The sequence below is a fragment of the Equus caballus genome, chromosome 24 (genome assembly GCF_041296265.1).
Source record: "Equus caballus isolate H_3958 breed thoroughbred chromosome 24, TB-T2T, whole genome shotgun sequence".
NCBI lineage: Eukaryota > Metazoa > Chordata > Mammalia > Perissodactyla > Equidae > Equus > Equus caballus.
Window position 1 is genome coordinate 44,656,010 of NC_091707.1, and position 121,896 is coordinate 44,777,905.

A 121,896-nucleotide genomic window follows, 5' to 3' on the forward strand; every position below is an offset into this window, starting at 1 on the left:
AGAACAATGGGGTCAGAAGTACCATCCTAACCTGCTGCTCAGGCTGGTGACCTGGGCTGTCTTTCTGGTCCTTTGGCTCTAGCCCGTTTCACAAGCCTGATTCTGCAGCCTCAGCAACAATTCTGTGTCATATCCTGATTTCTTCCTAAGTCATTCATTTTCTGCTCAGGTTAGCCACAGGTGGTGCTGCTGCCTGCAGCCAAGGAGCCCAACTGAGACACCAGGTTACAGTCCAGAGCAGGTGGGATCCTCGCCCGCTTTGAACAGTCTTTGCCGCCTGTAGTTCTTTTGTTGGTAATTGTTGCTGCATGGATTTGCTCAAATAAAGGAACTCCAGGAAGTTTTGCTGTCCTCCTATGTTTCACTCATGATCTGTCTGTTTTTCTTTGCCTTGTCAATACTGTTTTCTGCACTCCTGCCAGGGGAAGAATTTTAGAGTCCTCCTAATTCCAAGACCTAGGCAGGAAAAAAATGACAGTGCAAGAGGTTCCCACCACTCAAAAGATTTTTTTAAACATGCTGTCCAACAAATATAAGGCAAAGCACGCATGTAATTTGAAATTTTCTAGTAGCTACAGTCAAGTAAAAAAAAAAGATGAGATTAATTTTAATGCTATATTTTATTTAACCCCAAATATCCAAAATATTATCAATGAATATGTAATTAGTATAAAAATTTATCCACAAAATATTGTGTTCTTTTTTCGTAGTAAGTTTTAAAAAATCTAGAGTGTATTTTATATAACACATCATATATATATATATAATTTGTATAGCACATCTCAATTCAGATTAGCCGCATTTCGAGTGCACAGTAGCCTCATGTGGCCAGTGGCTCCTGTATTGGACGGAGCAGATCCGGTGTATGGCGGGCCCTGGGCCAGGTACATTCTGTAAATGTCAACCTCTGGCTGCTAAAGGTAAGCTTGAAGGAATATCCACTCTGCTAGGGCTGCCATAACAAAATACACCAGAACAGGGGTTTAAACAACAGAAATTTATTTGCTCACAGTTCTGAAGTTCAAGATCAAGGTGTTGGGGACTTTGGTTTCTTCTAAGGCCTCTCTCCTTGGCTTGCAAATGGCCATCTTCTCTCTGTGTCCTCAAATGGTCATTCCTCTGTGCATGCGCACCACTGGTGTCTCTTTGTGTGTCCCAATTTCCTCTCTTATAAGGACACCTGTCAGACTGAGTTAGGGCACATTCTGAAGTACCAGGAGTTAGGGCTTCAACATATGAATTTGAATGTGAATTTGAGGGGGACACAATTCAACCCATAACAATATCTAGCAATGGTTAAGTATCATCCCATTGTTCAACAATAGCACACTATTGAGTATATGGTCGATCTGCAATGAATAAACTTACAATCAAAGTCATCAGGAAAATGTAGAATTTACTTCAAAAAATGTGAAGGTATATATTGGTGTCCAAGGGAAAATCTGTCACCTAAACAACATACCACTGTATGTTTTGAGAATTCACAGCTGTGCATGCATAGTCAGAACTGGAGGTGGGAAAAAAATAATTCTTCATTTCTTTTTATAGACTCTGTGTTAGAGGGCAACCACTTCTTCTTCCCAGGACACACCTGACACGTGCTCTCCTCCGTAACTTACCTCATCCGTTCTCATGGAGTGAAAATATCCTTTCTCCCATATCTAAGTGTCTAAAGTATTTTCCTTCTTTAAGATACATCTCAATACTACCTCCTTCTTAAGTTTTCCTTGCCTCCCTCTGGTCTCTCATGTATCTTCTCTACAAGACTGTAAAGTTGGACGAAAATTAAGTCCTATGTCTGATTCATTGGAATTTCTACCACAGTGGCTCAGTGTTTGTTCATAATAAATACCTAATAAGTGTCTGTTCATAAATATTTGTGGAATTAATGGCCTACCACCAAATAAAGATTTGCTGAATGAATGTTAAATCTCAAGGTTGAGAATAACGCCTCTTTAACTTGCTGCCCAAATTTTACCCTAGAGGATTCAACTCATGTGCTTAAGATGTCGTTAAAATGAATTTCTACCTGAATGTGAATTAGCCACAGAATCTTTCAAGAGATCATATTTGAGTTGTGGGAGGAAGGAATAGAGCAAGTAGGCCCAGGGCGTCTGAGAGAGGCAGGGAACTGAGACGGTCAACCCATTTTATCACTGTACTCAGAGTGGACCCTGATCAGAACAAAGACCCTGTGGAAAAACGAGCTCTTGGAAGTGACTCTAGTCTAATCCTGCCAGCTGGGCCTGGGCCTCTGTGTCTGCTTTCTATTTGTCTAAACCTCAGTATATGCACCTGGGACCCAACATGGTCCCTAGTTCTTGCCCACTCCGCAGGGACCAGGCCACATTCTCCTTTCTCTGCTTGCCACCTGGAGTCCTGCTCTCAATGGCTTGAGTGCCTGGAGCCCCCAACTGTCCATCTCATCTCTGTACATCTTAATGTGGCAATGATATTGTGATGTAATAAGAAATATTGATTTGGTGTTTGTCCCCAGTTCCTGGCACAGGGCTCCTAAAACCTTTGTAATTTCCTGAGTGATAGGGGTGATAGGAGCATCTTTTGTTATAGTATTTGGTCTGAGACCCTGGTTCCTGACAGGGCTTCATGAACCCCTGGAATCTCCAGAGTGATAAGTGTCTTTGTTATGTTAATGAGATGACTGGTTGCTTGGGGCCCCTAGATAGCTTCAGGACAGGGGCTGGTCACCAGAAAGACCAAGGCATGATTAGAAGATTGGAACTTGTAGCCCAACTCTCTGACCTCCTGGGAGGGGAGAGGAGCTGGAGCTTGAGTTAATCACCAATGGCCATTATTTACTCAATCATGCCTATGTAATGGCACCTCCATAGAAATCCCTAAACTACAGGGTTTGGAGAGCATCTGGGTTAGTTGATACATCCATGTGGGGGGAAGGTGGAGCACCCTAGCTCCACAAGACAAAGGCTGCTGTGGTCAGGACACTTCTAGACTTTGCCCTATGGACCTCTTCATCTGGCTGTTCATCTGTATCCCTTTAAATATCCTTTATATAAATCTTTGTATAAATATCCTTCATAATAAACCAGTAAGTGTTAGTAAAATGTTTTCTTGAGTTCTGCAAGCCAGTCTAGCAAATTATTGAACCAGAGGAGGAGTCATGGGAATTCCCAATTTACAGCTGGTTGGTCAGAAGTACTGGAGGCCCGGGATTTGCTACTGGCATCCGAAATGGGGACAGTCTTGTGGGACTGAGTCCTTAACTTATCGGATCTAATGCTAACTCTGGGTAGCATTAGATCTCTGGGTAGATAGTGTCAAAATTGAAATAAATTGTAGGACATCTAGCCGGTGTCTGAAGTGTTGGAGAACTGGTCATTGGTGTAAGGAAAAACCTCACCTATTTGGTGTCAGAAGTGTTCTGTGAGTAGAAACAGACCATGGTAGTGGCCAGTCCTCCCATGCACCAACCCACAGCAAACGTAAGCCCATCACGTGCATTTGTGCCTATTTGCAAGAACCACCTGCCAGTGTTTGCTCTGCGTTCACTGCTCTCTGATCTTGCTCCCTGGATTTCAGATCTCTGGCTCCATACTCTGGCTGTCGATGTTGTTTTTGGTTCTGCACTTTGATTCAGAGGTTTCTTCATAAGCCCTGTCTCCCCACTTTGGTTAATTGATTTTTTCTTTTGTTCTTTTTTTTTTTTTTTTGATGAGGAAGATTGGCCCTGAGCTAACATCTATTGCCATTCTTCCTCTTTTTGCTTGAGGAAGATTTACCCTGATCTAACTTCTGTGCCAGTCTTCCTCTATTTTGTATGTGGGATGTTGCCAGAGCATGGCTTGATGACCAGTGTGTAGGTCTGTGCCTGGGATCCGAACCCATGAACCCTGTACCATCAAAGCAGAGAGCGCAAACTTAACCACTACGCCACCAGGCCAGCCCCACTTAGTTGATTTTGACATCAACAGTTTCGGGTAGAAGATCTCCCCCTCCTGCATTCTGGCTCCTTGGAAACCTCAAATGCAGTTTGGGTTCCTTCCTCCACTTACTGCCCCCATCCCCAACAGCAGGAGAGAAGAATTTGGACAACAACATACTTTCCCTCCCCCATCTTAGACTTTGATTATTACCTAATGTTATGGACTGAATTGCACCCCCCCCCCAAATTCATATGTTGGAGCCCTAACCCCCAGTGTGACTGTACTTGGAGATGGGGCCTATAAGGAGGTAATTAAGGTTAAATGAGATCGTAGGGGTGGGGCCCTGATACAATACAATTAGTGTCCTTATAAGAAGAGACACTAGAGTGCTCTCTCTCTACCCCTTCTATCCCCGACCCCTGCCATGTGAGGACACAGCAAGAAGGCAGCTGTCTGCAAGACAGGAAAAGTTCCTGTACTGGAAAGCGAATGGCAGACACCTTGACCTTGGGCTTCCAGCCTCCAGAACTATGAGAAGTAATTTTCTACTGTTCAGCCTCCCCGTCTCTGGTATTTTGTTGTGGCAGCCCAAGCTGACCAGTACATCTGCTGTCTGTACTGCTTGCATGTCCAAACCAGGGGATTGAAATTTCTTTTTTTTTGTTTCAAATAATATTTTTTTAATCAGCAATAGCTAAACATGATTATTAGAAACTTTTGTTTAAAATAACATGCCACAGGGCCAGCCCAGTGGTGCAGCAGTTAAGTGCCCACGTTCTGCTTCTCAGCGGCCCAGGGTTCACCGGTTCAGATCCTGGGTGCGGATGTGGCACCGCTTGGCACGCCATGCTGTGGTAGGCGTCCCACATGTAGAATGGAGGAGGATGGGCACAGATGTCGGCTCAGGCCAGGCTTCCTCGGCAAAAAAGAGGAGGACTGGCAGTAGTCAGCTCAGGGCTAATCTTCCTCAAAGAAAAAAAAGATATAAAAAAATAAAATAAAATAAAATAACATGCCACAAACACAGAGCTAACAGAGTATTTTGGGCTATAAAAAGGAAAAAGTTCTTGAATATTGACCCTTGCCTGAATTAATCCTAAATTCAAGATTTAGTCCTACATTAGACTACTGGCACCCATTCTCCCCGACAAAACATTCACATTGACTCAAGAATATATATGCTGAATTAGTTGCCTGTTGCTGTGTAACAAATTATCCAAAATTCAGTAGCTTAAAGCCACAAATACTTAATATCTCTCAGTTTCTGTGGGTCAGGCATTCAGGAGCCACTTTGGCTGGCTGGTTCTAGCTCAGGATGGCTCATGGGCTTGCAGTAAGGATGTCAGCAGGAACTGTAAACATCTGAAGGCTTGAAGAGTCACCTCCAAGGTGGCTCACTCATATACCGTTGGCATACTCAGAGGCTCGCCATATGGGCCTTTTCTCACGGCAGCTGGCTTCCTTCAGACAAGTGAGAAAAGAGAGAGAGAGAATGAGGAGGAAGTCACGGGATTTCTCTGACCTAGTCTCCAAAATAGCACACCGTCACTTCTGCTTTATTCTCTTCCCTGGGAGTGCGTCACCAAGTCTAGCCCACATTCAAGGGGAGGGAAATCAGGCTTTACCTCTCGAAAGGAGGAATGTCAAAGAATTTGTGAATATATTTTCAAATAACCACACATACCCATGACACATTTCAGCAAAACACTCATATGATGTAGTATTAAATATTGGGATAACTCTTGAATATTTGGTAGACTTATTTAAAGAAATGGGTATTACAAAACACCATAAGGAATTTAATCAATGACTGCTCATTGGCGAAGATATTTTAGCATCCTCTAAAAAGCAGCAGGGAGAATAAAGACCCTAGCATTCTTTTCTATAAACTTGCAGGTATTCCTGTCATTCTTGGATTTTCACTGTAATCTCTGCCCTGCCTATTCTGTGGATTTTGGTATTGCCCACAGCTTTGGGTAACAGAACCTGCCTTCACTAGCCCTGATGCCACAGAACCCACCTCAGTCAAGCTGGCTCCAGGTCCTCCCTCCTGCCTGTGCCTGGCTCCTCTGCCCCAGTTGACTCAAATTTTGGCCGATAATCCGTACTCCTCTGCCTGTCCTTGGGATTGAACCTCTGGAAATATTAATGCATGCCTTGGTTAGACCTGAATTCATAAAACACTTTTTGGATCTTCAATCTTTAAACCATTAGCTTGCTATCCCTACCATAAGAAAACTCGACAGAACAGATCCCTCCACAAGGACTTAACACTTATCCTGACTTCCAAAGGCAAGCTAATCAGCGGTCTACACATCCGCCATACGTGGGAGCAAACTGTTCGGAATTAAAATCCTTCTAAACATTTGGTTAAGTTATTTTAATAAGAAGGAGCGACAAAGGCATTAAAAGTTATTTATGTAATTTACAGACCTCACGAAATACAAATTAGGTCCTCTAAAGATTTATTTAGGACATTAAAGACTCTAGTCTTTGGTTTGATATCTCCATTTTAACTATTACTGTACTTAAGCACGTTCTGACTTAACCTTGAAGTCAAAAACATTTACAAGCCTGAACTGAGAGGCTGTATTAGCTCAAGTAAACTAAAAAAAAAGAAGGTGGAGGGCCGGCCCAGTGGCACAGCGGTTAGGTGTGCACATTGGGCTTTGGCGGCCTGGGCTCGGCCAGTTCGGATCCCGGGAGCAGACATGGCACCGCTCAGAAGGCCATGCTGTGGTAGGCGTCCCACATATAAAGTGGAGGAAGATGGGCACCGATGTTAGCTCAGGGCTAGTCTTCCTCAGCAAAGAGAGGAGGATTGGCAGCAGATGTTAGCTCAGGGCTAATCTTCCTCAAAAAAAAAAAAAAAAAAGGTGGAGCCAAATGAACTAATGGTACAATGATGCAGAATGGCATTTAATCAGTGTTGAAGGGACAATAGGGTTAAACGCACAAACGAGGCCACGACTGGAACAGAAAGTGTTTCCATCCTCCTCCCTTTCCAGAGATTCTGTTCTCCCCATACACACCTCTTACCCAGGCACCCATCCTGTACCCAAGGGGTTCTCAAACTTCGGAGCATCATAACCTCTTGGAGGGCTTGTGATAACACACATCCCTCTTCTCCACCCACAGAGCTTCTGACTCCCTGGGCCTGGGGTGAGACCGAGAATTGTAGTTCTCAAACGTCCCCAGGTGACGTCAATGCTGCTAATCCGAGAACCACGCTTGGAGAAGCATTGACATAGATGGATCCTGGGGAGCTTTGCCATGACGTGGCAGCTAACCAAGGTTTTACTTGATAACTTAAGATTTTACCCCTCCCAGGAATCTTTAGCAAGGAAGCCTGAAGGTGAAATTTTCAAGACCCAAAAGAAAGATTTTCCCATTTTAGGCCCCTTGACAAGCAATGAGGAAAATATTTTTGCTCAGTAGTCCTACTCAAAAGCTTAACAAAAGTTTGTTGAATGACACACCTTGGACCAAAGATATGATCATTACTCTGCAAATGCCAATCTCAGGCCGTATTCACAGATGCAAGACATGGAACGTTCTTTATCTTTCTGTAACTCAACTAAAATTCTGTTTCAATCCCCCATTCTGCCAGGGTGGTGGAAGGTTCATCGCAGTCAATTCAGGGTCCAACCTCTCCTTCCTCTGGGTTCCACCTGTATTAGTCTGCTAGGGCTGCCCTGATGCAATACCACAGACTAAGTGGCTTAACGGAAATCAATTTTCTCACAGTTCTGGAGGCTGGCAAGGCCAAGAGCATTAAAGGTATCAGCAGGTTTGGTTTCATCTGAGGTCTCTTTCCTTGCCTTGCAGACAGCTGCCTTCTCTCTGCATCCCCACATGGTCTTTGCTCCCTGCATGCACCTCCCTAGTGTCACTTTGTGTGTCCAAATCATCTCTTCTTATAAGCACACCAGTCTGATTGGATTAAGGTCCATGCTCACAGCTTCACTTTAACTTAATCACCTCTTTAAAGATCCTGTCTCCAAATACAGTCACATTATGAGGTATTAGGGCCTAGGACTCCAAGATATGGATATGGTGGGGGAACGCGGACACAATTCAGCCTACAACACCATCTAAGATCCAGAGAGCTTTCATGTTGCTGAGGCTGGAGGGCAGCAGCTCAACCCCTGGTTCTCAAGGCTGCCTTCTATCCATCCTGTCGCCCCCCTCCCCCCCCCGCCGCCCTGAGATGCCCTGATTCCCTTCTGGTCTTCAGTACTCAGCCCAAGGAGGACCCACATGAGTTGTCCCTCCATGGCTACAAGGCTGCTTCTGTGACACACTGGGCCACTGGAAGTACCATGAGGTGGGTTGAGGCCTTCTATCACTTCTGTGTGCCCGTCATGGCCTTCTAGAAATTATTCTACTCTGCCTTTGCTGTGCTAGGCATGGGGAGCTTGGCGAGGCTGTCTTAAGACTCTCTCACACGTGCTCTTGAGTCTCGCCACCTGTCTGGACTTCACGCTGGATATGAGACACAGGTCCACTCTTCTCCCCAGATCACGCAACTCCACTAGGGTATCTATTGCCCCACCTCCATTTCAGAGATTGCTGGGGAGGGGTGCAAGCAGTCACAATGCAGGGTCCCTGTCGGAGGCCATCATATCTAAGCTCTCATGATTTCTTCTCTCTCAACCCGAAGCCCAACCCCTAGCTGGCAAGAAAAATCTTTTTCTGTTTTTGGGGGTGGGAAGCTTTGCTTTATCTTAACAGGCATTCTCCCAAGCCTATTGTCTGTGCCTCAGCCCTTTCCATCCTCCTGAGTTGCCCAAATCTTTTGAAACTCAAAACCTAGGATTGTCTTCTTCCCCACACTGCTCTCCCTTCTTTTCTGCTGAGAATTCCTTCTCTGAGGCAAAAAATGCAAAATGGCTAAGTGAGTGTGTGGGTGTAGGACTGAGGTACCAGGAAATAGGGCTGGGAAAAGATATCAGTATTTCAGAACATACCCTGCCCTGTTTAGTTCATGCTTTACCTAGTGAAATTGCACCAAATGGACCACGTGGCCTTGCAAAAGACTCTTCATCAGCAGATTAGGCTTCTTGCATTGTCTGCATGGAGAAGTTGGAACCGGGCACATCCACATTCTCTTCCCCTTTTCCTCGTGGGTGGCTCAGATGTGCTCCCACTGGCCAGTATTGGGTGTCCATTTCGTGGCCTCAGAAGACTAGATAACTGACACACCATGAACGTCAACCCCCTAAAGGCAGTGCTTTGAGTAACTGGTAATTGGCTTTTTCTCAGCTTGGAGTTGTTAAAATGGCACAGAGACTCAAGGCTCTGAAATCTCCAACTGTTCATTAGACAGCCCTGTGGTTGAACATGCAGTATTGCCAAATATTCTGGACTAAATAAGAAGGAAATTTATTAAAAGTTGTTAAATGTCTTATTGTGTAGAACCGGCAAGGTTTTAGCATAGGTCAGCCGTGGTTTTTCCCCTATTTAACCAGAAGTGAAAGTTTAATTGTGTTTTTGTGTTTCTTTTCTTTTCTTTTTTTTTTTTAAAGATTGGCACCTGAGCTAACATCTGTTGCCAATCTTTTCTTCTTCTTCTTCTTCTTCTTCCCAAAGCCCCCAATACATAGTTGTATATTCTAGTTGTAGGTCCTGCTGGTTGTGCTGTGTGGGATGCCGCCTCAGCACGGCCTGATGAGCAGTGCCATGTCCGTGCCCAGGAGCCAAATCAGTGAAACACTGGGCCACCGAATTGGAGGCCACGAACTTAACCACTCAACCACGGTGCCAGCCCCTGTTCTGTTTTTTGTGTTTCTTAACAACATCGTTTTTTTTTTTTTTGAAGAGCAAAATCCACAAATATAAGATATGGATATGAAAATACTCTTTCTGTAAAAGAAGAAGTACAATCTATTTAGGTAAAATAAGAGATTGTGAGAATCATGAAATGCCCATGTATGGAGGCCACAGGTAAGGGGATGTGCGACACCAAGCAAAAATGAGAATTTCGGATTAGAGTCACAACTAAAGTGAAATCATTACTTTCATTTTTGTAAAGTCTTAAGGGTTTTATTATTAACTTTCCACATTATACTTAAATTCTTTTTATTTCAGTAAAAATATAAGGGATTCTGAATTTTTAAGTTACTGTATGTTAAATTACAAGCTTTCATGTACTTTATAAATGTAAGTTATTACTTTCATTATTCTCAGTGAAAGACCCACAAAGGAAATATTGAAAACCTTTACATTCCTGTTGCATCCTAAATAATCCCAAGATTAAAAGTCATGATTATATCACAAGATCATCTTTTCTGTCTCTGGGAAGAAAAAAACCCTACCAACAGCAACTTCCAATGACCTTTTATAAAAACAGACTCAAATTGTCCTGATTACATTTTTTAAAATTAAATTAAATTGTTCCGTTCCAAATTGATTCTGTCCTTATAAATTAATATTCTCCCCTTCATTTGTAATAAAAGTTTATGAGGCAAGATTCAAAAGTGATCTCTGACTTTTTCAGTTCTAAGAGCTAATTTCACTTCATATTAAACTACTTATAGATTTGGCAACAACTGTCAACATGTTGAAGTACTACATGAGTTTTCATTATAACAATTCATGTCTCGGGGCAGCCCGGTGGCACAGCAGTTAATTGCCCACGTTCTGCTTCGGTGGCCCGGGGTTCACCAGTTCAGATTCCAGGTGCAAACATGGCACCATTTGGCAAGCCATGCTGTGGCAGGCTTCCCACGTATAAAGTAGAGGAAGGTGGGCACGGATGTTAGCTCAGGATCAGTCTCTCTCAGCAAAAAGAGGAGGATTGGCAGCCAATGTCAGCTCAAGGCTAATCTTCTTCTTCAAAAAAAAAACAATTCATGTCTTCCTCAAATAAATTTTCAAGTTTCAAAAATTATTGATTTGCCTAAGCCAGTTTAGTTCAACTAGGTTTTGTCAATCTCTACCCTCTATTCTAAGAGAAGAATCAAAAGAGAAAATGGTTCTGCAATAAAATACTGTATAGCTAATGCCGTTGGTCCCTTGGGAAAAAAAGACTTCCTAAAAGTTGGCTACCTTAGCTCCATTATCATTGCCATTAAGCAATGAAACATGTTTATTATACACACAACCTCCCTTCTCCCTTGCTGTTTTTCTCCAAGGAAGTTGACCACTCTGAGTCCATCTACAATGTCCTTTCCTATCTCACTCGTCCAATGACTCATCCTATCTTTTTTGTACCTCTCTTGGAGTACTTATCCATTTTTGCCATTGTATTATGGCTATTACTGAACATGCCCTTCTCCTTCACTAGGTAATAAGCTCCTTATGGGCTATATCCAGGTCCTACATATCTCCCAGCACAGTGCCCTAAGACTATAATAGGTATATGTGTTGACGGAACAAATGAATGAGTGAGTGAAACGAAATACTAATAAACATTCTATTAAATAAAGCACATATAATGAACTGAGTGTACTAAATGGAATTCTAGTACACATTCTATTATTTAAAGCACATATAATAGAATACAATTATAATTAAGATGCAAAGAGAAAAGAGAGTTATAAAAACTATACTACAGTAAACAAATGAGAACATCTTTTAAAATATTTAAGAGACTTCTTTTGTTCAAACTTGGATAATGTACATCCTTCTTGTTAACATGCTGCTTCCTCTTTGGTTTATGATAAACTATGAGTGCAATTTCCTGTGCCCTCAACAGTGTTGGTTTCTCTTCTTGGTGCCAGCAGTTTTTTCCAGCTCCTCAGTCGACAAAATCGTCACCCCAAGAAACATGGGTAAGTATAAGATTAAAAAATAAAATAGGATTTTTAAGTAGATAACATATTTTTCATGATTGTCAGTAATGTTTGCAACATTTTATCTAGTTTAGGCTGTATAAATGTGGCAGTGCAAAGCATTATTATAGAGAGAAATGAAGACGACACGTGGTTTCCTCTACTTTGAACAGTGGTAAAGGGACGTCAAAATTTACATTTAGAAATAGTCGGGTAAAACTATTGAAATACAAAAGAAGAATGTTTATACTCAATGTCCTCTTCAGGAACAGTATATTGGCAAACTGATTTAAATGGTTTGGAAGAAATCTACCAGCTCCTGGCTCTAGAGCTGTATGGCATCATTTCCTCATCAAGACAGTATCCTCTCATGATACTTTTTATACGGTCAGAAATATTGTGAAGTTTGGAAATAATATTTCCAGTATTAATAAGAATTAATAATTCCTAATAAGTGACAATCACGGTGTCTGACACCCAGTAGAGTCTTAACAAGTAGCTATTAAATTGACAAATAAAGGCAAACGTTTCCCGTACCACTGTAGGAAAATATTTTATCTTTTGATCATTGTCCTCAGTGATTTGTACCCTTTTAGGAGCTGGTTAAGAATAGATCTATTTTAATGTACTGTGGATTATTTTCTTTTGGCATTTGGCAAAAATTAAAATCAAAGTGAAAAATTTATCCAAACTTCTCAGCACTGGTTCTCAAAACAATTTGATTAAAGTAGTCAAAATAATATCTGAAAGGACGTATGAATAATAAGAACTATGTATTCAATTAAAATCTCAGATTCACACAAATTAATTTAACTATTATCTGCAGAGCTTGCTATCATATGTGAAATGTTGCTGTACAAATCACACTCTGGGTGCCTCTGACTTCCCTGCTATGCTCTGGGTAGATGGCCAAAGATGACCTCCTTTTAGGAAATAGAAGGAACAGCATGAAGGACAGCTACAGACAGCTACAGACTAGGGGTATTGTCATTAAAACAATATTAACTAATGTATATGAAGGCTGAAGCAAGGTTCTTTGCTTCATGTGTCATCTCATTTAATCCTCACAACAACTCTATGAAGTGGGTGCTATCTCACATCAGTGGAAACTGAAACTTAGAGAAGTAAAGAAATCCACATGGTCACAAATACCCCAAGGGCTATTGAGAACATTTCAAGCAGTTTCCAGAGCCCACACACACAACCACAAGCCTGCACAACCACTGTCTCTGTTGCCCAACAGAGAAGACACCTCAGTATCTGAATCCAACCATTCAATCTTGTGGTTGTTTTAATCAAGGCAGGAAACATTTTTACAGAGAAAGAAGTTTATCCCATTGAGAACTTTATAGATCCCCCTAAAATCATTTTTTTCCATTTTATTCATCTTATATTTTCAAGAGAAAATATGTATACTTATTAATTAATATGGATAAGGGAGGAAGGGGCACCCATTTCCCATCACTTGGCTCTTTTAGTCCTGGTCCCCAGAAAGGATATTTTCATGGTTCAGGTATCCTCCCCAAGACACAGGAGCCTAGTAATGGACGTGATGTCATGCACCCATCAGAGTTCCATCCTCTGTAGCTTATTCAATCCTTCATGCATCTCAGACTTTTTTCAGTGTCATTTTTCTTCTTCACTTATATCTTTTTGAAGTTTGTTTAATGAAGTTGAAGGGAACTTTCTTGATGGTAGTTTATTTGGAAATGTCCTTATTTTTGCTCTGGTTTTGAAATTTAGTTCTCTTGGGTATATATAGGATGACAAATATTTTCTTAGTAGTTTGGAAATATCAATCTGCTGTCTTCTGTTTTCGAATATTATTGCATCGAGAAGTCTTTTGTCAGTCTAAATTTCTTACTTTGTAGGTAGCCCATCTATTCTCTTTGGCTCTTTTTTTTCGTAATCTTTGGTGATCTGCAGCTTGACTGTAGTATGTCAAAGTGTAAATTTCTACCTTTGTGTGTTTTTAATCCTATTTGGGATTTGCTGGGCTTCATAAATCTGAGGATTCCGTGTCCTTCATCAATTCTAGTTAGCTGTCAGTCATTATCTTTTCAAACATTGCCTCATCCCTATTTTCTCCCTTCTGTCCTTAAAGAGTTTCAGTTACACACAGTCTGACCTTTTCACTTTATCCTCTACGTCTCTTCGGTATTTTCCTGTCTCTTTCGCACTCTGATAATTTTGTGTTATTTCTTTAGTTCTATCTTGTAACATACTAATTCCCCTCTCAGCTGGAGCTAATCCGAGGTTAGTCCCTGTGTTGATTTTAAAATTTAAATTATTATATTTTTTATTTCTAGAAGGTCTATTGCAAACTTTTTAAAATTATGCCTGGTCATCTTTTGTAGTCTCTTGCTCCATACTCATGCCTTCATATTCCTGCTTTTACTTCTTTAAACATTAAATATGGTTATGCTTTGTGTTATGTGATCTATCAATTTTATCTCTAAAGCTTTTGTGGCTCCGGTACTCTTCTCTCTTGTTTTTGCTGAATCTCACACATAGTGGCTAATTTCAGTGTGTATGCATGTGTGTGCGGATGTGTGTGTTTTAACGAGCCCATGTTTGTTAGAACTCTATCTGTGAGAATTCTTTGAAGCTTAGATTGAGGAGCTTTCCTCAAGGGACTATTTGTGTTTACTTCTTCCAGGTGCCTAGAATATTTATTGTTTCATATAGCAAACCTTTATTTTTTGTGGATTCCTTTTCATGTTATTTAAATTATTTATTTTTTGTATCATTTTGTTTTTATGAATTACTTTTTATATAAGAAGAAAAAAGTCAAATCACGTCATTTCTTAGGAAGGCATATTTGCTCCATCTGCAGGCAAAACAGATGTTGGTTGGTGGTCTAGGCTCTTTACATCCCATCCTATATGGCCTTTTTTTTTATGTTGGCACCTGCGGTAACATCTGTTGCCAGTCTTCTTCTTCTTCTTCTCCCCAAAGCCCCACCAGTGCATAGTTGTGTATTCTAGTTGTAGGTCCTTCTGGCTCTGCTATGTGGGACGACGCCTCAGTGTGGCCTGACAAGCAGTGCTAGGTCCGCGCCCAGGATCCCAGCCAGCAAAACCCTGAGCCCCTGAAGCAGAGCGTGCAAACTTAACCACTTGACCATGGGGCCAGCCCCCATATGGCCTTTTGATTCCACTTTTTAACCACAATGTGACGTACATTCAGAAAAGTGTACATATCCTAATTGTACTGCTTGATAAGTTTTTACAATCTGAACTTGTTTGTGGAATCGACACTCATTTCAAGAAACAGAACAGAATCGACTTCTCAGAAGTGCTCCCAGTGTCCTCTTCCTGTCAGTACCCAGCCCCTCCCCAAAGGCAACCACCACCTGATTTCTTTTTTTTTTCTTAACAATTAAATGTCTAATATAGCACTCTATATTGTTGTTTGCAACAATGCAGACAGAAGGAAAAGAAATGCATGATGGTTCGTCTTACTTGTCTTGAGATATATACACACACATCCATTGAGATAGTTATGTACATCTTTCTATCTCAATCTCACAGCCCGTGTAATTTACATCTTCTTCATAAGTGGTGAAAAGATAATTAATTGCAACTTTAAAACAATCCACAGCGGATTCCTGAACTAAACAACAGACTCTTCAAAATTCAGCCTCGTGCCTCTAAGAACTGGGAGATTGTCTTCTTTTAGTGTAGTAGCAGGATATTTGCTCCTTTTAGCCATCTGTTTCTAAAATCGAGTGCAGGAAAAATAAAAGCTTGTCTTAATAAAACTGTTACATTACCCATTATAACTTATCAAAAAGAAACACTTTTAACCTTTTAAAGAAAACATGTTGACAGATATATGGAAACATAACAACACATTGTCACTGAGTGTGAGAACGTGATGTGACATGATAATTTTTCAAGTTTAGAGGACCGGCCTGGTGCCTGAGTGGTTAAGTTCGCACGTTCTGCTCCAGCGGCCCAGGGTTTCACCGGTTTGAATCCTGGGCGCGGATATAGCTCGGCTCATCAGGCCACACTGAGGCGGCGTCCCACATAGCACAGCCAGAGGCATTCACAACTAGAATATACAACTACGTACTAGGGAGTTTCCAGGGGAAGAAGAAAAAAAAAGATTGGCAACAGTTGTTAGCTCAGGTGCCAATCTTAGGGGAAAAAAAAATGCAAGTTTATTTGAAGCCCATGTAGTGTAATAGAGCACATAAAAGTGTTGTCCTCTAGAAAATGTGGGGTTATATTATATCTAATTTGCAGAAATGATCATCCACAAGTCATTTTCTAGAATTAGAATTGCTATTATAGCTAGAAGACTTGTACGAATCTTTTGGTGCCACTACTTAGGTGGAAAATAGAAATGAGATAGGCAAAATGAATTAGCAACAAAAGAAGCAAAGGAAAACAGAATCATTTATGAAGGTTCAGCAAGCTGCTATATTTTAAAATACTTCATTAAATTTCTTGTGACAATGTTTTCACGGCTAATCAGCCGATTTTGAAAGTGCCTTATACCTTGATTGTATATGTAATTAAAAACTTGAAATCATGTAGCTGTTCACTGTATCATACACTCAAAAGCATTTACTGATTACCAACAAATCAGTGAATTTACGACCTTTTTTATTAGCTCCTATAATGACTTTTCAACTTTAGTTTTGTGTTCTTAGATCATAGCCTATGAGAAATAGAATTCCCTCTAATCTAGCATCCCTTGGATAATTCTTATTTGAAAGAGGTAAAATATCTCAGCTCGGTTTCACTTACTGAAGTCAATTGGGTAATTTTCCCTTTTCAAACAGCTTCATTGTAATTTAATGCATTTGGGGCATCTTCAATAAATGAAATTAAAAAAGACTGTTTCAAAACCGTGATGTATCATTTAAACATCTAAACTATTCTAGTTCATCTTTTATTACAGAAACGAGGGCATTTTAAAAAGAGATGTCAATCTCTGTAAAAATAAAGCCTTATGTATTCATGTTTGCACTAATCTCCTCTGGGTTTCATGAAGAGAAGCAAAGTGGCGACAGCACTCTATGAAAGCTGAGGGATAACGTGGTCATTCCTCGGAGGGACATCATCAGCATTCTGTGACAATGAGCGCATGGACTTCAGCTCATTAAAATCGACTGACCACTTTAGCTAACAGCCAGGAGCCTGGATTCTGACTTCCAACCATCGATATCTGTGTGAAAATTGATCTACACCCACCCTTTAAAAGCATTGATGAATTAATAAGAACTTTTGAAAACAAAGAAAAATGGAATAAATCTTAGTAAAAGAGAATTGAATGTTGAAAACAAACTACAACGAGGCAAGACTTACTTTGCTATTTATCCTCTAAGAACAGATGTAATTGCTACCTTAAAAAGAAAAGATGAACAGCACATGTATTGAAGAACAGCATGACCTGGATCACTATTTGTTTCCGATTGTCTACGTCATTGTGGTCATAGTCAGCATTCCAGCCAATATTGGATCTCTCTGTGTGTCTTTTCTGCAAGTAAAAAAGGAAAATGAATTGGGAATTTACCTCTTCAGTTTATCACTGTCAGATCTGCTGTATACATTAACTCTCCCTCTATGGATTGATTATACTTGGAATAAAGACAACTGGACTTTCTCTCCTGCCTTGTGCAAAGTGAGTGCCTTCTTCACGTACATGAACTTCTACAGCAGCACAGCATTCCTCACCTGCATTGCTGTCGATCGGTACTTAGCAGTCGTCTACCCTTTGAAGTTCTTTTTCCTAAAAACAAGAAGATTTGCATTCATGGTCAGCCTATTCGTCTGGATCTTGGAAACCATCTTCAATGCTGTCATTCTCTGGGAAGATGAAACGACTATCGAATACTGTGATGCCGAAAAGTCTAATTTCACTTTATGCTATGACAAATACCCCTTGGAAAAATGGCAAATCAAACTCAGCTTGTTTAGGACGTGTGCATGCTATGCCATACCTCTGGTCATCATAATGGTTTGCAACCTGAAGGTCTACCAAGCTGTGCAGCATAATCGAGCCACGGAAGACAGTGAAAAGAAGAGAATCATAAAACTACTTGTTAGTATCACATTGACTTTTATCTTGTGTTTTACTCCCTTTCATGTGATGTTGCTGATTCGCTGCATTCTAGAGCGGAATGCGAACTTAGACAACAATCTATTTGACCACAAGTCTGGGAAGCAGTCGTATAAGATGTATAGAATCACGGTTGCTTTAACAAGCTTAAATTGTGTTGCGGATCCAATTCTGTACTGTTTTGTGACTGAAACAGGAAGATCTGATATGTGGAATGTACTAAAATTCTGTACTGGGAGGCTCAACACATCACAAAGACAAAGAAAACGCATACCGTCTATGTCTACAAAAGATACTGTAGAATTAGACATTCTGGAATAAAACCACGGAATTTTTTTAAGGTTTACAATACTGTATCACCAAGATTGCGTTTTGAAAAGGAAATCTAACATAGGAGAAGACTGTGTTCCATCTGAGTGAATATTTTAATCCTCTCCAGTGGAAATATCTTAAAAACGCACTGTATTGCTCCCTGACTTTTACTAAGTGAGTACTAAATAAAATTTCATATTTTCCTAATGACTTGGGAGCATTATTGTCGATGGCAATTGTTTTTGTGTCTGTGCTATAATCCCTCAGAGGTTGGTAAGATGTATGGGACAGTGTTTCTTGAAATCAGTGACCTTCATGTCTGGTTTTTATGATTTGTCTCACTCTTTCTATGGATTTCAGATGGTCAGCTATCACTTCTCCCAACTGTGGGGCCCTGTCTCCGACCACCCCAACAGCTAAATACTGCTTCTGACCTTCTCATTGCCAACAAATATTTATTGAGGCCTCTCTATGTACTAGGTTTTGTGTTAAGTCCAGGGGTTACAGAGAAATTGGTCTCATGAAGCCTTATGAAGCTCACATCAGTTTGGAAACCTAGTCACTGAGTTGTAAGCCTTCTTGACGAAGTAAATTGTCTCTGAGTGAGAGTCTGAAGGCCTCTTCCATGACATAAAGCACATGAGTTTTGTGAAAGTTCTTTCAGCTACTCAGAAACCTTCTTTACTTTCTTTCCAATCACAGTATTTTTGTTTAATTTTGATTTTTTTAAATTTGAGGTTCAGTCCAACATAATTGAAATTACCAGCAGTTTAATTTCTAAACAAAAAGACATATTATAGACAAAAAAAAGACATTTATGACATTAAATCTTACATTCAGAGACTTCTTTTTGGACTTAGAATATTTAGAGACTCTTGTTATAATATATTCTTTCATGTTTATATTTTCTCATGGAAATTACTCTGCCTAGTTTTAAGTAGATATTAGATAAATATTTTTCCTGACAGAAGTATTTTTTAAGATTTTTTTTATCCTACTCTCCTTCCTTCCTCCTTCTCTCCCTTCTCTTTCCTATCTATCTGTTCCTTTTACTCCCCTTCAAAATGATCAGATTGCAGATGTCTTGGTACTACCTGGTGCCCTCACATTAGAAAACAAAAATCCTGATAGCAGGAAATACTAATATCCTTTCCATAATGAATTTCTAGACACACACTGAAAAATCTGTGAGTGTACAAACTGACTACATTTTCCGTTAGTTTTCCATGACAGTTTGAGTACACAATAGAAAACCACCTTGCTTTGAGGCCATATGTGCATTCTCTGTTCTTTGCATTTTTCTGGTCATAAAGTTTTCAGAGAATCAATAGATTCTGTCTGGACACTCTGAGACACACTTACATATGCTTAAAGGCTAAAGATATACCATAAAAATGAAGAGTACCCAAAATAGTTTGGGCTGTTTGATTGATTATTGATCAATTTTTGGCAGCCTGTGAGTTGACTACTTGTAAAAGTGAAAGATCCAGAAACAATTTTGCCCACATCTGGAAACTCAGATGCAGGGTAAGTGTGTGTCCAACATCACACAGTTAGCTGGAGGCAGGCAGGACCAGACCTGGAACCCAAAATCCTGACTTCCCTCCAGACTAGTTTTTGCTTCTTTATGGGTTTGGGTTTTTTTAAAATATTCCTACCATTTCTTTCTTTAGGGATGCAAAAGACATATAAGCATGAAGAGTTGTTCAGGATAGTCACTGGATTTAGATCAGAATAAGGGAAAAAGGAGAGTTCTTTCATAACTAATCCCTCTGGAAATGTAGTAAACCATATAGATGGTAATTAAACTGGTCTGTTACAGAGAACTGATTCGGATTTTACCTCGGTTGGTGTATGAAGAGATTTGGCAAAGACAAATTTGTGGCACCCTTAAGAAGAATGTTCTATTTAACAATTAACAGCAAAATCATTGATTTAGGATGTTGTGAGGTAAGTTCCAAAATGAACCAGGCTGCCGAAAGCTTCAAGCGACCATCCTTCCCCCTCAGAGCAGGGCCAATCATGGAGAATCCGTGTTGGGAGGCTGCTCATTTGATTCGGGGCAAAGTACTCTCGACATGGTCTCAGGTAATCTACAATCCCAACATTGCACAGTTAATTCTCTAGTTTTGAAAGGCTTTTGAGGTTCCTGATTAATGATCCTTGTTAAACCGAAAGTACTTCTGGAAAGAATAAAACCTTGTAGCTATCATTGCCTGGGACTTTTCTGTAGGCAGACCTGGAGTGGAACACCACGGATAACCACTTATGAGCTGTTTGACCTCAAGAAATTTTCGTGCTCTCCCTAAGGCTCAGTTTCTGTAAACTGCAGAGACAATAGTACCCTGTGCTTTTAACAAGTAGATGTGAAAGCACTTTGTAAACTGTGATGAGATTTCTAAATGTTCATTATTAGTAGCTATTCTCCTCTTTACTTGGACAGCCAGCCAAGAGACAGAACGGTCCCTGGAGACACACTGAGGATAGGAATGTAGCAATGCAAGCTGGTAGGAGCTGGCTCCAGCACACCGCTGCTGTGGGTACTTCTTCCAGATGGTCAAACACATCCATTAAGGTAACTCTAGGACTTCATTGCTCCTGGTTCTGTGGCACATTCTCATTAGTGCCTGATTCTAGGAGCGCACAATTCTAGGAGACACACGGTATGGACATCACCATAAACAGACAGGTAAATATCCATTTTTAAATTGTGTAAATTTTTGACTTTTCATTTCCTTATTCAGAATGTTATTTTCTATTTTAATGAACTCTATTAGATATCTTGGATAAGCCAGTAAAGGGACTGAGAACAGGTTTTTAAAACCTCCATTTTCCCTACCTCGTCTGGGGAAGCCTTTTGGGTAAAGGAGAAATTAAAAAACTAACCATCAAAAATAACCACCTCATTTGGTTCAAATTATACAGCCTCATCTCCCCAGGAGCATCCTGAGCTAATCTGCATCCCCAACCTGATTTATTCTTTCTTCCCTTTTCAATTTAAGCTAAAAATTTTCCCCAAGACATTATATTTCCATTCTTTAATGTTATGAGAAAATAAATAATTATTTACTAATTGCCTCTATTGACTTTGTGAACTTGATTTATTTATTTTTAATTAGACATATGGATTCTAAAATAGAATTTGTGAAACATAGCATATAGGCATTTCTTTTTCTAACACTTTTATCTTGCCCTGGGCTTTTTTTGCCCCTTCATCACTGTCATCATTCTGTCATTTATGCGTGAGGCCCCTATTCTTTTCTGGCTAAACCCATCCACAGATTTCTATGGAAATGCAACAGCTACTATAAAACCCTGACCCAGGAAGGCCTCTGTGATAATAGACTTCTTTGTCAAGGTCCATCGGGTGACCCTGCCGTGAATCAGAAGGCTATTTCTCCAACTGACATCCCCACACACAAATAACACGTATTCATAGACACACACAAACAACCTGCCCCATCTCACAACAACAAACAAATAAAAAAATCCCTGGGCTGTTATAGCACGTGCTTGTACTGTTTTGTAGGGCATCTAATATCAACCTGTAGAACACATGTTATCTCCTTAACTTCTGAAATAATGCACCATGTGGGTGTTGTCATTTTCTTGTTTACTAAAAATGAGCAGCCAGGGGGACGTTGCTAAGATTCTGCCTCCCTACCCCTCCTCCCTTCATCCTCCTCCAGCCAGAAGTGGCTGCCAAGCAAGCTGTGGTAAGAAAACTTGTCTGTGTGTTTTTTTCATTGCTTTACTGTTCTGGAAAAATCCATTACTGACTGAGATGTTTTATTTACATCTGGATAGACACCTTTGAGGGAAAATAACAGAAGTTTAAAGGAAAGCAGGAATGTCCTCTTTTGTTCTTTGTTTAAACAGCTGATTCGATTCAAGTCAAAAGAAATTTTTTTTGACCTCTGTTATTTCTTTTGTTCTTTGACATTTCATACAGCGTAAAGATGGAGCAGAGCGTGATTAAGTTCATGTTATTTAGCTGCATTAGCTGAATGCCACTTGTTTGCAGAAATAAGCTGACAACGGCAAAATCGGGTCAAATGTGGGTGAGAGGGAAGTGATGTGGGAGTTAAGATTCCTCTTCTCCTCCAGAGATCCTTTTCTTACTCCATCATTTGTTTCTGGCCAAGAAAAATCACACAAGGCTCTCTGTCTGTGACCACTAGGGGTCGAGCACGTTCTATTCAGAGCCTTGTAGTTCATGGCTAGCTGCCACTCCCGAAGAGCAAAGGGTAGCTTAGGGCGACGTTTTTCTATCCAAGAAACAAGAAATATCACCTATGAATTGGAAATGAATGGAGGAAAATGCTGATATTCAGTTTGCATCATTTATCTCTTTGCTTTCTGGAAAGTTCAGTAATCATCAGATAATTTCACTTGGTTTAAACTTTGTGCCATTCCAGTATTTTTTTTCAGCTGGTTAAAATTGGTCAGTCCACATGTAAGAGAACATAGGCTAAACTGTGCAATTCCTACAGAATTGTGGCTATAACATTGATGACTTGTCCTTATTTAGTTTCCTTACTCATATAAGAAAATACTGGCCACTTTTCACATAAATAGAAACATAAAACATTTAAGCTATAAGCCATTTTCAGTCTTGTCTACTATGTTGAAGTTATTATCTATGAAAGTCAAGATGTAATTCAAACATGCGTGATTTTTAACTTCTAATTTATTATTATTAGATCTCAGCTCTAAAATGTTACATATGCTACTTTGAATTAAATCTGTTCTTCCCCAAAGAACAGTGATACAATCATGCTATAATTTAACAGCATTTGCATATCATTAAACATACAATGGCCTGTAATCTATTTTTCTTCTTCCTATAATTTTCCTAAACCCTTTATGAAACACCAGTGGCTTTTTACACATTTGAAAAATAGGTTGTGATTCCTCAAATAATGTCACAATGAGGTGTTCAAAAAGCAAGCCCATAAAAGAATGAGCTAGGGAAGGCCCCAAATCATTGTTCAGTGCAAGCTTCAGAATAAAAATATAAATTGTGTTATCTAGGAAATGTGTGCTCAACTTATTTCAAATTAAATACAATCAAGAAATCTTGCCCTACAATGACTTGACTGGCCAATGCTATGAAAAATAGTAACTTCGGTTCTCAGCGTTTCATTCACCCTTCTTGGATATGTGATTGAAGTTGTACACATCCTTCTGAAAGAATCTTTTTCAAAATTATCATAAAATTTCTGGTCTTGGTCCAAGACTATTGACACTTAGGGATTAACCTGGAAACCCTAATTTCTTTTGACAGTTAAATGGATCAAATCAAAGGATTGCAATAATGGACTAAAAAGTGCCTCTGTGGAAAAGCCACACAAAGGTATCCTGTGACCCCTTAGAGTGTGCACATAATGCGTGCCAGCTCTATTAGGCTTTATTAGTGTTTTTTAAAAATACGTATAACCAAAAATTATCCTCTTTCGTGCCAGTCTCCTACTCATGGAAGTGACACTCGCTGATGCTAAGGAAGGCTGTTTTGAATCTTCAGGGCAATGCCTTTAGTGTTTCTCTGGCAGGTCCCCCAAGAAGGGAGAGTATGACATCCTGTGTTCAAAAGGACTGCAGGACGGGAAAACCTAATGCATTTCACACTTGTCCGGTTATCTTTGGGTGAAAGGATTGCCAAGGCAAAGCAGGATCTGGCATAAGCAGAGATTCTCCTTCTTGCTCTACAAGTCTACAAATCTACAAATCTTGTTCTGGTCCCTAAAAGGACTAATGGTAACCATGTTCTCACTGGTAATCAGAATTGTTTGTTGAGTGAAGAAATAATAAGTTAACTCATGTAATGAACTAAGAATGGTGCAATTTCATACTTTGTCTTAACTTCACAGTTCAGTTTTTGAAGTCCTTGGGACTATTTGTATTTTCAGTTGGAAATTTTCAAGCTTCTATGGGAAAATAAGATTAAGGAGAAAGAATTTCCATTCAGGAAAGCCTTTATGAATATATTTTATATTTGTTAAGGTAAAACAGTAGAAACAGACACTATCAATGACATTTTATTCATCTTAATTTGGTAATAACAGGAATTATAATGATTTCCATCTATCATTTCTAACTCATGAGAAATTTTTTTAGGATGTTCTTTCCATAAATTTTTAGTAAAATCTTCATAAACTGACTTAATTTTGTTGCAGACTATACGACGGCATGAGTCTCTGTTCACTGATTCAGTGCTATAAAAAATATTCCTGCCTTTTCTCTAAGTCAACTTAATTGTAACTCCGAGCCCACATACCACCAAGCTCTAGGAAATTCTATCTCAGTCCTTACTGGGCTGTCCTCCTCTTTCAGGTTCTTGCCAGAATCAGGGAGGTTTACATGATGCTAAGAAAATGGAGGGGGGTACTTTGATTTCCAGTCTCTACCAATCGCCAATGACAGTGACATTATCTAAGCTTTCAGCAGCCCTCTGAAGCTCAGTGGTTCTTTGCTGCCTCCCTCACTATCCTGGAACACAAGGCTCATTGATAAGCCCAGTTAATGACTCAGATTCCTGTGCATCAGGTAGACATTCCCTTCAAAATCCATGAGGTCCTTGGTTTCAGGAGTGGAACATACAGTAGCTACATTAGCCAATCAAAGCAGTCCAGTCTCCTGGAACAATGATTGGTTCAGTGGTGGTCGTGTGACCTAACCTGCTTGGAATGCTGAGACAAAGGCTCTTTCCTTTGCTCTGGATGATGTGATATGCAGAAGAGAAGCCTGGAATCTCTGTGGCCATTTGTGCTCATGAAATAGCCAACACGTGGAAGAAAGGAGAGCTCAGGGAATCAAAGAGCACTGGAGTTGGGTCCTATGACATGATGAGTTTCCGCACAGTGCAGCTACGTGAACCAAATAAACTTCCTCATTCTTTAAGCAGTCTGAGTCAGATTTTTTTTCTTTCTTGAACCCCAAAGCGTCCTAATGGAATGTGGAACATGGAAGTGAGAGTGATGCAAGTTTCAGACTCTAGATTGTTAAAGAGGCTGAAGAGGCATGATGGAGAAGGCAGTGAGGATATCTCTAGTTCGTGAAGTTAGCAATCCTTATTATTAAACGGTAACAAAATAGCTGCTTAAACTCTTTCCTGCTACCTCCTGGGACTCAGAAAATGCCTACCAAGACTCTCGAATGAGGGAATTGTTAGGAAAAACTCAAGACATTGGAGTCTTTGGGCTTCTTTTTACAGTCTTCGATAAGGCCTCACAAGAGAAAGGTAAAATAATACGATTTTTGTGAGAGCTTTCCTGCTATATTCACATCTAGAAAATACTGCCGCCCTGAAGACCCCATCCACTGAAGCCGTGTGTTTTCACACTTCAAGAAAAGACTGAGTTTTAGCTAAAAAATAAAAAAGGAAGTCACTATTATTTGTGAGTCACTAGTGGAGCAGAGTCTCAAAAGCCAGACATTATGGAGAAAGAAAAGAATTTTAAAAACTCCTTAGGTTGCCATTTCATGTCAAGGGTGATGGATGATGTGAACTTGGAGTTTTCTGTAAGCCAAGGGAAGTGAGAACTCAGTTATGATGTAAATGAAGCTCCTGTTACGCAAGAAAATGGGAAAAGCCTGCCCATCTGACCCCAGTGGACTGCGAGGAGGAGGCAAGAAAGAATTCGAATTAGAATGAGGAAATCAGAGACAAAATGTTGAACCCGCTAGAACCTGAAGATTTTACAGGGCCTGAGGGGGGCTGTAGAATCTTCCAGAGTAGGTGGAGGAGAATAGTCAGTGCTAGTAATCTGCGGTGCCTGCAGGTGGCTGCAAACCTCTGGGAGAGACCCCATACTTCTCCTGATACGCATCAATATGGTACAAAAATAGAGTCTAACATACAGTTGTGCAAGTTGAGCATTGCACAAGAAATCCATGTCTATGGAGCACCATGCATTTCACAGACATCAGAGATTTGCACATTTGTCATGGCAGTTTTAGAGCATACGGCAACAAAGTGTTCTAACAAAATCAGCGTGACAATTTTGCAACACTGGAAGGAAACTATCTTAAGGAAGACACACCTGTTTTGGATTTGCATATGATAAGAAATTTTCATATATTGAGGTATATGGGGTCGCCACTCTGGTTTAAAGCTGATTTGGCCTCAAAAGCAGGCTGACTTGTGGTCTGTCAAACATACATTGTACATCTGCTTTAACCACTAAAGATAAGGATGCATTAAACATTATCTCAAAGTACAAGAAAGCGTTCTTTGAAGATAAGAATGCATACTTCCTTTTCTACAACACCAGTATCAGTTCCCCTTTGAAGATAAGTTTCCTTTCTGGGAGATCAGGCTCATGTTGATCTGCTAATCTGTAACTAAATATCTCTTAGAACATGTATCCTGGGCATGTTTGATGTATGTTCTTTGTTCTAAAAAGGTATAAAACTGTGCTGAAAACCATGCTTCTCCAGAACCCCTTCTTCCTTTGTGGAGACTGCCTTCCCGGGCTGGTCCTCAGCTTGGTTCAAGTAAAACTCACCTATCTCTCTTATCTATAGAATGGTTATTGGTTATTTCCGTCCACACACAGAATGTCATGTGAGCAGCTTAACCTTGCCTCTCCCCTGCCACAAGGTCGTGTAAGCCTCTCCCACCCCAGAGCCACCATAGGAGGAGCTAGGACAGATGGAATATATCTGAAACGTTGAGCATTTGCCCCAAAGTAGCTGAGTTAACCCGATGAGACAGTTTAAGCAGGAAGAGGCAGAGATATCTTTCATTCACAAGTGAAATCATTTTATGGACCCCGCTCCCCAGCAGGTTGGTGACTCAGGAGGAAGAACAGACCAGTAACAAGAAATAAAGCAATTTTTTGTGTGTCCACAATTGAGTCAGAGGGTGATCATTGCCTCTCAGATGTCCAAGCTTTCACTGGAGGTGGCCACTGGAACAGAGAGAGAAGAAAACATATCTTTCTGTAAAATAATCCTGTCTCCCTGTGACCTACAAGCCAGGCTGACTATAGGTCCCATCGCTAGTGCAATGGTTCTCAAACTTTAATGGTTATAAGAATCATCTGGGAATCTTGATTTAAAAGATTTTTAGTCAATAAATCAGGTGTGGACACTGAAATAGTGTATTTCTAACAAATTCCCAGTTAATGCGAATGCTGCTAAGCCCTGGTCCAGGGGTTGAGTTGTACCGTTTCAGAGTCTGGAGCAATGGTTCTCAGACTTTCACATGCAGCAGAATCACCTGGAGGACTTGTTAAAACAGAGTGCTGGTGAGGGGGCAGGGGGTGGTCCTGTGATGTAGTGGTTGGGTTTGCATGCCCTGTTTCAGTGGCCTGGGGTTCATAGGTTCAGATCCCAGGTGTGCACTTACACACCACTCATCAAGCCATGCTGTGGGAGCATCCCACATACAAAATAGAGGAAGATTGGCACAGATGTTAGCTCAGCAACAATGTTCCTCAAGCAAAAAGGAAGATTGGCAACAGATATTAGCTCAGGGCCAATCTTCTGCACCACAAAAAAAGAAAGAAAGAAAAACACACAGTGCTGGGCCTCTGTGATACTGTGACTTATAATAAGAAATATATATTTGGTCTCTGTCACTGTTTCTGACACAGAGCTCCTGAAACCATTTGTAATTTCCTTGCTGATAGGCGTGTCTTTTGTTTTAGTGAGGTGACTGGTTGACTGGATGGGGGCTGGTCACCAGAAAGAACAAACTGCAATTAGAAGCTTGGAATTTTCAGCCCTCCACCCTATTCTCTTGAGAAGGAAGAGGGCCTGAAAATGGAATTAATGATTGATTATGCCTGTGAAGAAGCCTCCATAAAAATCCCCAAAGTACGGGGTTCAGGAGCTTCCAGGTGGGTGAACACATTCATGTATCAGGAGGGTGTCGTACCCCAACTCCACGAGGACAGAAGATCCTGCACTCAGGGCCCTGCTAGACCTTGCCCTGTGTATCTCTTCATCTGGCTGTTCGTCTGTGTCCTTTGTCACATCCTTTAATAAACTGGTAAACATAAGTCTGTGTTTCCCTGAATTCTGTGAGCCACTCTAGCAAATTAATGGAACCTGACAACAGCTTATGGGGACCCTCAATTTGTAGCCAAATGAGACAGAAGTGAGGGGTCACTTGGGGACCTGCTACTTGCAATTGGCATCTGAAGCAAGGAGGGGCAGTCTTGTGGAACTGAGTCGTCAACCTGTGGGATCAGACGCTATCTCCAGGTAGAGAGTGTCAGAACTGAGTTAAAGTGCAGGACACTCAGCTGGTGTCGCAAAGAATTGCTTGTTGTAGGGGAAAACCTCCACACATGGTAGCCTGAAGTATCAGAGGTTGAGTATTGTGTGTGAGCAGTAAAAGAGGCACACAGGACACACTTAGTAAGGAAAAGCTGGGTGGGTTTTTCCTTCATAGCCCCATTCGCAGAGATTCTGATCCAGTCGGCCTGGGGTAGGGCCTGAGAAGTGGCATTGCTGACAAGTTCCCCAGTAACACTGATGTAGGTGGGCTGCACTTGGAGGACTCCTGCTTTAACATCATGCAGCCCTCTCCCAGGCCCCTCTTTGTCAATTTCCACCTACCAGAGAAAAGGTACAGGCCCTCCACGGTGACAATACAACAGGCATACGGCCTGCAGGCAAGGAGTCTATTTGTGGGGCCCTCCCACTCCCGAGTCCAGTCCCAACCCGCAGTTTGCTGAGAGATGGAAATCCTCAAGCCATGGTCAAGACTCAAAAACTGACCAGTAGGGTTTCTGGCTGTGGTTTCTAACCTGCAGAACTGAAAAGAAGCAATTAGACTGAAAGCTGCCAGATTTTAAGTGTAGCCTTTCCCCTCTCTCTGATCTCGCGGCCCCGTGGTGCGGCCACATCTGGTTCTTTTGCCATGCCTCAGCCAGTGGTGCTCCTCCATCAGGTCAAAAGCTCTTTGAGAGCAGAATCCGTGTTTTATTCACCTCTTTATCTCCCTCAAGCCCGTGCTCAGCTCCCTTCCTAGAAAAGAGCAGAGAGTTGTACATATTCTAGATGTGTCAACAGAAATAACCAATAATTATTCTATAGATAAGAGAGGCAGGTGAGTTTTACTTGAACCAAGCTGAGGACCAGCCCGGGAAGGCAGTCTCCACAAAGGAACAAAGCGTTCTGGAAAAGCATGGTTTTCAGCACAGTTTTATACCTTTTTAGAACAAAGAACATACATCAAACATGCCCAGGATACATATTCTAAGAGATATTTAGTGACAGATTAGCAGATCAACATGACCCTGATGTCCCAGAAAGGAAATTTATCTTCAGAAGAGAACTGATACTGGTGTTGTGGAAAAGGAGGTATGCATTCTTATCTTCAAAGAATGCTTTCTTGTACTTTGAGATAATGTTTAATGCATCCTTATCTTTAATGGTTAAAGCAGATGTACAATGTATGTTGGACAGGCCACAAGTCAGGCTGCTTTAGTTGAGGCCAAATCAGGTTTAAAGCAGAATGCTATATACTTCAATACATGAAAAATTTTCATCAAATGTAACAGCAATAATATTTAGAAAATATTAAGTGTTTATACTTTCTTTTCTCAGGTAAGTGATGTTCTTTCGAAGCCCTTCCATCATTAAAGCCCAGTTTATTGCCCAGGAAAAGGAGGGGGGTATCAAAAAGCCATCATTCACAAAAGAAGATACTGCTTGGTGATGCCCCAGTGGGCAGTAAGATGAAGCAGATATGCCTTCTGATTCTAGAAGGAAGCCATGAGGTAGAACAAGCTGGAGAAAGAGAGAGGACATGCCCCCTAGGGTCGAATCAAGAGAGGTCAACAAGGAAAGCCAGAAGCAGAGGGGGCTCCTGCCCATTTCCTGTTTGGGGCTCAAAGAGGAAAGCATCTTCAGGGAACTCCTGCACCAAAATAGGAAAACTGCCAAAGAACAGAAAAACAGACATGGTGGTATGCCATGCTCATGCGAAAAAGATAGCTGAGAATAGGTCAGCTCGTGTGGGGCAGGGTAGGTATGCAAATACTCTCACATGCTCCCAGAGAGGGAAGGGGAAGGAAGAGCAAAGAGGGCCATTGGGCCTACCATGGATCACAGCAGGAGAGAAACATGACCCTGTGTGAGGGGTTGAAGGATGGACAATCTGGACCCAGGGTGGGATAGAATAGGCAACTGAGACCTGGAGGATCTGCGGCTCTAGTGAGGACCACAGGAAGAGCACAGAAGATGAAACACTAGACCCCCACCAGACCGCAAGTCACACTGGCTGTGAGAATCAGTAGTTCCTGCCAGGAGGATGCCCAGTGGATGGGCAGGACTTCTTCTCAAAGGCCAGAGAGGACCAGGGAACAGAGTCAGGACCAGCAGGTAAACAGCACCCTTTCCTCACCGCAAAGAGGACAAATAAACTCTCCTTTCCACCCAGGAGCCATCTTGTAGAAGGCGCCATCTTGTGGATATCTAAGAAGAGTTTAAGAGAAAGCATGAATCTTGAATTCAACTGAGTGTTTATCCAGAAGATACTAAACAAGTCTTTAAAAGATAGTTCAAGCCATCAGAGACTGAAATACCTTCCATGTACAAATTTAAGGGTTCTTTCCCCACCACCCATGGGAATGGGGTTTTCCAGGGAAAATGATAATAGTTTCTTTCCCACATCCAAATGTAGTATGTAAATATGTGACCTCACAACTCAACAAACGTTTGGCAATTGTGCAGGACTATGTTATTACATTCATTTTATATAAGCCTAGTTTAATCGAGCTAATATTTCATCCACTGGAAAACAATAGCTGAAAATAGGGCTACACTGAAGAGCCCAGAAACAATATCCTGGTCGTTGGTTACTGGAAAAATGGGTGTTTGGATAATGAGGAGGATTAAAACTCTTCAAAATTTTCCTTCCTCTTTACTTTGAAACTCATTTGTTTCTCTGGCATTCATTTGATGAAAATGAATTCAGTCCTTTTCAAGCAGGAAACACATAAAGATAGAGTACTAATACTCATGGTACCTAGCCCCACATCTTACTTATGGTGGGCATTGAATATTTATTTGGTCATTTGCTGAGCTGACTAGACTTGAAGAGGGATATCACAAAAATTACGTGGTATACTTGGTTGATTGAACTGAAGTAGGGAAGATGAGATGAGACCTCGTAGGAATAGCAATGGGCTAACAAGGGCTGGCTATGGTCCTCCTGTGCAGTTCCCTTTATTGGATGGAGAGCAGGGCTGTCTCTCGGCTATCTTCAATATGCTGGGGACAGAGAAGGAGCTCAATTTGAAGCATAACTTTCCGCTTAGTTCTAGCTGAGTTGGAAGATTGGTCACTGTTTATCCTTCTCCATATCCAGATCTGGAAAGGCATTTAAAGAACATCTAGTACAAAATCCTCATATTATAGATAGGGAACCTGAGCCCAGAGGGGTAAAACAATTTACCGAAGGTCACACAGCTCCTGAATGACAGAGTCTGAAATAAGTGTCAAGTCTCCCAAATCAGGAGTTTTTCCTTTACTGCAGACTCTTCTGGACGCAGATGACAAGTCAAACTGTTTAAGGGAAGAAAAGATTATCCGCCCGGGGAAGAAGTGTCCAGGGGCAATTTCAGATATGACTGAATTCAGATGCTCAGCTCATGTTTTCAAGTAGACATTTTTCCAATCTTCCAGTTCCACCTTTTGCTATGTTGGCTTTTATATCACGTCAAAGATAGTCACTAGCATCTCCAGGCTTATGTTCCACAGCTTAGAAAATACAGTGTGAAGAGAAATCTTTTCTTAATACTTTTGGCAAAAGTCATGATTCTGGTTCCTCTGCCCTTCTTCCCAACTTTAAACCCATCACTGTGGTTAGAGATGGACAGCTCTCAGTTCTCTCCTGGACCACGCCTGCTCCTGGAGTGTAGGGCAGTCACGCCCTAACCTCAGAGACTGAAAGAAGAGAGGGTTGTTTCTCAAAGGAAAATCAACAAGCTGTTTCAAAAGAAGGAGGAAAAGAGTCTGTTTCTATGACTGCATCTCTCTAGGCTGTGTGGTCCAGATACACCTGTCATACCAGACATATACCCTGTGTTATTCACTTGAAGGGGATGTTAGTTTACTTAATTTTATGAGAGGGAGAAATTGGACTTCTCTGCATAGAGAATATGGAACTTCCACACTGTTCATTCTGGAAGATAATTTCAGGAAGGATCCTGGCAGCCACCAGAGGGCTCACTCAAATTCAGACAATCTGAGGCGAATTTAACAAAGACATATTTACAAAGGCAAGGGCAGAGTGTAGGGGGGCCACAGGGATGCTACAGTTCCTGGGGGTAGTAACATCTGGGCGCCCTGACACCCCTGGCCCTGAAGGGGCAAGAGGATGGAGTGGTTCCCAAACCTGGAGGCACAGAGGACTGTCTGGAGAGGGTGGCTGGACCGAAGCTATGACCTTTAGTAGGGACACAGTCTCAAAATGGGAGCTGGGGAGAGGGCCAGATACCCAAAGCTTCCTCTCCTCCCTCCCTCCAGTTTTCTGCAGGGGCTTCCTACTGGATGGAGCACCAGGAAGCCAGAGGTGAGGAATCTCCTTGTAGTGGTTTCATAAAGTCAGCCTCCCAGGGCACAAAACTGAATGGAGAAGGATGAAGAGTGGATCCGGAGAAGAAATAGATGAGAATTCAATTTCTCAGTTATATGTACACTCTATTCCTTCACCAAATCAGGGAAATATCCATGAGTCGTTTGAACATGCGCCCCTAAGTTCCCATACTATGGTCTTGCCTGCTAAACACCTGTGATAAAAATCCACTGCAACACATGGGATGGTGAACATATGTAACAGCGGTGGCAGGGAGTGGGGCTTCTTCTCACTTTGGGATCACAGGACTTGTTCTAGTTTTTGTTCCTTCATTTACTAGCTGTATGACCTTGAACGAATCCAACAACTTCTCCAAGACTGAGGTTCCTATTCTTTAATATGAAGATCTGTTAAAAAACAAAATTTAACTGAGTAAATTTGAAGATCTAATTGGCTTTATTAAGTGATTCATGAATCGGGCAGCATCCCGTCTAGCAAGTAGAAGGATGCACCCAGGCATTATACAAAACGGAAAGTTTTATAGGAAGAAGGGTGGGGCAAGGGAGCCATTAGCAAAAGAAAAGAAAGGGTTATTTTGGGCCAGGGCATCTTCTTTTTCTGGGGAAGGAGACTGGCACGGGTTTTATCACGCAGATCACCACTTCTTCCTCTGGGGGGTGGAGAGGGCCCATGTGACAGATTACCTTACTGGTGCTTGACCAGAAAATTCCAGACTAGTCAATTAAGATTACAGTTCTGGGAGAATTGGAACTGTGAGCAGATCAGGCATTAAATCTAGGTTTGGTATCATGGGCTTTTGGCATGAATGATGCCATTTTGGGCTTGCAATTTTTTTTTTGACAGATCTAAACAGCTATTCCATCTAGTGGTATTTGTTATTCAGTGCAAATGAAACATTGGATATAAAAGTGATTTGAAAGTGATAAAGTACTAATGTTATATAGATCATCTCAACCTTAATATGTGAGCATAAAAAATATATTAATGTTTCATGGGCCAGCCCGGTGGCATAGTAGTTGGGTTCACATACTCTGCTTCATTGGCCCAGGGTTCACAGGTTTGGATTCTGGGCACAGACCTACATACCACTCGTCAAGTCACGCTGTGGAGGTGTCCCATATACAAAACAGAAGAAGATTGGCACAAATGTTAGCTCAACAACAATCTTCCTCAAGCAAAAAGAGGAAGATTGGCCACAGATGTTAGGTCAGGGCCAATCTTCCTCACCATAAAAATATATATGTATATATATACATGTTTTCTTTATAGGCATGATTTTTTGTAATTCTTACATCAAGAAACGTTCTAAAGCCATTTGACTCATTCCATTTTGTGGCAGTGTTTTTTACTATATGAAAGTTGAAATGAATTAATGACAAATTAACCTCCAGTTTACTCCAGGCTTGCAGTAAGGAAATGATTTACTGTGATTCTGCTTATTGCTAAAAAAAAAAAAAAAAAGCTAATCGAGTTTTCTCCCTGACAAGTGAGTCACTGTGCTTATTATCTATTTATGAGTAGGCAAAAGCACAAAACATCCCTGTGTGTCCCAGTGAGTTATGAAAATCCTTTAAAAGTAATGCATCAGCCATGGATCTTCCTGCTATCTCCCCCCTGCAGTTCACTGAGAATGTTTTCCATAATATAACCAGGCTTACCACAGTTTATTTCTGCACTGCTGGGTCCTAGGATGACTGCTTAGATTTCCAAACCCCAGATTGAAAGCTGTGGTTTGATAAAATTTATGGTAGAAAAAATGGCCACTCCCTTTGTCCCCTCTCAAGTCCCGTTTGCTCCTCCACCCCACACCCCTCTCTAATATTCTGCTTTGGAAGACTTTTGATCAGATTCCCTTATTGTCCCAGTTTCCTGGGAACTCAGTGATAGCTGCCATGAGTGCATTGCCAGTATACTATGTATTGAGAACTCTACATCAATACTTTACTTAATTTCCCCAACAATCTTAATGAAGTAATTTTATCTCCATTGTACATGAAAGGACTGAAGCTTAGAGAGGCTAAAAGCAGAACAAGAATGTGAACCCAATGTCTGAGTCCAAAGCCTGTGACCCTAACCACCATCCTACATAGCCTATCAGTTTCCATATTGTTCTAGCAGCCTGGCTTTCTTTCTCTCTTTCAGTAAAGTCTGATTGATCCCTGTTGAGGAGTAGTCTTACTTGAGTCAAGATGCAAAGGGAGTGTTACTCCTCTAACTTCAGGAGATACTTATATACAGTCATACATCGCTTAACAACAGGGATACATTCTAAGAAATGCATCATTAGGCGATTTCATAGGCGAACATAATAGAGTGTGCTTACACACACCTAGATGGTATAGCCTGCTACACACCTAGGCCATGCCTCTAATCTTATGGGACCACCACTGTATATGTAGTTGGTCATTGACCAAAACATCATGTGGCTCATGACTGCACATATCATAGACATATTGCAGATGCTTTACTGGGAAAAGACTGCCGCTCTCTCCTGAAGACCCTTTTTAACAGCTGAGAAGGGAACAGCCAGGTCAAATTGCTATTCTCTATCAGTCACTGTGAAGTCTAAATTCTAATTATTATGCTATCACATAAAATTCAAGGCTATCAGTGAGATAAATGGTCAAGAAGTTGCATGTTCAGCTTTGCAATACACTGTTATGATAAAAATAGAACACAGGATTTTTTAAGTATAAAACTGTAGTAGGAGAATGCTAAATGATTGAGAATTGTATATGGAATTTAACCTATTTTCTTATATGCTACTGTAAGAGGTTAAGCCCAATGATATAAACTACCCTTGGTTAATTTTCCCGTCAATTTCATGCTGTTCATATTCCATTTCATTTTATTAAGTACATTGAAGAAGTGTATGAGAAAAGAAATGTACACATCTTTTTAAATGATATTATAAAGGATCGTGAATAAATAGAAAAGAAAAACATTCGATTCATTTGTTAATTCTATCAATGAATTTTTGTCAAGTGTCTAATTTTTGCTGGATTCTAGGAGTATTGGGAAAGTTATAATAGTCTAACAGGGAATCTAGAGGCAAACAATACATATAGTGAGTGTTACAGTAGAGTTAGCCAGCCCAGGTGGTCTAGTGGTTAGGATGCCGAGCTCTCACCACCGCAGCCCAGGTTCATTTCCCTGTCAGAGAACCACACCACCCATGTGGCAGCATGAGAACTATGCCACCGGTGTTTCAAATACCAGCAGAGTCACACATGATGGACAGGTTTCAGTGGAGCTGCCTGGCTAGACAGACTAAGAAGGAGGACCTGGCCACCCACTTCCAAAAAATTTGGCCATGAAAACCATGTGAATAGCAGCAGAGCATTGCCTGATATAGCACCAGAAACACGAGAGGATTGTCCAGAAAGAGTGAGCAGGGTTCCTCTCTGCTGGACCAGGGTCGCTAGGAGTCAGAATTGACTTGACAGCTCTAACAACAGTGAGAGTTAATTAAGAAGGGAGGGTGGGCATGACCACAATTAGTTCAGTCTTGGAGCGTCCAGGAAAGGCTGGAGTCATGAAAGCTGAGTAGGCAGTAGGCAAGTGGGGGAGGGAGTTTCAGGCTGAGGAACAGCATGTGCAAAGGCCTGGTTCCATTTTAAGGAAATGAAAGTAGTTCAGTGTTGTTGGAGCTGACTGTGAGAGAGGAAGTAGCAAAAGATACAGGATGGAAAGAAACAGAAGTTAAATCTTAGAGAATCTCTTAGCAAGATAAATAATTTGGACTTTTATATTAAGGTCAATGACATGATCAAATTTGTACTTTAGGAAGATTATTCTTGTCTCAGCGTGCAAGAGGACACTGGTCTGGATTGGTGTCCTCTTGGGGTGACTTGAACTGCATCTTTGAGGAGGCTGAAGCTTTATTTGCCTTGACTTTGTTGGACCATAATTGTTACAGTACAACTATGTGTAAACTCTATAGATAGCAAACCTATATTCAGATTAAGTATCAATTCCTGTAAGGAAAAATTTCTGTCTCCACAGAGTGGAAGATGTCTATTGTAATCAATCTGCTACCAAAAGGCTGGCTGATCTCCTGGATCTCTGCTGCTGACAGGTTGGACATTGAAGAGTGGCATTAACTAGATCAGAGGGAGCCCATGCAAGCCTCTGTCTCTGCCACATGACCACTCTGTTCTTGGGCCATTGTCCAGCACAGAGGCAATCAGCAAGAGAGATTGGCTTACGCAAACAGGATGAGTCATCTTTTCCCACTGGTTATTCGAAGACCCCTCTGCAGTGGATGTTCTCCAGTAGGCAATAATATCTGCATGCATCCTGTCCATTCCTACAGGTCAGTCTCCATACCTCTTCCCTAGACTGTCTTGTCACTACTTTTCCAATCCTGTTCCTTCCAGACTCTAGACCAGTCATCTATACAAAGAGGATGCCTAAGTTTACTGCTCATCAATTTCCCGCTGGGTGATTTTCTATCTCTTCCTTGACCAATGGAAGGTGCTGAGATGCAGTTTTTATGTCTTCTCAGGGGGTGGACCCACAGAGTGAGCAATCAGTCACACCTAGTGGCAGTCTGCTTGCTAACAAATCCTCATATTGATTCTCCTTACGTCCCTTCTACTTTCTCCTTGCCATTGGCTTTAAGCTGTGCTTCCAAGGGAGCCCAGACTCCCTTGGTTGGTATCAGGAGTGGCCCTAGAAATCAAACCATCAGGACAGGATTTTCAACCTCTGGTGGTAGTTACTAGTGCCCTGCACTGGGTGCGTGGAAGCTGGTCAAATACTCACCCCTGTTTGTAAATTTTTAACTGTGACATCATATTAATGACAGCCATGAGAAAAGTGCCTAAATATTCTAGATTTATTTTGTCATTCTCACAAGCTTGGAGTTCAATGGGTAGGAGCAAGGATAAATTACTATGTTGTCACACTTTTCTGAGCATCTAGAAGGAAAGCTGTGTGTGAAGAGCTGTGGATGAGCAGGTGGATAGCTGAATAGCGGCTGTGAGTGATCAGGTGTATTCGCTCCCTGTGGAATATTTCAACATTTCTTCTCTCTGATAATTTGGTAGCTGATGGCATTTTTCACTTTCATTGCTTCCATGTTCTAAATCAGTGAAACTCTATCCTAATATGTACGATTGAATTGTCTGGGATGCTTTAAAAATTGCTGGACCCTACCATTTAAATCAGAATCTCTAAAAGTTGGGCCCAGATAATTGTACTTTAGAAGCTTCTCACATGGTTGTAATGTGCAGCCAGGGTTGATTTCGGCACTTCTGAAAGACCAACAGAGAGAGAGGGGAACTGACAGTTATTGAGCAAGCACTGTTCTTGGCGTCTTTCCTCTATATATGTATGTAGTTTCAATAACAAAGATATGGGAAATGTAATCAGAATTCTACCTGGAGTCTTCCATTAATTTGGTAGAAATACTTTGATAAACTGCTTGGGGTAAAAGGTGAGTCCTCTCAAGGGCACGCCCAGAGTAGTTTCTAAAATCGCATGCATATGACAAAGAAAGGAATTAGATGGCCTTTGAGGGATTGGGGAAAAGAACACAAAGAAGAGAGATGGGAAAGGAAAAAGGGCAAAGAAGCTGCTGTGAGGCTCCAAACCTTCCACAGACGGAACTCCCAGTGCTTGGGATAGACTTCTTGTTGACAAGCATAAGCGCTAAGGTTTCTGCCCAGGTGATCTGGGAAGTATGAAAGCAGAAGCTGGAGGGACAAGAATGGCTCTGCTGAGGTCTGGATCTCAACCATGGCAATGGCTAATATTCATTAAGAATAATTTAGACATTCAGGAGTTGGAAAAAAAGTTGACAGATACTGTCGCCTTGTGACAAAAGAAAGTCTGCTGATGTCAAGAGTTTACTTTGGTGACAGGCTCACAGCTAAAGCTACATTTATAAAGTTCCACAGAGAGCCATTGTCACCAAAAATGCCCCTCCAGAGTGTTAAGCTTCTAGAGAGTAATCATGAACCAGCACTTCCCAAAGGGTATTCTGTAGAACTTGAGTTCTAAGGATGCGTAATGAAAAAAATTAACAAGGGTTCCATGGTCAAAGAAGTCTGGGAATCAGTCTAAATGAAAGGCCTTCCAAAGCCTTTAGTATGTAAATGACTATGATGATGCTCCAAGAGGGGAGGCATGGCTGTAGCTCTATCTGCATGTTCTCAGGAAATATCTCAAAGACCTAAATTCCCTGAGAGTCATTGTGGAAAATACTCCCATAGGCCTATGTATGAATGACTGGTGACACATGGATATTTTTGCAAGAAATGACCGGAGACACAAATATCTAAGGACACACACTAATACATTTTAAATTTGCCTTCTTTTTCAATCAAAAACAAAAGCAAGAGGGGCTGGCCTGGTGGTGTGATGGTTAGGTTTGTGCACTCCACTTCTGCACACTGGGGTTCAAAGGTTCAGATCCTGAGTGCAGACCTATGTACCACACGTCAAGCCATGCTGTGGCAGCGTCCCACATAGAAGAGCTAGAAGGACTTACAGCTAAGATATGTAACTGTGTACTGGGGCTTTGGGGAGAAGGAAAAAAGAGAAAGATTGGCAACAGATGTTAGCTCAGGACCAATCTTCCTCAAAAAAAAAAAGCAAGTTATTTTCCCTTTCAATATCTTTTTCTAGAAACAAGCCTTTTTCAAAACAAACTGTTAATCTGCCAGAGGCATCATGTTTTCTGTGGATGTTCATCCCCCAATAGACGTACATGATGTAACGGCTCTGCAGGGTTTATTTCACTGACTCCTTGAAACTCAAATTCTGTTTTGAGAGTTGGAGTAATATGCGTGAGAACAGTAGGGAGCCTGAAAGTAAAGAATTCATCCTGCTGAATTTCCTCTGTTGTACATTCACTATATGACTCCATAAATTGAATGCAAACCTAGAAGCAGTTAACGTTTAATAGCAGGAGGTTAGAAATAGATTGTGCCTCTGGGTCAAGTTACCTTTACTCAGGTAGAAAGTATATGATGGATACAGTTCTAGAGTGGGAGGCAGGAGACCTGAATTCTAGTCCACACTCTTTCTGTGTGACATTGGGCAAATACTCAGTTGTCTCGTCTGTAAAGTGACGGTTAGGTGATCCCGAAGGTATCTTTCAGATGGAACCTAGTTGTACCTGGATAAGCGTATGATAATAAGTATAAGCATTCCAAAGTTACTAGGGGAAATCTTGGAGAGTTCAGAATCTTCAAAAAGGGCCTTCTTAGGAAAGTTCCCTTCTTAAGAAAGAGGCCATGTTTCTCAGTGGGCCGGGGGATAGGGATAGCAAGATGCTTAGTTTGAGAAAGCTTCAGGCACTCCTGGGGCTCCTTCCCTTGCTCCTTTGGAGGTTACACAATGCTGGAAAAATGGTGAGGAGTCCAGGCCCTGAGTGTCTACATGATGTTGCTGTCCCACTCTGGCCATTCACTTGTGAGTCCAGCCATGATGTTCCTGCACTCAGCCATGGTGGCCAGGGCCGTGGTCCTTCATGCTCAGTCCTCTCTATTACCCTTGCAACTGTCCCTGACTCGAAGTTTACCACCTTCTGTCCCCCTGGCGTTCACTTCTTCAAGGACTACTTGAGATCTCACAATAAAGCAAATATTTGGGGGGAGGTTGTGAAGAGCTCATTCTTTACAAGTGCAATACACTTCCTCCCGTCTCCCGAGAATAGTCAGAATAGCTTTTCTTAGATGTAGTAAGCCAACAATATGATAGGATTTCCATATCCTGTGATAGTAAATTCTCCATAATTCACCCAATTTTGTCCCCCTAATAGAATTTCTGATGTCTGAATTGGAAGGTTGGGGTGGCCAGAATGCATGTAATTTGAACAAATCTCTTTCAGCAATTCTAGCATTCTCTCCTTCATCTCTCCTCTCTTCCACCCAAAGACAAGGCCCATCACCTTCCTTGATCCTTAGCTCCGAACATAAAGGAGCAGGCCATTTTTGTTGGCCTTAACAATGTTTGGAAGATTCATTTCACTTGAGACTCTTACCTTCCTTATGAAATTATGGGAAGAACTGTAACAAAATACATTTTTCTTCATGTGACCTTTTCCCATTTTAGGTATATTGTTCTAAAATGTCTACTCTCATAATACCATAGCCTCCTCTGTAATTCAAGCCCCTGGACAACTGATATAAACTCCAGTGTGGTGTTTGCATGTCCACTCCTGCTTCTTATCTATTCTTCACACAGCAGCTAGAGGGAGCGTTTAAAAGTCTGATTAGGACTTGTTTCACAGAAAGCTTTCTTGGCTTCTCTTGCTCTTAGGATAGATTCTAAAGCTCATAACACGACCCACAAGAACTCTGTGGTCTGAATTGATGCTAACACTATATCAAATCTCAACTCTGGCCACTTAGCCCCATTCCCTAAGTTTCCATCACAGTGGCCCCCTCCATCATGCCTCGCTCCTTTCTGCATCAGGGCAAACGCTGGTCCTTCAGCCTGGGACACTCTTTGCCTCATTTCTTCACATGGCCAATTATAAATCGTCAGGTAGATGATAAGTATGCCACTTCCTCAGGTGGGGAGTCTGTGATTAATACTCAGAACACTGTCTGAAATTTACTTTAATGAGTAGTGTGTGTGTGGTAACACTCAACTTATATTTTTATATTTTTATATTTTTTCACATGAGAAACCAATTTTGGGGCACCATTTATTGAAAAGCTATCTCTCCTTCACTGTGCAATGCTGCTTTCCCCATATTTCTTAATCCTGGTGTGTACCTAATTCTATATCTACACTGTCTCTTCTCTTTTATTGATCTTTTGTGCCTATTTCTGCACCATTAACCACACTGTGTTAGTTACTATATAGTTTTACAATAAATCTTTGTATCTGGTAAGGCAAATTTCCCTCCCCTTATTAATTTTTCTTCTTCAAAATTTTTTTTCTTGGCCCATCGTATTTCCACTGGAATTTTAGGATCAATTTATCAAGTTCCGTGAGGAAACCCTGTTGAGATGTTAATTGGAATTGCATTGAATTTAACAGATAAATTTTGGGAATTTTTCCATATTTCTGAGTTTTCATCCAGAAAGTTAGCATATGTTCCTATTTTATGTGAATCTTCTTTTATGTCCTTCACTAAAGTTTAATAACACTCTCCATAAAGATCTTAGGCATCTACATTAGATTTAGTCCTAGGTCACTTCTGTATTTTGTCACTTACCAATTTTTGATACTGTAAATGGCACTTTAAAAATTTATCCTTTAATTGCTTGTTGTTGATGTATCAGAATGAATTCATTTTTCATAAGGTAATCTGGTATCTAGCAACTTTGATGAAGTCAAACTAGTTCTAGTTGTTTGTCTTTAAATTCCTTTAGTTTTCTATGTAGATATTAATTTTGCTAACAAATAATGAAAATTTGATTCTTCTTCATTTATTCTTTTAACTTCTATCTATTTTCGTACATTATTGTGCTAACGAGGACTTCTTGAAAAATGTTGAATAAAACTTGCATAGAAAACATCCTTGTCAGTTTTCACCATTAAGTATAATATTTGCTCTTGGCTTTTTCGTAATTTCCTTTCTCAGGTTAAAGAAATTTGATATAAGTTTCTATTATGAATTAGTATTAGCATTAGTAATTAATAGTATTATTATGAATACTTTCTCTGCATCTATAGAGATTAGCATATGGCATAAAATGAGATGAAGATTTTTCCCTCTTTTTCTACTTTCTAATCCAGTTTGTATAACATGAACATTATTTGTCCTTTAAAGAATTGTTAGAACGTCTCTGTAACATTATCTGAACTTATAGTTCTGGTTTTTTATTTATTTCTTACCCCTACAGAATTTCTTTCTTTCACATGAAGTCAGCAAGCATGTTTTTTTAAAATTACTATGTATCATATAAAATTCCTGAATTTCTGCATGTTATTCAAATTTTTGTACTAACTTGATCCACCAGCTTCCTAGAATCAGAAATCTTGGATTACTTCTTTAAAAACTTTTTTTTTTTTTGCTTACTATTGTGAATGAAGCCTGCCTCTATTTTATCATATAGCCTTATTAATCAAGACTGATATAGAGTGCACATTTGCATTCATTTCTAATCACTTTGCCAAACCCATTAAAATGTATCCAAAGCGTATTAGCAGACTCAGCAGTCTATGACTGCAAAATAATATTTTATTTTCTTTGGTATTCAAGATATAAGGATTACTAGGTTTGTTGTAGGGACTATCTGAAATCTATTCTTCTCTAGGGTTTGACTTTCCAGTAAATTTTTGGAACTCTCTAAGGAATGTATAGATGTAAATGACTCTCTATTGAGGGGCTCATTCACTGGCTTCTGCAGCCCGTGTTCTGAACCACTGCTTCTCCAAAGCCAGGTAGATCCTCTCTCACCACCTCGTAATGAATTTCATATCCTCCTCAGATTCTCTCCAAGCTTGGACATGATCTTATTTTATAATTCCCAAAGTAGAGCTAAGAACAAACTCTTGTATTTAACCACATTTATTTGTGAGCATCTAGAGAAGATGATCAAGTGATCTGTTAGAGAAAGAAAATTAGACTGTCATCAGACTTTTCAAAAACAATGCTCCAGAAGAAAATGAAGTAATATATTGAAGGTGATAAGGAAAAAGAATGTGAGCCAAAGCTTTTATAACCAGCCAAACTGACTTTCCATATCAAAGGCTCCAAATCTAAGAATTCAGGGAATATTTTTCCCTTAACCCTTTTTTGAATCTACTAAAGAACAAACTTCAGACACACAACATGTCTAGAGACATCAGCATGAATACTGGTATATAGTTACTTATAGAACTTAGTTGAAATGAACGTTTAAAAGGCAAGATTATAGTACGCAATAGTAATATGCTATGACAATGTAATTACAGTATAAGCAAAAAAGGTGGAGGGAAAAATGGAGATGGCATACACAAAATTTTTAAAATTGTTTTCAATAATCCTTTGGGGGGGTAGTTTTGATATTGATATTGTGAGATAAACATTGTGTATATAGTGTAGGATAAAACAAATTCATATAATTATGGCCTATTCTAACTCTATCATCCCCCGTGTTCTAGAGAACCAGGATTCTTAGTATGGAAGAATGAAGAGACAGATGTACGCTAGAAGAAGTTAAGTAAAAACTCAGTTGTCCTAAATTTGAATTGAGTGAGTTAATACTGATACAATTCAAATTTAAATTTGAGAATATATGTGTGTATATACATTCAAGAAGCCCTCATTTCAATATCACAATCCTGGTACAAGGGGTGCTCAGTGTCACTGGGTCTGTCCTAGATCTGTCCACTGAAAATTTCTGGAAACAAGGACCCAACTCAGTAACATTGATCATCCTTAACACCCAGAATATGATTTGAAATGAGGGCTTCTTGGAGATGTGACTAGTTTCACATCTGGCAGGAAATATACAAGATGATCTTGGAACACTTGTTACCTCATAAGGGTCATGTCAAAAGGAACCAACCTGAAGAGACTCCTAAGACCCAAAATAGGCAATTTGATTTTTAATAAGGATATTAACTGCAAAGGATTGCTACATATCAAAAATGTTTAAATCCATGAATTTATAGTTATCCTTATAAAACAATTGATGATATTTGGAGAAGAATTCGGGAAACCAACTCATTATCTTGAAAACTAATGAAGGGGAAAGAATCAAGCACTCATCCTGTCTTTCCTATATGAGTTTTATCTTGATAGCCAACCAGTAGATGAGAGCAAGTGACACTTCAAAGAAAGATTCCAGTTAATAAATTAAGAAGAAATGAAATCCCCATTTTGCAGCCCCTGTGTAATTCATAGATCTGGAACAGCTGCTAACATCACAAAAAGAGAAACAACTAGATAGCCTATGTCCCTGATGAAAGAACATAATATCCCCTATAATCCCGCCAAAACAAACAAACAAACCAATCTGAATCTGTTGCAACTACCAATTTACAGGAAATACAGAGGACAGAGGAACACATGAAACTACGCTATGATGGTATAATCAGCAAGACCCAGGTTATGGGAGTCTCTGCAGGTCAAAGAACCTAGGTTCTTCAACAAATACTTTACAAGGGGTAAAAGGGGAATGGGGAGAAATTTTGCATTAAAAGACACTTAAAAGGTGAATCTAAAAACTGAAAAAATTAAACTACAGCATTTATGGATGCACAATTGGGTGCCAAATGATCTCTTCAAAAACAGAAGCGATTACAATGAAAATCAAGATAGTGGTTACTTTTAGGAAAGGGGGATCCGGTATACGGAGGACTTCTAAGCTGGCTGGCAAAGTTCTATTTCTTGACCACGTAGTGGTTACAAGAGTATTTGCCTTTTAATAATTGATTAAAGTATAATTTTGTATCAGAGTTTTCTCTATCTGTGTTTCATTTTACAATGAAAAAAGTTTAAAAAATCTTTGTTGGGTACTTATGGGATAACAGCACTACCATTCAAAACACGACGAAGTGCTACTAAAACTAGTTATTTTGGGGGATCACAAGCCAAAATCTAAGCTTTGCATTCCTATCTAGCTCCTGCTGGGTTCCAGGAGAGAAAAACTAGTTCAAATCCAGCACAAATACCTAAGCCTCTTTAACCTTCTATCTCCCCACCCTATCGCATCAGTAAGAGGAGAGCTCTGCTCCTTCCCCAGAATAAAGCCTACTCATTCAACCCTGCTCCAGAATGATTGACAGTGGGAACATCTATTTTCTTTCATGGAAATTCTCACCTCCATTCACAGGGTGTAATCTGACCTCAGGGCAGCAAAGGGATCATAACAGCCGGCCATTGGTGTATTTCCCAAAGTCTGGGTTATTCAGTATAAATATAACTCCAGATAGAGGATGCCACCATTTGAGTCCAGTTATATAGCTAGGGAAAAACAATTTCTTTAGCTCTTCAAAAGCATACTCTGGTTAAGGCTGACCTTAATTCATGTCATAAGCAAAGCATTATAGTTTTATTCTGAAATATAAATTGAGATGTACGGTGCACTGTTTTTCCCCTTTAAAATAGCTTCCCTCGAGCCAGCCCCACGGCATAGTGGTTAAGTTCAGTGCCTTCTGCTTTGGAGGCCTGGGTTCATGGGCCCAGATTCCAGGTGCAGACCTACGCCACTCATCAGCTATGCTGTGGCCACGACCCACAGATAAAACAGAGGAAGATTGGCACAGATGTTAGCTCAGGGCTAATCTTCTTCAGAGAAAAAAAAATAGCTTCCCTGTTGTGATTTTTTGTTTTTCTGAAATCTTATCGTGGGGTCTTCTCAAAACAAAGGAAATAGCAACTTCTAGAAAAAGAAAAACTAACAACCTTGAAAAGATAATTCTCATCTATTTCCATTGCTGCAAATCAGATCAAATTGAATGAAGTTTTATCTGTATTAGGCACTCATTATAATTAATTCCAGTTATCGATGCCCCCAAAATCCCTTCCTTTAGCCTTTGGCTCCTTCTACAAATCTTAGGACCTCCCCTAATTCTTCCAGTGTGATAATGACACTTCACAGTTATTAGGCCATCCTACGGGAAGAATTAGTCCCCTCTTTGTTCTTCTCTTTAGTACTGTGTGCAACAGAAACCACAGCTGGACACCAAAATCCACTCTTTCCTCCTTCCCGGATCCATGGATGGAGTAGATTTCCCTATCTCCCTTGCAACTGTTTCACGTGACTAAGTTCTCACCAATGAAATGTGAACAAAAATAATATGCACCCCTGCAGGCCTAGTTCATTAAACCCTCCCACTCGTGCTCCACGCACTTTCCTCTTTCTAGCAGACTGAGAAGATGACCATAAGGAAACCTTGGCAGCCATGCGTGAAAAATGGCAGACTCACCATCACACCTGAATCCCGGAGAAACTATGCCACTGCTGCTGCTGACCTCAACTCCCACCATGGGCGAGGAGCACATATTTATTTAAGGCATTGAATTTTAGCAGTCTTTTTGTTTACCATCTTCCCTAATAAATATGGAAATCAGGACCTGAAAGTGAGCGCCAAAACACACATGTAAAGTGTGTGCTATTAGCTTAGAATTCAGACTGGAGGAAGGAAGAAAATGGCTATCAGAGGCTAGACAGCTGGAGCCCCATATTATCTATGGAACAAAACCCAATAAAAGTGTCACTTGTGATCTTGGAAGGCAGACCCAGAGCCTATTAAGTCTGTAGCTCTAGGGAAAGCAACTGGAAAGAGCAAGAATATTAGTATATGTTGGCTGCTATTTATTGCTTTTGGCGAAGTGTTGCAAGAAAAAGGTGAACTCAGGCTAGAATCGACTAGTTTGCCAGCTGAAGAAAAAATGAGCTAAAAAACGTTAAAAATTCAGGGCTGGGAAAATCAGTGGTTTCTGGACCTCAAATACTAGCAGATAACATTGTAGGTCAAAGAAAACAAAAAAGGAGAACCAGCCCAGTGGCAAAGATACTATCAAGGATGTTGCTTTGCTTTACCCAAGCCTGTCCTTTCAGATGTCAATGTAGATTCCATGAGGGTGAGATTAATGGGTTGAGCAAGAAAAGCAGACTTTAGAACAGGTCTAGAAAATAATTTTGGGCTTATTTACTACTACATGAAACTGAGTAGACACAAGTAGGTCAGAAGCCTATCAAGTTTTTCAGAAAACTGTATTGCCCAGAAACCACAAGCTTGCGTCTGTAAAATTACTCTCACGCACCAGCAGAAAGTGGGCTCTGAAAGATATACAACTCCTGACAACATGCTCCCCAATATCCACCTCATATGTGGTCATGGGGATAATGGACAAGGATATTCTCCAGGAGGGCAGAGCCTAGGGTCACTGAGAACAATGGCCAAGAAAGTTCTTTGCAGAGGGCGCACTGAGAGTCTATCAAGGCATTTTCCTCTGGGGGCTGGGGATCTTCGTGATACTTCCCCAACAGGATTCCATCACTGCTGTGGCCCAAAGACTGCTTTGGGAGTTTTTATCGCAGTTATCCTGTCCACTTTTGTATGATGAGTGGGCAAATGAAGCACAGGTAACTTGTCTTTTAGTTGAAAGGGTCCTGGACCTTGAGGAACCATATCTGGACCTGAGGGAGAGGTCTGAGCATTACCGGGAGATCCTAGACTTTGAGACAGATTTATTAGTTGGATGAAATTTGGGGTTTTCTCCTCTAATGAATATACAAGTATGTTTTATGTAAGGGATGATGGTGGCTGAAGGGGCTAATGAGAGAAATTGCTAGATGTCTACTAAAATCCATTCTCCCCTCCTATCTGGGCGCACAGTTAGACTTCATTTCTCAGTCCTTTCTGCAAGAAAGTCGCTAAGTTCTCTTCAGTGGAATATGATTGACATGATACATGCCACTCCCAACCATGGCCCAGAAAAGCCTCTCACGCTTGTCCCTCTGTGCCCTTTTTCCCTCCTGGCTGACTGATGTGGCAAGGCTTTGGATAACCCAGATGTCACATGTTGAAGTTGGCAGAGCCACCATCAACCTGAATTCTTAAATGTGTGGAGGAGAGCTGACATCAGCTTGAATCCCATCATAATGGTTTTTTGTTTTTTAAGACACTGAAATTTGGGTTTTCTTTTAACTGCAGGCTAGCATACTCGAACACATCAAGTTAAAAAGAAGCAATGTCTGTTTTTGCACAATTTGCCAACTTTTCTAAGACAGGCTATGGTTGATCCATTGAATCCAAGGCCTTTACACTGTCCCTCATCAGCACCCCATCCCTTCACGACCAGATTAGATTGTATCGTCTCTTTTTATTTCTTATGACTCCCTTGAATAAATGCACTCAATCTCTTCTCTCCCTCCCCTACCACTGCTCTCTCTCTCTCTCTCTCTCTCTCTCTGTCTCTCTGGTTTTCCCCAGCTCTGCTATGTATTGTCACACTCACAAACTTTAAATTCATGACCACTGAGAAATAAATCCACAGTGTTGCCCAGAAACGTCATTACAGTTCCATGGTTCATTCGCACATCCAATCTCTTACAGGGCTATTTCATATTTTCTTTTCTCTCCACAAATCGCCATTTCCTCCACCCTCCTCCTCACTCTCAGCTGATGAGTTTAAATTCTATTTCAACAAGAAAACAGAAGCAATCAGGGGAGAATTTCCATTAGCTCCCACCATCGCCTCTACTGCCTACCTGCATCTGTTCCCATGTAATTTGCCTTCCCTCTTGGGCGAATTGTCTGTGCTCCTTTCTAAAGCCAAAAGTTCCATATGTGCACTGGGCACCATTTCCTTTCATCTACTGAAGGATCTTACTCCAACTCTCTCTTTTCTCTCCTGCATCATCAAAATTTGCCTCTACGTTGGATGTTTCCCATCAACCCACAGAACATGCTGTAATGTATCTCATTTTGAAACACAAAAAAATTGTTGAAAAACCATCTTTCAACTACCATCTCATTTCTTTGCTAGATTTTTTATGTATCCCTGAAAAAATTGCCTATATTCACTCTCTTCCTTTCACTCATTTCATTCTCTCTTTGAACCCACTCTAAACAGGCTTTCTTCCTCACCATTTTGTTCAAACAGCTCGCATCAAGATCACAGGTGATCTTCATATTGCCAAATCCATGGTCAATTACTAATCTTCATACTACTCAACTGTCAGCAGCATTTGATACTGATTCCATCTCAAAAGATGTCTTATTTTCTTGGCTTCCAAGGACCCCACTCTCTTTGTTCTTTGTCCTCCTTGCTAGTCACTCCTCCATCTCCCCAACCTCTGAATGTTGGACGGCCTCAGGCTCAGTATCTTGTGTTTACTCTTTCCTATCTATGCTCATCCTCTAGGCGATTTTGTCAAGTTTCATAGCTTTTAACACCATGTCTATGCAGACAGATCCCAAGTTTCTGTTTCTAAGCCAGATATCTCCTTTTAACCCCAGGCTTGTATATCCAACTGCCTTCCTGACAGCTTCACATGGGCGTCAAAATTAACTTTCCCAAAATTCAAACACATGATTATCCTTAAGCCTGCTCAATAAAAGTAGGTCCATTTTTCAGTTGCTTAAGCCAAAACTTCAGCATCCTTGACTATTCTTTTTCCCTAACACCCTTCAACCAGTGCATCAGCATATCCTCTTGCCTCTACCTCAAACTAAATCTAGAAACTGACCACTTCTCACCACCCCCATCACCATCATCTCTCACCCAGATTACTACAATAGTATCTGTGGTCAAAATTGTTCATTCCCTCTCAACATCTATATCCTCTCCTTCTTTACTAATAGAATTTTTAACTGGGCACTGGGTCTTTCAGAATGTAGATTCCCTAACATTTCTTCAAGCTTAGTATAGCCAAGGGGATGTAAACAGAAATGTTTGTGGAACTTCTGGGAATCTTCCTTAAGAGACAGTAGTACTGTACCCTTTGTAGCTTCTTTATCTTTTCCTCATCCTGCTTCCTGGTACACAGATGCCTTCCTAGCCCACAGGGAGGATTCTTATGTTTACACTTTCCTGACTGCATTCATGCCCTCGGTGAGTCCTTAGAACACCGAGTTGGAAGGGTTTTGAGTCCCTAGGACTTGATAAATACATCTACCTCTAGATTCAGACTTCCGGACTTATGAGTGAGAGAGAAACCAACTTCTATTTAAAGTTACTGTTACTTGGGTAACGCGGTCACCGCAGAATTTCATCCAAACCAGTATGCCTTCTGATTTGTTTCCCTTCCTCTCCTCTTGCTCCTTTATAAACTATTCTCCCCACAGCATCAGCCAGAACAATCTCTTTACAACCCAGTTTGGCTTATGCTACTCTTGTGGTCAAAGCCCTCCTCCAGTGGCTTCACATGCCACTCCCATGATGGTCTTCAGAGACCTTCATGCTCTGCCCTCTTGCTTCTCCTCTGTTCTAGTCACCATCAACTCTTCTCCCCACTTGTCCCATTCTAGACACAATGGCCACTTGCTGACTCTCAAGCACAGTCCTGCTGCAGGTCCGTGTACTTCTCTCCTCTTCCCAAAGACTCTTACCCTATTACCTTGTGGCTCACTCTCTCACTTTCCTCAAGACTGTACTCAGATGTCACCTTCTCTAACAAACCATTTGACTACCTAATCTAAACCACCACCACCACTATCAGGACATTTCCCACAAAAATTGGGATTTCCAGTTGTTTAGAAAATACAACTGCTCTGACAATACTTGGCCCAATTCTCACAGGGCAACAATGGACCTGAGCCAGGAATGGCACCAAGATAGAGATTTGGGGAGCTTTAATTATTCTTCCTATGTAGTTTCCATCAGTACTTTGTCCCGACTCCTTGACATAAGCAATGGATATTGTGTTTGTTTTACATAAACTGGTATGCAAACTTAGCTTCAAGCACCACCACCTCTCATCCCTTCTCCACTTCCAGCTAGAGGGTCATTGTAAATAAAGTCTGAATTTGCACTGGCTAGAAATTGGGTGGCACAGGCATCTATAGTTCACAGTGTACCCCCCCCCCCAACTCCCTGTTGTCATACATCCCCCTGCTTCACTAATTCATTTTGTCTGGTTCCTCAAGGCCAGTGGTTAGCAGATACTGGCTTAGAGTATTTTAGTTCTCCTAAATTTGTAGGGGAAAACTCAAAAGATCAAGAGGCTTTTTGAGACCCAAAGGAACGACTCTTCAATAGTGGAATTCCAGGCATCAAGAGACAACCTTTCCACCTAGTAACTTTCTATACTTCCTGCTCTTAAGGCTGAACTCCATCTATCCAATTACTTACAAAGCCATATGCCTCAGTCCTGGAGAGTTGTTTGATTCGGTTCAGAACCCAAGTCTGTTTTCTTTTTAAATGTCAATACAGACCAACCAGGCTTTGAACATGTGCAGAGGTTATTGCAAACAGATTATTCTCTCCTAGGAAAGGATCTAGCCTTGTTCCAAGGAACTAATATTTTAAACAACTAAAAGGTGAATTGCATTATTGAGCTGGCAAATGCTATATATAGAAGTTACTAAAGACATAAATTCAAACAATTGCTGAAGTGAAATTCAAATTCCTCAAAGTAGATTACTTGTAAGAGGTTTATGGAGAGCCCAGTAGTGCCCTGTTCCATATTTATATCGAGCTTTTATTAAAGAAATGTATTGGTGTTTCCATGTTAATTTTACCATGTCTTTATAAATGCTTTCAAACCAAATTCTCGGAAAATGGTAATAAAAACAGCTTTGAATGGAGCTCACAGACTTTTCTTTTTAGTAGGTTGTTCAAGGTTAAGAATTATTATAAGATGATTTCATTCATTCACTCATCCATTCAGCAAAATCACACAACAAATATTTACCTAGGAATGCCAGTCGCTGTTTTAGTCACTAAATTCACAGCAGGGAACAAAACAGCAAAGTTCCCTCTCTCATGGAGATTATAGTTTTAAGGGGGCCAGTGCGGTGGGGGGCATGGAGATAGTAAACAAGTAACTATGTAAGACTTTGGGCTGTGAAGAAAAGTACCAACAAAGCTGGAGGGATGGAGTTTTATTCACATTTACGTCACCAGCATCGGAGCTTCGAAGGAGCTTGAACAGATGAATGGCTTAATGACTTACTGTGATAAACTCTACCTGCAGACTCTCGGATCAGACAGAACATTTGCTCTATTGGCATAGACTGGGGTGGGGTGAGGGCATGCCTGCTTTTAGTTCTATCTCCTGAAAACTGGGACCTTGGTGTGTGTTGACTGCAAGGGTTTTCCCAAAGGAACAGTTTCAGGAGACCGAAGTCCTTGTTTTGGCCTCTGCACCCTACCCACAGTACGCCAAAGGCTTCAGAGAAACTTCAGCTCCTCTAAAATGTTGAGATTCTTATAAAGATGAGAGATTCCCTGGTTGGAAGCTGTGCATTCTCTAAAGCAAATTAGACCTCTACTTAGAACAAGGAGTCTGAAAGTTAAAATGTTTTCTGCTAAGCTTTCTTTGCTCCTCTTATTCTCCTTGAAGGAGAAGTAATCATTGACCAGGGTCTTGTTTTGTTTTCCCTGGGTTACTTCATCCATCTAGTGATTTGTGGTACTTGCTAATTGCTTCACCGAACAAAGTCAGCACTTCTTGTTTCCAGATGCTGTGCTGCATTGGCAAAGTTTGGCTGGGTCTTCTCTCTCTCACCAGTTCCAGGAAGATGGTATCTTTACTTGTAGACTTTGTTTACCCAGCGCAGAAACAGAAACAGACATGCTCAAATGCTGAACCCAATATCTTTGTGAAAATCATGAAAAACAGTATCCCCTTTGGCCTTATCAGGAGCCTCTGATAAGACCTTTCCAAACCACCGTTGGCCAGATCTCAGAGGTACAGTTGCCCCCTCTAGGCCAGCTCAGGAAGTGCAAGTGAGTCAGAGCCACAGTGGGAGCCAGAGGCCGAGAGAAGAAGGGGGGTGACCTAATTCCTGACAAATGAATCTCAGAGGCAGGACTAGATTGTAAAGTCAGCAAAGTTGATCAGGTCTGCACTACAACTTCTCTGGGCCCTGGGCACTTCTGCTTTCGGAGCCCCCTTCCCCCTTAAATAATATTAAAAACTATATTTATGACTGTGTTGGTATAAAGATGAATACAATCCAGACTGGATTCATTATTATAGATTCATTATGATCATAGTCACTTTTTTTGTTGTTCTTATTTTAAAAGAATATTTAAATGGTTTTGTGGACCCCACAAAAGTATAGGGGGCCCCAGACTCTGTGCTTCCTGTGCCTAATGGAGAATTCAGCCTAAAGTTGGTACTTTGGCATCTTTGCTCTTCTTTGGGACACTGTTCTTTTCACGCCAATATCTCAGGCATCTAATAGCTTCCTGCTTTCACTGCCTGTCCTGCCCACTGACCTCATCAGAACACCTTGGCCAGCAACGAAGTGCAGAAGGGTGTGATAAACCAATGGACCTCCCATATCCACTTCCTCCGCACTCTTGTGGGAACTGGCTTCAGCTGCCACCACGCCACTGAAACTGCCCCTACTGAGGTCATCAGGGACCTCTAGGCTGCCAAAACTCATGGATGATGGCCAATCCCTATATGTACATTAGATCTTTCTGGGGCATTTGATGCCTTGCTTCAACTAACTAGCTTTTATCGAGTGCCCACAATGTCTCAGGCTATGTGCCAGATTTTGGAGGCATACTTATCCGTTAAACAGATAAGAGTTCAGCCTTCATAGGGCTTTTTGTCTAGTAGGGAATCCAGATAAATAAACAGCAAGTACAATATGTTTTAGATAGTATAGAAGTGCAAGGGCCCCTAACTTGAACTTGAGAAGTCAAGAAATGCTTCCTGAAGCAGATAACACTTAACCTAAGACCTGAAAGCAGAACAGAAGTTCTCTTGGTAAGGGGACAGAAGAGCGTTGCAGGTAGAAAGAGCAAATGCATACAGTTCTAGAGATGAATCTCAGTTGCACACACTGTTAATAGAAAGTGATCCCACATGGCTAAAGCCTAGAGTGTGTGTGTGTGGGAGGGGAGTTTGCGCAGGGAATGTCATGTGCATCCAGGCATTTTAGGAAGATGCCTATGGTGTCAGTGTGGAGCATGAATTGGAGTGGGGGTGATATTGGGGTCAGAGAGAGCCACCAGGAGACTGTAGATGGGATCTGGGCAAGAGATGGTAGTATTCTGAACCAGGGGAGCAGCAGAGGGGAAAGAGAAGTGGGCAGATTGAAAAGATTGCATCAACGGGACTTGGCGATAGATTGGATTGGAGGATGCAGAAGAAAAAGAATGGCATCTGTTTGTGTTCCCAGAGGCAGAAAACAGAATCCTCTGCTAATTAAGCAGAAATGGGTTTATTATCAGATATTAGGAGGCAACACAATCTTTGGAGGGCCGGATACCCCCATGTGGAAGGTTCACAGGCAGGAACACGGTGGTCAAGAGCAAGGCCTGGCTGTATCACGGCATGGTTGGAGCAGAATCACTGCTGCTGGGTGCTTGGCCCCTGTGAGACGAGGAACTGGACACCGAAAGCCCTACCCCAGCTACTCCAGAAGAACTGGATGCCTCTGCATTTGTGATTGCCACAAAAGGCTACATTCCCTCACTCAAGGACATCCCTGTTGCTCACATTTGTCTCCTATTCTTATGAACGTGCAAATGCTTCACTGGACCTGGGTCACATGTTGAACCAGGCTACAAGGGAGATTGGGAAATGTGTTCCTGACTTTTCAGGGAGGCAAACTACAGAGGAGTTGGAGTGGGTGCTGAGGGAGCCCCTTACACCATTAGCCACAACTGGTATCTCTGCACCAGTCTCCTAACCTGAACAATATAAGGCAAGTGTTAGGATTCTCTTTAACAGATGCAGCTCAGAGGTTAAATAACTTATCCCAGGTCAGTGGTGGGACACATATTTGAAGCTGGGTCTTCTTGCTGATTCCATAGCCAGGCTCTTTCTGCTCATCATGCTATCACTCAAGACTTGCTTCTGTCCTGACCTCTCCTAGAAAGACTGTCTCATCCTTCCCAGACCACAGGCTGGGTTAGATGCTCTTCTGCTGGGCTTCCCCAATGCCCTGGGGAGATCTGTGTAACCTATACTAGACTGCATCCTCATTTTTAGTTAGACAGATGTTTACCTCAACTTGGCCCACCAAACACACCCTGCATGCTTTTCTATTAATTATTAAAAGTTTTGCACATGCACAAAGCAGAAAGAATAGTGCGATAAGGCCCTGTAACAGCACCCAGTTGGGACAACAATCTGCATTTGCTGTTCAGTGTTCCAAGCATTCTTTATTCTGGTTGGCCCAGCCTCCTGTGCTGGGCTTTGCTCAATCCTCGTCCTCTGTTCTGTGAACCTCATCCCCTGATTCAGACAATGTCCCAAGCTGACAATTTCATGTCTACACAAACTCTTCCCACCCCAACTTTCTCCCAAGTACCTGAAATAAGCTCTACTTTGACTGTGGCTCCATCTTCCCAAACTCATTTTTCTCACTTATTTAATAAAATAGAACAACAGGACCAGGTGATCCCTTTCTGCAACAAAATGCTAGAATGGATTCTGAAACTTTCCCTTTTTTGGCTTTAGATTTGGCTCTGGCTCAAGAATACTGCTGGTTACAAAAATTCTTTTAATTGGATTCTTGGGTAACAGGATTTCTTCTTTTATGAGTAACACCTCTCCTCTGGACCCCCTATGTCAGGAGCATCTACCAACAGCATGAAGCATCAAGCCACACACCCTCTGCCCATCCCACTCTCATTTGCTTCCATATTCCTTCCCCACTAGAGACACCTGTGCAATTGTTTCCTAACACCCTGCCACCTGCTCAAGTCTTGCAAAACTAAATTCCCCTTTGAGAGTTCTTTTTTTTTTTCTGTCTGCTTTTTCTCCCCAAATCCCCCCAGCACGTAGTTGTATATCCTAGTTGTGGGTCCTTCTAGTTGTGGCACGGGGGATGCCACCTCAGCATAGCTGATGAGAGGTGCCATGTCCGTTCCCAGGATCCGAACCAGCGAAACCCTGGGCTGCCGCAGCGGAATATGCGAACTTAACCACTCGGCCATGGGGCCAGCCCCTCCTTTGGGAGTTCTGACAATAGGTAGTAAGGATGCACAATGTGATACTTCTCTGTAACCTGGACTCAAAAAGGGGGGCTTTGTTAGGAAAATTTTGTCACTTCAGACTAATGAATCCACTTTACAGCAAAGGATATCGGCAGGGAGCCCATGAGCTGGGGTCATGAGTCCCACACCATCAGGGCAATGAGACAGGTTTGAATGCACAGCTGAGGTACCAGATTGGAGACGATACCTGTGAGGATGCGTGCCATTCTCCGGGATATAGTATACTCCCTAAATCAATGACTGTTATACGGCACCATGTCCCGATAGTTAGGCCTCAAGGAATAGACGTACAAGTGGCCTTACTTACTGTAACCTCCAGTGACCCACTGGGAAATTTGTGCTTCTGGACTCCAGTTGCCCACAGCAGCATTCACTCCTCATCTCACCATTTCCTGGTCTCCTCCCTCCCGTGTGTCATTTCCCAGTGTCTCACCATGCTCCTGAGATTACCTCCCACATAAACTCCTTGACCTGAATCTTTGTCTCAAGGTGTGCTTTGGGGAGACAAAAGCTAAGGTGTGGGGGTGATACTCGTATTCACCTCACGGGTTTGTTAGGAGGAACAAATGAGAGAATGTACCGAACACCTCATCTGTCTTAGAGTAAGCGCTTAGTAAATGCCAGCTATCATCATTGTCATCATCATCATCGCCATTGCCATCATTGTCATTGTCATCATCAGTCTCTTGCAAGAGAGCTGAGACTGGCCTTGTTCGAATCATAAGAGAGGCGACATTGCCATATTAGGTTTACTCCTTCTTCCTCTTCCCTCACACACTTACTCGGTACAACACTTAAAGTGTCGATAAGTAAGGCATAAATTAATGATAACAGTAATAGCTATCATTTATTGAGTGCCTACTCTGCACCTAAGTACTGTACTAGTTACTTTGTACACATTATTGTAGCACAATGTTGTCTCAATGACATTACCAGGTTACAATAATCAGGGGCATAATTATGATCCTAAATAATAAGAGGTACACATCTTGAACTTTTACGATAAACTGGAGAGTCTTTCAGTTGCCGTACGCGTATGCAGTAACGTAGTATCTTCCCGTTTTACAGGTGAAGAAATAGGTTCAGAGAAGGAAAGGGACTTGCCCATGGCCACACAGCCTGGACAAGGTGAAGTCTAGATCAGAACACAGACCTGGCTGCGTCTAGAGAGCTTGCTCTTTCCACTAGACCAGAGTCTTGTCATCTTCGCTGGCATTCCTCTAGCTGGAACTGTGTATCTAGGGGATTTACACTTTTTGGGGTAATAAAACATTATCTTTCAGAGGAAATGGAAAGAAAACGACCACTCAGCCCAAATATGCAAAGTTCACAGGAAATCTAACCCTGAGACAATAATTTTAAGGAACAAGAGGACATGAGTCACAATCCAAAATAGCACAAATGAAGCACGGGATTCTGCTTATGCCAAACAGATGCAGAAAATTAGTGCCAACTGTAATAGATATGGGAGGGAGAAGTTCTGCTGCGAGTTGGGATGTCTGGAGAAAAATGGACATCCTAGACATATTAAAATGACTCTTTTCTGATGAGTGCCTAAAAGGCAGAGAAGTATGTATGTATTTAATACATTTTTATCATGTTCTACCCTTAGAAAAGGTATACTTAATACTTTATGCCAATGTTGGACTCATTCTTAGAAATTAAAATTTGACCTTTTCTTATTTCCTATGTTATTATATTACAAAACAATCCACTGAAGTCATCCAAGTTGAGGTTATATATTATCCCAAAACATTCTTACCATCTGCAATTATTGGAAGACACTGGAGTCATTTGACCAGCTCTTTGAGCTATAAAATACTGAATTTGATGGATTCTCCCTTCCCATTATTATTTGCAATTATTATAATACCCAATATTTTCCAGGGACTTGTTATTTGCCAGGAACTGAGCTAAGAACTTTACATTATTTCATTTAGTTCCTATAACAACCTTAAGAGGAAAGCACTATTATTATCTTCATCTTACAGAAAAGGGAACTATGGGTTAGAGAGGTTAAAATCTTGCAGTATAGCACTCAGCTACTAGGTGGGGGTTTGAGATTTGAATCCATGATTAATCTGTATATCTTAGTTTGAAAGGATTATATACCCAGTCGGTGCCCTTTCCAAGTGGACCCAAACATTTAAGTTCCAAAGAGGCTGGATAAAAGTGATCCAATGTGTTACTGAGTTCTGAACATGAAGATGAAAGGCCCTTCTAAAAGTGACATCTTACTAAGCTGCTCCAAGAATTGACTTCTCTAGGGGTCACACAGAGACCCCCCTCTTCATCACTGTGACCTACAGATGAGTTGCTTCCCCGGCAGACTGTGAAATCCGTCACAAGGAGTCAAAACAACAGATCAAGAACGTATGCCTTTCCAAACCAGAGTCAAGATTCACTCTCACAGTGTGGGCTGGCAAATAACCCTTCAGTGACCCTGGGCTGGACTGATGATCAAAGGTAATTCTGGACTTGGTAGGAACCAAGAAATTGACTCTATGAAACACTGTGATCTCCTTAGTCCGTCTGACATATGAAACTAAAAGCTGTTTCTAGTTCTATTGTTGAAAACTGAAATGATGTCTTGAAGAAGTGGAGGCACAAGGTACATAACGGATATGTCTTCATAATCAAGAATCTCGATTCAGCCTGATCCTATGGCACCAACTCTGAACTTCATACTTGGCAATTTACCTTTCTGGAGCCTGCTCCCCATCTTTAGTCAGCCTACCAGTAGCCCTGGGTTCTTCCTGCTGGAGAACCTCCAATGATTTTTTGGAATCAGCAGACAGGTAAATCAACATCCTCCAAGACAAAACTTACACCCTCCGCCCCCCCGCCATGGCAGCCACTTACTGCAGAGGACAGGTCCCACAAAAACAGCTACCCATTAAAATAATACCAGAGATGTCTGTTTAGTTTAAAAACAACAACAAAAGCTGTCTCAAGAGTTGTGTGGCCTTTGAGGGATGTTTGTTCTCAAGAAAGCAGCATATTGCCACCCACAGCAAGTGACAAGATAATGTAGCCTACCCACCTGGAGAGCAAGTTTGTCTGCCTCTCAACCCAATGACTGGCAACATAGTTCTTCATCCTTAGCAATCATTGTAATACACCCATGGGGTGATCAGATTTGCTGCCCATTCAGCAACTAGAGAAACTAAAAAAGACACTCAAGTTACTCATTATGGTTGACCTTACAAGACAGAAGTTGAAATCCAGCAAAGGATTTCTAACATTGAATCTGTTCCATTAGCCAAGAGGCTAAGATTCATACACACCAGATCTGATGCTGATGCTCCAAATTATTCAAGCATGACCCCAGAGTAATATCACGTGTTCCCACAGATGTTGCTCTTGCGCTCTCAGGCAGAGGTGGCGTAGCTCTTGTCCAGGGCTGCCTGGTGGTCCAGGATCTTAAGCGAATGGATTTCTCTTCTAACACCCCAGAATCTGTCCACTTCACAGTGCTGTAAAAAGCACCATGGTTCTGTAGTTGAGAATAAATTGTCCAAGGGGTGTTCTAATCACCTCTTTGTCTAAAGCAAATAGGTTCCGCCCAGAGTGTTCTTCCACAATCTAGATTTACACTCCTTGCTTTGAGGAGAAAACCACCTCGGATAATATAAGGTATTTAGGGTCTCCGTTGTCCTACCCTTGGCCGTGAGGAATGCTAATAAAGATCCTTGTACCATAATCCCAGTTGCAAGAGTCAAAGTCTTTGGAGGGACCCCCAAGCATGTAAGAAGGTGGTTGTGGAAATCTAGGGAGTGTTTTGTCCCCTCACCCTTTTTCCTTTTTAAATGGTTGATTAATAACTTGATCTCATTCACGGATTTGCCGCTGCCCATGAAACAAGAAAGGGAAAACAAGCATTCCTTTACATAGGCACAATATGGTTTTTAAGAACTATGGGTCTCAAACAGGAAGGACTTAAACTAACAGATGATAGTATTTGCCAGAAATAAGGCTGCTGATTAGCCAGGCACTATTCAAGTTACATTCCTTGGTTGGTTGCTTTCTCTAAGCGCTATCTTGGTGTCTTGCTAAATCATCAAAAACACCTGGACCACATCAGCGTCATTCTGACAGAAATACCTCCTCTGAGTTATGATCTAGTGTGAGGTCTTGGGTCATAGGGGGAATTTTTCTGCAACTGTTAAAAAAGTAAAACTGTGTTGATGACATTTTCACTGTCCTTTATTCAAGAATCTATGTTGTGAATTCCTCTTAGGATGTAGGCACATAAAACCATGCGACACTCACAAATTAGTTTATAATAAAACTCAACATGTTTCTCTTAGTTTTTAGACAGATGAGAAGAAAATGGAATCAGCAACTATTCTTCCTAAAACAATTATTTGCCCATTTTGAATGATTTCCCATTTTTCCTCTTATTTTTATTTAACTGCCTTGTGTATATTTTAAAGTATATGTTTCTACAGCATATTTGTATATTTTTATTATGCCTCTACAAATCCTGTCTATGGGATCATTTATCCATGAATGATAAATAAATACATATTTTGTTACCATAGATTGCCGAGCATAAAAATTCCAGGGGTGGTAGAAACAGACTATCCATTAGGTCTCTGCCAGAGTCCAGCTCTTCCGCTGACATCAGATAAGCTTGTGGAGGCAGTCAGGATGTTATGCATCCTAGCCTCTCCAACATCCTTCTGGTTAACTGTTGCTGTATAACAAATCACCTCAAAATAATGGTTTAAAAACAATAACAATCATCTATTTTGCTCATGAGTCTGGGTGTTGCTAACCAACTTGGAGTGATTTTTCCCCAAGGGACACTTGTAAATGTCTGGAGACATTTTTAGCTGTCACAGCTGGGAAGGTCCTACCGGCGTCTAATGAGTAGAAGCCAAGGATGCTGCTAAACATGCTATAATACACAAGACAGCCCCCACAACGAGGAACTATCCAGTCCAAGATTGAGAACCCCAGAGCCAGGCAGTTCTCAAGTGAAGTCTCTCATGCAGCTGCAATGAGTTGATGATGGAGCTGGGGTCATCTTGAGGGCTTCTTTGTTCACATGGCTGATGCCTGGACTTGGAAGACTCAAATCATTGAGGACTGAACAGCTGGGGCTCCTCAGCCATCTCTTTCTCTACGTAGTTATTCCGTATAGTCTCTCCATAGGGCAGCCTTAGGGTATCCGAGCTTCTTACCTTGTGGCTGAAGGCTCCCAGAGTGAGTGCCCTCAGAGACTGGTGGAAGCTGGGAGGTCTTTCTGACCCAGATTTATAAGACCTCAGTGTCACTTCTTTAGTAACAAAATAACAAGGATTTCCTCCCCCTTAGTGTCAACAGAGAAGAAGGGGAAAACCTGAACTTCTATCCCCACCTGGTAGAAATGCAGTAGCACCATCAGATCTGTAGAAACTAGCTAAAATATAAGATTTAAATAAGATTCATATTCTTATAACGTAATACCCAAAATGTCCAGGTTTCAATCACTTAAAATCACTTACATCAGAAACTAGGAAGATCTCAAACTGAATGAAAAAAGGCAATCAACAGATGCCAACCGAGGTGACACAGTTGTTAGAATTACATGACAAGGATTATAAATCAGCCATCACAAAAATACTTCAACAAATAGTTATGAAAACACTTGATACAAATGAAAAAATGGAAAGTCTCAGCAAAGAAATAGAAGATACACAGAAAAAAATTCAGAGTTTACAACTAAAAATTACAAAAGCTAAAATAAAAAAACTCAATGAATGGGCTCCACAGAAGAATGGACGGAGGTCGGGGGGGAGATGACAGAATCAGTGAACTTGAAGATACCTAATTTGAACAACAGACAGAAAATAGATACAAAAAATGAACAAAACCTCAGAGACATGTAGGATTATAACAAGTCCCAGAAGGAGAGAAAAAGAAAGTGGAAGCTGAAAAAGTATTCAAAGAAACAATGGCTAAAAATTTCCCAAATTTAGCCAAAAAAAAAAAAGAACCATAAAACTACAATCCAATAAGCTTAGTAAATCCCAAACAGGGTAAACTCAAAGAAATTTACACCAAGATACATCGTAGTCAAAATTTTGAAAACTAAAGACAAAGAAAAAGTCTTGAAAGCAGCCAGAGAGAAATAATGCATTATCGATATGGGAAAAAATAATTGGAACAACAATGGATTTGTCATCAGAAACCATGGAGGTCAGAACAAAGTTGCACATTTTTCAGATGCTGAGAGAAGAGAATTGTCAACCTAGAATTCTATGTCTATAAAAAATATCTTTCAAGACTGAAGGAAAAATCAAGATATTCTCAGATGAAAGAAAACTGAAAGAATTCGTCCCCAGCAGATCTACCCTAAAAGAATGGCTAAAGGAAGTTCTCTGCACACAGAGCAAATTATGAAGCAGGCATCACAGAACGCCAGGAAGTAAGAAAGAACACAATGAGAGGGAATACGTGGTAAATACAATAGAATGTCCTTGTCCTCTTGAGTTTTCTAAATCATGTTTCATGGTTGAAGCAAAAATGTTAACAGTCTCATGTGGTTCTCAATGTATGTAGAGGAAATATTTAAGACATATATTATTAATGAGGGAGGGTAGAGGGATGTAAAAAGTAAGGTTTCTACACTTCACTCAAACTCCTAAAATGTTGACACCAGTAATCTTCAATATGTTATGTATGTGATACCTAGAATAACCACAAAAGAGCTGTACAAAGATACTCAAAAACACTATTAATAAAAACAGAATTCTGAAAATTTTTAAGTAACCCACATGAAGCCAGGAAAAAAACCCTGAATTTATTGCTCACTACAGTAAGGGACAGTTAAGTTGGTTAGGCACAGTCTCTCTGAACAGAACAGAGTATTTATGTTATATTGGGTTTGGGGCAGCACAGACTTCAAGGATTTGGCAGACTTTCAGAGGCGTAAGGAGTTGACATCATCTGGAGAAACTTGATTACTTGGGTGAGACTCTTGTTGTTTGGTTAACAGTCCTGGTGCGTTTACTAGCGTGAGTCCATCACTGACTTTTAGAAGCAAGGGACCAACACTAACTAGTTAGTTCACTAACCACTGACTGCATGTTCACTGAGGTGAGTTGCCAAGACCTACGTGAACAGGTTTAAAACTGGCCCCGGTAGCTACTTGTCACCATGCCTATAGAAAAATCCATCTTTTACTAAGTTTATAGGAGCATTTTTATTCTCACTGGTATTGTTATTTGAAAGTATGTATTTTAACCCTTATTTCTAATTTTGCAAGTCTTTTTCCCCTAATGAAAGTGTATCTGGCATTATGAAATAGAGTGGGGAATGTTTATGGAAAGAGAGTAAGCTATATCCTTTCTTTTTGCCTACTCATGATTAATTTCCCCCCTCTTCTGATGACAATAGTCATCTCTCCACACACACCCATCCCTCATATCTTTAGAGAATTCTTCCTTCCTTCAACAAATGTAGTCTGATGAGAGTGGGCAATCTCCATCATATAGATGGATATGTGAGCCAGGCCCAGCCAATCATAAAACCATGCTCCCTTGATTACAGTTATTGGTTCAGAATGACCATATGACTCAAGTTAGGCCAATCAAAATCCTTCATCTATTGTAGCACCTATGGTCCTTCATTGCAAGAATATTGTGCTATGACTGCTTCCCCAACAGACTGTGAGCTCCTTGAAGGGAGTGACTGTGTCTGATTCATTGACGTACACCTAGTGGTTTTCATGATGCTGACATCTATTAGGTGCTCAATAAACATTTCTTGAATGTATGAATAAACGCATAAAGGGTAATGGGTCAATAAATGAGTATTCAGCTATTATTTATAAAATCAATGGCAGTTGTAGAAACTCTCAGAAAAAAACTGGGAAAACATCTCCCCAGCCCTTCCTAAGAATCCCCATTCTGTTGCAGCTCCTAGAATGGTGAGTCCATTGTGCAGCCCAAGGAAGGAAGTCCAGGCTGCTGAGCCTGGGGACACCAGCAAGCTGTGTTTTTCTGCACCAGCTCTATAGTTTCTGCAGACATCGTGATTGGTGCTCAAATTGGCCCCATATTTATATCCATCAGTCATTCTGAGCCTGGGGTACAATTGCTCCTCTACTCTTAGGCAAATAAAGGAGTTGTAACATCAGTGACCAGCTGGGTAGACCTCAAGTGTCAGGGAGACTCTGGGACTGACTGCTGTCCATCAACCCTGGTTGTGTCTCAGTCAGGCCAGGAGACAACAGGGACCTGAGATGACATGTATGTTCCTAGGACCTGATCTCTGCTCAAAACTTAGAATAAGGGTTGAAAACCACTGGGCTAACAGGAGTCAAGCAACTTGGGTCCTGGTCCTGACCTTGCTACTACTTTATCCCGTGACCTTAACAATTCATTTAACTTCTCTAGTCTACAATGTCTTCATCTGAGAAATGTGTGGGCTTTTCTGCTCTAAAGCCCACAACTGAACTGCCTCTAAGTGTCGAGACTGGAACATAGGTGCAGTCTCCAAGACTAGTGGTATGGCCAGGAGACCATCCCATGTCTGAGTATGGTAGAGTTCCTTTCGTCTAGTCATTTGTCATCCCCACTCAGCCTCTTTTAAGGGACTGAGGGACAAGTTGAGTGAAAGCCTCTAATAACTTGGAGCCTGTCCACTTGGAAAACATTAACAAGGTCATTGACCAGTGAGAGATGCTACCTTGGGGTTAACTGGACACCTCAGTGACTGTCTGGCCTCAACAGAAAATGTCTCTGCATTTATGATGTTTCCTTCAGATCCTTTTGCACGAACTTTTTTGAAGTTGATATACAGAATATATATCTTTTTTGTGTTCTTATGAATTTTTCTGAGTGTGATATACACAACAGTCATACTGGCAGTGTAATTATGAAGGATTGGGGCAGTCATTGATGATGTATTTCAATGAATAATGATGATAGATAATAATAGCCTTCGTGTTTTATGATGTTGGCTGAAGATATAATTATGATGAGGAATTAATGATGCTGACAGAAATGTATTTGAAAGTCAGTGAAGAGAAATGAAGTCCTCAGATGTCAACCCCACGCTACAAGTCGTTAAAAATGTTTTTCTTAGGGGATGGTGTTGCGTTAAAAGCCTTGTCATCTTTACTTCTTTCAGATGCATATAAAATATAATCCAAATTTGTTTTTTATTCCTGAATAAATGAGTGGTTTGTTGGAAGAAGAGGTGTAATGTCACAAAAATCTTAGAGCAAAAAGAAGAATTCTCAGGATGAATTAAATCAATTCTTTAATTTTTCAAATGATAAGACTGATGTCCATAATGGATGTTATGTAAGTTGCTCAAAATCAGACAGCTAATCTGTGGCCGTCAAGACTAAACATGACTCTCCATGTATGATGTCTCAACATCTATATCTGTCTAGATCTAGAGCTTAACATCTACCCCAATACCCAATATCTGGTAGATCTGTCTAGCCACTGCACCCGTATTTCCCACATTTCAGCAGTTAATGATGCCCAGCCTGTGCCACGTGCACCCACCATCTTACTATTATTTGTTAGTTTTCTTAAATCAACTCATATTTTCATTTAAATTTATTTAAAAGCAACATTTATATCACTAATGTAAATAGAAAACCAGTATTACTTGTCATAAACAGGAGGCAAAAATAATCATTTTATGTCCAATGGCCAGTAGAAGTAGAAATAGAAGTTTACTTTACAAACTTTGCAAAACTCTCCCAGGCTGCCTCGCCTATGATATGAGAGGATATCAAATTTCTTAAAAAAATCAGGACTCATTGGCCAAAGATAAAAGTAATCATCAAGTTAAATGTGCAGCTTTTAGAAAGTTACGATATATTGAAACATTAGAAAAAAATGTTTTCCTTTTTATTGAAACACCTTCCATTTCCAGCTCAGACAATTGTCTGTTGGCTTATACGGGTGATAGCCCTTGAAACCATTTATATTGTGCAACAGGGAAAATAAGTCTTGGGGAGAGGCCATAGTTGTTGCACAAATAGAACCTGAAGTCAGGAAAACATTTCTGGTTGATACAGTCTGGCTCTTCCATTGCTAACTGATATTAGACTAGCTTTAAAGTCTCAGAGCCTCAGAGGTTTCTCACTTTAAAAAATGGAGATAATCCATGCCTTTTAGAGGTATCACAAGGGTTAACGAGGAAAGATGCATATAATAATTAGCCTAGTATGAAGAACACAGTGGACTCTGAATACATTTGACTGTATGGCAAGTTGGTTTTCTTCCCTGTTCTCCCTTTTCTGGAGTCTGATGTCTTTCAAGGTTTTTGAAATGTAATTCGAAAATGGAAAGCAGAGAGAATTTCTTTTAACATTAGAAGGTATAGTTCATTTTTATCCCATTTTTCAGACAAGGAAACTGAACTGTAGGCCCAGTATAAATAATGTGTCTGCTCTGCAAGTAGTAAGTGGTAAAACCAAAATACTCTCCCTCTTCAGAGCATAAGCTCCTAATAGTTACACAATTTGTACTACTTAGTGTGGTGGATTAAGAAGACTATAAACACTTTGACACTCACTCCTTCCACCAAGAGGAATGCCTCCTCCTCTTAAACCTGGATTGACTTGGTAATTATCTCATGGAATGTGGAGTTAGTGATGCTGTACCAGTTTCCTGGCCCAGATCTTAAGAGACTGGTAGCTTCAATTTCCTATTTCTTTCTTAGAGCTCTGAGTCTGCATGTAAGAAATCAGACTGTCCTGATGGAGAGACCATGTGGAGAGGCTCAAGACTACATAGAGACAGTGAGTGGCGCAGGTGCAGCCTTCCAGCCACCCGCTCCAAGGCCCCAGACATGTGAGTGAAGCCTTCTTGAACCCTCCAGAGAAAGCCAGCCACCAGTTGAATACCAGCGGGACTCGTTATTCAGATGGAGCTGAATAATCACCTAAGAGAGTCCTGCCCAAATTCCTGACCCACGGATTGTGAGTTGTTTTAAGTCACTACGATTGGGAAGCTTTGTTACCACAGAAACTGGAACACATGTATTATCTCATGTGATTCTCATACAACCATCTGAAATAGGTAGCATTTTCCCATTTTACATAAGAGAAGATCATAGCATATTAAAATAAAGTAACTTCCCCAAGGTTCCTTGTTACTCAATGGCAAAGCCACGTTACAGCTCAGTTTCTGAACTCAGCCCAGGCTTGTCTACCGCTGGATGCTGCCTCCAGGTGCTGAAGAGAAAGCATTTCCAGCCTTGTCATGGCAGCCCTGCCTCCCTGATGGGGTCCAGGGTAACGTGGTACCATGAGGGCTCCAGCAGACTCCATCTTGCTCTCTATCTCATTTCCCATCTTCTTATCAATGCCAATCCTGTCACCTTGAGCAAGCCCATCTTTTCCTATACTAGCTGTGTGGTCTTAAGCAAGTTACTGAACATGCTGGAACAAAGAAATACTTTAAAAGTATCAGCTGCTACTATGATTCTGATTGCAACTCAAAATCCTTTTCAGAGTCAAACATCATAATAAATCAGGGCCCCCTTAGGAATAAAGAAACCTCCACAGCTACCATAACCACTCAGAATTCTCCAAGCAAATGTAAACATTAGATCCAACCCTATTTTTAATCAACACGTATAATTTATGATTCATCTATGTTGATGTATGTACATTCACTATGTTGCTTCAGATGCGTGGGACAGTGTGGTGTGTGTCCACCACATCGTATCTATTTATAATGAACCTACTATGTGTCAGGATCTGTGCTAAGCTTTTTACTTGGGTTATCTAATTTAGTCCTCACAAGAGCACCATGAAAAATATTTTTAATGGATTTACATAAGATTTCTTGTAAATTCTCCACTATCTCATAAACTGTTCCAGGTTCCAAAGTCATCCGGCATAAGAGGAAGATGACTCAAGGCTTCTCCTTGGATAGAACAGTTTTAAAACAAAGAATCAGGCGCAGAGACATAAAGAGCCAGAACCAGAAAGGGAAGGAAAACATTAGATTTTTATTCCCATAGTCCCCACAAGGATATTGGAGATTTTTTTTTCTGAAAAGTTAAAAGAAAGCTCTCTTTTAATTCATTTTTTCATTCACTTCCTGAATAAATTTATCAAGCATCTCCTATGCATCAGTGTGTTATTCTGGGTCCTCTGAGAAGCAGGCACCAAGACAGGATTAAATGAGCAAGAAATTTATTAGGGGGAGCATCTGTGGGAGAAAATTGAGAGGGTGCCAGGAAAGGCTGAGAGAGCCCTCAGACCGTGATGCAGGTCTGACTCTGAGGGAACGAGAGAGGGAAGGAAGGAAGCAAGGTTGGGTGGACGCTTCCTAGATTGCCATGCAGTTTAAGGAAAGTTGGGCAAGGCCGTGGGAGAGTCCTCAAGCCAAGGTTGCCCATCAGAGGAGTCCTGTATCTCTCAGGAAGGAGCCTGTTTAATATCTCTGCCACGCACAGCCAGTGCCTGGGAGCAGCCCATGGAAAACGTGGCTTTGGCACAAACTCAGGACTGTAACCCAGCCTGCTCCTAATCTACTAAGCATCCCCAGAAGCCATTCTGGTGAGCAAGCAAAAGTCTGGGCATTCTCACCAATACTCCAAAATCTAGAGAGATAAACACAGAATGAGAGAATTTTTTTTTTCATTTATTCAACCAGGTTTCTGATATATTCTTGGCTGGTTTGTACTCCCGCACTCTCATTTACTAGATATTGAAGAAGAGCGATTCACCATCTTAATCCATTTGTTTTTATGATTGCATCAGCTACTGTATGGGGAATGGATCAAAGGAAGGCAAATCAGAAGCAAAGAGGCCACTTAGGTGCCCAGACTAAAGAGTGGCAATGAAGGCGGAGAGAAGAGAGTTGATTGAAAATTTAGTTTACAGATATAATCAACAGGATCACTGGTAACTAAATGTCTCCACCTTCAAAGATTGCACACTTGGACAGACTGCAGGAGTAGACTGTCAAAGGCCATCACAATTTACAAATCTTAAATGCTATTACTCCCTACCTTCTATCAGAATCCTACCACAGAGACGCCATCTGAAAGGATGCTTTCAACCGCATCCAGTTACATACCATCCTGTTGTGATTGCCACAGACTTGCCCTTCATTGTCATTTTTGTTGGTTAATATTGTTTTTTTAATTTTCTTTTCCAAGTGAACTCATCTACTAAAAGCAAATGAGAACTCAAAATCACTTTATAAAACCATCTGGATAATAACAGAGCTCAGTAATTTTCAATTAAGCGGAGACAATGTCCCAAAACAGGAAATTCACCTGAAGGTTGGAAAGAAGGTATAAAAAGCACATACCAAACATCATTGTGAGCCTTTCATGTCTAACAGCCAAGATACCCCCACTGAATTTTTCAGTGAGAATCCAGGATTACCTTAATAAATTGCCTTTGATTTCCTTTCTGAGCATAATACCTGCTTTACGTAACGTAAATGAAAGTACATTCTATTAAATTAAGCTCGACCTATATACCTAGCTATAGACTTTATTCTTGGAAAAAGGAAGTCTAGGGTGAGTGTGCAAGAGTGTCTGCTGCCTTCCCATGCATACTGACCTTGATGTCACAGCTTTCACATAGGAATCACTAAAATGCCTTCGTGGAAGGGTGTGCAAGTTGGCATCCAGAGAAAAGAGAATGAGCATAAGAGGGAGGGAGAGCAAGACCACTAGATCTGCAGAATTGGGGGAGATTCAGAAAGGAAGGCACATCTAAGGAGGATGCTTAGAGCAGACTGCTGTGTGTGGTGAAAATCCTCTCCTTCATCTCACCTACGAATTTTTAGTAACGTCTACAATGCACGTGGAAGCAGTCTAATGAAGAGTCTGAACTCAGCGAGGCTCCAAGCAGGAATAGTCTTATTTCTCTCCTTCCACTGCTTCCAGCATGTTCAGATGGATCTTGTTTCTCCACCTTTTGATGACATCCCAGGCAGATCCCGTGACCTTCCAATCTCTTTGGTTTCAGGAACAATCTCCTTTCAGCTGTAAAGACTCTTTTCAGATACTATCAAGTCCTGTTCTACAAAATAAAACTTGGAGCTCGTATCTAATTCCAAGCTCCATCCCTCTCCTTTGTCACCACGATCTGCCTCCACTGCCCACTCCTTCCCCACTCAAGCCTGACGTTGGCTTGGGGACTTGCACTGGAGATTGAACGTGAACTTTTCCTCCACCTTCTCCCATCTTTTCTGCTCTTTCAAGGTCAGTGCATGGAAAAGATAGATTAGAGGAAAGGGTAAAAGTCCTTTTTTTCTTAGATGGGCACTGATTTATTTCTCCCTTGGCTGACACCAGGTGGCCACTTCCGTGTTGCCCCCATTCAAATGCTGGCTTTTTGTGGGACACGTGTGTGGGTTCTTCAAAGTCACGGTGGGAGCCACTGCCTGGCGTGGGTAATGTGCTCTCCAGTTGCTTTCTTCAGACCACTTCTGAGGTCCCAGCTCCCATGATTCTTCCCATAATTGAGTCCCTTCTCGAGAAGATTCTTTCTAGATGGCTGTCGCGGACTGTATGTTTGTGTTCTGCCAAAATTCATATGTTGAAACCCTAATCCCCAATAATGGGATTAGTGCCCTTATAAGAAGAGACAGAAAAACACTTGCTTTCTCTCTCTGGTCTCTACCATGTGAGGACACAGCAAGAAGATGGCCATTTGCAAGGCTGACAGAGAGTTGTTACCAGAACTTGACTATGATGGCACTCTGATGCTGGACTTCCCAGCCTTCAGAACTATGAGAAATAAATTTGCTGTTTAAGCCCCCCAGTCTATGGTGTTCTGCTAGAGCAGCCCAAGCTGAGGCAACGGCTTAAGCCTAGCCACCTTCTGTGGCAAGGGAAATGTGGGCCAAAGGCTGCCTCTCCCCTCCTGTTTCTCCTCCTGGCCATTGCACACTGTACCATCCACTCTCATACCTCCAGAATTCTCCAGGTTATAATTAAGCTCCATTCTCCATATTCAAGAAGCCCCGAAAATTCCGGTATCAAAGAGTCAAGCCCTCCAAGGACTCTATTCCTCTGCTCCTTGAGGGTAGAGCTGGAAGAGCTGTCATGATTCTGAGCTCAGCCAGAATCCAGTCAGGCAGTGAGATGCCAGCCTCCCCTTCTCGAAGCACCCACCCCTAAACTCTATGAGAGTTTTCTTGGAAGCCTGTCACTGGGATCTGGAGATGAGAATGCCAGAGCACTCCCCAGGAGGCCTAAACTCTCCACATCAATGTACTATTGGGTGAGCTCCCTTCAAAAGTCATATCTTCACTTTATATAGCGTGGTTGGAGTGTGGGGTGGCTGGTGATAGTAACAGGATCAACAGATTATCCTAGAAAGTCATAAAGGCACGTCTGCCGGCTCCCTGTCACTCTCTTAAGAACACGGGGGGACTTGTCTGCTCTCCTCAGCTTTGGGGCTTTACAGGAAACTCTGAGAAATTCTCATGAATTAGCAGGTTATGCACACTATTGCATTGGTGTGAATGGGTCATTCATTGTAAATGTAAAGAGATATGGAGGCTGTGTGTCAAGGTTGGCACCAGGTGAGAAGCAAGGCTGCTGAGGTGAGGGGACATGCATAGTGGATACACACATAGGGTAACTTTATAACTAGTTTCTGAGCGTCCCTGCGTTGAGTGGGCAAAAGCACATCAGAGACACATAATGAGGGCATTTCCAATCAGTCAGCAAATATTAACAAGAACCATCAGTGCACCAGGCACTATGAGAGGTGCTGGAGTTGTAGAAACGAACAGGACCCAAAGGTAGTGGAAGGGGACGGGTCTCATTTGCAAAACATCCTTCAGGCACCTAAAGGGTAAATGAAGGCAATCAAAATCCACAATCGCACTCCTTCCTAAATAGATTTGTAACTGCATTCATTGGAAGCAGATTGCAACATCAATAACTACAGTCTAATGAACTGACTTGCTAGTGAATTTTCATGGGGAACTTTGCAGTTTTTCCACTAAACCATGAATCATAGTTATTTGAAGATCAATTTCGCCCCCACCCGGAATTCACAGGAAGAAGTGCATTCATTGAAGAGGATCAATTACTCCCGCTAACTTCCCAGCACAGGTCTGGAGAAAGCTCCCAGCATCATACATCATTGCCCCTGAACTGTTGCTAATTTCTCAGAGTGTTTTAAAAACTCGCATAAATGGTGATCTTTAAAGATGCATTAAATTAGAGGGAAAAAATGAATAATATCCTGGAGTTAGCAGTCCATCAATTCAATCACTGGGCATTTCCTTTTGTTTGTTAACTCTTCAATCACCCTGACTCATACTACCCAATTCCCACACATAATGACTAGGTTCCGTTTGCTTGCACAAGAAAATGTTTCATTTCTATTTTTTTCTGGGTGTGGTTCCCATATATTAAAATCCTACTGGGCACCAGGAACTTTGTACAGATTATCTCTTACAACAACCGTAGAAAATAGATAATGTTATGCCCATTTAACAGATGAATAAATGAGGCTCAGAGACATTAAATAATTTGCCTACCCTCATGCAATTAGCAAGTGTGGACAGAGAATTTCAAACTAGGTTTCTCTAACTCAGAGCCTAGACTCCCCCCTAGACCATCTCTCTAAAGAAGATTAAAGAAAAATATTGAGAAACGTAGCCAAGAAGTGGGAAGAAAAGCTCACACACCTCTACTAAATAGGGCAGGAGCAGCTCTACCCCACCTTGGATATGCTGTGTGCCAAATACTTGGGAGTTCTCTAAAAAGCCCCAAGATGGATAGTATATTTATGAATTTTCTCTATCTTAGTGGCATTGCCCCAAAATGAGAATATCCACAGCTTTCAATCCTGCCACATTTATAAGTTTACAAAATCAGTGACTCTTAGAGTAAGGTCTGTGTGTCATCTGGTCCCACAGTTCCTTCCCAGCCTCTCCCATCTCCTCCCACGGGTCCTCCAGCCCCTGCTCCTGCACAGCTGGAGATGAGAACCCCCTGACTCCCCAGGCAGCCCCGTCCATCTTTGCACAGTCCTGAGACAAAACGCTCCCTTATTCTGAGCACGAATCGCATGCCTTGTGGCTTCCATTCATGGGTCTGCCTTTTGGGACTCAGAATAATTTTAATCCATCTTTTACATGACAGCCCATCTCATATTTGAACACATCTCTCATATTCCCAATTGAAACATCTAAGCCTCCCCTGGCTTTTTAAGATACAAATATAACGCGATTTTAAATCCCTCCAGTCTCCGCTTTTACCCCTTGGTCCCAGCCTGGCCGATTGCAGTAGCTTCTCGATTGGTCTTCTTGCTTCGTTCTTAAACTCCTGTAGTCCAAACAAGTCCCACTCAGAGGCTGGACTGGCTCTTTAAAATGTAAAAATGGTCATGTCTCTCTTGCACTCAAAACCCTCCAATCACTGCACATTTAGAACAAAACTCAGACTCCTCGCCCCACTGTATTAGAAGTTCACTCTGGTTCTCAGAGTGTGATGGGCAGCTGGCCTGGAACAATAAAACTTCAGCGTTGCTCGACAGTTTTGCAGCTGCTCTGTATTTTATTCACACATACTTGTGTGGACTGTGTTCAGAGCAGATTCAAGGGTAAGTTTGGTTTGCACGATTCGAAACGCAAGCAGGTCCAAGAGGGAAAAACCTTCACCTCTGCCTCTGACTTTGGGAATGTTCTAGAAACTTTTCAATCTGTTATAGACCTCAGCACTTCTGACATAAAGTCTAGCTTTTCCAGTATTGTGAACATCTAAAATGTAGCAAGTTTATTTTTAATCCTCTCATCAAAGAAGAACATTGCCCAGTCATTCTAAATAAACCCAAAATAATATAACTGCAAATATGAGTACAGTATGTTTTATGCTACAGTATCTAAACCAGGAGTTCTCAATCTAGAATCCACGGACCCCTGCAATTATATATGAAATTCCTTGTGTGTATGTCTATGTGTGTGTGAGAGAGAGAAAGAGGGAGGAGGAGGCAGGAGAGAGAGAACACACTGCATACAACACACCGTGATAACCTGCACTACCCCATTCTAGCACTTTCTACTTGGATTGTAGCAGTGTGTTTACAAGTCTGCCTTCCCACATAGACTGTAGAGTTCACTTCTGCATTCTTGTCCTTGGTTCTACCCCTATGGTCTGTCATAGTGTCTAGAACAAGCTTGGTGCTTAGCAAATATTGGTTTTAAAACATCATAAATTAATGAAAGGGTACTCTGACTCCCCTTTATGGAAACCTCTTCGTGAACCACTGGAGCCGAATAGGAAGATCAGACGTGTTCACATTAACCACTCATCCATTCATTGATCCACCACAACAATTTCCTGAGCTTTTACTGAAAGCTAGCACCATAATGAGCACAGGAAGTAAATGGAGAGTATGCAAGCAGGACTGCCTGCCCTCATGGAGTTTTCAGTCCAGTGTTCGTGACATGCATTAAAGCAATAATCATAGAAATATGCAATCACAAACTGTGATAAATGCTATGAAGGAAAAGTGCAGGAGAATCTAATTCAATGACAGAGTTCAAAGCCATCCTGGGGAGACTGATGCTTCAGCTGAGAGCTAAAGGATGGAAAGTGATTAACTAGTGAGGAGTCTCTGCCAGTCCCAGCACTGATGGCCTCTGTGCTTCTCACAGGGTAGATTTCCTAGGAGACTTCTTGAGGGATGGGTATCTGCTGTAGTACTTCGTCTCCAAAGATGGTGCCATCAATTCCTTCCTTCTTGGTACCCACATGCCATTCCATTTCCTTGAATTTGAGTTGGCCTTTAACTGCTTTGACCAATAGAATTGGCAGAAGTGATGTGATGCCAAGGCTGCTTCCTTTTTCTTGGCAGCCTGAGCAACCCAGTAGGAAGTCCAGGCTGCTTAGCTGGAGAGAGAGGCCATGTGGAAGAGCACGAAGGCATCAGATCTGTGAGGAAGGAGGCCATCTTGGATGTCCAGCTCATTTGAGCCTCCTGATGACTCCAGTGCCAGCAGCTACTTAACCGCAATTGCATGACAGATCCCAAGCAAGAATTGCCAAGCTGAGCCCCGTCAACTCATAAAACCATGACAGATAAAAATAAATTATTTTAAGCCAATGAGTTTTGGAGTAGTTAATTACCCAGCAATAGATAATCAGAATACCTTCCAATGACCATGTTAAGACTGATTTGGGGGCTTAACCTAAGAGCACTAGGTTTACATCAGCTGACATCACCTCCTGAGAACAGTAGGTAGTCAGGTGTTCTGACTTGGAGGACAGGAAAGAAGAGTTTGGTCCTCCCAATGGAGACAATCCTTACCTGCCCACATGTTAAGTCCTCCCTTGTTCTGGGCTGGAGGCGAAGCGGCCTCGAATGTCCCTGACAAGGTCCTATCCTAACCTTCGACCTGAGCATCTGTGAGAGACTCCTCCAGTTTCTTCTAGTTAAATACACTTCTACAGTTTCCCTCGATGGAAGTCCAGCTCTAAGGCAGACAAACGTGGTGTTTCTCTTTTTAACAGTGGGTGATTTCATTGCCAATTTCCTCTCTGCTTTTCAGGATCCAGCATGTGCTGGAGGAGACCCACTTTCTGCTTCTATCATGTCCTTCAGATGAGCAGGAGGTGGGAGCGAGGGAGCAGGAAGAGGAGAGGAAGAATCATGCCTTGAAATTGGTAAGAGTGTTTTTGTTTGTATATCTTGCATTATTAGTATTCCTGTTTAGCATAATTAGCTACCTTCTCCAGCTTCACACACCCTGCTGTGTCTGTGCCTCCATTTGATAGTTGAAACATCAGCAAAGCAGTGCGGTTCCCCAAAGGCTGAACACAGGTGGTTCTGAAGGCTGGAGCATGCCAGTTGCTCAGAAAAGCAGGAGACATAAGCTTTAATTGTTGCTAAAAATATATTCACTAGAAGAACCAGACTCCTTCGGCCTGCCTGGGGTGGATAAAAGCGTCCATGGATTCAGCAATCTTAAGAAAGTCCCTACAGAATGAAGGAGAGATGGACAAATGGAAACAAATGATCTTTATTAATGGGGGGAAAAAGATAGCTAACACAGGACAATGCTACTTCTCTTTATTCAAATAATTGGCAGTTCGTTTTACTTAGACAATGACTGTTGCTTCAGAATATGATTTCAGACTCAACAAAAGTGCAGTTGAAGTTCCGTCATGCCTCGTTGTCAAGCTTTGTGCAGTCTGCAATAAGTGATTCAACATCCCTTATAGAATCACAAGCCGTTAAATCTGGAAGAGAGCTTAGAGACAGAATTACGCATTGTATGATATATTATTTTATATGCATTATTTGTATTATATTTAGTGTATGTGTATTTCAGCAGCCTGAATTAATATTTTTCCATCAGCCACTAATTCACTACTCAAGAAAAAGTTATCCATGAAGGAAAAAAATAATCCATTTTGACTTGTTAGAAATGAGTCGAGAGAGGAGAATATACATGTCTAGGGATGTGTAAAAGTGACTCTCCTGAATTTGATTAGCAGGACACTGCCCTAGCATCCAGCAGGACCTGGAAATCCAGCTCAAACAATACTCTGAGCAAGTATGGTGCTTATTATTTGCTTGACACTGATCTCGGTGTTTTCTATAATTCATTTAACCCTTAAAAAATCTCTACGAGGTAGACACCATTACTCTATCCATCTGATCCACAAGGAAACTGAGGCATAGAGGTTAAATAAATCGCCTATGGCCACACTATTATTATAGTCACACCGCCCTATCTGTCCTCCTAACCCAGCAGTATCTGCAACTTACCTAAGAGCCAGTCTGTGACTCAGTGCTCACGTTACATTTCTGCCTGAGCCCTCCATGTCGTGCCGTTTGTCTAGAACCACTACTCCGGGATTGCTGTGCACCATCGTCATGCTCGCATCTGAATATAGTTTTCTGCAGACCCGAGGCTCTGGGTCTGCAAGGAGGAATCATTTCTGCTGCCGAGAATAAAAGGACCCGTGCAATAAAAAGAAAAAAAGTCAAGTTTATCAGGGTCAAGTTTTGGACCCAGGCGATCTGGTGCAAACGTCTGTGTGCTTCATCGCCACAGTATGCTGCCTCTCAACTCAAAGCTGAATGTTTCCATGTTTACCAGTTATTGGGCCCATTTCACCCTAAAACAAGTTATTCTCTCATTTTTTGTGTGCATATTTAAAGAATGCCTGCAAATAAATACTAAAGCAATACAAACAATTCAATAGAAAAATAAGCAAAGACATGAAGAAATATTTCGCAGAAGAGGAAACACATGGCTAGTAAACTTATAAAGAGATATTAAACATTATTAGTGAGCAAGGACATGCAAGTTAAGGCCAGAATGGAGTATCAAATTCCATGCCTTTGATGGGCAAAAATGTAAAAGTCTGGGGCTGACCGGTGGTGTACTGGTTCAGTTTGCATGCTCTGCTTTGCTGGCCCGGGATTCGCAGGTTCAGATCCCGGGCACAGACCTACACACTGCTTATCAAGCCATGCTGTGGCAGGCATCCTACATATAGAATAGAGGAGCATAGGCACAGATATTAGCTCAGGATCATTCTTCCTCAGCAAAAACAAAATAAAAAAGATAAAAATCTACCTATGACAAGTATTAGAGATGAACAGAGCCATAGGATCTCTTGCTGCTGATGGAAATGTGAATTTTGAAAAGTTTGACATTATCTACTAAAGTTGAACATTCATATGCCCTGTGTCCCAGCATTTCCATTCTATGTATATTCTCAAAATATATTCTTATGCATCTACAACTGTAGACATGTATACATATGTTTCCATCAGCATTGTTCACAATAGCAAAAAATCCAAAAAACAACCCAAATGCCCATCAACATGACAGTGAATGAAGATATTACATAAAAATCCATTTAAAGGAATATTATATAGCAATTAAAAATGGATTATAAAAACACATATCAATATCTATGAATTGTAGTAACATAATACTAAGTGACAAAAAAGCAAGTCTCAAAAAGTGAATAAACCTACAGAAAAAAGGGAAGCAAAGGAAGGATATTAGATTTTGGAGGGAGAGAGCTAGGTGCTCGGGCTATTGGAAGGATTCCATATAGGCAGTGTGGTAGGCAAAATTCTAAAATGACCCCCAATGACCTACATCTTTGTATAATGACCCAACCCCTAAATGTGCCTGCTCCTAACCAATACAACATGGCAAAGGTGAAAGAATTGTGAAGATGTAATTAAAGTCCTTAACAGCTGGCTTTAAGTAATCGAAAGGGATATTATCCTGGGTGGGCCTGTCCTAATGAAGTGAGCCCATAAAAGAGGATTTAGAGGTCAGAGACTCAAAGCAGCAGACTCTTTGTCTCCATTGCTGACTTTGAAGAAGGAAGCTTCCATGAATTCCACAGCCTCGAGGAAATGGATTCAGCCAACAACCTGAGGGAACTTCCCTAGTCAAGCTTCCAGATGAGATCACAGCCTGTCCAACACTGTGACTTAAGGCTTGTAGAACCCAGAACAGAGGACCCAGATAAGTTATGCCTAGACTCCTGCTCCACAGAATCTGTGAGATATATAGGCGTTGTTTTAAACTGCTACGTTTGTGGTAATTTTTTATGCAGCAGTAGAAAACTAAGGTAGATAAGATTATTGTCAAAATCTCACCTTTTGTTTTGAAATGTAGCCCACCAGTATTAAGTTACTAATAAGTAACTAAATAAAAGCCAGCCATTTGCAAATCGATAATAAGAGTATGTCATGAACCAAGGATTATAATTAATCCGTTTCTGTATGCCTACAATAAAAATGAAGGAGGAGGAGAAAAGGGAAGAAAGGACAGGAAGCCTGGGACCTGCTCTCTTCCTTGGGCGGGCAGCTCGAATTGGGACTTCCAGTCTAGTACCTGTTTCCACTCCTAATTCAAATCCTAAACACCAAGAATCCCTAAGAAGACTTCAGAAATCAGTGGTTATACAAAAATTCTATTCAATCTACAAAACCTTGAGGGTATCTATCCGATCTTTCCTCTTGCCAAACCTTACAAGTTATGCCTTGTCCTCTGCTACAATTCTTAGAGAAGGGTCTATGATGCCTGGAGAGACTTCCAGGACTACAGTCCCCATAATTCTTTATAACCAACTGCTCCGATCACAGCAGACAGAACCAGGGTGGACATTGATCCAAAGACCACTGTTGATAGACTGACCGACAACCTGTAAAGAAGCTTGGGGCAATGGTTGGACTAGATGGAGTAGGTGTGAGAGTTGGAAGATGGCTTTGAGTGCATGTCCAAAGCTCATTTGACTTTCTTTTGACAAGATACAGGAAAAGAAAATACAAAAGTTGAATATCCTGCTTATGGCTTTGTCTATTACGATAGCAATTCAGACTCCTTCTCACACTCATTTATAGGATATAAAGAGAAAGACTAAGAAAGAGAAAATAACAAATATGGCATGCCCAAACTCCCTGCTGGGCATGTCTCTTGCTTGAAGAAACTGAATGAGGAACTGTATGACTGAGAGTCCCTGAAGTGTGTGGCACAGCCTGCGGCACTCTTAGTCACCTTGGAGGGCTGGGCAGATCCTCCAAAGAGTGTGATTGGTGCAAAAGCCTTACCCACCCCAGCATTCAGGAGGATAACTGGCTGACCTCACCAATTCTTGTATGGAGAAGACCGTATTGTTACTGGATAATAGGATAGGCAGAAATGTGTACACACAGAGCAGACAAAATGCAGAAGCCATAGGGAGTAGAAGACATGCATAAGAAGATGTGGTGGAAAGAAGCTGAATTGAAACAGCTAGGAGGTGAGTGCAATAGGAGAGCAGAAGCATGGGAAGTACTGACAGAAAGAGACTGAGCCACTACAATGGTGGTACAATAGTCTAGGGGTGACGGACCCATCCTGCTGAAGGGATACACAGACACCAGGACATCTCAGACGACCCCTACCATTTTCTCTGACCTCTTCATCTATCCTAAACACAAACATTCCTTCCTTGAGGAAACATAAGCATCTCTGCTCCTGTCCCTTGAAAGAAGCCGCCTAGTGTAGTGATGAAGAGCATGAGCTCTAGAGCTGGACTGTCAGGGTCTGCATTGCAGCCTCCATCACTTCCAAGCAATGTGACCTGGAGCAAGTTACCTAATCTCTCTGTGCTTCCGTTTCCTCATCTGTGAAATGGAGATATTATTAATACTAACCTTAGAGGATTGTTATGAGTATTAAATAAATTAATAGTCACATAGTGGTTAGAGCAGTACTTGGCACATAGCAAGTGGTATGTAATTATTTGTTGAACAAATAAATTTGTCAGGAGGGGAACTCTTTTTCCCTGCTCCCTGACACTGCCTTCCATGTGGAGGGACATCAATTAGTGTAACACTCGAGGCTGCTCCACACCTCTCATGCCCAAGGAGATGGCACGATTTATCTGATTGGAGAAGATATCAGTTAAAAAATTGGGCTCAATCTGACGTGCCAGGAAATTCAAAATCACAGTGGCTTGCACAAGATAAAGGTCGTCTCTCTCCAAGAAGTAAAGTCCAAGGTACGTAGTCCAAGGCTAGTATGATGTCTCCACGGCCCCGGGCTCCTTCTGGTCTGTTTGCTATCCTCAAAATTTAGTTTCCACTTCATGGTCCAAGTAGACATTCCAGCTTCTTATTGCCAGAAGGGAGGAGGGAAACCAGGCAGAGAAGTGAAGATCCTCAGTCTTCTAGAAATGGAGCACAACGCTTCCTGTTACTCCCACCCCCTTGGACTAAGTCACATGGCCACAGTTGGCTGCAGGGAGACTGGGGAATGCAGCCTTTATTCTGAGGAGCCACTAGACCCCACTAAAAAGTAGGGGGATGCATTGCTGTAGAAGGAGGGAGGAAGAGATCTGGGGGCTAACTAGCAATCTCCGCAGTAATGAGTTTGCAAGGAGAGATTGAGAAGGCTTAATTCATGCTCTTGCTGGGGAAAAGGCTCGTGCTAGGCCAGCAGGGCTGGGTGGCTGTCTGTCTGATTCCAGGGTTCAGTATTAGAAAGTTGCCTTAGCCGCCAGTAGAAGCCGTATTCTCCGACATCACCTTCAACATCACAAAGGTGAAATATTTATCGTCATCAGCTGATCAACTTTGTCTTGTTTTCAATTGTTTCAGAACTCAGGTGGGGAAAAGGGAGGGGTGATAGCATTATAGACCCTTCAAGATTTCCGATATAACTCAAGGAAGAAGAGACCTGCATGGAATTTGACAACATGCTCTGGAGTTTTAAAGCATTCCCCGCACTGTGGACTCATGTCACACAGAGAATCCAGGGAGCATTTGTGGCTACATTTCAATTGCAATACTCCCAGATCCAAAATGTATTTGGTGGCTCTATGTATCTGGACATTATCTTTTAAAAAGCTTCAGTGAGGGGTGGGTCCAGCGGCGTAGTGGTTAAGTTCACATGCTTGGCTCTGGCAGCCTGGGTTTGCAGGTTCAGATCCCAGGCTCAGACCCAGCACCACTTGTCAAGCCATGCTGTGGCGGCGTCCACATAAAACAGAGGAAAATTGGCACAGATGTTAGCTCAGGGCCAATCTTCCTCACAAAAAAAAAAGAAAGAAAGAAAGAAAGAAAAGCTCCAGTGAAAGCAATGCTATTTCACATCCTCCATTCTGGGAGGATTTTGCACTGAGAGGGATCTGAGGCTTTACTTCAGTGTTAATCCTTTAGCAGAGTGGGGAATTTTGGATCTAAACTGACTATTCTCTACCATGCACTGTTTTAACATTTCGAAAGTGTCCATTTTTAGCAAAATCACAGCTATGCAAGTGTAGCTTGTCGGTGTGGAGGAGGGTTACATTTCAACTTGCTGTACTAGAAAAGCAAGAAAAACACTGACTTTTAGATCTGGAAGGAAAGCTGGAGATCGTTGAGCCAACAGTGATTACAGATGAGAAAACTGAAGCCCAGAGACGGAAAGTGACACGTCCCTAGTCACTCAGGCTGATCAATCACAGAGCTGGACAAGAGCCCAGGAACTGCCTGTCCAACATATTTACCAGCATACGATACCACGCAAAACTCTACTCCACTTTCTTCCACGCTCCACTTTCCCTACAGTCAAAATTAAGAAAGAGGGGCCAGCCCGGTGGTGCAGAAGTGCGCACGTTCCGCTTTGACAGCCCGGGTTCACCGGTTTGGTTCCCGGCTGCAGACATGGCACCGCTCATCAAGCCATGCTGTGGCAGGCATCCCACATAAAAAGTAGAGGAAGATGGGCACGGATGTTAGCTCAGGGCCAGTCTTCCTCAGCAAAAGGAGGAGGATTGGCAGCAGATGTTAGCTCAGGGCTAATCTTCCTCAAAAAAAAAAAAAATTAAGAAAGAAATGAGGTGGGTTACTTAAATTCTCTATGCCTCACTTTCCCATCTGTAAGATGAGAGTACTAATGCCCATCTCACACGGCTGTTTATAAAGATCAAGTTAGATAACTATGCTGATTCTCTAACACAAACTAAGTAAATGGACCTCAATCAGAGTAAGGGCTCAATAGCAGTTTTTATTAAGGAAGACCCCATGTAAAAGGTTCAAAGTGATAAGCAAGGACTGACATGATGTGATCATTCTGTCACTTGTTCATTCATTCAATCAATCAAGAGTAAACAGGCAATTATTAAACTGCTATGTGGCAAACATTGTGCTGAACTCTGAGGATATAAGGTGAATCTGATAATGTTCATTGTATAGAAAAGGCAATAAATGACTACATAATATATTAAGGGAAAAATGGAACATGTAAGTTCAGGTATGAGGTGTAAGGAGTGACAAATTAATTCTCCTAATTAAGGGTGGGAGAGGGAAGGCTAATAAATATTTCCTGATGGATGTGACTCCTGAGCTTGGTCTTCAAAGTCTACTAGAAATAGCATGTGCAAAGGAACTGAGGCACGAAACCATGTTATTCATGGAAAAATAACAGAGTTCAGTCTTGTTAGAGAATCAGGTGCAAAGAGGACAGAAATAAGAGGTGAGGTGGACAGGAACAAGAACATGAAGACCTTTCAGTCTGTGCTGGGGGCTATGAGTTTATTTACAGGCTGTGAGGAGCTTGTTGAATGCTTTTGAGCAGAGAGAGGTGTGCCCAGATTGCGTTTGGCGTGGGTTGCAGAAAAGAGGCAATTTGGTGAGGCAGGAAGCAGGAAAGCCAGTTAAGAGATGAGGTCGAGACTGCAGGCTGTCCACCTATATCCATTCCTCCTTCTTACATAAGGACAGGATTTCTACGTGGATGTAAGCCTGCCCAGAATGAAGATTACATTTCCCAGCCGTCTCCTTGCAGGGAGGTGAGGCCGTGTGACCAATCCCACCCAATGGGATGTGAGTTTAAGTTACATGTGAAACCTCTCGGTCCTACCTTAAAGGAAAGGGACACACCCTCTCATTTCCCATCTCCCCTTTCTTTCTTCCTGGAATTCAGGTTCAATGGTGAGCCATCTTGGGCCACGCAGATGAGAGCAGTGCCTAAAGATGGTGGGGCAACAAGGTAGAAGGAATCTGAGCCCCTGCAGAGGAAGAGGCCCCAGACCAGCCTGGATCATTACGTGGCAGAGAAAAATACTTCTGTCTTGTCTTTTAAGCCACTGTTACTTTGGGTCTCGGCCACGCACAGTCAAACCTATATTGTAACAAATCTGTGAGACGCTGCTGCCTAGATGAAAGGAGATGGTCTGAGGTGGGCAGGGGGCAGAGGGAATGGAACAGAGATAATGGATTTGAGAAGAATCATTGGAACTTATTCACAGGATGTAGGAGACAAGAGAGAAGGAGGTATCAACTGCACCCCCATGTGCCTTTGCTGGAAGACTAGGTGGATGGTGAAGTCATCAAAGAAGAAAAAGAAGAGAGGAGAAATTAAATTACTTCCAACTACTCGAAAGTTTGCTGGAAAAGAGCTCAATTTTCAGTTCATTTGTTCATCCATTCAAAAACCTTTTACTGAACTCATGTAAAGAACAAAGGGATTTGTATAAGGAACAAAGGATTTTTTTTAAAGCTGCACATTGCAACAAAGTCAGTTTTTTTAAAAGAGATGGGCATCTCAGCTGTAAAGGTAGTAAGATACAGAACCCTCTAGACTAGGCATAAATGAGTTGGACGCTCCACTGCTCGAGCTATTAACAGAAGATTTTCCATCACCTGGCTTGGTGCTGTTTCAGGCTTGCACAAGCAGCTAACCTGGAAAAGGGAAGTGTGTGAGGCACACTTTTAGCTTTAAGATTTCATAAAGGCCCACTTGTTTGGAATCGAGGTGTTGTGAGTAAGAGAAAGTCCCTAAAGTGAGAATAATTCCACACAGCAGCTCGCTTAGTTGTGCTGTAATCCCCAATACCCTTAGGGAGTCCATTTTAAGTTAAATTGTTAGGATCAAAATATATGTCTATGTACATTCCATACATTTCAAAATACAGCCCTGTTTAAATAATCTCTGCACATTTTCATAGCAGACTTTCTTTTTGCACTCATTATCTTCCTACACGAGCAATTTAAATAATCACCCACATGATATTCCGGACTTCCTGAGTAGGATAGATTTCCTTATATTGATTAAAAATTCAAAGTATATCTATAAATCAGGAAAGTAGCTTAACATTCATGATAACATCCATAAATGTTAGGCTGCCTCAAACATCTCCACAAACAGATGTCTTAAGCATAAAATATACAGGAAGGAAGACAAATACACTTGTTTATTCTAAGTGTCTCAGTGGAATGTTGGGATGTGGTCAATCCTCCCATTTTCTGGACCCCCAGGGTGCTCTGCTGCCAGTGAAATGAAGGTGTGCCTTGGCTGAGTCAGACAAAGGGAAAGCATTGGTTTAATTAACTGGCATTCAATGCAGTTCACCAAGTTATTTCTTGAACACCTACCATGTGCCAGATCCTGTCCTAGGCCTACGGGGATGCAGACATCAATAAGATATAGTGTTACTCTGATAGAGGCATAAGCAAAGAGCCCAGTGCCCTGGAAGGAGAGATGAATTCCTTATGGTTGGGATCAAAACGCACTTCCAAAAGATTCCCACATTTGAGCTGAACTTTGGAAAGGAGGAAGGGCTGGACCTGCCAAGGAGGCTGATGGGATATTCCAGGCAGAGGGAACTGGTTTCCCCCAGGGGTTGGAAGAATAGTGCAGAGCCCAGTGGGCTGTGGGCTGTGCAGGAGGTATGTTTATGGGCTGAATTGTGTTCCCCCAAATTCAGATGTTGAAGTCCTATCGCCAGGACCTCAGAATGTGACTGTATTTGGGGGCAGGGTCTTTACAGAGGTAATTAAGGTTAAATGAGATAATTAGGGTGAGCTTTAATCCAATCCGACTGGTGTCCTTATACAAGGAGGAGATTAGAACACAGAAACACACAGAGGGAAGGCCATGTGAAGACACAGGAAGAAGGTGGCCATCTCCAAGCCAAGGAGAGAGGCCTTCAAAGAAACAGCCCTGCTGACAACTTGATCTCGAAATTCTAGCCTCCAGAATTGTTAGAAAATAAATTTCTATTGTTTAAGCCACCTAGTGTGTGCTACTTTGTTAGGGCAGCCTGAGCAAACTAATACAAGGTGTAACTCATCAAAATTTGTAAAAGACTGTCAAATACGTCATTCTATCTCCACTTTAATAAGCTGCCTCGGGGATCCATGTAAGACAAGAACATCTTGAAAACTAAGACTGGAGAGAAGAAAAATGAGCCATGACATGTTAAAACTGGTAAGGAATTTAATGGTCATCCAAGAAGGCCAAACACTACAATAGATAAGAACATGGCTGTAGCACAACTTGAATCCTGGAAAGGCTGTCCTGGTCTATGTCAATATTCTGGGGGGAATTTCTCACCTTCCTGGACCCCAAAACCTATGAAGAGCTGAACAGGTGGCTGATCCCTCCCTATCCCGGAGTCTGATGGAGCAGAGGGACGATGGTGTTAGGGTTCACCTCATAGTCTATTAAAGGTAAGAGAGAACTTTCAACGGTTCACAGCAACACTCAGGAAACATTAGCATTGATTTCTGTGATTTGGGAGATAAAAATTGAGAGTTCTAGTCTTGATTCTTATGTGGAGATTATCCAATTCATTCTTTGTAACCTTTTTCAGAATGATATGGGTGATCGTTTCAAGACCATAAATCCACATCCAGTGAAACCCCTTGAAGAACCAGTATCGTTCAAGGAGAAAGAAAAGAAAATATTCATTAGCTTCTGGAAGATTACTATCTGGTTGAGGACAACATGATAAAATCTTTGAAAAAAATTAAAAAGAAAAAAATGCAGGAGTACATGTATAGCAGCCTTCAAATTATTATTATTAGTGTTATTATTATTTTGTGTGTGTATGAGGAAGACTGGCCCTGAGATAACATCTGTTGCCAATCTTCCTCTTTTTGCTTGAGGAGGATTGTCGGTGAGCTAACATCTGTGCCAATCTTCCTCTATTTTGTATGTGGGATGCTGCCACAGCATGGCTTGATGGGCAATGTGTAAGTCCAAACCAGGGAATTGAACCCACAAACTCTGGGCCACTGAAGTGGAATGTGTGAACATAACCACTATGCCACTGGGCCAGCCCCTCAAATTATTTTTTAAGCAACTTGAAAAGAATCTATGTGAAAATATTTCATAAATTTTGATGCACTGTTACAGGTTAAGGAGTTTTTATTATTGTTCATTGAACAAATACTGAGCTTTTTCTGTGTATCAGTCACTGTTTTGTGATTCTTCGTAACAAACGCGTGCAAGTTAGCACGGTGGAGTTCAAACTGAGTCAGCAGTTTCCTGGGAGACCTAGAATAAAGGGGCAGCCCAAAAGAGTTGGGAGTTACCCTCCACAAATAATTTGGACACCATCATGGCTTAGGGACATGGTGGACAAAGCATAGTTTTAAATTCAGGCCTAGGGCTGGAATCCCAGCTCCACCATCTATTAGTTATTTGACCTAGTTAAGTCACAAAAAGGTCATTGATAATAACATACCTTGAAGGGCTCCTAAAAGATTTCATGATTGTATATGTAAAGTACCTGGCCCACAGTCAGGGCACTGTAAGTGGAAACTTATTATTCTTAGGAGCTGGATTAGTTTCTTAACAATGTGCCACAAATTGAGTGACTTAAAGCAACGGAAATTTATTTCTCACAGTTCTGGAGGCTTGGAAGTCTAAGCTGGTTTGGTTCCTTCTGAGGACTGTGAGAGAGAATCTGTTTCATACTTCTCCTAGCTTCTGGCAATGTCTGCCAATCCCTGGCATTCCTTGGCTTGTAGACGCGTCACTCCAATCTCTGCCTGCATCTTCACATGGAGTCTCCGTGCCTTCACATGGCATCTGCCCTCTGTGTCTCTCTACTCTTCTTATAAAGACACCAGCCATATTGGATTAGGGGCCCACTCTACTCTAATAGGACCTCATCTTAACTAATTAGATCTGCAACAACCCTATTTCCAAATAAGGTCACATTCAGAGGTACTGGGAGTTAGGACTTGAACATATTTTTTTGTGGGGGAGGTGAAAGAAGGGGAGCTTAAGTTCAGTTTCTTGCTCCACTCTATTACAAACCAACCAAGTGACCCTGAATGAGGCACTGCTTCTGATCTGTAATATCTTCATTTATAAATGGAGATAATAATAATAATACATACCTTAAAGATTGCCCTAAGAGTCAAGAAAGACTGTGAGAGTGCTTCGTGAACTATAGGGCACTGTATAACTTAATCATAAGCGTTCCTCCGGGATCATGCAGGCTTTGGATACCTGTTCTAATCCTAGCAGTCAGCGCCCCCAGCTCCCATGAACCATCGGATGCACGGCAGTTCCTTGCTTGCCTTGAACAATCCCAAATAGGACATTTTATTAATCATTCATTCTCTTAACCCTAAGTGAACTAAAGGATGCCTGCAAATGATTGGGCCCCAGCAATTGAGTTACCTGACAATTGCCATGTAAGTCACAGAGCTAGCCTAATGCAACCTGACAGCTCTTTCCTGTAGCACATTCTCGAAATTTGATTATTCTGAGAAAGAAAACATTCACTGGGAGCCTCACTAGGATTGCACAAGGCCTGTTCAGCATCCGCGTGGAAAGATTAGGCTTCAGCAGTGAGGGCCCAGAGAGCAGCCAGCCTGCCTGTCAGTCATCTTTCTTGGGCTCCAAATGGAGCAGAATTAATGTGTACCTGTGTCTGTAACCTTCTTCAGAATTAGGGACTTTGCTAGCCTGTGAATAATGAAATCCACTATTAGTCATAATTGGAGGAGAGAGTCTGTATTTTGACTCCAAGAAAACAATTTAAAAGGAAATAGGCCTGTGACACATTCATAAACCAGGCACATTAGGGCACCTGACACAGCCTTCACTCAGGTTCTTCATTCCACTGGTACTTACTGCCTATTGCCAGGACGTGACTTTTTAGTGAACGATTTCAAAGAAACGTAACAGAGGATGTGGGCCTTTCCTTCTGTACTAGAAAATGTGACTTCTCTTTTTTCTGTTTCCACATGATGCTTCTCAACCCCTCCTGTGCCCCCAAACAAACACCACCCCGCCACAGCGAACATTTAGTGCCATAGAGATTAGTCCTGGGGTTTTCAGCAGCCTGAAATGACGGAGATCCCAATTAGGAAAACAGGGAGAGGTGATTTCAGAGCCGCCTGGAACAGCACTGGCAAGACCCCAGGTCAGGGCTGCATTGACAGGGCTGGACACTACTGCTCCCCAACTCTCTCGTCACCAAGGGAGAAACCCCAGGGAACCACAGTCATAGCAGGCTGTGCGGCCTGGAGCTCCACCACCAGTACCCCCCTCATAGGACCTTCATAAGGAGGCATTTTGACTCACTTAAGGCATTACAGTCTGACACGACCCTCTGAGGCCAAGGTTGGAGCCAAACACCACCAGATGTTCATGTGAACTGTTCCTGAGAGACGGTGCTGAAGCCCAGTGGGAGAAGTCAAAACACTGGACAGAACCTCAGTGACATGGAAACTTGAGGTAAATAAAGGTCACAGTCACCCTCATCCCAAGAAGAGTAACCATAGACAGGTGACAAATAAATGGCGAGCAATAGGATATATTGGAGTATATGAGGAAGCCATTTGGTGTAAACCTAATTCGGTCTGACCTTATTTTTCCAAAAGGGCCTGACGTGGCCGATGAGCATGCATTGTATATATCTGCTTTAAGCATTTGCTATGTCCCAAAGGCAAGAACAAATGCCCTTGAGATAAAGATGTAACTTGCCCCACACTGGTATTTCCTTAAGGATAAGCATCTCTCCTTAGGCTAGGAACTGATTGCTGCACCCACCCTGTGACCACCCAGCTAGAGACAACAGACCTGCCATCCTGCTGTGTCCACAGAAACAGCAGACCTACTACCTGCTGTGTCCATCAATCTCTGTGCAGACAGAGCAGTCTCATGACTATTGTAAAAGGGACATTTCGATCATATGTGGAACATCCTCTTTGAGGGTATATAACCACTCTGTACACCCCACTTCTTTGATGCCCTTCCTTCCTTGGGGGAGGAAGGCCCTGGGGTATATGGTTGTCACATTTGGCTCAGAATAAACTCAGTCCAATTTTCATTTAGAGATTGGTTATGGATTATTTTTGTCAACACATGGGTTGTGGTGGGCAGAATTCTGAAGATCACACACACACACACATATACACACACCCCAGATTACCACCCGCTGGTTACTCATTCAGATGCTAATAGAGCTACTGTCTTGAAGAGATTTTACAAGTGTAATCAAAGTCTCAAGTACCAAGTCAATTGACCTTAAGACAGAAACTAATTGAATCACATGAGCTCTTTACAAGCAGAGCTTTTCTTCAGATGATAACAGAAGTCAGGGGTTTGAAGGATAAGTATTCGATGCATCATTGCTGGCCTGGAAATGGAGGGGCCACACAACAAGGGAGGCAGGCAGCTTCCAGAAGGGAACAGCCCCCGTGTACAGCCAGCAAGCAAACAGCCACCCCAGTTCTACCACCTCAAGACACTGGATTCTGCTAACAACAGGAGTGAGCCTGGAAGAGCCCTCTGAGAGCTTTAGGTGAGAACACAGCCAAACAACGGGCTCACCTCTGCCGGAACAAAGAACCCAGCCGCCCGTGCCGGAGTTCTGACCTGCAGAACTCAGAGCTAATCAATGTTTTCTTAATGGCTTTATTGAGCTAATAAATGGGTGTGTATCAGCTTTATGGATACATACTTACTATAAAATTCACCATTTTAAAGTGTACAATTCAGTGGTTTTCAGCATATACACAGAGATGTGCAACCATCACCACTATCTAGGTGCAGAATATTTTTGATACCCCAAAAAGAAATTCTATACCCTTTAGAAGTCACTCTCCATTCTCCCCACCCTCAGTCCCTGGAAACCACTAATCTACTTTCCATTTCGATGGATTTGCCCATTCTGGATATTTCATATAAATGGATTCATATAATAAGTGGGCTTTTGTATTTGGCTGCTTGCACCTGGCATGATGTTTTCAAGGTTCATCCATGTTGTAGCACGTGTATTTCATTTCTTTTATGGCTGAAAAATATTTCATCGTATGACTACTTCACATTTTGCTTATCTGCTCATCAGTTAATGGACATTTAGATTTTTTTCACTTTTCAGCTATTATGAATAATACTCCTATTAATATTTGTGTACAAGTTTCCTGTGGACATGGGTTTTCGTTCTCTTGTATATGTATCTAAAATGGAATTGCTGGTAACTCTATGTTTAACATTTTGAGGAACTGCCAAACTGTTTTCCAAAGTGGCTGTGACATTTTACAATCCCACCAGCAATGTCCGAGGGTTCCAATTTGCCCACATCCTCGCAAACACTTGTTATTGTCTCCTTTTTTATTATAGCCATCCTAGTGGGTATAAGGTAGTATCTTTGTCTTGTAAATATGTCTTTGGGATTTGGACCACCATCCTTTTGGATATGCTATTCTCCTTGCCTGACATATTCTGCAACTTGAGAATCTTCCCCATCCAACTAAGTCAAAGCTTTAGTCAAGCTTCTCAACTTACCTCCCCATCCATAAGGATCTCTCTAGCTTATGACTTCCTATCACTTGATACTTACCATAATCTGTACTTCGTATGGCAGAATTAACATGAAATGATGCAGGGTCGGCGAGCCAAAGAGTCAAAAGAAAGATTTCTTGGACTCTCAAGGTCTGGCAGTAGTGCTCTTTTATTTAGAGAATAGTGTGGAATAGCATGGGGACAGGACCCGTGGGCAGTAAAGAGCTGCTGCTGCTGCTGCTGCAAACATGAGTTGAGGGTAGGGCTAAATTTAAGGCATATGTATGTGAGTAATCTCTTTACAAGACAAAGGAAAGAATATGTAAAAAAGAGTTGTTAAAATGGTATCAGTGCCAGTGGGGTCTGGTTATTGGGTGGTCTTATAACTTTTAGATAAGAATCAAACTGAATTAAGTAAATGGCAGAAGCCACCACCTTAAATATTATCTTCAGCTAAAGACAAAAGAGGATGTTGGTGGTGGGGGGAGTCAGCTACATGAGGTTACCAGACAAGCACAATAAACAAGACTTAAGTCCTTGCCATCCCCATTAAGAGTTTCCAGAGATAAGGTTATCCCCCCTTCCTCCTGGTGCAGAGAGGGAGACACCCCCCACAGATGGAAACTTCCTTCACAAATGCAAATGTCTCTCATCAAAGGGCAAGCAAATTCCACTCCTCAGAGCCTCCTCCCTGTCTGCAGTTTTTAACAGTAACCAGCTTAAAATAATCCTCATCATGAACTATTAACTGTATTGGTCAGAACTCTGTTAGAAATGCAACTCAAGCAAGTTTGACCAAAAAAAAGGAATATTTATTGAAAGAATACTGGAGTAACTTACATTATTAAAGGATTGAACAATCAAATGGCAAGGTCAGAAGTGCAACTGGAATTCAAGAACAATTGAAACTGACCACTTCCTGGACTCTCTGTGTCTTGCCTCTGCTTCCTGGGAGTCAACTTTGTTTCCTCTCAAAGCTGATGACTTCTTCCACGAGGCAGGAATTAGGACATCCAACAGTGGCTGAATATCCCATTTAGTAATACCTCCCTCCCCTAGACTAGAAAGTTTATTTTTTCATACTTCCAGTTAGAAAGATACTAGGGAAGGATTCAAATTAGCTTGACATAGGTCAGGTACCCATTCCTGAATCACTCAACTGTAGCTAAAGGGACAGTGTTATTTAGGACAAATGTGGCTATTGAGAAACCAACTCCTATAAATCAAGGGCTATTCCCGTAGTAAAAGGAATATTTATGAATAAGACAACAATCCCAAAATGTGTCTTATACACTCCACACCCTGACTTTTCAGGATTAAGCACATGTGTACACATGTGCATGGACACACTCTCTCACACACACGTATCCTGTTTTCAGGGGACCTGAGTGCCATAGTCGTGAATAAGGACAGAGCTTTCAATGAAATACTCACAGATATATCCTTTGGAGTTGAGGCAATTGTCAGGATGTCCCTCAGTGCCCCAGGACTATTACTTGTGATGCCATTTGTCAGTTTCCTCAGACATAGTACTCCAAGGTAAGCATTTTAGATTCCTAAGAGCATAGTCACTACTGGACCCATGTTCTCTGTATCTGAACCCCTACTCCTATAGAGCTTTAGGATCTTATCCAGTGAGCCAAACTGGAGTTATGGTTGCCTCTAGTGCCACACTATTCAAGGCTGCTGGATACCCTTCATTCTATCTCTAGGTACGCTCTCCAACCTGCTCCGTGCCCTGCCGTCTGACCTGCATCGACTATAAAAGGGTTGCCTTTCCCTTTAGCTCTTAGTTGAGTATAATGAGTGGGGAGCCCCTGCAAGAGAACAGAGAAGTCAGAGTACTTATCCCCCCCAACTCCCTCCCTGTGGAGTTGCCATGAGCTGACAACATTTGTTAACTGAAGGTCACAGTTCTTCTCTGTCCACATAGGCTTTCTCTCTCCAAGTTCCATTAACTTCTTGTAGTTCTGTTCTCCATTTCCCAATTCTTGACTAGGGTTGAGACATGTAACAAAGCTAGAATAATATAGCTTTTGGCAATTTAGCCCAAGGTAATAAGGGAATAAGAGACTCTTTGAGCTTAATTCATTAGAATTACGAAGTTCATGTTGGCTATATCCAAGGGCTGCTTGCCTTGTGGCTCTACCCAAAGGATCTGGAGAGCTCACCCCTTGCTCCCTGCCCATTCACCACCATCACTTCATTCTCTTCCAGAGGAAAATCAGATAGAACCGAATGATTAGCCAGAAGCCAGGCTTAGAAGAATCCTGGGACCCTGAGGTAGGATCCTGGGACCAAGGAACTAAATGGGAGTATTGGGTAGGGAGAAACAAGGCTCTAAGATGAGAGATGGCTTTGTAACCACAGGCCCTCCAGGGCCTCCAGTTCAACTGACCCCATCTCTTCTCAACAGGGTGATTAAGAGTTGCCTGTGGGAAATTCTGCAAAATCACATAGCCAGGCCATGTGCAAAAGAAGAAATAGTGACCTGAAACAACCTCAGAACTAGAGATCCTCCCTCGACCGGAACTCAAGCACGAGGACATGACCGGAACTTGAAAGTTGGACTCATCAGAAGTGAGGGGTCCCTCATTCAGGAACATCTAGTATGGAAATTCCTTCTCCACCCTGTCATAAATGTTTAAAACCTGACCACAAATGGTTGAAGCCCACCTATCAAAGCCTGTCCCACCACAATTTCTGCATGCCAGCCTGTTCCTTAACCTCTTAAATTTTGCCCCAAATCCTGGATCTGGGAGACAGATCTGAGGGCACATGCCACCTGTCTCCCTGCAGATTGATCACACAGAACAAAAGCGGATTTTTCCCCCAAAGCCTGATGCCATAATTAATTGGCTTGTTTATGTGCATCAGGCAGAGAACCCCAATTTTGTGCAGTAACAGTTTTTCCAATATACTGCAAGAAGATTGAACATTGGAGACTGCCCTCTAGACCCAGGACGTGACTTGGGACCATGGAGGAGTCTAGAACGAATTGTACAGAATGGAAACCACTCACAAATCTTCCCTCCCACCGTGAATCGGCAATAGACTCAAGAATGAGACTCAAACCTGAAGTAGAGAACACCTGAATATTCTTCTGCAATCTGTGGTATGTGTAACCTGCTAGGAGCTAAAGTTGTTTATTAATGGAATGTTTCATTCCTCCCTTCCATTATGAAGAACCTAGTCTTCTGTTACATTATCTTGAGTCAAGGGTCAGTGGAGTCATTTTCCAGAGATGTAACCACTGATCTTCTCAACAGGAAGCCTCTCCAAGATTCCCCTGCCCAGTCACCTGGGCCATTAAAATAGATAGATAGATGATAGATAGATAGATAAGAAGATTTTTAAAAGTAATCTCTTTTAATTACGTTTCATTTCAAATGAATGCTACTAGAGTCAGTATAACAATAAGACAGTGTGACTAAAACATGTACAGTCACATTTTTCTCTATAAGGACTACTTTCCCAGAGGGAATAAAACAAGCAAGCAAATAAGCCAGCTGCAAGCATGGCACTCTCTTGAAAGTTAAGAGGGTATATATTCGTTTTCTATTGCTGCCTTGACAAATGACCACCAATTTAGTGACTTAAAGCAACACAAATTTATTATGTCACACTTCTGTAGGTAGGATGAGCTTGCCTGGTCTCTCTCTTCCTGGATCTCAAGGCCAAAATCAAAGTGTTGGCCAGCCTCAGCTCTTCCGTGGAGGCTCTGGGAAAGAACGTGCTCCCAAGCCCATTCAGGGCCTGAATTTAGTTCCTTTTGGTTGTAGGACTGAGGTCCCTGTATCCTTGGTGGCTGTCAGCCAGAAGTTTTTCTCAGCTTCAAGAGCCTGGATCATAGTTCTTTTTATCTTTAAAGCCAGTAACAGCGAGTAAAATGCTTCTCATGCTTCAAATCCCTCTGTCTTCTGTCTCCAGCTGAAGAAAGTTCACTGCTTTTAAAGCTTGTGTGATTGGATTGGGCCCACCTGAATAATCCAGGATGCTCTCCTTATTCTAAGGTCCATAACCTTAATTACAAGTGCAAGGTCCCTTTTGCCACGTAATGTAACATATTCACAGTTTCCAGGGATTAAAGCATGGACATCTTCAGGGGCCTACCGCAGAAGAACTTGAAGCTGGGTCACAGCCAAGTGCAGAGAGGAAGGCAGTTCAAACCAAGACAGATGCCACTTTGACGTGAGTTTTTTGTTATTGTTGTTATCTTGTTTAATCCAATATGCTATGAAAATAAATTTCCAAATTTCAATATAGTTTTTCTAATTATATATATAAATATATGACATATATGTAGAATATATATATATGTAGAATATATATATAGTCAAAATCTTGGATCTACATATTTATGAAAAATATCTACCACATAACCTAGTTAGCAAAGCCAGTCTGCCTTATCAAGTTAATCAATCAAATCGGAATTACTGTCAGGGAAAAACAAACTCTGACAATTTTTTTTATCCACTAAACGCATTAATTACAAAATCCACTGAAAAAGACACATATCACAATGGTAAGCTTGCAATATCGTAAAATAAATTACTAAAGTTGTCAAGATTAAAATTATATAAATCTAATATCATTAATGTATGGATTTTTGTTATAAAATCAAGCATAAATCTATTTGCTGTTTTTCAATACTTAACTTGCTATAGTTCAAAATTTAATGTATAGTTAAAATTGTAAGTTCTTTATGAAGGGAGGCCTAGAATAAAAGGCCATATGTTACTCTGTCAGGTGGATGTGCATGTTTGTACTAAACGCAAATGTTGGGCTTCGGAGAATGTTGTTATGGAGGGAATTACCTGGATGCAATGGTGGCCTCCAACTGTGCTGTCAGGCAAGCTATCTCAAAGGTCACGGAACAGAAAGCACCAGCAACCAAATTAAAATTCTTGAATCACACAGGTTGATTTAATCAACTTACAGCACAGTGAGAAGCAAGGGAAAGAGATAGAGTAAGCTAACATACTTAGGATGGGGTACAAGCGGATGGAACCAGGAACAACTTCTCCATTAGGCACCGTAGACATAGTGCCTAGGGCCCCCAAAACTGTTTTAATTTCTTTTAAAATCAAAGGAAGAAAAAATGTAATCCAGCCTGGAATATATTAGTCTTTATACCAATGCAGTAATAAGGTATAATTTTAAATATTTCTTGGTAGTTGAAATGGCCCAGGAAGGAAGCTTCAAGTGGCCAGTGCCCAGGAAAAGATATCCTGTAGTCCAGAATGGAAATACCACACTACCCAAATTTGGGGTCACACACTGTTCACACGTTGTCTCCCCCGCATCAATATTCTCCAGTAGTGATGGAGTTATGGAAATCAGAGTTGAGATTTGAAGAGAGGGTTTTGCAGACAGAAAGTACCTAGAACCAATACAAATACTAGCTCCATCCAAGAGACTCAGGACAAGGATGCACAACAATAGCTTGGCAACTAGCCTGCTCGATAGCTCTGGGGCTTGACTGACTGAGCTTCTTAGGCAGAGCACATGTGGGACCAGAATAGGATCACACTGGGAGCCTCCAATGGATGACCAATTTAAGGATGCCCAGTAGTGGCATCATCTTACTTTGTGACATGGTCTTTCCATGTCATTGTATCTGTAAGCAACACTCTTGCTTGTTCCATCACGCATTCGATTTGTTCTTTCTTCAACATGTCTTACAGGTTACTTACTATCTGTATTTAACACACTAATTCTGCCTGAGTCTCACAAGCTGTTTGCCCATTTTCTATCTCAAACATGTCCTATCAATTTTGCCTGTATCTCATGGACTGCTAGCTTTCTTATGATGCTTAACACTTCTTGCGAGTTTTATCTACCCCATTTGCCCTCTTGCCTTTTATAAAAGAACTGAATATTCTCAAATAATATAGAAAACACATTAACAGGAAAAATTAAATAAGAGTAATGTATGAGGTTAACAAATAGCACCATTAATTTTGAGACATTGTGATCAAACAGGTTTTATGTAAATAAAGAAAAAGTTATATACACAAAAGACTATGTGGTTCATAAACTTTTCATCAAGTTTTTACCACTGTGTTTTTTATATCAGGAGGTAGACAAAATTAAACATTTTATAGTGAAATAAGATAAGCATTGTCTGTGGTTTAAATATATATTTACTGTTATGATTATAATGCAGATTTAAGCTAAAAGAAACCACACAAAAATTTTATCCATAGGCTTTATCCAAGGTAACTTGAAAATTTGATAGTTCCTACAAATATTCCAGTTACATTTTTAATATTAACTATCTAAAACCTATTCTACTTGGGCTGCTCACACGTGCTTTCCTTTCTGGCTAATGACTAACCTAGGGATAAGCACTGAGAACAATTTATGTGAAATATGTTGGTGGGGAGGACGCCAAGCGGGGGCCATTTTTAGTTTTCATTATTTCTTAGCAACATTCTTTGCTTAAATTCATCAAATTCTCAAGAGCTATGCATTTCTTGATAATAGCAATGGGTAAGTAGGTCATTAAATGAAAGTCAGACCCATGGCCCACAGTTAATATATTTCTGATTTCAGAACACAAAGGAGCCAGAATATCCCCATTTCCAATGCCATGCCATTTAACAGAAATATGTACAAGATAGAAAAGGAAAGGAAGATTTGTGGAGTGGTCCTTGATTTCACCAGTTAAAAGATTTCTCTCTAGTAAGTATTTCAAATTGATTGTATCCTGCAGGGCCTTATAACCCAAAGCAATCAGCAACAGTAAGAATTGTGAAAGATAAAGTGTTTACATTTCTTAGATGAAATGGGAGATGCATTATGGAGAGGGCGAATGGGAAAGGACAGCTCTCTAATGTCAGAAAAAGAACCCCAAGGGTCTGAGTACCCCAGTTTAGAGGCACTGGTGTATACCACAAAATTCAACTGATAATTGCTTATTGACACTATCATCATAAAATGTTTTAATCTTAAGGCATTTTAAGAATCTTAAATTCAAGGACAACTTTTTTGTCCTAGCAATTCTTTTTCTTATTGCAATAACATTGGTTTATAACATAATATAAATTTCAGGTGTACATCATTATATATTTCAATTCCTGTGTATATTACATCATGTTCACCCCTCAAAGACTAATTACAATCCATCCCCACACATGTGCCTAATCACCCCTTTCACCCTTCTCCCTCCCCACTCCCTTCTGGTAACCACCAATCCAATCTCTGTCCCTGTGTGATTGTTTGTCGTTGTTTTTATCTTCCACATATGAGTGAGATGATATGGTATTTGACTTTCTTCCTCTGACTTATTTCAATTAGCATAATAATACCCTCCAGGTCCATCCGTGTTGTCACAAATGGCAAGATTTCATCATTTCTTATAGCTGAGTAATATTCCATTATGTATATATACCACATCCTCTTTATCCATTCGTCCCTTGATGGGTGCCTAGGTTGCTTCCAAGTCTTGGCTATTGTGAATAATGCTGCAATGAACACAGGGGTGCATGTATCTTTACACATTCGTGTTTTCGTGTTCTTTGGATAAATACCCAGCAGTGGAATAGCTAGATTGTATGGTAGTTCTATTCTTAATTTTTTGAGGAATCCCCATACTGTTTTCTACAGTGGCTGCACTAGTCTGCACTCCCACCAGCAGAGTATGAGAGTTCTCTTCTCTCCACATCCTCTCCGACACTTGTTGTTTCCTGTCTGGTTAATTATAGCCATTCTGACAGGAGTGAGGTGATATCTCATTGTAGTTTTGGTTTGCATTTCCCTGATAGTTAATGATGTTGAACATCTTTTCATGTGCCTACTGGCCATCTGTATATCTTCTTTGGAGAACTGTCTGTTCAGATGTTTTCCCATTTTTTAATTGGGTTTTTAGTTTTTTTGTTGTTGAGATGTTTGAGTTCTTTGTATATTTTGGATATTAACGCCTTATGAGATATATGCTTTGCAAATATCTTCTCCCAGTTGTTAGGTTGTCTTTTCATCTTGTCGATGGTTTCCTTTGCTGTGCTTTTTTTTCTTTCTTTTTTTTTTTTTTTAGGAAGATTAGCCCTGAGCTAACATCTGCTGCCAATCCCCCTCTTTTTGCTGAGCAAGGTTGGCCCTGAGCTAACATCTGTGCCCATCTTCCTCTACTTTATATGTGGGGCGCCTGCCACAGCATGGCTTGACAAGCAGTGTATTGGTCCGCACCGGGGATCCAAACCAGCAAACCCTGGGCTGCCAAAGTGGAATGTGCGAACTTAACCACTGCACCACCAGGCCAGCCCCAGAAGCTATTTATTTGTTTATTTTTTCTATTGTTTCCCTTGCCTAGTCAGACATGGTACTTGAAAATATGCTGCTAAGACCAATGTCAAAGAGTGTACTGCCTATGTTTTCTTCTAGAACTTTCATGGTTTCAGGTTTTACATTCAAGACTTTAATCCATTTTGATTTAGTTTTTGTGTGTGGTGTAAGATAACGGTCTACTTTCATTCTTTTGCTGTCCAGTTTTCCCAATACCATTTATTGAAGAGACTTTCCTTTCTCCATTGTATGTTCTTGGCTCCCTTGTCAAAAATTAGCTGTCCATAGATGGATGGGTTTATTACTGGGCTCTCAATTCTGTTACATTGATCTGTGTGTCTGTTTTTGTGCCAGTACCATGCTGTTTTGGTTACTATAGCTTTGTAGCATATTTTGAAATCAGGGAGTGTGATACCTCCAGTTTTGTTCTTTTTTCTCAGGATTCCTTTGGCTATTGGGGGTCATTTGTGTCCTATATAAATTTTAGGATTCTTTGTTCTATTTCTGTGAAAAATGTTTTTGCTACTTTGATAGGGATTGTGTTGAATCTGTAGATTGCTTTAGGAAGCATGGATGTTTTAACTATGTTAATTCTTCCAATCCAAGAGCAAAGACTATCTTTCCATTTCTTTGTGTCTTCTTCAATTTCTTTCAACAAAGTTTCATAGTTTTCGGTGTACAGATCTTTCCCCTCTTTGGTTAAGTTTATTCCTAAGTATTTTATTCTTTTTGTTGCAATTGTAAATGGGATTGTATTCTTAATTCCCTTTATGCTACTTCGTTGTTAGTATATAGAAATGCACTTCCAATACTGTGTTAAATAAGAGTGGTGAAAGTGGGCATCCTTGTCTGCTCCCTGTTCTTGGAGGGATAGCTTTCAGGTTTTCTCCATTGAGGATGATATTAGCTGTGGGTTTGTCATTTTTGACCTTTTATGTTGAGGTGCTTTCTTTCTATACCCATTTTATTCAGAGTTGTTATCATAAATGGATGCTGTATCTTGTCAAATGCTTTCTCTGCATATATTGAGATAATCATGTGATTTTTATTCTTTATTTTGTTAATGTGGTATATCACATTGATTGACATGTGGATGTTGAACCATCCCTGCAACCCTGGAATAAATCCCACTTGATCATGGTGTATGATCTTTTTAATGTATTGTTGTATTTGGTTTGCCAGTATATAGTTGAGGATTTTTGCATCGATGTTCATCAGAGATATTGACCTATAATTTTCTTTTTGGGTGTTGTCCCTGTCTGGTTTTGGTATCAGGGTAATGTTGGCTTTGTAGAATGAGTTAGGAAGGTTCCCCACCTCTGCAATTTTTTGGAAGAGTCTGAGAAGGATAGATATTAAGTCTTCTTTGAATGTTTGGTAGAATTCTCCAGGGAAGCTGTCTGGTCCTGGACTTTTTGCGGGGGGTAGGTTTTTGATTGCTCTTTCAATCTCCTTACTGGTGATTGGTCTATTCAAATTCTCTGTTTCTTCTTAATTCTGTTTTGGAAGCTTGTATGATTCTATGAATTTATTGATTCCTTCTAGATTATCCAATTTGTTGGCATATAGCTTTTTGTGGTATTCTCTTATAATTTTTTGTATTTCTAAGGTGTCTTTTGTAATTTCTCCTCTTTCATTTCTGATTTTATTTATTTGAGCCTTCTCTCTTTTTTTCTTGGTGAATCTAGATAAAGGCTTGTCAATTTGTTTATCTTTTCAAAGAACCAGCTCTTGGTTTCATTGATTTTTTTCTGTTGTTTTCTTAGTCTCTATTTCATTTATTCTGCTTTGATTTTTATTATTTCCTTTCTTCTACTGATTTTGGGCTTTGTTCTTTTTCTAGTTCCTTTAGGTGCACTGTTAGATTGAGATTTTTCTTATTTGTTGAGGTAGGCTTGTATTACTATAAACTTCCCTCTTAGAACCTGTTTTGCTATATCCCATAAATTTTGGTATGTCGTATTTTCATTTTCATTCGTCTCCAGGTGTTTTTTGATATGAAAAACAAGTCTTCTCCTTTCTTCTCCTTCTCCCACCAACACTTTCACGTTTTCCATTCCTGTCTCCTTTTGCACAATATGGTTATATCAGTGCTTATAAAATTATGATTCTATATGCTATTTATAAGACATGCAGCAAACTGTAACTTGTTTTATTCTTTTCTGAAACACGCTTTCCTTTTCCTGGAGTTAATTATTGTCCCCCTCCACCCATTACTTTCCGAGTTCTTATCAGTTAATTCTATCTCCGATTTTCCAAAAGGGTCTTAAGTCCCCTCTGAAGACATGCATTCACACTAGATATTCCATCAGTTTCATCTTAGTGAGGAAGGCTCTGGGAGAGCCTTATCTGCCTTATCTAGATTGGTGGTCCATTATGCTTGGTGTACTCCATTCATCTTGGGTATTTTACATGCTTTTCTGCCATGTTACGTCTCCCAATTCCAATATTACGTGTGCATTAGAGTGAGAAATGCTACCAGACACAAACCTTGACCTTTCAGAGCTTTACACAATACATTTTTGCTTCTCATGTTTGTCACAGCCAGGTGCAACTGTGGCAATGCTTATTATGTATGGGCTTCCATCTTTTAACTATATCATCTGTAACAAGTGCCTCCAAAGTTGCCTATGAAGGGGAAGAGACAGTTGGAGGATTGTGAGGGATATTGTTAAGGGCCAGGCCTGAAAACAGTTTGCATTACTTCTGCCCTCCTCCTGGGACAGAGCTCAGTCTTAAGATCCCAAACTTAGCAAGGGGGATTAGGGCACGTCATCTTCCTGTGTGTGAAGAAGAAGAAATGATGTGGGGAACATCTAGCATTCTGTCTGCCAAGTTTGCTCACCTGATCACCAAACCGTTTTATTCTTTTTCAACTGTGTAAACAGAAGACAACCCACAGCAATAATCTCCATTGGTTCCAACTCTCTTGTTCTGGCACCTATGAACTAAAACCAAAAATCATCAGTTGCATAAACCAATAAAATAAAAGGGTAGCTTATAAACAGAAAATACCTCCAAAAAATTTGAAGAATAGCAGACCTCAGACAATCACTACCCCATAGCAATTCTGAAATCCCACTGGGCACTGGGAGGGGCCCCAACCCTGGGGGCAGGGGGAGTTCCTGGATTGGGCCTTGATTCTGCCTTGGGAAGGAACTCCTTTGGCTGTTATTCTCTGTGGCCTCTTTCTCTGCTCTCTGGGAGATTCTGATTTGTGTTTTCCTTGGTCACATCTGACCTGAGTGTTGACAAGCACGTCTCTTTGGGAGGAAAGTTTAGGGAGATTTTGAAGCCTCTTTTGCAGTTGTGGAGGTTGGGCCACAGGAATTGTTTTAGTTTGAAACTGTTTTGAGGTTTTTTGATCAAATTCATGGTTTCTTTGGCAATACTATTCCTTCAGAGACCTAAGTTTCTGATGTATTTGCTTTCAATGGCATTCGTATGCAAAACCACACCCAAAGCTCTTTTCTAAACATGGTTATGCTTCTAGATATACAGTGCTTTCATTGCCTCCTCTCTTCTCCACATCTTTCTCCCAATTTAATGACAACCACACTGAGGCTATTAGGCTTAAATGGGACCATCATACCTAAGTCACTTTATCTAACTGAAGTTTTACTGAAGATTTCTATCTCTTACCTTTTGTGGTTTATAAGAAGACGGCTTTCTGGGCCCAAATTTCTGCCCCTTTTTTATTTCCTTTTATTTTTCCTTGCAGACCAGCCAGTTATTTCCTTAGGCTGTCTGTTTCTTTTGACAACTTGATAAATGAGTCCCAGAATGGCCAACACCCACCAACACTTGGGTTCTTTGTAATCAGTTCTCCTCAGGCCACTGGCTCCCATATCACAGCACGTGAGAGTTTTATCGAATGTTTGCTGCTGCATAACTTGGGTCCCCATCTTCCCAATTTCTGATATCAGTTCCTTTGCTGCCTGCCGCTGAGCCACTCAACAAATGCCACATAGTTTAAGTTTCTCTTACATCAGCACCCACTTTCTAGGAGTGTGAGAAAGCAACATTAGTTGCTACAGCAGAAAAACCCCATATCTCAGTGGCTTAACTTAATAATTCTTTATTTCTCACTCATGTCACTATCCAGTGCAGATCAGGTGGCTCTCCATCTCATAGAAAGCCATCTGGAACACAAGACCTCAAAGTGACCATGGAAGAGAGAGACCAGAAGATCATTCTGGGTATTTTTATATCCAGACCTGATGGGGAGGGTTACATCACTTCTGCCCATATTCCATTGTCCAGGATTCAGTCATATGGCTCCAATATAACTGCAAGGGATGCTGGGATATGTAGTCTTCCTGTGTGCTGGGAAGAGGAAATGGTGTGGTGGTGGACACATTGCCTTGTCTCTGACACACTTCTTTTTCTTTCTAGTTTTTTTTTTTTTTTATGGAGCACATCTTCTAGTAACTTCTTCAGAAGGGTTATGGAGAGGTAAAATTTGGGGGACCTCACATGTCTGAAAATTTCTTTATTCTAGCCTCACATTCATTAATTGCATGTCTGAGAAGAAAATTCTTGATTGGAAATTTTAGTTTCCTCCAGAATTTTGTAGCCGTTGCTCCACGATCTTCTAGCTTCCAAAATTACTATTTCTTTTGAGAAGTGTCTCATCATCCTGATTCTTTTACACAGGCCATGATTTTCATTTTGGGGATTTTTTTGTTATTATTGCTTCTCTCTCTCTGCCTGGAATTCTACAATTTTCTCCTTGATGCTCCAGATATTTGAGATAAATTTCACATGGGTTGTCTCCATGTGGATCTATTTTCATTCATTTGTCTGGACACTGAGTTTTTCAATCTGGGAACTCATGTCTTTCCATTTGGAGAATTTTTCTTGAAATTATTTAGTGGATTATATTCTATCATTTTCTTTGTTATTGTCCTTTCTGAATGCCTGATAGTCAGATATTAGACTACCTGGGCTAGTTTCATGATTTTGTTTTCTCTCCTATTTTTCTACTTTCAGAAGAGATTTGCTCAACTTAATCTTCTAACCCTTTATTGGGTTTTCTTCTTCTTTTGGGGTGGGGGGGGAAGATTAGCCCTGAGCTAACTACTGCCAGTCCTCCTCTTTTTGCTGAGGAAGACTGGCCCTGAGCTAACATCCGTGCCCATCTTCCTCTACATTATATGTGGGACGCCTACCACAGCATGGCTTGCCAAGTGGTGCCATGTCCGCACCCAGGATCTGAACCGGCAAACCCCGGGCCACTGAGAAGTGGAACGTGTGAACTTAACCACTGTGCCACCGGGCCAGCCCCTATTGGGTTTTCTTCTTTACCATCAAGTTTTTAATTTCCAAAAACTCTTTTATATTCTCAGAATACTTTTTTATGGTAGCCTGTTCTTCACCCATGGGTACTATATCTTTTCTAAAAAATTTCTTTCAGGATATTATTTGTTTGAAGTTTTTCTCATGCACAATTGGTTTCCTCCAAAATGCTTTTTTCTTGTTGCTTTTATTATTACAAGTATTCTTCAGACCTTTCCTAATCATTGGTTGTCTGCTCCCATGGAGAACTAGATGAGGGGGCTTGTTGACTTTGAAGATCCAATCGTATTTTCCAGATAAGATCTTCCAATTTTCTGCCTGGATGCCAATATTCCTAAACAGAATGGAGGAACATGGCTGGAGGTAGAAGTGAGGTCTTTCCATTCCATAGACATATTTCGGTTAAACCCCTCTATTTTCAGTTTGGCACCCTGCCTTTCACGATGCTTGGCTGCTCCTGGTCCACAGGCCATCTTGTCCCTTTCCGGATAATAAGCTTAGTCTCTTTCCTGGGTGAAAGAAGAGGGATTTCCCCACCAGTGTGGAGTAGGAGAGAGAATCTAGGGATCTCACCAGTTCTTAAACAGCTCTCAACCCTTCTTTCTCATAGGAGATCCTCTCTTCTGGAAGTCTCTGAACCACCACTCTCCTCCCAATTTCAGAGTCTTTTGAGGATTTTGTGGTTAAACCAGGTTGGTTCTTCCCTTTCCCGGCTGTTGGTTGAGAATTGAACCTTCTTGTGTCTGCCAAGCCGGTTACTGCTTCTCCATTTCATTTTCCAGTTTCAGAAACTTTGTTACTTTGGACTCCTCTCTGGTTTGTCCCATTGGTGGAGCCTCAGATCTAGGCAAGAGAGGGCTGGCTCTGAGCAGCTCCCACCCCAAGGAGGCAAAGATTCCTTGAAGCAAGGGGTATGCCCATCCAGGGTCTTTAAAATCCCTTTGGGATCACACTCTGGGTATACAAGATCCCCAAATTGCCTTTCCAAATAGTCCTTGGACATGTCTAGGGCCTGCCAGAGTTTCTTCCTGGGTCAATCCAGCAGGCTGTGCACCCTAGACCTGAGGGATGGCCAAGAAAGAGCTCTTTGCAAGGGATGAGAATGGAACTGGACATGTGCTGCAGGGCCCGCGTGTGTGCACCACTGTCTCTTCCCAAAGCAAGTCACAGCTTTGACAAAAGTAAAATGAATTTTAGTTGCACTCTGCCATTGTTTGGTATGAATATACACATATATTTCAATTTTGTCATTATGAGGGTATATTTGTAAAGGTGGGAGGAGAAACTATAACAGTTTGTTAGCTTGATTTATAACTTTTAAATACTTCAAATATATAGCATGCCCCTCCATACTCTTGGTCAGGGACTCTTCAAATGTTCCAGGTGGGCTGCTTTCCATCTTTTTAGCTTTATGTCCTTAAAAAATCATTTTACTGTGAGTTTTTAGGAGTATTTCAGGAAGGAGCAAAGTTAGACATGTGTGTCCAATCCACCATCTTGACCCGGAAGTGTTCCTGTGCCTCCCTTCCCACTTGAGACACTTCCATGGTTCCTGGTGCTCTCACATCGGCTGTGGGTCCTCCTTCCCTTTGGGATCTTTCCTTTTTTGTTACTCTAAGCATCACTGCTGCTCACCAAAGTATGACCAAAGAAAGAGGTTCATAAGGAATATTTATTCTTGTGCGTTTGCACAAGGATTCGCCTGTAGTTTTTTCTTTTATATATATATTTTTTTTTTTTCCTTCTCAGGTCAATTCAATTCTTATGAAGTTTTGAGATCTTCTCATTTCTTTTCACTGTATCTTCTCATCCCACCTCATTCATCCTTGAGTTCCATACAATGTTTAGCATAATTCCTTGCTCATAGTAGAAACCCGATGAATATTTTTTCAACTGCATTGCACTGAATTGTAAGCCCTTAAAATTTATGCCAAGGGATGTTACTTTGAGATGTCACTGAATCCCTCGTCTTTGCTGATAGAAAACAGGTGACACTACAACTGCACTATTTAAGGTATGATTATATTTGTGTCCTTCCTGCTAAAGGAGTAGCAAATTGTACTGACTGGTTGTTTCAGAATTTTGTAGGATAGTCTCAAAAGTACATAACCAAAAGAACTGAAATTCTGCCTCTGTACAGAATTATTATGATCCCTGGCAGTATGGACCATCCAATAGAAAAATTTCTGAAGCTCTCAAAAATTACTGTTCTCAAAATATTTCCCTTTGGGCACGTCCCTTATGTATCACTACTCTGATGGAAGTGACATTAAGGCATACTGTTTACCTCAGCCACGGGCTAATGGGGACAGAGAAGGAGCTAGCACTGTGAGAACGAGAGGAACTGATTTGGTTGTAAGGGTCAAGAGACCTCTAACAACGGGGCGGGCCCCATGGCCGAGTGGTGAATTTCAGACGCTCTGCTTCAGCAGCCCAGGGTTTTGCTGGTTCAGATCCTGGGCATGGACATGGCACTGCTCATCAGGCCATGCTGCGGTGGCATCCCACATAGCACAACCAGAAGGACCTACAAGTAGAATACACAACTATGCACTGGGTAGCTTTGGGGAGAAGAAGCAGCCAAAAAATTAAGATTGGCAACAAATGTTAACTCAGGTGCCAATCTTTAAAAAAAAAGAGAGAGACCCCCCCCACACACACACAACAAAAGACAAGAAGCCACAGCCAGCAGCTAAGCCACAAGCCCCTAGAGGGACATGATGAACCCATGAAAAATTTCAACCAGCCCTAAATACTCAAAGCTGTCAGCCCTGTTGGGAAGAAGTCCCATGACAATTGGAATTCAGAAAGCCAGCAGTGCAGTGAACCTAGAGAGTCTATTGTCTGAAGTGGACTATCCCCGTGCACATTTGAAGACATGCCAATCAGCATCTGTCCTCCCGGAAGAATAAAAGTACCTAAGAAAATTGTCAGCTGGCCAAGCAAGCTTCAAAGTCAGGGCAAGATTCTAATCCCAGCAAGGAGATTGGGGAGCTCCTCATGAATCCATGTTGATGGCTGTCTTCAGTGACCTTTGCCCTGGTTTCTTGGCTGTTTGAGAGATCTCTGTTCAAAAGACCTCACTAAGGCCATGTATTTTGACTTCCGCCTCATTCTCAGTTGCTCAAAACAAAAGTTAACAGTCCTAACTCCCTTAAAAGTAAAGGAGATTTATTCATTGGGGCCAAACAGCAGACATTTGCTATAGGAATTTTTGGCATCCATTGAAGTCAAATTTAGATATGAGTTGGCCAACTCAGCCTCTTAGAACCAAAGTTGAGTTTTCTGCAGCATGAACAAAAGAAATAGAGCTGAATCCTCAGTCAAGAAATTCCAGTTACAAAAAATAAAAGGATTTACAAGTTTCATCCTATGTTTCCTGCAAAACCAAGAAACTCCAACCAAGATACCCACTGACCCTCATTCACTGTTTTTACGGGGCACACAGTGCTGTGGTTCCTCCAATTGCTACCTTTTCCTACTTTTGAGAGTCAGGAGCATGTTTCCTGTGATTTTTCCATATTGTCAAAAAAAGTTCGACTCAATCTAAAAACAATTTAAAATATTGTGTTAGTAATAAGAAATGTGACTAGCTCCAGAGAAAAGTCAGAAATGAACAAAGTCAGATTTTAGGGTTTGGGTTTGAAATTAAGGAAAAGACCTTATGAACTAAATTTGGGTGTTAGGAGCTGTCTTGTTCCAAAACAAAAGGCAACTTAAACATAGCCTTCCAGAAAGGCTCCAATTCCCTCTGGCCTTAAATCCTTAACAATGTATTGGGCTTTGAGCCTCAAGTTTAGTTGGAAGTCCATGGCCGTGGTACAAAGAGAACCCTGAATCCCTCACTTCTGAAACCCTGCTCATCTGTTTCTCCTGCCTCTGCCTCTGCCTCTGCAAAGAAGAAGTATGACTAAAGCAATGTTTAGTCATCTACGGAAGAAAAGACTATCAAAGAACACCTTAAATAAATCCTTGGGGACCTGAGCAATGCCTTGGTATTCTTTGGAAAATATTCTCTTGAGACGTTAATATGGAACTGCCAGCATTCAACCAAAGAAAATTATCTTCAAGTTGAGATACAGTCAAGTGGAGCAATTTGTGGGAAAGGAAGAGACCCAACCAGGACCATTAATGTAAATGATTATTGATCTGTCATTCATGAAGGAAGCTATTGAGGCTTCCTGATTTGTTCTTGGTCTGCACTTAATTGTAAGGCTCCTAAAGTGAACTCTGAGAAGAAAGAAAATGCTCATGGAATGGATGAGACAAAAACTTGCCCACTCTTGATTCTTAGTATAAATACAGATAATGAATGCATGTTTCTGAATTCTTCTTGGGGCTTTCAAGTGGAAAGTGTCAGAAAAGTTCCCAAAGAAGTCTTTGGCTTTTGGCTGTCCACAAGAGTTCAGTTTGATCTTTTTGACCCTTCAAAGTGAGTCTTTCCTGCGGAGAAAGCAGGCTCAGCAAGAGGGAGCCACATGGCTCCATGGAGAAGGGCTGAAAACTCTCTTGGAAAAAAATCCAGCCAGAGCCCAAAGAACCCCTAGCTTTGGAAAGGACGGGATAGTCTGGAATAAGTCTCCTCCGTGATACTCTTGCCTCAGAAAGCATTATACTTCTGTTCCCTTCAGGTAAATTCTTGCCTACCCTTAAATATCTGGAGTGGAGATAGACATTTTGTGCCTGGAACTACCTCTCTCCTGGTAGGTCTTCAGAATAAAGCCAATATAGCTATGAAAAGTAAGCAAAGCTGCATTGATACATCGGGAATGCAGACTTTTATCAGGTTTGTACAGGGTTTAACTGGGCATGATACAATCAAGAAATGGTTTTGTTTTCTCCCACCAATGCCTAGGAAATATTACATCACTTTCTAGTCAATTTCAGCCATTAAAAAAAAGTCCCGTCTTCAGGAATTTAAAAATCCAGTCCAAACCCTTCTAAATCAAAACTTTAACATTGCATTCAATTAAAACTTCTTTCTCCACCCAGCTCAGGCTTAAGTTCAGGTTTGGGAATCAGCATCTTGGGTCCTTGTCTGACCTTCTCTCTTTGCAATACCTCCTACCCCACCTCATTCCACCCAATGCTGTCTTGTAGGTTCTCCAGGAACAAGAGAGATGAGAGGGAAAAGATCAAAGAAAGCTGTAGTTAATTGGTGCTGTTTTCAGGGCTCTCTTGGCTCTTGAAGTGCCTCCATCATATAAATACTGGCTTTATTTTGTGGGTGGCAATTATAGGTGTTTTCGGTGTGTTGAAGACCACCTTTGGGCACCATCCCCTAATCCAAACAATTCTTCCCCTGGCTGAGCACCTATGACCCCAGCCCTATCAGCTGCTGCCCCGGTAGTATAACTCTGAGGACCCCTGACCCCAGCAGATAGCCTTCTTAGACAGGATTCTGTCAAGACAACTTGAATCTTGATCCTTTTACACATTTTTTGCCTGAGGCCTTGGGGACACATTCTTGCCCCTCAAAACGGTGCAAGTGCAGCTTGCCCAGCCACTGAGCTTGCTCTTCTTTCCCTACTGTTGTGAGCTGCCCCAGCCAGCCTCCCACTTGGCTTCTCCAGGGGACACCCTTCAAGCTTTCTAGAGAACTCTGTGCTCATACAGGCAAACTAATGAGTTTCTGAACCCCAGCTGGTATTCAGCCAAGGAATGTGACATGATCACCCCTTTCTAGCAGACGACACCAGAATCTATGAGAAGTTCTGGTGGCTTAATTGGGTCCTCTTCATTTGGCTAATGGATGAGAGCAAAAAGAAGCAACATCTTCTCCTCTTTTCCCTTCCCCAAGGAGGAGATCCACAGCTGGGTTTACATGTACAAATTCCCATCAAAATAATTCACCCAATACATTCCAGTCTTCCAATTTATAAGATAGAACCTGGTTGAGTGGTGCAGGTGTTCGAAGGACAAGTCTGGCTCATTTTTTGGTAAGTTCTGAATGAAAGTGAAGTCATGTATTTATTTAGTCCATTGCCCTCAACTTTAAGGCTTCGGCAGAAATTCCAGTGCAGAGAGAAAAGTCTCTTTTCAGAGGCCATTACACAGATTCTACCTCTACCAGGATAAAAAAGTCACAAGATGAGGTGACAGGGTGAGCTGTCTGCTTCAAACAGTCATCTCCTCATCTCTAGTGGACTTCTCTTTGGCTAATGCCAAGGAGTCCTTAGCACTGACCCTCCACTCAAAGTCATGTGTCTAGCCCTATGTACTTTGATCCCTCTACAAGAGGTTGGGTATCCATTCCCCAAAGGAACACCAACCAATTTTTGAGGGGCCTTCAGATACTGAATGAGTCTTCAAGCCTTTACTTCCATATAGTATTGAAGCATCACATTATGAAAACTGGCTATGTACATACAACAAATTGAAAATCCTTAGCTAGCAGCACGTTAGCTCATTAAACATGAAACATTTCTTCTAACCCCCAAGAATACCATCATAAGTAGCCGACCTAAGGCACACCAAAAAATAAGAGATAATGTGGAACCTTGTGAATAGCATTCACTCTCAGTTACTCCCGGGTGATTGATTGAGAGGAAAATGTTCATCTTATCCAGGTTTAGTTTAGGCCTGACTCACCTGCTCCTTGTGTTGGTGTGACATCAAGGAATAAAATCTAACTTAACATCACTCCCCAAAAGAGAAGTAGACAGTTAACCTGCTAAGGAGAAAGCCACATAGCGCATGCTAAATCCAAATATAGATTGTTTCCAGAAATTCTGTTACATTAAATTGTCTGTGGGTAATATAGTGAATCTGATAAGAAAAACCAAAGCATGCACATGCTTGAATTTTTTTACACATCAAAGCTATTGAAAGTTAGAGTGATGGTGATATACCATAACCATAGTATAAGGCAAGTTTGACCTTTTCTCTTTCTGAGTTACCAGCACTAATAAAACAAGTGACCATATGAATTATCAACTGGGGTCCATTCTAGACACTCAGACAAGTAACAGGGACCATGAGAAGGATGTGGTGAGTAGAGGAGAGACAGGTAATCCTCAGCCAGGGCATTGCACAAGGACACATTCTAGTCTGAGCTGGCTCTCTGGTATCAGTGCTAGAAAGCAAGAGGAGAATCAGCTGAAAGGGCAGGACACTCAGGCTGGGCCCACCATCACCCAGTGCATCCAGGGCGGCCAGCTCCATTGGTCATCTGCCTGGTGACCAATCAAGGCAAGCCATTCACACTCCAGCTCTGTGCATTGTGCTCACTCAGGCACCCTCCTGGGCACATCGTTCCCGTGAACTCCAGAAGGAACCCTGGCCTTGTCTCCCTTTCCAGCCCACTCTTGTTCCCGGGGCTTCACATGTCAATGTGTTTTCCACAGTCAGGCCTTTTAAGAAAGGCTTTTAAAGGCTCAAATTTACTGGCACCCAGTTTGGGTGATCCAGTCAATTCCCCCCTCACCAACCTATCCTCCTCCCATTGAGTGCTGTCACAACTGAGACTGTTCCCATCTGAGAGTGTCACCTCTGACTTATTCACATCCTTTAAAATGCTATTCCTTTCCCTATTCTATTCTGAGCTAGGTAGAGCAGATGCTCAACATATTGAACAACTGGTATAGGTATAGGCACCAACCAATCAGAACGGATTCCAGCAGTAAACAATCAGCACAGAAGGGCTAGTCCACACCTGCTGAATATGGACCCCGAAGTAAGGATGAAGAAACTTAGGCCTGTGTTTGGGACCAATGGCTTTTCTTCCATTGTTATCCCCAGTGTTCTTCAAGAGCCCCACGACTATCTACTGGTAGAGCTGGTTTGACCAATCACATCATTCACAGTGGTGAAAGCCTTGTCTACATGGAAACAAAAGGCGTCATGCCTATATTTTTTGTTTTTTTGGGTTAGGGGGTTGTTGGGTCTTTTGACATTTAGGTAATATCTCTGCATAAATAAACATCTCCACACCTAGGAATTTCAACAAGTATATTTTTCTGAAACAACTTCCTTTCCAAAGATAAGCCCTTTCCATGTTGCGATCATACCGTGAGTTACTAGGAAGCCCCAAGGAAACCCGTCACTCTGAATTGAGACTTCCTCTACACTCAGGGGGTCAGAAAGAACTACACAGGCCCTCAGAATTGTCCTCCTTTACCGCCCTGATGGGGCGGCCAGCTGTTTTATTCCTCTTCAAATGAGATAGACTAATTGGCAGCTGACAGAGAAGCTACATCAAATAAAGACTCCCAAATATCAATTCTATTTTAGCAGGCAAAGACAGAAGCCATGATTAAGACACCAGCCATTTCCTGGAAATAAAAGCCCACCAGGAGGTGCTTGAGAGTCCAAAGGATCATCAACACCAGCTGGCAACTAATCTCCGGGGAACACTCTTCTTCAAGTGTCTCTGTTACAGGCTAAATATACCCTACATATAATTTAAATATAGACGTGCTATCTACGCTTCACATTCCCTGGGGCTGCCAGCAGAAGACAAGGATCAGCCCAGCAACACTCGGCTTTGCAGGGCATCCATCGAGAAAAGGTACTGACTCTTTCACTTCATCAGCATCCCATATGTGCTGAATTGGTCTGGACTCCATGTATTTAAAAAAACACTAATTTCTCTTCCCTAAAAAAAAAAAGAAAAGGTTCATGAATTTCTTGAATATTTTCCTACTACTGAATTGGTATAGCAAAACATGTTTAAATCAGGGCAGTCATATTAGCTGCAAAACTGCAGTGATCAATCGCCCTATTTTTACCATAATGTTTTAAGCACTTTTGAATCTTTGGACTGAAATATGTATATGCACACATATTTAGTCAAAGTAGTCAAATAATCCAAAAGACCAAGGCATTGACAGCAGTGGAGAGAAATTTATTGCTAGGGCTGTAGGGTGACATGGCCTTACCAGAGGCTGAGGGCCCTTAAAAATCATTTAATTTAGCATTTTGTGGGCATCTTTGGGGTATAATAAGGCCTGTCCGGTTTGAAAGGAAAGCTATTGGATCAGTTAAAGAATAAAAGTGAAAGTGTTCACATGACAAGAGGATTAGGCATGGTTTTCATTTTTTGGAAAACACTAAGTTCGTAATCTGAGGCTGGTAGGGAAATGGCCACACGAAGCAAGAAACGGGGATGAAGCCCACCACCACTGGAGTCTCAGAACATGAAGAGAAATGCCATTTCAGACATGCTGTATTTGAAGCAGTGGGCTGAATTTCATGCAGACTTCAAGAACCTGATGCTGCTCTTAACAAGCTGTTTGTTCCTTGGTGCTTAGAAAATGTATCCCTGGTTTTATAAGAAAAGGTCTGGCACTGAGTTTTAAGTCTCACCCAGAAGCAGTTATTATTCCTCAGACTCTCTCTTCCTTGTAAGTTACTCAAGTAGGCCAAGTATACAATACTGTGCTCTGAATATTTACATCTGCCTCTGGCAGAGATTTAACTTTGGCTTTGAGAGAGAGCATGGATGAAGCTGTAACCAAGGGCACAATGTGGATCAGAGACAGATTTGGCCAAGCTGTGGTCCAGGACCAAGTGCCTTGGAGGGGCAGGAATATAGAGGCGGATCAAAGAGCAGACAGGATCAGAAACCAAGGCTTAGTTCTCTTAAGTCAAGGCTCTGGATCCAGGTCTCAGGCCAGGGCCAGACCACAAAATGCAAAAGGTACAGGTAGAAATGGACTCCCTGAATGAAGTGGGTCTGGGAGAATCAAGATAAAGTCAGACAATTGGGGATCCAAAGATAGCTGACTGGTTTCATCATCTCCTAGGAGGAGTCCTGAACAGAGGCTTGCAGCAAGGGTCAGGGACAGCCTTGTGTCAGATGGACAGAGGGTTTGCCACTGATCCAAGTTTGATTGGGTAACCCCTGACAAGTCTTCCTTTTTCTCCTGCTCAACTTTATTATCAATCTCCACAACAACATTAAGCATCCATTTGTACGTGACTGTTTTCAGACAGCCCAGCTATCAATCAGAAAACCTCCCAGCTTAACAGAACATTAGTGTAAATAATCTCTCAGTACATCTAGACTCCCACCCCAGCTCTCCATTTTCCCTGTCACAACTGGGCTATCCAAGGCCAGCACCTTACACTAGTCTAGTTCCAAACCAAGCCTGGCCTGAGGAAGGAAACCATTGTGTTGCTTCAGCTCTCCCTCTTGCCCCTTCCAACCCCACCACCCATCTGGTAGGGCTTAGCTTTATGTTACCTGCCTGTAGAATGACAGGGGAGTGGTGCCCACCCATGGTGGCTAGGAGACAGCCATGTGCCTGGATCCACCCTAGTGGCCATCCCAACCTCTAAGTCCCAAGACTGATACCTGAGCTCCCACACATTCCCTGAGGGCAGTTCACTACCTCTTGGGTGACCATTCTCGTAACAAGGCAATCAGGGCTCCTGCACTTTGTGCTTCCCAAACCCAGATGATCTGTGTGTGCCCCAGGTCAGAGAACTGGGTTGGTGCCTTGTACCCTGTGCTCCAAGGTCCTGTTGGATTCTCCAGATTTGTTACTGTGATTTTCCATTCCCCTAATGGACAGAAGCCCTGGCCCTAATCACAGCCAAGTGAAGGCTGTGCAACCCAGCAGTGAGTGCTCTCTGCTGGAAAGTTGATCTCCACTCCATTCTCCCACCACTCCCTGGGGCCAGATTCAGATCTAGAGCAGAAAACCCCTACTTCATAGGCCTTTCCTGACTCTTTCCACTCCAGCAAGGGGAGGGGCCTCGCCTCTAGGTTACAGAGCCCCCAAATAGTTTATCCCTAGGATAGCACTTTCACATTCTGTTGTAATTCTGTTTCAACTTGACTGCCTTGTTTATCTAGTAGGCTGTGACCTCCTTGAAGGCAGGGATAAAATTTTGACCATTTCTATATAGCCTTGGTGCAAATACGGTGCCCAGCACAGAGAAGGAATAAAATATACATCAATTGAAAGAATTTTGGATGGATGAATGAGAAAATGAGCTTTCTCATCAACAATAGCCAGTTTACCTGGACTTCTCAGTATCCCCTGAATTTCCATGACCTAAGGCCAACTTCATGATGAGAGCTTGCTGGGCCTCTGAGGAAAGCTGAGCAGCTCTGCCCACCTAGCCAAACCTCAGCTGTGGGGATCTGTTGCTGGCCTTAGTACCCCGGAATCTATACCACCCTGGTGGTGATGTTAGTGGTAGGAAGTCTAGCGCCACCCCAGCCCTACTGACCACTCCCTACTTTGACCACATCTCACAGAAAGTCAATTGTCTGGTTGCACTAATAAATTCTGATATGTAATATGGGACCTTTTTAAGTGATGGTATAGACTGGTACCAATCTTAGAATGGCATTGACACGTGTCCCCTTAAATAATATTCCAATAACAACTGTCTCCTGTTTCAGAAACAATTGAGTTCACAAGCCATGGAAGAGAAGAGAGAAAGCACAAGGAGGGGCATTTTATAATTTCTCCAAATAACAAGCGCCAGAAACCTCTTACAATTCTTAGTCACAGAACACCAACAACAAGCAGAAAATTTGCACTTAAACGTGACTGTAGACAGGTATTGGAGTATTGTATTTTGTCCTAGCACTTCACTAGAGTAAACAAATAATCAAGGGACTTAGTTCAGGAGAGCCCATTCCATTGGGGGGAGATTTGGAGGGGCACCAGGGCCAGGGTATGGACCCCTCCATGCTGGGCTTTCCAGAACAGTGCCAATTTCAAATATTCAGTCCTGTTGTACAATCAAACAATATATCTACACTTTCTCATCCAAACTGCATCTCCTCACACATAGGAATCCATGTGTCCTGATTTGAGGGTCGGAAAAAAATGGTACCCATTGATAGATCCCAGTAGAGATGTCCTCTAAATTGGGTCTTTTATAGCTAGAGCTGTACATTCTATGTAAAATCCTTCACTAGATAGATCAAAAGGGAGTTTCTCAAGCTTTTCTGAGAATCCCCAGAGAGTTACCCTCTGGCAGAAGTGGGGAGAGTGTGAAAGCAGAAGTCTCTAGAAAGTACCTATATTAGCAGAAGGTAGGCAGAGAATGTATGCCGTGGGACAAGACTGACCCAATGGGACAAGAAGCTGGAGGAGACTCTGGGCATTGGAAAACTGCAATCAATGACAATTCAAATGGGGCTGCCTTCTAGGGTCACTAAAAGCTTCTTTTCCATCAATTGGGTCAAATTATTTCAAGAACAAGTACAAAACTGCCCAATAGGTTGTATCCACAGAGTCTGTGAATTGGGTCCTCCAGGCACCCAGGACTCTAAGAGCACTGTTGAGAAAGGTGAGACTCCCCTGGCTCTCCCTTTATTGAGCACTCTTCAAAGTCCTTGCTCTGGGCATTATCTGTTTTATTGGAGTTCATCAATCATTCCTAGTCATGAATTTGGTACATTTATCATTCTGGGTATGTGTGTTTTTTTCCAGAAGTGCTCCTCTCAGCTTTGTAGTCTTTCCTAATTCATGCAGAAGCCACAGGGCCAGGTAAGAGGCAATCCTCCTTCCATCCATTTTGCTGGAGTTCACCCTGCTGGTAAGGCCATACCAGCCACCACTCCCTAAGAATTCTCCAATCCCCATTCACTACACAGCTAGCACATCTCCAACCCTAGCATCCAACAGGTATCACAGTTTTTGAGTAGCTATTAAAGGCATCTATCCGTCCATTGTCCTCCAGCCACAGTGCAGTGGACAGATGGCATGCATTCTAGGGAAAAAAAAATAGAATCTTGCTACAGGTCCGACAAACAACAAACTCAGTCGTCTCATAAATGGGGAGCTCACACAGATCGCAGCATTCCCCCACCCAGAACATCCCTTCTGACATAAGCTCAGTCACATCCCAATATTCCCGTCCTCACTTTGGCACCTGGTCACTACCTTGCAGGATTCCTAAACACCCTCCAGTGTGCAAAAAAAGTAAAAAGCAGTGGCTCTCAAATCGGGATCCATGGGTTGGCATCAAGGGATCCATGAACATACTGAAATTGTATGCAATGTTTTTTTTTTGTCTTTCTGAAAAAATGACCCACAGCTTTCATCAGCTTTCATCAGGATCATTGACTCAAGTGATATTAAACTCCACTGCTGTAAAGTATATTCCAGTCAAGTAGGCGTCGCTCTCTGGCTCTCCATGGAAAATGGAAAATACACCATGCTGGAGAAGGGAAAGGAGAGTATAAGAGGTTTCGTGTTCTAACTCTTTCTTCCAGCACTGCAAACACTGACACTCTTTGGGGTTCTGTATAACGAAGGCAGCAAAGATCATGTAAATCCTGACTGCAGAGCTGGTTCTGTCTCCCCCTTTAGACCATGAGGCTGACATTGCCTACCTTTCACTCAACAAGAGAGTCACGCGTAATCTGCTTTGCTGTTTTGTCAGGGAAGCAGAAAGGGAGAGAGGAGTGAGTGTCTAGAATCACAGGACCTGAGGTTGGGGTCTGGCCATGCAAATCTGAGTCATTGAACTGCAGTCTCTCAGTTTTGATTTGTGCGTCATGAGGACAGCAACAACCACAGTACACTCCAGACATTTCACAACCCCGGTGGGTCCCCAAATGTGTTGACGCATGAATTCTAAAAAATTCAAACTTACACAAATTTGAGTTGACACAGCCCTTCCCAAAGGTCTGGCCTGTGCCTTACTGCTTCAACATCTTATGGTTAAGAAAGCTGGGGCACCAAAAAGTCAAGAGTCCCTTCAAAGATTGACAGAGCCTTTCATCAGCCAGAGACCATTAAAACTCCAAGCAACCTTTTGCCAGACCCCGCAATTGGATGATTTTTCTTACTCTTTATAAACCTAAATAGCTGTGATCCTCCCTGTAAAATTCAGCAAACAATTACTAAACACCTCCTGAATGAGGGGACTATTGGACAATGTGTGCAGTATGAATGAAACGGGAATTTAATGGGAATTGGAGCTTCTAAAGGATCCTGGAAAAGAATAAAGAAGCACTATACCGATATCCTTCGAATAGTCTAATCTGCGAGCAGCCAGCAACTCCATCCACGTACTTGTTTCTCAGGAAATATATATATAGTTCAATGAACTGATATTGAACAAATAGCATACATGATATTTGCCAAAAAGACAGAGAAGGGAAAAAAATCTCTAACTTAGCTCTGCAATTGATTTTTAGCCATTTGTTCTCCAGAAGGAGTTGGCTTGACAAAAATTCTGTCCCTTCTCAGAGGCTCTGTTCATTAATTCTGCATCATGAAAGGACCATTGTGACCACTCAATTTTAGCCCTTCCTGGGCAATACATGGTAGTTTTCCAGCAGGAGCTATCATTGTCTCCATCTTACTAAACTAAACCAAATTCTGTTTGGGTGGCAATTTAGCAGCCCGTTCACCTTGGAGGTGGGGATGGGAAAGAGGACCTGATTGATGGCAAGTTAAGAAGTAGTAGGAAAAGCGAGGCTACTGCAGAGGAAGGCTGCCTGGAAAGGCAGAGACGGAGGAGGCTACAAGGAAGAAAAGCCAAGCCAAATTCTGAGACAGCCCCTCATTCTTTCCTTTGCTTGCTTAGAAGAGTTATTGTCACTGAGACCTGCCCCCACAGAGCACACACTCTATGTGAGAAGACATTTCAGCCACTAACGATGGAGTAGCAAGGGATACAAGAAGCAGAAAGGAGGCAGTGGTAGGGGTGTGCAACCTGAGGCCTGAAGAATTAGGGGAACCTCTTATAGAAAGGGTCGTAATTACAAAGTGAAGGCTGCTGTGTTTGAAAGCCCATTTTCCTACTTGTCAAGGACTCACCCAGGGTCATGTTGAACTGACGTCTTGAATCATCAGTTTCATGAAATTTCCCAAGTTGTCTACTCAATAAGTAGCATACCCACCACCAAGCCACTCGCCTCTCCCAGGACAAAGGTAGTCAACCCAGTAGAAATCCCCAGATGAGGAATTCACAGGCTCTTCAGGTACTGTCAGAGCTGGGAGTTGGGTGCACACTCCTCCAGCCTCTATCTACTTTTCACTCCATCATACCCACTTTCAACATTGGAGGAAGGAAAACATTTCTGTTTAAAACAATCAGGGATTGCAACTGCTTCCCCTTCTAGGGAAGTAGCATGACCCATCTCCCTGTAGATGGTTCTTCTGTTGAGATCGTCAGTTTGATGGGCCTCTTGGAATGTGAGAGGTGTGACCACTGAGCTAGTCTACATGAGGGTAGATTAAGCCAAAGAAAGCTAAATTGCTTTGCTTAATGAAGCAACCAGAATTTTGGAGCTGTCTGCACATGCCACCAGTGACGCGCCTGGGCTCTTGGAAGAAAGGAGAGAAATGGGGAGGTAGTGAGTTTAGAGGCAATGAAGGACCTAGGGAGAGATGTAGCCTATGAATACGTCCTCATAGCCTGGGAGAACTAGTGAATTTTGTTTCCTCATCTATGCAGTGCTAAACCTCTCAAACCTTCAGATACACAAAGAGAAATAGCTATGTTTCACTCTGGGATGACACAGGCCAAGAAGAGGAGGTAGAAGAAGCCAGGGAAAGTGGAAGAGGGAACTCAGTAGGGTCGGGAAAATGGAGAAAGGAAAGAACTAGAGAAATTCAAGGCTCATGGAACATCCTTGGATGTATATTTGGGATGGCACTGACTCTCTCAGCATCCCAGAATGGGGACTCCAGCTTGGTGACTTTGTTACTGAGAGAGAGAGCAGCCCCTGACCTGGCAAGGCTGGAAGACACAGGCCTGAGTTACAAAAAGATGGAAGTTGACTCATCATCATAGTAAGATGATCCCCTGCCTGACCTTCTCAGTCATCTTCATGTCACCTTGTCTGCCTCCATGAGGTCAACTATCCTCAGGCTTGGCCAGAGGCCTTCTCTGTGTGCTCCATTTTTCTAACACAGAGCTAGTCTCTCGCCATCACTAGCATTTGTCGTGGTACGTTTTTCATCCAGACACACTCACATTCTCACTTCTCTGGAGCACCCCCATCCAGACTATGTGCTTGACTCTCTGGTTCACTTGGAGAATAACTCCCTCTTCTTCCCTTTCTTCTTTCATTCCACTCTCCTAATAGCTCATCAGAACAAGAGCAGAGAACCCCCATGTGCCCCCTATCCGTCTTTCCTGTTCAAAGCAATTTGATTCTCAAGACATTCATTGGCATGAATTTCATCTCTTCCCCCAGACTTATTAAAATGGTGAAAGCACAGAAGATCAATCATAAAATGTCTAATGCTGACTTTCTTTTAGAGTTTGTGGGGGGACGTTGCTGAAACAGTCATCCATCTTCACCATTCTAAGGCTCCATCCCCTACATATTTGACAGGCTGCCTAATGACTGCACAGAGTGGCATAGGCTCAAAGTCACCAATTCAAGGCAACTTTTATTACTATTTAGCAGGAAATATATACTAGTTTTATTTCTGAAATCTTGATACACACGTTTTTTACCAGCCTACCACAGCTATATTCTGAATTAGTTCCCTAAGACAGTCATTTCTAAATATTCTGATCCATCTAGGCAGGAAAGACCCCACAGGGTTCAGTGCACAACAATAGGTGTCAGGAAAAACTGAAAGCTGCATATTGCTTTACATAAAATTTGATCCTTTCTCCAAAATTCCCCTTTGCTTCCCCCAACCTCACAACCTAGCATGCTGTTTTTCCTTCTGTAGTCTGGAAGCAGTAGCAACATGGGAGCGTTAAAACAAACAAGCAAACACATACTTTCTGGTGTCAAGGAGACAGACTCTACCACTTACTAGCTGTGTATACCCAGGGCAATCCCATCTATTTTCTCTGAGCATCAGTTTCTGCATCTGTAAAATGGAAATAATTATTCTACCTGGCAAAGTTCTTATAAGAATTAAATTATATAATGTATGTCAAGTACCTAGCTGAGTGTCAAGCAAAGAGTGGGTCCTTAATGAAGGTGACTGCACTTCCCTCCACCTCCCTCTCTCCCTCCTTTCAGCCAACCAGACTGCTTCCCTTTATCCTTTGACACAGAGATCATTTCCTAATTTGAGGAAGAGAGCGTCTGGGAATCAGCTTTGTTCTTTTCATCTCCAAAATGTCACATTCAACTCCGTCCTTGGATACCAATGTAAGGAGATGAATTTAGCCCTCCAAATGCCTGACAATCAATAAACAAGCTTATCTTCTAGCAAATGGAAAGTACAGGGATCAGTTCTTCCCTAGCAATACTTTCTGTAGTGCTTGGGTTTCC

The 121,896-nt window shown here is 41.6% G+C and overlaps 1 protein-coding gene and 1 long non-coding RNA gene across 6 annotated transcripts; one reads left to right on the plus strand and one right to left on the minus strand.

Moving 5' to 3' along the window:
* Positions 1–11,583: 11,583 nt before the first annotated feature.
* On the plus strand, positions 11,584–113,343 carry GPR65 (G protein-coupled receptor 65). 5 transcript variants are annotated; one of them, XM_070249596.1, is made up of 7 exons: positions 11,597–11,677; positions 36,627–36,936; positions 66,832–66,962; positions 75,657–75,771; positions 95,227–95,336; positions 97,704–97,832; positions 112,962–113,082. In XM_070249596.1, the coding sequence occupies exons 3-6, from the start codon at positions 66,880–66,882 to the stop codon at positions 97,816–97,818; spliced, it is 423 nt and encodes a 140-aa protein (XP_070105697.1). In that variant the 5' UTR covers positions 11,597–11,677; positions 36,627–36,936; positions 66,832–66,879; the 3' UTR covers positions 97,819–97,832; positions 112,962–113,082. The 5 variants fall into 5 exon arrangements, with proteins under 5 accessions (XP_005605443.1, XP_070105696.1, XP_070105695.1 ...); XM_070249595.1 differs by lacking the exon at positions 66,832–66,962 and having other exon boundaries at positions 11,591–11,677; XM_070249597.1 differs by lacking the exons at positions 11,597–11,677; positions 66,832–66,962 and having other exon boundaries at positions 112,962–113,343.
* On the minus strand, positions 94,496–105,509 carry LOC111770377 (uncharacterized). The gene is made up of 3 exons (XR_002803620.2): positions 103,074–105,509; positions 102,277–102,379; positions 94,496–95,379 (listed from the first exon to the last, which is right to left on the minus strand). It is a non-coding gene; the product is annotated as an uncharacterized lncRNA (long non-coding RNA).
* Positions 113,344–121,896: the final 8,553 nt, after the last annotated feature.

Bases quoted from the DNA above. Each gene is read 5' to 3' on its own strand.
- GPR65 (XM_005605386.4), top strand. From the start codon at position 17,051: ATGAACAGCACATGTATTGAAGAACAGCATGACCTGGATCACTATTTG.